The sequence below is a fragment of the Ictidomys tridecemlineatus genome, chromosome 16 (assembly GCF_052094955.1).
Source record: "Ictidomys tridecemlineatus isolate mIctTri1 chromosome 16, mIctTri1.hap1, whole genome shotgun sequence".
In the NCBI taxonomy this organism is placed as follows: Eukaryota; Metazoa; Chordata; class Mammalia; order Rodentia; family Sciuridae; genus Ictidomys; species Ictidomys tridecemlineatus.
Window position 1 is genome coordinate 37,315,937 of NC_135492.1, and position 144,179 is coordinate 37,460,115.

At 41.2% G+C, this 144,179-nt stretch overlaps 2 protein-coding genes and 2 long non-coding RNA genes across 4 annotated transcripts; 2 read left to right on the forward strand and 2 right to left on the reverse strand.

Annotated features, from left to right (window-relative positions):
* The first annotated feature begins 6,345 nt into the window (after positions 1-6,345).
* LOC144371147 (uncharacterized) lies at positions 6,346-60,082 on the forward strand. Its single transcript, XM_078033351.1, has 4 exons — positions 6,346-6,504; positions 52,446-52,572; positions 55,983-56,102; positions 57,128-60,082. The coding sequence occupies exons 1-4, from the start codon at positions 6,451-6,453 to the stop codon at positions 58,879-58,881; spliced, it is 2,055 nt and encodes a 684-aa protein (XP_077889477.1). The 5' UTR covers positions 6,346-6,450; the 3' UTR covers positions 58,882-60,082.
* On the reverse strand, positions 47,082-116,697 carry LOC144371148 (uncharacterized). The gene is made up of 2 exons (XR_013431248.1): positions 116,575-116,697; positions 47,082-47,226 (listed from the first exon to the last, which is right to left on the reverse strand). It is a non-coding gene; the product is annotated as an uncharacterized LOC144371148 (long non-coding RNA).
* On the forward strand, positions 62,851-66,607 carry LOC144371149 (uncharacterized). Its single transcript, XR_013431249.1, has 2 exons — positions 62,851-64,352; positions 64,590-66,607. It is a non-coding gene; the product is annotated as an uncharacterized LOC144371149 (long non-coding RNA).
* A 9,129-nt stretch (positions 116,698-125,826) lies between the features above and the next one.
* LOC144371307 (vomeronasal type-1 receptor 48-like) lies at positions 125,827-130,152 on the reverse strand. Its single transcript, XM_078033697.1, has 2 exons — positions 129,248-130,152; positions 125,827-126,355 (listed from the first exon to the last, which is right to left on the reverse strand). Exons 1-2 carry the CDS (start codon positions 130,150-130,152, stop codon positions 125,827-125,829), a joined length of 1,434 nt encoding a protein of 477 aa, XP_077889823.1.
* Positions 130,153-144,179: the final 14,027 nt, after the last annotated feature.

Below are 144,179 nucleotides of genomic sequence, written 5' to 3' on the forward strand. Positions count from 1 at the left end.
CGTTTGCAAACCTAGATATTATCCTGAGCCAACCTGTAATATTAAAGTCAAGAATTTAATCCCTGGAGGAGGGAGCTCAGAGGGAGAGCACCTGCCTAGCACATGTGAGGCACTGGTTTCAATCCTCAGCACCATATAAAAATAAATATATAAAATAAGTTACTGTGTCCACTACAACTAAAGAAAACAAAAAAGGCTAATCCCTTCCAGGGTTGTGATGGCACATGCATGTAACCCCAGCTGCCCTGGAAGCCAAGCCTTGAGGGTCACAACTTTGAGTCTAGCCTCACTAACTTGGCAAGACCATATCTCAAAGAAAAATAAGAATGAGATGATGATAGAGCTCACTGGTAGACCATACCTAAGTCCTGTCCTCAGGATCACAGGGGGAAGTTTTAATTCCTATCTTTTTTCTATGAGTTAAGGTCACCACAAAAAAGAAGGTGGCTTAGGGATAATGGTATATTTTCTAAAAACAAGCCATGTTAAATGTTCAAGTGTTCACATTTTTTGAAAAAATTCCCAAGTATTTTGCTTTTGATATTATGGTCATTAGAACTGTCTTTAATTTTATGTTTGCTACTTACTTTCTTATGCACATAAATAACTGATGATACTAAATTTTATTACTGTTCTGAGTTCATCTGTTGCTTCTAATAGTAATTAGTGAACCCCTCCATTAAAAATATCCACTTAAAATCCACTTCTACCTCATACCTCATGTTGGAAAACCACAAAAGTTAGACAGCAAGAAACACAAGTAAGTTGCGATAACCATTTGACAAAGGCAAAGATACTGATGAGAATCTCAGAAAAACTCTATTCCCTAAAAGTCAGAAACCAAAAGTCAGAAACTAAGAGAACAAGAATATAATCTCCCCCACACACATGATTTTATTCTTTTATTGCTGAATAAAATTCCATTGTGTATAAATAATGCATATTTTTTAATCCATTCATCCACTGAAGGGCATCTAGGTTGGCTCCACAGGACAGCTGTGTAAAATGGTGGTTCCATTCTCAGATTTCCAAGGAATCTTCATACTGCTTTCCATATTGGCTGCACCAATTTGCAGTCCCACCAGCAGTGTATGAGTGCACAATTTTCCCCACGTCCTCACCAACACTTGTTGTTGTTTGTGTTCATAATAGATGCCATAATAAAATTTTATTATAGTAAAATTCACAAAGACACACACACACACACACACACACACACACACACACACTTGGGTTTTCCTTTGGTGCCTCTGGACAAGACCATGTGGAGTAGGAACCTACAAACACAATGTCCTCCTACTGCCAGTTAAGAGTAGGAATTGGTCCATGGGCAGAATTCTGGAATCACCCACAGCATCTCCCATAAACTTCAGGATCAAAGGGGTGTGAGGCCTAGAGATGTCAGAGAAGACTCACTGTTTTCCTCCCCCCTTCTTGATAGTGATTTCTGGGCCAATGAGCTTTGCTCTACTTTGATTACATTTTATGTATTATCTAAAATCCTCTCTTGCAAGAACACAAGAGCCAAGAAACACAACATAACCTCCATATCCCTGGGATCACAAGCAGCTACAGTGTCAGATCTATTATTGCTTTACTTATTTACTCACTTCATTTGATCTATTTATTACTACAGGGGGGCACCAGCACCAGCTCTAGGTCCTGTTGGAAGGTAACAGTCACACACCTACACACAGCATCCTAAGGGGAGACTGTGGAAACAGGAACTCTGACCCTTCATTGTTCATGAAGACTCACCCAATGTCAGAACTTTGAATATTTTATTTTCAGGCAGGACCTTGCTAACAGGCCAACTGTGCCCTCTGACTTGAGATCCTCCTGAAGCAGCCTTCCAAATTCCTGGCCTTCATGACATGTGCTACCAAACCTTGTCCTTTGCTTATTAAAAAAAACTGCATGGCTGCTGGTTACCTCCCTCCAGTGATATATGTGATATCACACCCCAAACAATAAAAAACCCCACACAATTCCAAAGCTCAAGTCTGACTCTGGCTGTGAGAGGTTCTGTGATGGGAAGGGATTCCAGGGAGAGAGAGAGACATCAGCTCAGAAAAAGTAGGTTCCTTGGTTTTCATGGCAGAATAGAACTCGATTTGTCAGGCGCATGGATACACCTATTTAGAAAAGCAAATACACATTCAGAAAAGAACGTGAGGAGCCGGGGATGAGGTCAGTAGTGAGGTCAGTAGTGTGCTTGCCCTGCATGCACAAGGTCCCAGGTTCAATCCCCAGCACCACAAGAAGAAAGAAAGGAAAAAATGTGAGATGACCCTAAAGAGAGAGACAGTAAATACGTGGTCTGAGGTGTTGCTATTTGGAGAGGGACATTTAAGTGGAGCTGGACTAAGGATGGGGCCAGATCAGACTGCTGCAATTTCTCACCCATTTTTCTAACCTTGCTCACATCATGGTAGTACTTGGGGGTACAGGAAGCTGGTCTAGGAGAAATGCTGCATTGCAGGAGTTGCTTTTTCATAAATCTCATCTTTATGTTTAAAAATAGTTTTTAGTTGGACAGGATACCTTTATTTTACATATTTCTATTTAATGTGGTGCTGAGGATTGAACCCAGTGCCTCACAGGTGCTAGGCAGGTGCTCTGTCACTGAGCCCCAACCACAGTCCCTTGTTTTTAATTTCAAATATTTTGTGGGCATTCCTGCATTCTGGTGATTTATGAATCTTTTCCTTTGAGGTTCAGAGTAACTTTCTTCTTGGTATCTCAACATTTCCGTCCTAACCAGAAATGTTCCACAGTTCTTTATGGACCTCAAGTGTTGCTAGAGGAATGATTAAATGGTCATTTAGTTATCAAAGCACATAGGGTAGTGTTTTCAGGAGAGAAGTTTTAAGAGAATGCTCATTATTAGATTTCTATTTTTACTTATGTATTTAGCCATGGACTCATATGGATTTGTAATGATCCCAAACCCAGCAGATTTTAGAAACTTTTCATGTTGACAACTCTTTTCAAATGGTTTCATTCGGATTGAGGCACATTTGACTGAGGGTAAACATTAAGATGCTCTTAAAGTGCTCATGAATTTTCCTGGCTAGAATATTGCAGAGGGTTTTGCCAGTGTTCTCACCACTTTGTTTATCTCATCTGTGTTGAAAAACCTCCCAGATGCAAGGAATGCACCCAGAGGACAGCTCCTGCAGCTGGCCACCCACAGACCCCCACACCCACTGATCCAATTCTCCATCCCCCATTAATTGGGTGTCGGGTGCTGTTGGATTGTTAATTATTGGGTAAAACCCAGTGTTTTGTCCCCAAGGAGCCCAAGGTCTAGCTTGTTGGTTATTGGAACCACTGGGTTGGTTATTCACTTTTCCTTGCCTCTCAAGACAAATCTGAGCTCCATCCAGGGACCTAAATTTAGTGGAACCGGTAGTTTAGGGGAATTTCACATTTTGGTGAAGAAAAGTAACAGCAGTAATAATGAATCATTTCCCTCATGGGGGAAGGGGGGTTCTGGCCTCAGGGGGTCCCTGGCTCTTTCCCTCTTCTCAGCCACATAATCTTCTCCTCATCCTGGGGAAGACAACTGTGTACTGCTCATCCCTGGAATCCTGGGCATGTGCCTTGACCTTCTCAGTTTTCCTTCAAGACAAATATTCCCATTTCATAAATGCAGCAAAACTGGTCCCCCAAATACCTGGGCTGCTGTTACTGAGAAGCAAATGTAAAAAATACTGAAAATGAGGGCTGGGGCTGAGGCTCGGCTGTAGAGTGCTTGCCTAGCACGTGCGAGTCCCTGGGTTTCATCTTCAGCACCACAGAAAAAGAAATGGATAGAATAAAGGAATTGGGTCCGACTTGAATAGAAAATAAATATTTTAAAAAATAAATACTGAAAAGGCAACATATCTAGCAATCAGGGAAATGCAAATTAAAACTGCACTGAGCTTCTCTTTCTCTCCAGTTACAATAGCAATTATCAAGAATACAGTAAGAATAAATCGGTGAGGATGTCGGGGACAGGAAATGCTCACACCTTGTTGGAGGCACTGCACATTGGGGCAACCCCTCTGGAAAGCAGGGTGGAGAATCCTCAAGAAACTAGGACTGGAACCACCATTTGACTCAGTTATCCCACTCCTCAGCATAAATTAGAGGATTTAAAATCTTCATACTACAGGGACACAGCCACATCCATGTTCATGATAGCACAACTCACAATAGCTAAGCTACAGAACCAGCCTAAATGCCCACCAACAGATGAATACATAAAGAAATTGTGGTATGTATACATGGTGGAATATTACTCAGCTTTAAAAAAGGATGACTTCATAACACTGGCCAGTAAATGAATGGAACTGGAGATTATCATGCTAAAGTAAAATAAGGCAATCCCCCAAAAGCAAAGGGCACATGTTTACCCCGGTATGTGTTATCTACATCACAAGGAAGGTGGGCGGCACAAAGAGAAGTTCAGTAGATTAGACAAAGGGGAGCAACAGGAAGGGAGGGGAGATAAGAACAGGAGATACTGTAGCATGAATGGACCATAATGTTCCTATTTAAATATATGAAATACCTAAGTGAATTTGCCCATGTTGTCTACCCACAAGAATGGGGTCCTAAGGAGAATAATGTATATTTTATGTTTGGATAATTTTACCAAAATGGATTCTATGGGCATGTATAACTAACAAGAACCAATAAAACAGAAGAAGATAAAACATACAGAAAAGGAACATAGGACCAAATTGATAGCATCATAGCCGGATGAGGAAATGTCTTTAGGTACATTCCAGAATGTTCTAAACCGCTCCCCCATTGGATGCTGTCAAAGGTGTTGGAGCCTGTGGGATGGTGGAAGTTCAGGGCACTGCATGGAGTAGAAAGGACCCCCCCCCATTCATCTGCAGGTGCAGGGGTCCCAGGGGGCAGGTAACCTCGAGGCCTCCACGGTTAACTAAGGCAGAGAGGAGCCGGGTGCATTGGAGTCTATGGAGTTATTTTCCAAATTAGGAAAACCTGGAATTGGCTTTCCTGGACTCCCAATCAAACCCAAATTGTTTTTCCTTAAAGAGAGAGACCCTTGCGTCCCTCTTAAGGAGAAGTCTTCTCTGTATTATGTGACTTTCTGCACCACTGAATTGGGGGGCAAGACCAGAGCTCTCTTTGGAAACACATCAGCTTTGTTTGCATCAAGACAAGCAGGAAGGGTCTGTCTTTTTTTCTTTTTCTTTTTTCTTGTCAAGTGCAGAGCCTTCAGCTGATACTGAGGATGCACACCTGGGCAGGGGGTCTTTGTTTTTTGGAGGAGGCAGGATTCCATTGCCTGGGATCCAGGGGACTGGCGGGAACCAGGGAGAGCACCCAGGGTGGCCTTGGTCTGTGCAAGGCTGTTATCCTGTGGCCACCGCAGGCATTTCAAAAGGAAGGAAGGAAGGAAGGAAGGAAGGAAGGAAGGAAGGAAAGAAGGAAGGAAGGAAGGAAGGGAGGGAGGGAGGAAGGAAGGAAGGAAAAGAAAAGAAAAGAAAAGAAAGAAGTGGCACACGCCTGTCATTGCAGCGGCTGGGGAGACTGAGGCAGGAGGATGGGGAATTCAAAGGCAGCCTCAGCAAAAGCAAGGTGCTAAGCAACTCAGTGAGACCCTGTCTCTAAATAAAATTCAAACTAGGGCTGGGGACGGGGCTCAGAGGTTTTCTGAATTTCAACTCCCAGTGGCTAGAGAGCGGGGAGCCCGGGTGCAGCTGGGGTTGACCCAGGTCTGCGCTCTGGGGGTCTCTTCTGTGCAGATCTCCTTATTCTGCTCAGGCTCAATGTGGGCTCCAGACACAGATTCAACTCAGCTGGAGGAACAGCAGCTCTCAGGCTGCCAACATGATGGGAGCCTCCTCCAAGGCGCCTGCCAGGTCCCCGTGAGCCTCCCCCAGCGCTGGCCGTGATGCACTGGGCAGTTCCCAAGGGGAAAGGCCAGTTCTGCTTGGAGAATTTTGCACAGACGAACGGAGGACAAGTCAGCCTCCCAGGACGCTCTGGGAGGTCTTATTATAGGAGGAGGCCCAGGTGGGGAAACTGTCAAGAAATGACTTCAATTTCCTAACATCAAAACCCAACAGAATTCAGAATTCTGGTCACCCTGACCCTGACCCAATGCTCAGACCTCAAAAGGAAAAGAAATGCCCAAACCCTGCCATTCTTGTTTCCTCCTCGCCCTGAGCGGACATCACCCCCCTGTCACTCAGAAAGAAGGCTCGCTGGGCTCGGGCTGGGGAGAGCGGAGACTGACGGACGCCCTGTCCAATCAGAAGCCCCCGTGCTGAGCGCTGACCAATCCTGAGTGCAGCCAGCGAGCAGGGGGCGGGCTTCCGCGCGGAAGTTGGAATTTATTTCTCCGCGGTCCGCGGTTCCCCTCAGATTCCTGCAGTCGGACTCCAGGCTTCGCTCGTGCCCCGCATCCCGGGTGGCCCTGCCATGCAGGGGCCGAAGCTCCCCAGGGCAGGCTTGGCTGCTGGGCACCAGGCGATGGTGAGTGTTCAGTGGCCCCTGGAGCCTGGACAGGGAGGCTCGGGAGGGACTGGCTGTGGCGGGAAGCACCCGAGCTGGCCGACCCGGACTCCAGCGCTTTCTGCGTCTGCAGGCCTGAGCCCCTCGGGGACAGCGCCCCTCTGTCCCCCGGGCCAGCCGGGTGGGGAGCGTGACCGTGGCGGAGACTCCTGCAGCCTCCCCTTCCCCTGGGGCAGCCTCAGCCGCTGCTCAGGTCCTACGTGGCGGGGAGCGCGGTGCCCGGCGTCTTCCGGGCTGCGGTGATTGACAGGTGGCGCCACTGCAAATACCCAACCTCCAAGCCCCGGGATGGCGCGCACCTGTCCTCCCCGAGGCTGGGGCGGGGCGCTGACGGCCTCAGCGAGTTGGCGAGCCCCTTAGAGACTCGGGGAGGCCCGGCCTCTAAATGAAATGCAAAATAGGGCTGGGGACGGGGCTCGGGGGTCCAGGGCCCCCGAGTTCAATGCCAGGTAACCCCCCCAAAAAAAAAAAACATCCAGTCTCCAAACCCCGTTTTCCTGCAGGAGGGGAGCTGAGGAGCACAGGGACCTCGCTTATTCCTGAGCTAGTTTTGTGGAATTTATTGTTTTTTGTTTTGTTTTGTAGTTAACAGAAGGTGCTTTACCACTGAGCTCTCTCCCTGGTGGTTTTTAGTGTTTATTCTGAGCGCGGGTCTAGCTAAGTTGCTGAGGGTGGCCTGGTTAGGGTTGCATTGATAATGACTTTTCCGTTGCAATTAAGTGCATGATTTTTACATCCACGTGGGTTCGTGAGTGGACTCTGTTGACTCGTGATTCCTTGATGACAATTGTAACAGAACAGCTTCCCTATATACACATATTACATAATAACTTCTTTTTTTTTTCTCTTATAATTCAAAAGTTTCTGGGTCAAGTTTACATATATTTAACTTTGTGGATGAATTTTAGGATTGGGTGCTTCCATTAAGAGTAAAGCATGCTGGATTGTTTATTAGTGCATCAGAGTTACACATAATACCACCTGCATATGGCACCCTGTCAAACTGACCCATGGTATTTTATACTATTTTTAAGCTGAATATCCCATGACTATTAATGTACCATCCTGGTCCTATGAACTGATTGCAGCAAGTCCCTGCGGTGGGGGACTATCACGTGTCTTTAATAGCAAAACAGTTTCCACAAATAGTTAAGAAGCACTTAAACTCCTTGAGTTTGTTAGAATTCTTTTGTTTCCTATCTTCATTGATACTATTTAATTTTCTCTCTGATACCGTTTTTACATTTCTCGGGTTTCTAAAGATGTTGGATTCTTTTTATTCTCATTATTATGGAACACATGGGTATCTCCTGTGCAAATTGGCAGCTCAAGTCTCCTCCCTGAATTTCTTCTGTGGTGGGTTTCAGAGTGTCGGGACCGTGAGTATCACCAGTCCGTGGGCCCTTTTCCGACCCGAGGGGGCAGAGATCTGCAGGGGTCTCGGGGTTTTCTTCCTCCTGAGCTTCACTTTATTTTGGGGACGCATGGGGACATAGTGGATTGAATGCAGAGCTCCTTTCCCACTGAGCTTCATCCCTGGTACTTCTTATCCTTTATCTCAAGACAGAGGCTGAGATTCTGAGTCTGGCCTTGAACGTGGGCCCCAGCCTCCCGAGTGGCTGGGATTACAGATGAGGCCCTCCTTCCTGGGTCCCCCTGAATGTTCTAAATGTAAGAAAAGCAAAGTGTCAGATCCAGAACCCCGTCTCCCGTCATTCATACACATGTAAAGGTTTCGCCTGTTCTCGTATAATGTTGAAACCTAATCCTCCTCTATGTGCTTCTTTGGGGTGCTGGAGTGTAATCCAGTACCACGCACGTCCTGCCCCCAAGCCCTACCAGTGCTCTGCGCCTCCAGTTCCCACTCCTCCCTTCACGTTGGGTTGTCTGTTCATTCACGTCAAATCCTGTGCTGGAGATGGTGGCATTTATCTAGGCCTTTTCAATGCACTTCATAATAAAAATGACATTTACATACATATGGAGTCATCTATGAAACTTCTGCATTGTGCAAATTTTTTGGTCCTCAAATCACTGCAATATGATGATTTTATAGCATGCATTGGTGCCTGGTAATGATAGCTCCTGCTTTTGCTCTTAGAGTTCAGAATTCCTGGCTCATTTCATATCAATTCAACCTTCCAGGAGAATTTTCAAACTGTTTGCTTTGGTCCCTTCTTCAATGAAAAGGAAACCATGGTGAAATTTTGATGGGGTGTTGTCCTAGATGAAGCTGAGGGAAGCTGTCCTCTGTATAAGGAGGAATTTTATCATTCAGTCTGCTATGTGCTGATCTGTATTTGCATTTCTTCAAATTCTGCAGATGTACTATTTAAGTACACTTCTATGCGAAATGTGATATTTATATAACATTGATATAAAACTGACAAGGTGTTTCATAGTATTTGTCAAACTGTGTGCAATATGGCAAAGAAAATGTGGCTGATTGTCAGAAATGGTCATTTTCCATATTCTTATTTATCTGTTCCCAAAATGGACATCCTCTGTCACCAGGCCCTGGGTCTTGGCTCTGGAGGAGCGTGCTGTGTCCCCATATGGACAGGTGCTGTAGGGTCCACATCTGTTTCTGGGGGCCTTCATGATAACCCCACATGTTCTTCAACACTGTCTCAATTTGTGTGTTCAATGTGACTTTATGGTGCAGTCCCTCCTTTCTAAAGATGTTGATTGCTTTGTGATGAAGGGACATTTAGACACCTGCTATTTGAAGGGGCTGTTCACGGCTCTTGCCTGCATTTCTCTTGTAGTCTCTGTTCTCCTTTCTTAGAAGAGTTTGGTTAAAGGTGAGGCAATTGGTTTCTGTCATCTGTCTCTTCTCCTTGTTCTCTTTAATGGGGTCATTTGAGGAATAGAGTCTTTGTTTTCATATATATAATTTATAAATTTAAAACTATTTTTTCCCCTGTAACTTTGGGAAAAAAAAAGACTTTTTTCTCTTCTTGTTTTCTTTTTGTGAAACAGGGGATTGGAACCAGGGTGTCCTATTACTGAACTGTACCCTCAGCCCTTTTAAAATTTTTATTTAAAAAATTTGAATTTTTAAATTTTGTCTTAATTTTTTAAAATTCCTATTACCTAATTTTTTTTTTTTTTTATTTAGGCAAGGTTTCACTCGGTTGCTAGGGTAAGCTTCACAATCGTGATCCCCCTGCCTCAGCCTCCAGACCACTGGGTATATCAGGTGTGTAGCACCACAGGCATCCTGTCTCACAATTTCTCTTTCTTTCTTTCTTTCTTTCTTTCTTTCTTTCTTTCTTTCTTTCTCTTTCTCTGTATTTCTCTTTCTGTGTCTGTCTCTCTTTCTCTTTTTCTTTCTCTCTCTCTCTGTCTCCCTGTCTCTCTCCATCTATCTCTCTTTCCCTCTGTCTCTCCCTCTGTCTGTGTCTCTGTCTCTCTTGATATTTTTAAGGTCATGATTTTTTTTAGGGTTTTTTTTTATATATTTTTTTTCCAAATACACGACAACAGTGGAATGCACTACAATCCTTATTACACACAAAGCACAATTTTTCATTTCTCTGTATATAAAGTATGTCCACATCAATTTATGCCATTATGCATGTACTTTTTTGCATTTCAATTCTTAATACACATATATATATATATCAATTTTTGTATTGCTGTATATAATGTATGTTGACACCCAATTCAAGTCTTTATACATGTACTTTGGATAATGGTGTCCATCACATTCCATGATCCTTCCTAATCCCCTGCCCCTCCCTATCCCTCCCTCCCCTCAGCCCTATCTAGAGTTCATCTATTCCTCCCATGCTCCCCCACCCTACCCTACTATAGTCAGCCTCCTTATATCAGAGAAAACATTCGGCATTTTTTTTTTCTGGGGGGGATTGGCTAACTTCACTTAGCATTATCTTCTCCAACGCCATCCATTTACCCGCAAATGCCATGATTTTGTTCTTTTTTAATGCTGAGTAATATTCCATTGTGTATATATGCCACATTTTCTTTATCCATTCATCCACTGAAGGGCATCTAAGTTGGCTCCACAGTTTGGCTATTGTGAATTGTGCTGCTAAAAACACTGTGGCTGTGTCCCTGTAGTGTGCTGTTTTTAAGTCCTTTGGGTATAGACTAGGGACTGGGATAGCTGGGTCAAATGGTGGTTCCATTCGAAGTCACTTTGTCAATTTTTAATTGCTTTTTTTGTTTCAATTCCATTGATCTCCGCTCTGATTTTAATTGTTTTCTGTCCTTTACTGCTTTTGGTGTTGATTCATTTTTTCCCTGGGCTTTGAGATGTCATTTTAGGTTATTTTTTTGACTTTTTCTTTTTTTTAAGTGATGAACTCCATGCAATGAACTTTCCTCTTAGTAATGCCTTCATAGTGTCCCAGAGATTTTGACATGTTGGATCTGTGTCCTCATTCACCTCTAAGAATTTTAAATCTCCTCTTTGATGTTTTCTGCAAACCTTTGTTCATTCTCCAGGTACAGGAGTAGCTTCTATTTTCATCATTGATATATAATTTCATTCCATTATGATCTGATAGAATGCAGGGTAGTACCTTTATTTTTCCGTTTTTGCTTAGAGTTGCTTTTTGGCATGACATATGGTCTCTTTTAGAGAAGGATCCATTTGCTGCTGAGAAGAAAGTATCTCTGCCTGTTGAAGGATGAAATATTCTATGTATGTCAGTTAGATCTAAGTTGTTGATTGTATTATTGAGTTCTGTAGTTTTTGTTTGGCTTTTGTTTGGCAGTTCTATCCAGTGGTAAAAGAGGTGTTTAAAGTCACCCAAAATTTTTGTCTTGTGGTCTGTTTAGCCCTTGAACTTGAGAAGAGTCTGTTTGAACATAGATGCTCCACTGTTTGGGGCATAGATATTTATAATTGTTCTGTCTTGTTGGTGTATGGTTCCCTTAAGCAGTATGAAAGGTCCTCCTTTATCCCTTCTGATTAACTTTCACTTGAAGTCCACATTTTGACATAAGGATGGAAACCCCTGCTTGCTTCCACAGTCCATGTGAGTGGTATGTTTTTTAATATTTATTTTTTGTAGTTGGACACAATACCTTTATTTTATCTATTTATTTTTATGTGGTGCTGAGGATTGAACCCAGGGCCTCACACGTGCTAGGTGAGTGCTCTACTCCTGAGCCCCAGCCCCAGCCCGAGTGATATATTATTTTTCCAACTTGTCACCTTCACTCTGTGGGTGTCTTTTCTTATGAAATGAGTCTCTGGAAGGCAGCGTATTATTGGGTCTTTTTTTTTTTTTTTATCCAATCTGCCAGTCTGTCTTTTGATTGTGAGTTTTGGAAATTAACATTCAGGGTTACTATGGAGACGTGATTTGTATTCCCAGTTATTTTTGTTTATTTTTGATATTTAACTTGACTTGGCTCCTCTTTGATAGGTTCTTCCTTTAGAGTGATACTTCCCTTTTCTGATTTTTTTTTAATTGTTCATTTCCTCCTCAAGGATGTGCTGTAGTGCAGGTTTCTAGTTGTAAACTCTTTTAACTTTTGTGTATCATGAAGTTTTTTTTTTATTTTCTCATAAAAATAACATCTAAATTGAAATCTAATTGCTAATCAAAGTTTGATTTTGCTGGGTGTGATTCTTGGTTGGCATCTGTTTTATTCAGGGCTTGGTGTATGTTGTTGCAGGATCTTGTAGCTTTCAGGGTCTCCGTGGAGAAATCGGAGATCCTGATTGGTTTCTCCCATATGTAATCTGATTCCTTTCTCTTGTGTCTTTTAAAATACTCTGCTCCTCCTGTGTGCTACGTGTCTTCATTATGATGTGCCTTGGTGTGGATCTGTTGTGATTTTGTTCATTTGACATCCTGTAAACTTTTCCCATTCAGTCTTCATGTTTGGAAATTTTTCTGATATTATTTCATTGAACAGATTGTCCATTTCTGTAGTTTAGACCTCTATGCCTTCATCTATCCCAATAGTTGTTAAATTTGGTCTTTTCATGTTATCCCATAATTATTGAATCTTCTGCTCATGGTTTCTTACTATCTTCACTGGGGTCAACTTTATTTTTCAAGATTATACATTTTTTTCTTCAATGTCGGAGGTTCTGTCTTCCAAGTGATCTATTCTGTTGGAGATGCTTCCTGTTGAGTTCTCAATTTGGTTTACTGTTTCCTTCATTTCAAAATCCTGTTTGTTTTTTCAGAGTCTGTATCTCCTTATCTCTTTTGCTTTCTGTATTTGCTTATGTAACTCTTTATCAAAATGTTCCTTTGCTGCCTGTATTTGCTCTCTTACATCATCCTTTAATTCACAGAAAATTGTGTACCTCCTCCACTCCTTCTCTGTCATTTCTCCTGCTGTTCTGTCCCTGGATTCTAATAATGTAGCATCATTGTTTAGGGCACATTCTTCTTGGTTTTTCATGTTGCTCATGCATCTTCCCTTCCATCTGTGTTTTCAAGGTGTAACAGTTTTTACCCTGTAGGCCTATAGTGTCCACAAAGGGTTCCAATTCCTTTCTTTTTTTAAAAATGTATTTATTTTTTAAATATACAAGAGTGGAATGCATTACAATCCTTATTACACACATAGAGCACAATTTTTCATATCTCTGTATATAAAGTATGTTCATGCTAATGTATGCCATTATACATGTACTCATTTCTTTCTACATTACAACTCTTAATACACATATAACACAGTTTTTCATATCTGTTTGTATATAAGGTATGTTGGTACCAAATTCAAATCTTCATACATTTGTTCTTGAATCATGATGTTGATCACATTCCACCATCCTTGCTAATCCCCTTCTCCCTCCATTTTCCTCCCACCCCTCTTCTCTATCCAGAATTAATCTAATCCTCCCATGCTCTCCCTCCCTACCCCACTGTGAGTCACCCCCCCCCATATATCAGAGAAAATATTTGGCATTTTTGGGGTGGGATTGGCTAACTTCACTTAACATAATATTCTCTGACTCCATCCATTTACAGGCAAATGCTATGTTTTTATTCTCTTTTAGTGCTGAGTAATATTCCATTGTGTATATATGCCACATATTTTATCCATTCATCCACTAAAGGGCATCTAGGTTGGCTCCACAACTTAGCTACTGTGAATTGTGCTGCTATAAACATTGACCTGGCTGTGTCCCTGTAGTGTGCTGTTCTTAAGTCCTTTGGGTATACTCTGAGGAGAGGAATACTTTGGTCACATGGTGGTTCTATTCCCAGATTTCCAAGGAATCTTGATTCTACTTTCCATATTGGCTGCACCAATTTGCAGTCCCACCCGCAGTGTATGAGTGTACCTTTTCCCCCACATCCTCGCTAACCCTGTTGTTCATATGCATAATAGCTGCCATTCTGGCTGGAGTGAGATGAAATCTTAGTTTTGATTTGCATTTCTCTAATTGCTATGTTGAACTTTTTCATATATATTTGTTGCTCAGTTGTCTATCATATTCTGAGAAGTGCTTGTTCACTTCCTTGGCCCACTTATTGATTGGGTTTGTTTATTTACTTATTTAGTGTGTGTGTGTGTGTGTGTGTGTGTGTGTGTTAAGATGGAGCTCTTCATATACCCTAGAGATGAGGGCTGTATCTGACGTGTGTGTGGTAAGAATATGCTCCCAGGATGTAGGCTGTCTCTTCACCTCACTGATTGTTTCTTTTGCTGAGAAGCTGTTCAGTTTGAATCCATCCACTTACCGATTCTTGGTTTTAATACTTTTGCAGTAGAAGGATGTTGGGGCCTAATCCAACATGATGAAGATTTGGACCTACTTTTTCTTCTCTTAGGTGCAGGGTCTCTGGTTTAATTCCTAGGTCTTTGATCCACTTTGAGTTGAGTGCATGGTGAGAGATAGGGACTTAATTTTATTTTGCCGAATATGGATTTCCAGTTTTCCCAGCTCCATTGTTGAAGAGGCTATCTTTTCTCCAATGTATGTTTTTGGTACCTTTGTCTAGTATGAGATAACTGTATTTATGTGGGTTATTCTCTGTGTTCTCTATTCTGTACCATTGGTCTACATGTCTATTTTGGTACCAGTACCATGCTGTTTTGTTACTATTGCTCTGAAGTATAGTTTAAGGTCTGGTATAGTGATGCCCCCTGCCTCCCTCTCCTTCCTAAGGATTGCTTTGGCTATTCTGGGTCTCTTTCTTTTTTCCAGGATTAATTTCATGATCCCTTTTTCTATTTCCATGAGGAATGTCATTGGGATTTTGATTGGAATTGCATTGAATCTGTAGAGTGCTTTTGAAGTATGGTCATTTTGATAATATTAATTCTGCCTATCCAAGAACAAGAGAGCTTTTTTTCATCTTCTAAGTCTCCTTTAATTTCTTTTTTAATGTTCTGTAGTTTTCATTGTAGTGTAGCTTTCACCTCTTTCATTATGTTGATTCCCATTTTTTTTTTTTGAGGCTATTGTAAATGGGGTAGGTTTCCTAGTTTCCCTTTCAGAGGATTTGTCACTGATGTACAGGTTCCCTTTGATTTATGGGTGTAGATTTTATATCCTGCTATTTTGCTGAAATCATTTACTAGTTCGTTTTCTGGTGGGATTTTTTGGATCTTCTAGGTATAGCATCATGTCATCATCAAAGAGTGATAGTTTGAGTTCTTCTTTTCCTATCCATATCCTTTTAATTTGTTTTATCTAACTGCTCTGGGCAGCGTTTAAAGGTTTAAAGAACTATGCTGCATAGAAGTGGTGAGAGAGGGCCTCCCTGTCTTATTCCAGTTTTTAGAGGGGATGCCTTTAATTTTTCTCCATTTAGAATGATGTTGGCCTGGGACTTAGCCTAGAGAGCCTTTATGATGTTGAGATATGTTCCTGTTATCCCTAGTTTTTCTAGTGTTTTGAACATGAAGGGTGCTGTATTTTGTTGAATGCTTTTTCTGCATCTATTGAGATGGTCATATGAGTCTTTAAGTCTATTGATGTGATGAATCACCTTTATTGATTTCCACATGGGGAGCCTTGCATCCCTGGGATGAACCCCACTTAATCATGGTGACAGTCTTTTTAATGTTTTGGTATTCAATTTGCCAGAATTTTCTTCAGAATTTTTGCGTCTATGTTCATTAGAGAGATTGCTCTGAAGGTTTCTTTCTTTGATGTGTCTTTGTGTGATTTTAGAATCAGGGTGACTTTGGCCTCATAGAATGAGTTTGGAAGTGCTCCCTCTTTTTCTATTTCATGAAATAATTTGAGGAGTGTTGGTGTTAGTTCTTCTTTGAAGGTCTTGTATCCATCCAGTCCTGGGATTTTTTTGGTTGGTAGGCTTTTGATGGTGTCTTCTATTTCATTGCTTGAAAATGATCTGTGTAACTTGTGTATATCATCCTGACTCAGTTTGGGTAATTTTATATGATCCTAAACATTTGTTGATGCCTTCAATATTTTCTGTTTTATTGGAGTACGAATTTTCAAAATAAGTTCTATTCTGTATTTCTGTAGTATTCATGGCGATATTCCTTTTTCATTGTGGATTTTAGTCATTTGAGTTTTTCTCTCCTTCTCTACATTAGCATGGATAAAGGTTTATCAAATGTATTTTTTCAAAGAGCCAACTTTTTATTTCGCAAGTTTTTTGAAAAAAATTGTTAATTTAAAAAATAAGTGGCAGCAGAATGTATTACACTTGTTACTACACATGTACAGCACAATTTTTCATATCTGTATATAAAGTAGGTTGACACCAATTCGTGTCTTCATACATGTGCTTTGGATAATGATGTCCATCACATTCCACCATCCTTGCTAACCCCCTGCCCCCTCCCTTTCCCTCCCACCCCTCTGCCCTATCTAGAGTTCATCTCTTCCTCCCATGCCCCCCTCCCTACCCCACTATGAGTCATCTTCCTTATATCAGAGAAAATATTCAGCATTTGTTTTTTGGGGGATTGACTAACTTCACTTAGCATTATCTTCTCCAATGCCATCCATTTACCTGCAAATGCCATGATTTTATTCTCTTTTATTGCTGAGTAATATTCCATTGTGTACAAATGCCACATTTTTTTTTTATCCATTCATCTATTCAAGGGCATCTAGGTTGGCTCCACAGTTTAGCTATTGTGAATAATGCTGGTAAAACATTGATGTGGCTGTGTCCCTGTAGTATGCTGGTTTTTTTTTTTTTTTTAATGTCCTTTGGGTATAGTCTGAGTAGTAGGATGATTGGGTCAAATGGTGGTTCCATTACTAGTCATTTTGTCAATTTTTAAATTGGTTCTTTTGTTTTAGTTCCATTGATCTCAGCTCTGATTTTAATTATTTTCTGTCCTTTACTGCTTTTGGTGTTGATTCATTTTTCCCCCTAGGGCTTTGAGATGTCATTTTAGGTCATTTGTTTGTTGACTTTTTCTTTTTCTTAAGGAATGAACTCCATGCAATGAACTTTCCTCTTAGTAATGCCTTCACAGTGTCCCAGAGATTTTGCTATGTTGGATCTGTGTTCTCATTCACCTCTAAGAATTTTTAATCTCCTCTTTGATGTCTTCTGCAACCCATTGTTCATTCACTAGCATATTGTTTAGTCTCCAGGTGTTGGAGTCGCTTCTATTTTTATCATTGATTTGTAATTTCATTCCATTATGATCTGATAGAATGCAGGGTAGTATCTGTACGCTTTTGTATTTGATAAGAGTTGCTTTGTGGCATAATATATGGCCTATTTTAGAGACGAATCCATTTGCTGCTGAGGTGGATTCACCTGTTGAAGGATGAAATAGTCTATGTATGTCAGTTAAATCTAAGTTATTGATTTGTATTATTGAGTTTTGTAGTTTCTGTCTGGATATTGTTTGGGAGATTTATCCAGGGGTGAATGAAGTGTGGTAAAGTCACCCAGAATTATTGTCTTGTGGTCTACTTGACCCTTGAACTTGACAAGAATCTGTTTGAACATAGATGGTCCATTGTTTGGGGCATAAATATTTGTAATTGTTCTGTCTTGTTGGTGTATGGTTCCCTTAAGCAGTATAAAAGTCCTCCTTTATCTCTTCTGAATAACTTACACTTGAAGTCCGCATTATTTGATATAAGGATGGAAACCCTTGCTTGCTTCCACAGTCCATGTGAGTGGTAAGATTTTTCCCAACCTTTCACCTTCAGGCTGTGGATGTCTTTTCCTATGACATGAGTCTCTGGAAGGCAGCATATTGTTGGATCTTCTTTTTTTTTTTTTTTTCATCCAATTTGCCAGTCTATGTCTTTTGGTTGTTGAGTTTTAGAAATGAACATTCAGGATTATTATTGAGACATGATTTGCATTCCCAGTTGTTCTGGTTTATTTTGGTAGTTAGCTTCTTTTCTTTGATAGGTTTTTTTCCTTTAGAGTGATACCTCCCTTTTCTGACTTTCATTGTTTTTCATTTCCTCTTCATGGAATATTTTGCCAAGGATGTGCTCTAGTGCAGGTTTCCAGGTGCAAATCCTTTTAACTTTTGTGTATCATGAAAGGTTTTTATTTTTTTTTAGTTTGGACCTCTATTTCTTCCTCTATCCCAATGATTGTTAAATTTGGTCTTTTCATGTTATTCCATAATTCTTGAATGTTCTGCTCATGGTTTCTTCTTATCATCTTCACTGTGTGGTCAACCTCTTTTTTGAAGATTATATAGTTTGTCTTCATTGTCTGAGGTTTTGTCTTCCAAGTGATCTATTCAGTTGGAGCTGCTTCCTATTGAGTTTTTAATTTGGTTTATTGTTTCCTTCATATCAATGATTTCTATTTATTTTTTCCAGAACTTGTATCTCCTTATTAAAGAAATCTTTTGCTTCCTGTATTTGCTTATGTAAAGCTCTTTGTCAAAAAAAAAAATCCTTTGCTGCCTGTATTTGCTCTCTTATATGATCCTTTAATTCACAGAAAATTATGTACCTCCTCCATTCCTTTTCTGTCATTTCTTCTGCTGTTTTGACCATGGATCCTAATAATGGAGCATCTTTGTTTAGGGTACATTCTTCCCTTGGTTTTTCATGTTGTTCATGCATCTTCCCTTCTAGCTCTGAGTTTTCAAGGTGTGACAGTTTTTACCGTGGAGGCTTATAGTGTCCCTGCAGGATTCCAATACCTCTACCTTTAAGGGGGTGATAAATATACACAGAATCCAATACAAACAATATGAAGACTTAAAACAAATTGCTCCTATCAAGGTGTTTATGGCTTTTTCACAATATACAGAAAAGGCGAGTTCAATCATTATCTACAATATAAACAGTAAGTTTGTAAAAGGGTCTGCTGTTTCTAGTGTGGACAAAGGGAGAACCACAAGTAGGGTGTAGGATGAGATGTTGAGGGGGTAAGAGTTAAGGATATAGAGTTATTAGGTCTTAGGAAGAGTGAAAGAGGAATGAAATGTTGGATAGTATCAGGAGAAAAGAGAGAAAGTGATTTTGGGGAAAATAGGTAAGTGGGAAGCCAGTAGCGAGAACAAAAAAAACATCAAAATTAAAAAATACAAAATGTAAAAACAGGAGTTAAAAAAAAATATACAACACAACTGCAATATACTATTCAGACCTCCCAGACCTCAGTAGCCTAATCCATGAGAAGTTTTTGGTTTTACAAATGTTGGGGATATGAGGGCGGAAGAAGAGGGAGAGAGAAAAGAGAAAAAGAATCTCAAAGATATAAGGATTGGTTTTCCTTCAAGTGCTGTATCTTTCCTGCCTCTTTTCTCACCTTCCTGTTGGGGTTGTCTGTTCTTTGCTGGTGTCTCCACCCTCAGGTTGGTAAAGGTTGTTACAGTGGGAGGGTTGGTCTTGGGGGTAAGTTCTTGGAATTGGGGTGTAGCCCTTGCCAGTCCCCATGGGAGACTGTACCCCAAGGATCTCGTCTGGGGCCCGCCTGCAGACCTTACAATTCCTGGTCTCTGATTTAGGCTCTGAACTCTGGGAAGTAGAAAGGGAGGGGTACTTAAGAGAGTCAGAAACCCCTCTTTCCAGAAGTCTTGTGGGATGTGCCCTGAGCACCTGCTGTGGAGAGCCATTGAGCAGATCAGGACAAGGCTTTGGAAGCTGTGGACTGGCCATGTGGCCGCAGGCACTGTGCGGGGATAGCAACTGCTGGGGAGGGGGTGGATTTGGGGACTCTAGGTACCTTGATATTGCTTCTGGGCCCCAGCCTCTGTCCCAAGCTGAGAGTTGCCCTAACTCAAGATGATGACAAAGATGTTCCAAGTTGGAGGTGGCTGCTTTCAGAGATGGGGTGTTGGTTGTGTCGAGCTGGGTGGTGGCAATCAGTGACATGTTAAGAGATCCAGCTCTTTGGCATGCAGTGTTGTCCAGTGTACCCAGGTGCAGGCTACCATGGTTGCAGTGTCCCAAGATGGAGGGACACTGGGGGAGCCCCATGTTGGTAATGGGGGTCCACACAGGAGAGGTAATGGGGACCCTGGGGGACAGTGACCACCAGGATTCCTGCATGATGAGCAGCTAGGAGTTCTGTGCAGGTGCTGATGCTGGTGGTCCTGCTTGGGCGTGGTGGCTGGAGGACCTGTGTGGGCTTTGTGGCCAGCATTCCTGCATGGGAACAGTGGTCAGGGGTCCTCTAAGAACTCTCAGAGAAACAGTATTTCCACTGCTTCAATCTTAGGTTACAGAGCAACACAGCATGCAGCCCACCTCTGGCCCCAGTCTTGGGTTTATCCCTGTTTTCTGCAAATTAAATTAACCAAGTGACCAAATGCTCATGCTAATCTGGTAGTTGTGAAAGTTGTGCAAATATTTTCCAAAATATGATTGAAGGTTACTAGCTTGTCTTTTTTTTTTTTTTTTTTTTGTAAAGAGCAAGACCTTGGGCACACAACTCCAACTGAAGTATTAATATTTCATGCTTCTTTCCTTAATTGCCTCTCATTTGAAATGTGAATATGATATTCTACCCTGAGGAAATAGCCCCTCTTTTGTCTAGGTGACGTCTCCTAACTTATGCTGTAAGAAATATTCTGAAGCTAAGTGTGACAATTTTTAAAATTTGCAGTGAACAACCGGATTTAAACAAGGGGAGATCTGATACTCATGTAGATTTCCTGATAACACTTGTTTTAGTTTTGCAGATGGGTGGATTCTTGACTGATTCTGTCTTCTTCTAAATTGAGAAAAGGGAAATTCGTTGGCTGGTGTATCTCTCATCTCTTGGGCCTGGTAATGTGTGTCTGCAGCAGATTGTGGTCTTGTTCTCTTGGTTTCTGACTTGCAGGGAATAGTTTTGCTGAGATTCTCACCAGTATCTTTGCCTTTGGCAAAGGGGTATTGCAACTCACTTGTGTTTCTCGCTGTCTCACTTTTGTAGTCTTTCAAGATGTGATATGAGATACAAGTGTTTTTAAAGTGGATATTTTTAATGTAGGAGTTCACTAAGTACTGTTAGAAGCAACAGATGAGCTCAGAACAGTAACAAAGTTCTAGATCAATCAGTTGTTTGTGTGCATAAGAAACTAAATAGCAAACATAAAATTAAAGAGACAGTTCTAATGACCATGACATCAAAAGCAAAGTACTTGGGAATTTTTTGAAAGATGTGAACACTTGAACATTTAACATGACCTTTGCCGCACATCCTCGCCAACACTTATTATTGTTCGTGTTCATAATAGCTGCCATTCTGACTGGAGTGAGATGGTATCTTATGTAGTTTTGATTTGCATTTCTCTAATTGCTAGAGATGATGAAACTTTTTTTCATATTTGTTGATTGGTTCTATATCCTTTTCTGAGAAGTGTCTGTTCTGGTCCTTGGCCCATATTTTGATTGGGTTATTTGTTGTTTTTTTTTTTTTTTTTTTGGTGCTTAGCTTTTTGAGTTTTTTATATACCTTTGAGATTAGTGCTCTGTCTGATGGGGGGTAAAAATTTTCTTGCAGAATGTAGGCTCTCTGTTCACCCCACAAATTATTTCTTTTGCTGAGAAGAAAATTTTTAGTTGGATTCTATCGCATTTATTGATTCTTGGTTTTAATTCTGGTGCTATAGGGTCTTATTAAGGAAGTTAGGGCCTAATCATTCATGATGAAGATTAGGGCCTACTTTTTCTTCTATTACATGCAGCGTCTGTGGTTTAATTCCTAGGTCCTTGATCCACTTTGAGTTGAGTTTTGTGCATGGTGCAGTTGCTCTTTAAAAGTGCCAATGTTGACATAAGAAATTCTTTCAATGGAATGTTCATTTTTAATATCTTCTAAGTTTGCTCTTTTCCTTAGGATTTTCTTCCCTCTCTACTTTAATGAAATTTACTTTTTTCAAAGTATTCAGATGGATAATGTGCTAATAAATTCTTAGCTAAGGGCTATCGTAAGTGTATTTTTCCTTATTATCCTCAGATTTCAATGCATCTCACTTACTTTACAAACTTATGGAGGTTTAACTGACACACATTAACCTGTACATATGTAAGGTCTATATTTTTATCTTTTGTCATATGTACACACTCGTGAAACCAGCACCACAATCAACAAAATTATCACATTCACAGCTAAAATGTGCTTCCTAATGTATTTTTCTTCCCCACAACGTGTAGCCCTGGAGGCTGCTAATGGAAGCAACCAGGAGGTAGGAAGGAGTAGAGTTGCTGTTTCATGGCACATGCCTGAGTACAGAGCACCACACCATCTTCCAAGATGCTTTACCATTTACCTTTGCCACTGCAGGCTTGGCCTTTCCAATCACTCCACGTCCCTGTGGCCATCCGTCTTACAGTTGTGCGTGGGCACTGCCATTGTTTTTCACCCTTCCTGGGGGATCTACAGTAGTCTCTGCTGCCTGGACTACTAACTTCCTTGAAGAGTCCTGCTCAGTACTCATGTTCATATATTTATTTGCCACCTGCATATTTTCTCCCTTGTGAAATCACTTTTGAAATTTCTCATCTGTGCTGGGCTCTGCTGGGATGTCTTTTTTCCCCCAAAGAAATGTGAAGTACATTGAATATTCTGCACTCTAGGCACTTTACTAAAAATGCTCATGGACAACATCTCCCTTCCTAGATCTTCCTTTACACTTTGAGGTCCCCTGACTTAAAATGACCAAAGTAGCATCCACAGAGGTGAAGTCCTAGAAATATTCAGGGGGAAATTTTGGAAAAGAGAAAGTAACAAAATTAGAGAAGAATGAATCCAAACCCCAGAGTGTTCAGTTGAGTACTGTGGCCCACATCCCCTGTGATGAGGTGACCAGGGACCTGCACTGTGGGTGAGGACAACACTAAGTGGGATGACCCAAGGTTACAGCAACTGGGAAAGTGACCAGGTCTAGTTGAGGTCACAGTCCCACCAGTTATCTAACCATGACTCCCTTCTCAGCTCAACTTCTGGGTGTTTCTCCCTCCTAGGAGCCTTGTCAGATTTTGAGATCTCTAAGTCCTCCACTAAGTACTGGGTGGCACTGTCCCAGGCAGGTGTCTCCCCGTCTCCCTGTGTTGGGGATCTGTCTCTGCCCTTCTGAGTTTGCAGACCAGGGTCCTGTGATTTTCTTTTCTCAGCTGCATTTTCTGACTTTGGGGCAAATATTGTGAGCAAGGACAAGCTCACTGGAGACCTTCCCTCTCCTGTTCCTGAGGGAGTAAGCTGTGTTTAGTCTGAGGGTGGCCATCAGTGGACCTTTGTGTTTTCTATAACTTGGGCTTTTCCATCATCTCACTTTAGAAAGCTTCATCAAAATAAGGAGATTCCAGCGGTTACTAGAAACTGAGATAGTTTCTTTTTGCATACTCTTGAAGGAGAGTGACTCTGTTTACAGTGGTAACATTTTGTTGTTAGGATACTTAAAACATTCAAGTTATAAAAGGAATTGCTATTACTTTTATGTGATAGTCACGTTGGTGATGTTTTCTTTCAAAAGCAATATAAAAGTGTGTTTTCTGCAATTTATTTCTTCTAATTTGTTATACATGGACAGAATATACTCCAATAAATACTGCACCTATAGAGCACAAGTTTTCATTTCTGTGGTTACACACAAAATAGTCACACCATGCATTTCTTCATACATGTACTTGGGGTAATGTTGTCTGTCTCATTCCACTAGCTTCTTTACCCCCATGCTCCCTCCTCTTTGCCCTACCTAAAGTCCCTCCATTTCTCCCATGCTCCCCCCTCCCCATTATGGATCAGCCTCCACATGCCAGAAATCATTTAGCCTTTGATTTGCGGGGAGTGGCTAACTTCACTTAGCATAATATTCTCCAACTCCATCCATTTATTAGCAAATGCCATGATTTTCTTCTCTTTCAATGCTAGTATTCCATTGTGTATATATAACAGTTTTTTAATCAATTCATCCACTGAAGGGCATCTAGGTTGGCTCCACAGTTTAGCTATTGTTGAATTGTGCTGCTATAAACATTGATGTGGCTGTGTCCCTGTAGTGTGCTGTTTTTAGATCCTTTGGGTATCGTCCAAGGAAAGGGACAGCTGGGTCAAATGGTGGTTCTGTTCCCAGATTTCCAAGGACTCTACATACTGCTTTCCATATTGGCTGCACCAATTTTCAGTCCCACCAGCAGCATATGAGTGTGCCTTTTCCCCACATCCTTGCCGACACTTATTGTTGTTTGTCTTCATAGCTGCCATTATGACTGGCCTGAGATGAAATCTTAGTTTTGATTTGCATTTCTCTAATTGATATGTTGAACTTTTAAAAAATATTTTTTGCTTAATTGTGTATTATACTCTGTTTTTTTTTTTTGTTGTTGTTGTTGTTTTGGGGTTGTGGTTTTTTTTTTTTTTTTTTTGGTGTTGAGTTCTTCATGTACCTGAGAGATGAGGGCTGTATCTGACGTGTGTGTGGTAAGAATATGCTCCCAGGATGTAGGCTGTCTCTTCACCTCACTGATTGTTTCTTTTGCTGAGAAGCTGTTCAGTGTGAATCCATCCACTAATTGATTCTTGGTTTTAATTCTTATGCTATAGGAGCCTTAATAAGGGGCCTAATCCAACATGATGAAGATTTGGACTTACTTTTCTTCTCTTAGGTTCAGGGTCCCTGGTTTAATTCCTAGGTCCTTGATCCACTTGATGTTGAGTTTTGTGCTTGGTGAGAGATGGGGACTTAATTTTATTTTGCTGCATATGAATTTCCAGTTTTCCCAGCACCATTTGTTGAAGAGGCTATGTTTTTTCCAATGCATGTTTTGGTACCTTTGTCTACTATGAGATAACTGTGTTTATGTGGTTAGTCTCTGTTTCGGTGCCAATACCATGCTGTTTCTGTTACTATGGCTCTGTAGTATGGTTTAAGGTCTGGTATAATGATGTCCCCTGCTTTACTTTTCTGCTAAGGACTGTTTTAGCTATTCTGGGTCTCTTTATTTTCCTGGGATTAATTACTTCATTGCCTTTTCTATTTCCATGAGGAATGCTATTGAGATTTTGATCGGAATTGCATTAAATCTGAATAGTGATTTTAGAAGTATGGTCATTTTGATAATATTAGTTCTGCCAATCCAAGTGCAAGATCGATCTTTCCATCTTCTAAAGTCGTCTTTAATTTCTTTAGTGTTCTGTAGTTTTAATTGTAGAGGGCTTTCACCTCTTTCATTAAGTTGATTCCCAAGTTTGTTTTGTTCTGTTTTAGTTTATTGTGAATGAGGTAGTTTTTCCTAGTTTCCCTTTCAGAGGATTTGCCACTGATGTACAGATTGCCTTTGACTTATGGGTGTTGATTTTGTGACCTGCTACTTTGATGAATTCATTTAATAGTTTTAGTAGTTTTCTGGTGGAATTTTTTGGATCTTCTAGGTATAGAATCATGTCATCAGCAAATAGTGATAGTTTGACTTCTTCTTTTCCTATGGTTATTCCTTTAATTTCTTTCATCTGTCTAATTGCTCTGGCCAGTGTTTCAAGAACTATGTTGAATAGAAGTGGTGAAAGATGGCATCCCTGTTTTGTTCCAGAATTTAGAGGGGATGCCTTCAATTTTTTTCCATTTAGAATGATATTGGCCTGAGCTTAGCATAGATACCCTTTATGATGTTGAGATATGTTTCTGTTATCCCTAGTTTTTCTAGTGTTTTGAACATGTAAAGGTGCTATATTTTGTCAAATGCTTTTTCTGCATCCATTGAGGTCATTATGATTCTTATCATTAAATCTATTGATGTGATGAATTAACTTTATTGATTTCTGTGTGTTGAACCAACCTTGCATCCCTGGATGAGCCCCACTTGATTGTGGTGCACTATCTTTTTGATGTTTTTGTATTTGATTTGCCAGAATTTTATTCAGAATTTTTGCATCTATGTTCATTAGAGAGATTGGTCTGAAGTTTCCTTCTTTCTGTCTTTGCGTGGTTTTAGAATCAGGGTGACTTTGGCCTCATAGAATGAGTTTGTAAGTGTTCTCTCTCTTTATATTTCATGGAATAATTTCACAATTGTTGGTGTTAGTTCTCTTTGGAGGTCTTGTGTTTATTTAGTCCTGGGCTTTTTTTGGTTGGTTGGGTTTTGATGGTGTCTTCTATTTCATTGCTTGAAAATGATCCGTTTAACTTATATATATCATCCTGACTCAAGTTTGACTAAATCATGTTTCTAGACATTTGTTGATGTCTTCAATATTTTCTGTTTTATTGGAGTACAAATTTCCAAAATAATTTCTAATTATCTTCTGTATTTCTGTAGTGTTCATGGTGATATTTACTTTTTCATATTGGATTTTAGAAATTGGAGTTTTTTCTCTTCTTCTCTACATTAGCATGGATAAGGATTTATCAAATGTATTTATTTTTTCAAAGAGCCAACTTTTCATTTTGTCAAATTTTTAAATTGATTCTTTTGTTTCTATTTCATTGATTTCAGCTCTGATTTTTAATTATTCCGTGTCTTCTGCTTTTGGCATTGATTTGTTTTTTGTCTAGGGCTTTGAGATGTAATGTTAGGTCATTTATTTGTTGACCTTGTCTTCTTTTAAGGAATAAACTCCATGCAATGAACTTTCCTCTTAGTACTGCTTTCATAGTGTCCTGGAGATTTTGACATGTTGTATCTCTATTCTCATTCACCTCCAAGAATTTTTCAATCTTCTCTTTGATGTCTTGATGTCTGCAACTCATTGTTCATTCAGTAGCATACTGTTTAGTCTCCAGGTGTTGGAGTAGCTTCTATTTTTATCATTGATTTCTAATTTCTTTCCATTATGATCTGATAAAATGTATGGTAGTAGCTCTGTTTTGTATTTGCTAAGAGTTGCCCTGTGGTATAGTATATGGTCTGTTTTAGAGAAGGATCCATGTGTTGCTGAGAAGAAAGTGTATTCACTTGTTGAAGGATAAAACATTCTGTATGTGTCATTTAAGTCTAAGTTATTGATTGTATTACTGAGCTCTATAGTTTCTCTATTTAGCTTTTGTTTAGAAGATCTATGAGTGGTAAAGGAGGTGTGTTAAAGTCACCAGAATTATTGTGTTGTGGTCTATTTGACTCTTGAAATTGTGAAGAGTTTGTCTGTTTAACAGATGCTCCATTGTTTGGGGCATATATATTAATAATTGTTATGTTTTATTAACTTTTCCTTGATGTTCGCATTATTTGGTATAAGGATGGAAACCCCTGCTTGTTTCTGCAGTCCATGTGTATGGTAAGATTTTTCCCAACCTTTCACCTTCAGTCTGTGGGTGTCTGTTCCTATGAGATGAGACTCTTGGAGGCAGCGTATTGTTGGGTCTTTTTTTTTTTTTTTCATCCAATCTGCCAGTCTTTTGATTGCTGAGTTAGAAATTAACATTCAGGGTTATTATTGAGACATGATTTGTATTCCCAGTTGTTTTTGTTTATTTTTAGTTTTAACTTGTTTTCTGTTTGTAGGTTTTTCCTTTAGAGTGATACCTCCCTTTTCTGATTTTCATTGTTTTTCATTTCCTCCTCATGGAGTATTTTGCCAAGGATGTGCTCTAGTGCAGGCTTTCTAGCTGTAAATTCGTCAAACTTTTGTGTATCATGGAAGGTTTTTATTGTGTCATAAAAATAACATCTAAATCGAAATCTAAAGTTTAATTTAGCTGGATAGGATTCTTAATTGGCATCCATTTTCTTGTAGAGCTTGGTTTATGTTGTTGCTGGATCTTGTAGCTTTCAGGGTCTGGGTTGAGAAATCAGCAGAGATCCTAATTGGTTTCCTCCTATATGTAATCTGATTCCTTTCTCCTGTGGCTTTTAAAATTCTCTATTCTGTATGTTGGGCGTTTTCATTATAATGTGTCTTGGTGTGGATCTGTTGTGATTCTGTACATTTGGCATCCTGTAAGCCTCTTGTATTTGATTTTCCAATCACTCTTCATGTTTGGAAATTTTTCTGATATCATTTCACTGAGTAGATTGTTTATTCCTTTGGTTTGTACCTCTATGCCTTCCTCTAGCCCAATAATTGTTAAATTTGGTCTTGTTACCCATAATTCTTGAAACCTCTGCTCGTGGTTTCTTACCATCTTCACTGTGGTCAACTTTGTTTTTCAAGATTATATATTTTGCCTTCATTGTCTGAGGTTCTGTTTTCCAAGTGATCTATTATGTTGGAGATACTTTCTACTGAATTTTTAATTTGGTTTTTTGTTTTCTTCATTTCAAGTATTTTTTTGTTGTTGTTGTTGAGAATCTCTCCTTATTGAAGGAATCTTTTGCTTCCTGTATTTGCTTATGTAGATCTTTATCAAAATAATGCTTTGCTACCTATATTTGCTGTCTTACATCATCCTTTAATTCAAAGCAAATTATACCCCTCCACTACTTCTCTATCATTTCTTCTGCTGTTGTGACCATGGATCCTAATAATGGAGCATCTATGTTTGGGGCACACTCTTCCCTTAGTTTCTCATGTTGTTCATGCATCTTCCCTGCTATTCTGGGTTTTCAAGGTGTTACAGTTTTTATCCTGTAGGCTTATAGTGTCCCCAATGGGTTCCAATACCTCTCCTTTAAGTGGGAGATCAATATTCACGGATCCCAATACAAACAATATGCAGCCTTAAATCAAATAGCTGTTATTAAGGTGTTTGTGGTTTTGTCACAATATACAGAAATCGTTACCTACAATATAAACAGTAGGTTTGCAAAAGAGTCTGCAGTTTCTGGTGTGGACAAAGAGAGCCAGGGGTGGGGTGTAGGATGAGATGTTGAGGGTGTAGGAGGTGAGGATATAGAGTTATTAGGTCTTAGGAAGAGTGAAAGAGGAATGAAGTTGCATACTAGCAAGAGAAGAGAGAAAGTGATTTGGGGAAGACATGTTAGTGGGAAGACAGCAGAGCAGACAAAAAAACACATAAAAATAAAGAAAATCAAAATGTAGAAACGGGAGATAAAAGAATATACAACACAACTGTAATATATGGTTCAGACTTCAAGGGCCTAATCCATGAGAAGTTCTTGGTTTTTTACAAATGTTGGGAATGTGAAGGGGGAAAGAAGAGGGAGATAGAAAAGAGAAAAAGAATCTCAAAGATAAAAGGATAGTTTTTGTTGGAATTCACTATCTTTCTTGCTTCTTATGTACCATGATATAAAGCAGTCTACTAGCTGCATGATGTCAGGAACATGCTGTTTAAAAGCCAATGCCAGAGGGCTGGGGATGTGGCTCTAGCGGAAGTGCACTCGCCTGGCATGTGTGCAGCCCAGGTTCGATCCTCAGCACCACATACAAAGATGTTGTGTCTGCCGAGAACTAAAAAATAAATATTAAAATTCTAAAAAAAATAAAATAAAAATAAATAAAGTGTCCAGTCTCAGGTATATTTTTAAAAAAAAAGCCAATGCCAGAGACAGAGTTGGGGTTGTCTGGTGTTTGCTGGTGTTTCCACCCTCAGGATGGTGAAGGTTATTAGGGTGGGAGGGTTGGTCTTGGGGGTGGCGTTCTTGGAAGTGGGGTGTAGCACTTGCCAGTCCCCATGGGAGACTGCACCCCAGGGTTCTGGTCTGGGGCCCACCTGGAGACCTCAGAATTCCTGGCCTCTAATTTAGTCTCTGAACTCTGTCTCACGTGCCCCTCCCTTTCTGCTTCCCAGTTAGAAACCTCTCTCCCCAGAGGACTTGTGGGCTGTGATCTGGGGGCTGCACACCTGGAGAGCTGTGGAGCAGATCAGGACCAGGCTTTGCAAGCTATGGACTGGCCATGTGGCCACAGGCACTGTGCTGGGTTAGCGGCTCCTGGGGACAGGGGTATTTGGGGACTATAGGTACCTTGATATTGCTTGTAGGCACCAGTCTGTGTCCCAAGCTGGGATTTGCCCTAACTAATGATGGTGACAAAGGTGTCCCAAGTTGGAGGTGGCTGCTTTCAGAGATGGGGGTGTCAGTTGTGTTGGGCTAGGTGGTGGCATGTGGGTAATGTGTGAAGATCCAGCTCTGTGGCATGCAGTGTTGTGGCTGGTGGCTGTATCCAGACCCTGTCCAGTGACTCCAGGTGCAGACCACAACATGTAGGGGACTATGGCAGTGGTTGCAGTGTTCCAAGATGGACGCAACTGGGGGATCCCCACGTGGGCAATGACATTCCACACAGGAGTGATGGGTGGGGATCCTGTGGGCCAATGGCCACTAGGATTACTGCATGGGTGGGCAGCTAGGAGTCCTGTGTGGGTGCTGATGCTGGTGGTCCTGCTTGGGCATGGTGGCTGGAGGACCTGTGTGGGCTTTGTGGCTGGTATTCCTGCATGGGAACAGTGGTCAGGGGTCCTCTAAGAACTCTCAGAGAAACAGCATTTCCACTGCTTCAATCTTAGGTCATAGAGCAACACAGCATGCAGTCTCCCTCTAGCCCACAACTTGGATTTCTCCCTATTTTCTGCAATTTAAATTAACCATGTGACCAAATGCTCATGCTAATGTGACAGTTGATAAAGCTGGGTCTTGGTTGTCAAAGTTGTGCAAATCTTTTCCAAAATATGGTTGAAAGTTACTATAATATTGTTGTGTGTGTGTGTGTGTGTGTGTGTTTTTAAGAGCAAGTCCTTGGGCAGACAACTCCAAGCTGAATTATTAATATTCCATGCTTCTTTCCTTAATTGCAACTCATTTAAAATGTGAATGATATTCTACCCTGAGGAAATAGCCCCCCCCCTTTTTAAGACTATGTCTCATAACTTATGACATAAGAAATACTCTGAAGCCAAATGTGACATTTTTTAAAATTTGCAATGAAAAACCCTGATCTAAACAAGAGGAAGTCTGATACTCATATAGGTTTCCTTATAACACTTGTTTTTAGTTTTAAAGATGGATGGATATTTTTCCTGATTCTGTCTTCATCTAAATTGATAACAGGAAGTTTGCTGGCTGGGGTCTCTCTCATCTCCTGTGTCTGTTAATGTGTTTGTGGCAGACTATGGTCTTGCTCTCTTGATTTCTGACTTGTAGAGAATAGAGTTTTGCTGAGATTTTCACCAGTATCTTTGCCTTTGTCAAAGGGGTATTGCAAATTACTGTGTTTCTTGCTGTCTCAAAGACTACAAGTCTTTCAAAATGAGGTATGAATTAGAAGGGGTTTTAAAGTGGATTTTTTAAGGTACGAGTTCACTAAGTACTGTTAGAAGCGACAGATGAGCTCAGAACAGTAACAAAATTCAAGATCAATCAGTTGTTTATGTGCATAAGAAAACAAATAGCAAACATAAAATTAAAGAGACAGTTCTAATGACCATTAGATCAAAAGCAAAATGCTTGGGAATTTTTCAAAAGATGTGAACACTTGAACATCTCACATGGGTTGTTTTTAGAAAATATAGCATCATCCCTAAGCCACCTCCTTGTTTGTGAGGACTTTAAGTTCATAGAAAGAAGACGGGACAGGAATTAAACATCTCCCCCTGTGGTCATGACGATAGCACCTAGAGCTCACTTGTAAAACACACCTATCATCCTGGTTTTATTTTTATTTGAGATATGGTCTTGCCAAGTTAGTGAGGCTCGACTCAAAGTTGACCCTCCAGACTCGGCTTCCCAAGCAGCTGGGGTTACCTGTGTGTGTTACCACAACGCCTGCCAGGGATTGTGGGCTTTTTTGTTTTCTCTAGTTGTAGATGGACACAGTACCTTTATTTTATATATTTATTTTTACATGGTGCTGAGGGTGGAATGCAGGGCTTCATGTGCTAGGCAGGTGCCCTACCACTGAGCCCCAGCCCCAGGAATCACATTCTTGACTTTCATATTAAAGTTTGGCTCAGGATAATATCTAGGTTTGCAAATGAATATAATGTCCCCAGTTATTTGTTGATTTTTTTTTCTTTTAAGGAAATGAACTCCATTCAATGAATTTTCCTCTTAGTACTGATTTCATAGTGTCCACAAGATTTTGATATGTTGTGTCTGTGTTCTCATTTAACTCTAAGAATTTTTTAAATCTCCTCCTAGATGTCTTCTGTAACACATTGTTCATTCAGTAGCATATTGTTTAGTCTCCAGGTGATGGAGAAATTTTTATTTTGTTGTTGATTTCCAGTTTTATTCCATTATGATCTGACAAAATGCATGGTGGTATCTTTACTTTTTTGTGTTTGCTAAGAGTTGCTTTGTGGCACATTATATGGTGTATTTTAGAGAAGGGTCCATGTGCTGCTGAGAAGAAAGTGTATCCTCTTGATGCATGTTGAAATATTCTATATATGTCAGTTAAGTCTAAGTTATTGATTGTGTTATTGAGCTCTATAGTTTCTTTATTCAACTTTTGTTTAGAAGATCTGTCCAGTGGTGAGAGAGGTGAGTTAAAGTCACTCAAGGTCATTGTATTGTGGTCAGTTTGACTCTCGAACTTGAGAAGAGTTTGTTCGATGAACATAGCTGCACCATTGTTTGGGGCATATATATTAATGATTGTTTTGTCTTGTTGGTGTGTGGTGCCCTTGAGCAGTATGTAATGTCCATCTTTATCCCTTTTGATTAACCTTGGCTTGACGTCTACTTTATTTCATATGAGGATGGAAACCCCCTGCTTCCTTCTGCTGTCCATGTGAGTGGTACGATTTTTCCCAACCTTTCACCTTTAGTCTGGTATGTCTTTTCCTGTAAATGAGTCTCCTGTTGGAAGCATACTGTTGCATCTTTTTTTAAAAAATCCAGTCTGGTAGCCTGTGTCTTTTGGTGAGTTTAAGCCATTAACATTCAGGGTTATTATTGAGACATGGTTTGTATTTCCGGCCATATTTCTGTATTTTTGTTATTTAATCTGACTTTCTTCTTCAATTAGTTTTTCCTTGAGGGTATTGCCTCTCTCTGCTGATTTTCATTGTTGTTTCTAATTTCCTCTTCATGGAATATTTTGCCAAGAATGTTTTGTAGTGCCAATTTTCTAGCTGGAAGTTCTTTTTACTTTTGTTTATTGTAGGAGGTTTTTATTTCATCTTCAAATCTAAAGCTTAATTTTGCTGGATACAAGATTCTTTGTTGGCACCCCTTTTCTTTCAGAGCTTGATCAATGTTGTTTCAGGATCTTCTAGTTTTCAGGGTCTCCATTGAGAAATCGGCAGAGATCCTAATTGGTTTCCCCCTATATGTAATCCGATTCCGTTCTCTTGTGGCTTTTAAAATTCTCTCTTTATTCTCTATGTTGGATATTTTCATTATGATGTACCTCAGTGTGGATCTGTTGTGATTTGTACATTCGGCATCCTGAAGGCTTCTTGTATTTAATTTTCCAATTCATCCTTCATGCTGGGAAATTTTTCTGATATTTCAGTGAATAGATTGTTCATTCCTTTGGTTTGGACTTCTATGCCTTCCTCTAGCCCAATAATTTTAAAATTTGGTCTTTTCATGTTATCCCATAATTCTGGAATATTCTGCTCATGGTTTCTTACCATCTTCACTGTATGGTCAACTTTATTTTTTAAGATTATATACTTTGTCTGCATTGTCTGAGACGCTGTCTTCCAAGTGATCTATTCTGTTTGAGATGCTTTCTATTGAGTTTTTAATTTGGTTTATTGTTTCCTTCATTTCAAGGATTTCTGTTCGTTTTTTTCAGAATCTCTATCTCCTTATTGAAGGAATCTTTTGCTTCCTGTATGTGCTTACATAGCTTTTTATCAAAATAATCCTTTGCTGCCTGTGTTTGCTGTCTTACATCATTCTTTAGTTCAAAGAAAATTATACCCCTCCACTCCTTCTCTATCATTTCTTCTGCTGTTTTGACCATGGCTTCTAATAATGGAGCATCTTTGGGGCACATTTTCCCCTGGGTTCTTCATGTTGTTCATGCATCTTCCCTTCTAGCTCTGTGTATTTGAGGTGTTACAGTTTTTACCCTGGAGGCTTATAGTGTCCCTAATGCATTCCATTGCCTCCCCTTTAAGGGACCTCACAATTCCTGGCCTCTAATTTAGTCTCTGAACTCTATCTCGCTCACTTCTCCCTTTCTACTTGCCAATCAGAATCCCCTCTCCCCAGAGGTCTTATGGGCTGTGCTCCAGGAGCTGTGCACCTGTTGTGGAGAGCTGTTGAGCAGACCAGGACCAGGCTCTGCAAGCTATGACGGGCCGTGTGGCCACAGGCACTGTGCGGGGTTAGCAGCTCCTGGGGAGAGGGGGGATTTGGGGACTATAGGTACCTTGATATTGTTTCTAGGCCCCAGTCTGTGTCCCAAGCTGGGAGTTGCCCTAACTAAAGATAGCAACAAAGGTGTCCCACGTTGTAGGTGGCTGCTTTCAGAGATGGGGTGTTGGTTGTGTTGGTCTGGATGGTGGCATTAGGTGACATGTTAAGAGATCCAGCTCTGTGGCATTCAGTGTTGTTGCTTGTAACTGTCTCCAGATCCTGTCTAATGTCCCCAGGTGCAGGCCACCACATGTAGGGGACAATGCCAGTGGTTGAAGTATCCCAAGATGGAGGCAAAAGGGGGATCCCCATGTTGATAATGAGGATCCACACAGGAGTGGAGACTAGGGATCCTGTAGGGCAGTGGCCACCAGGATTCCTGCATGGTGAGCAGCTAGGAGTCCTGTGCAGGTGCTGATGCTGGTGGTCCTGCTTGGGCACGGTGGCTGGAGGACCTGTGTGGGCTTTGTGGCTGGCATTCCTGCATGGGAGCAGTGGTCAGGGGTCCTCCAAGAACTCTCAGAGAAACAGTATTTCCACTGCTTCAATCTTAGGTCACAGAACGACAAAGCATGCAGCTTCCCTCTAGCCCACATCTTGGATTTATCCCCGTTTTCTGCAATTTAAATTAACCATGTGACCAAATGAAAATCTTTTCCAAAATATGATTGAAGGTTACTATCTTATTTTAAAAAAACATAGCAAGACCTTGGGCAGACAACTCCATCCTGAAGTATTAATATTTCCTGCTTTTTCTCCTTAATTGCAGCTCATCAGAGGAAATAGCCCCTCTTTTGTTTAGTCTATGTCTCATAACTTATGCCATAAGGAATGTTCTGAAGCTAAATATGACATTTTAAAAAATTTGCAGTGAAAAACCCTGATTTAAACAAGGGGAAGTCTGATAGTCATATAGATTTCCTGGTGACACTTGTTTTAGTTTTGGAGATGGGTGGATTTCTTTTGTTCATCTGTTTCACTTGTGTATATCATCCTGACTCAGTTTGGGTAAGTCGCATGATTCTAGACATTTGTTGATGTCTTCAATATTTTCTGTTTTATTAGGGTACAAATTTTCAAAATGATTTTTAATTATCTTCTGTATTTCTGTAGTGTTCATGATGATATTTCCTTTTCATCATGGATTTTAGTAATTTGAGGGTTTTTTCTCCTTCTCTGCATTAGCATGGATAAGGGTTTATCAAATGCATTTATTTTTTCAAAGAGCCAACTTTTCATTTTGTAAATCAAAATATTTTTTCATTTATTTTAAAAAATAAATGACAGCAGAATGCATCACTATTCTTACTACACATATACAGCACAATTTTTCATATCTCTGTATATAAAGCATATGGACACCAGTTCATATCTTCATACATGAACTTTGGATAATGATGCCTATTACATTCCAGCATTCTTGATAATCCCCTTCCCCTCCCACCCCTCTACACTAACTAGAATTCATCTCTTCCTCCCATGCTTCCCCCTCCCTACCCCACTATGAGTCAGCCTCCTTATATTAGAGAAAACATTCTGCATTTGTTTTGGGGATTGGCTGACTTCCCTTAGCATTACCATCTTCAATGCCATCAAATGCCATCCCATTTACCTGCAAATATCACATTTTATTCTCTTTTATTGCTGAGTAAAATTCCATTGTGTATAAATGCCACACTTTTTATCCATGAATCCACTGAAGGGCTTCTAGGTTGGCTCCACAGTTTAGCTATTGTGAATTGTGCTCCTATAAACATTGATGTGGCTGTGTCTCTGTAGTGTGCTGTTTTTAAGACATTTGGGTATAGACTAAGGAGTGGAATAGGTGGGTCAAATGGTGATTCCATACCCAGTCATTTTTAAATTGTTTCTTTTTTCCAATTTCATTAATTTCAGCTCTGATTTTAATTATTTCCTTTTTTTTTTTTTTTTTTTTTTTTTTTTACTGCTTTTGATGTTGATTCGTTTTCCCCCCTAGGGCTTTGTGATGTAATTTTAGGTCATTTATTTGTTGACTTTTTCTTTTTTTTAACGAATGAACTGCATGCAATGAACTTTCCTTAGTAATGCCTTCATAGTGTCCCAGAGATTTTGATATGTTGTATCTGTGTTTTCATTTACTTCTAAAAAATTTTTAATCTCCTGTTTGGTGTCTTCTGAAATCCATTGTTCATTCAGTGGCATATTATTTAGTCTCCAGGTGTTGGAGTCGCTTCTATTTTTTATCATTGATTTCTAATTTCATTCCATGATGATCTGGTAGAATGCAGGGTAGTATCTGTACTTTTTTGTATTTGCTAAGAGTTGCTTTGTGGCATAATATGTGGTCAATTTTATAGAACAATCCATTTGTTGCTAAGAAAGTGTCTTTGCTCATTGAAGAATGAAACATTGTGTGTGTGTGTGTGTGTGTGTGTGTGTGTGTGTGTGTATTAAATCTAAGTTATTGATTGTATTATTGTTCCATAGTTTCTGTTTTCCTTTTGTTTGGAAGATCTATGCAGAGGTGAAAGAGATGTGTTAAAATCACCCAGAATTATTGTGTTGTGGTCTATTTGACTCTTGAACATAAGAGTTTATTGGCTCAACATAGATGCTCCACTGTTTGGGGCATGGATATTCATAATTGTTATGTCTTGTTGGTGTGTGGTTCCCTTAAGCAGTATGAAATGTCCTACTTTATTCCTTTTGATTAACTTTCACTTGAAGTCCACCTTATTTGCTATAAGAATGGAAACCCCTGCTTGCTTCTGCAGTCCAGATGAGTGGTATTTTTTCCAACCTTTCATCTTCAGTCTGTGGGTGTCTTTTTCTGTGAGATGAGTCTCCAGAAGGCAGCATATTGTTGGGTCTTCTTTGTTTTCATTCAGTCTGCCAGTCTGTGTCTTTTGATTGCTGAGTTTTAGAAATTAACTTTCAGGGTTATTATTGAGACATGATTTGTATTCCCAGTCGTTTTTGTTTATTTTTGGTAGTTAGCTTGACTTGGTTTCTCATTGGTAGGTTTTTCCTTTAGAGTGATACCTCCCTTTTCGGATTTTCACTGTTTTTCATTTTCTCCTCATGGAATATTTTGCCAAGGGTGTTCAGTAGTGCAGGCTTTCTAGATGTAAATTCTTTTAACTTTTGTGTATCATGGAAGGTTTTTATTTTGTCATAAAAATCACATATTGAAATCAAAATCTAAAGTTTAATTTTACTGGATATGATTCTGGGGTGGCATCCTTATTTGTTTAGAGCTCAGTGTGTGTTGTTGCAGGATCTTGTAGCTTTCAGGGTCTCGGTTGAGGAATCAGTGGAGATCCTAATTGGTTTCCCCCTATATGTGATCTGATTCCTTTCTCTTGTGGCTTTGAAAATTCTCTCCTTATCCTGTATGCTTGGCATTTTCACTATGATGTGCCTTGGTGTGTATCTCTTGTGCTTTTGTACACTTGACATCCTGTAAGATTCATGTATTAGATTTTTCAATTCAATCTTCAGGTTTGGAAATTTTTCCTGTATGATTTCATTGAATAGATTGTCCATTTCGATGCCTTCCTCTATTCCCATAATTGTTAAATTGGGTCTTTTTCGTGTTATTCCATAATTCTTGAATCTTCTGCTGATGGTTTATTACCATCTTCACTATGGTCAACTTTATTTTCAGGATTATATATTTTTGTCTTAATTGTCTGAGGTTCAGTCTTCTAAGTGATCTATTCTGTTGGAGATGCTTCCTATTGAGTTTTTAATTTGTTTTATTATTCATTTCAAGGATTTCTGGTTTTTTTTCCAGAACCTCTTTTTATTGAAGTAATCTTTTGCTTCCTGTATTTGCTTATGTATCTCTTTGTCAAAATAATCCTTTGCTTGCCTGTATTTGCTCGCTTACATAATCCTTAATTCAGAGAACATTTTGATTATGCATGTCCTCAACTCCTCCTCTATCATTTCTCCTTCTGTTCTGGTCATGGATTCCAATAATGTAGCATCTTTGGGGCACTTTCTTCCCTTGGTTTCTCATGTTGTTCATGTATCTCACCTTCTAGCTCTGTGTTTTCAAGGTGTTACAGTTTTTACCCTGGAGGCTTATAGTGTCCCTGCAGGGTTCCAATACCTCTCCTTTAAGGGGGAGATCAATATACACAGGTCCCTGTACAAATGATATGCAGCCTTAAACCAAATAGCTGCTATTAAGATGTTTATGGCTTTGTCATAATACACAGAAATGGTGAGTTCAATTATTGTCTACAGTATAAACAGTAGGTTTGCAAAAGGGTCTGCAGTTTCTAGTGGTGGACAAAGGGATCCAGGAATAGGGTAGGATGAAATGTTAAGGAGGTGGGAGGTGAGGATATAGAGTTATTAGATCTTGGGAAGAGTGAAAGAGGAATGAAAAGAAGTTGGATAGTAGTAACGAGAAAAGAGAAGAAGTGATTTTGGGGAGACAAGTAGGAAGACAGTAGAGAGAATACAAAAAACAAACATAAAATTTAAGAAATGAAAAATGTAGAAATAGGAGATAAAAGAATATACAACACAACTGTGATATACTATTCAGGCCTCCCAGACGTCAGTAGCCTAACCTATGGAAAGTTCTTGGTTTTACAAACGTTGGGGATGTGAGGGCAGGAGAATAGAGATGGAGGGGGAAAATTATCAAAGGAAGATACATGATTGTTTTTGTTGGAGTTCAGTGTTTTTCCTGCATCTTTTCTCACCTACTATTTTGGGTTGTCTGTTTGCTGGTGTCTCCCTCCTCAGGATGCTGAAGGTTATTGGGGTGGGAGGGTCGGTCTTGGGGGTGGAGTTCCTGGACGTGGTGTGTGGCACTTGCCAGTCCCCATGGGAGACTGTACCCTAAGGGTCTCCTTTGGGGCCCACCTGGAGACCTCACAATTCCTGGCCTCTAATTCAGTCTCTGAGCTCTCACTCAGCCCTCCACTTCTACTTCCTAATCAGAAACCTCTCTCCCCAGAGGTTGTGTGGGTGTGCCCTGGGGGCTGCACGCCTGTTGTGGAGAGCTGTGGTGCAGATGAGGACCAAGCTCTGCAAACTATGAGCTAGTCATGTGGCTGCAAGCAGTGTGCGGGGTTAGTGGCTCCTGGGGAGAAAGGGGGATTTGGGGACCATAGGTACCTTGATATTGCTTCTAGGCCCCAGCCTATGTCCCAAACTGGGAGTTGCCCTAACTAAAGATGGCAGCAAAGGTGTTCCAAGTTGGGGGCAACTGCTTTCAGGGATAGGGTGTTGTTTGTGTCTGACCTGGTGGTGGCATTGGGTGGCATGTTCTGGCATCCAGCTCTGTGGCATGCAGTGTTGTGAGTGGCAGCTATCTCCAGACCTTGTCCAGTGTCCCCAGGTGCAGGCCACCACATGTAGGAGACTATGGCAGAGGTTGCAGTGTTCCAAGATGGAGGTAACTAGGGGTGTCCCACGTTGGTAATGGGGGTCCACACAGGAGTGGTAGCTGGGGACCCTGGGGGGCAGTGGCCACCAGGATTCCTGCATGGTGGGCAGCTAGGAGTCCTGTGTGGGTGCCGATGCTGGTGGTCCTGCTTGGGCATGGTGGCTGGAGGACCTGTGTGGGCTTTGTGGCCAGCATTCCTGCATGGGAGCAGCGGTCAGGGGTCCTCTAAGCTTGGATCTTAATCTTAGGTCACACCGCATGCAGCCTCCCTCTAGCCCACATCTTGGATTTCTCCCTATTTTCTGCAATTTAAATTAACCCTGTGACCAAATGCTCATGCTAATGTGACCGTTGCTAAAGCAGGGTAGTTTTTGTCAAAGTTGTGCAAATCTTTTCCAAAATATAGTTGAAGGTTACCAGCTTATTTAAAAAAAAAAAAAACCCAAACAGCAAGACGTGGGGCACACAACTCCAACATGAAGTATTACTATTTCATGCTTCTCTCCTGAATTGCAATTCATCAGAGATGTGAATGATATTCCACCCTGAGGACATAGCCCCTCTTTTGTTTAGGCTGTCTCATAACTTATGCCATAAGAAATATTCTGAAGCTAAATGTGACATTTAAAAACAATTGCAGTGAAAAACCCTGATTTAAACATGGGGAATTCTGATAATCAAATAGATTTCCTGATAACTCTTGTTTTAGTTTTGGAGATGGGTGGAATTCTTTCCTGATTCTGTCTTCTAAATTGGGAACAGGAAGTTTGCTGGCTGGTGTCTCTCTCATCTCTTGCCTGGTAATGTGTTTGTGGCAGACTATGGTCTTGTTGTCTTGGTTTCTGACTTGTAGGGAATCGTTTTGCTGATATTCTCACCAGTAACTGCCTTTGTCAAAGAGGTATTGCAACTTACTTGTGTTTCTTGCTTTCTCGAGTTTTTGGTTTTCAAAATAAGGTATGAGATAGAAGGGGTTTTAAATGGATATATTTAAGGTGGGAGTTCACTAAGTACAGTTAGAAGCGACAGATGAGCTCAGAACAGTAACAAAATTCAAGATCAATCAGTCGTTTATGTGCATAAGAAAACAAATAGCAAACATAAAATTAAAAAGACAGTTTTAATGACCATAATATCAAAAGTGAAATGCTTGGGAGTTTTTCAAGAAATGTGAACACTTGAACATTTAACATGGCTTGTTTTCAGAAGATATAACATCATCCCTAAGCCACCTCCTTGTTTGTGAGGACTTTAACTTCATAGAAAGAAGACAGGAATTAAAACTTCCCCCTGTGATGGTCCTGAGGATAGGACCTAGGTGTGTTTTACCAGTGAGCTCTATCGTCATCCCATTTTTATTTTTCTTTGAGATATGGTCCTGTCAAGTTAGTGGGGCTAGACTCAAAGTTGTAACCCTCCAGACTCGGCTTCCCAAGCAGCTGGGGTTACATGCATGTGCCATCACAGCCCCTGGCAGGGATTATAGTCTTTTTTGTTTTCTTTAGTTGTAGTAGACACAGTACCTTTATTTTATATATTTATTTTTATGTGGTGCTGAGGATGGAGCCCAGTGCCTCACATGTGCTAGGCAGCTGCTCTACCCCTGAGCTCCCTCCCCCAGGGGTTACATTCCTGACTTTCATATTACAGGTTGGCTCAGGATCATATCTAGGTTTGCAAACGTGAATAATGTCCCCATTTTTGTAAGTAGAAGGTAGAGGCCACAATGAGAGAAAATTTCTATCCTTATCCTTAGAAGGGGAACATCAAATGTGGGTTCACCTGCAACTTAGTATTTGAAGATTTCCCAGATATTAAAAAATATTAGCAAAAGAGACATGAGGTCAAGGCTCTGAGGAAGGGGGCACTAGGTATTTAAAACTGTGAGGCAGCCGACTGAGAAAATCAATGCTAAGCTCCCTGGGTATGGGGAACAGTTTCCCTCACATTTAACTGTAGGATCACAGAAGACATACATGAAAATGAACCATTTAGTGGGTACATTTTTAAAAGATGATCATGGATAGGACTTGGTCAGAAGTCATCATTGTCACACCCCACCCACACACCCACGCCATTACGTCCCTTTTACCTCTTCTCCACCTGAGCAGTCAAGCCACATCCACTCCTCAAGGTGCATTATTCCATGAAGAGAAAGGATTGAGTCCTTAGTGCTCTGGGGATCACAATGGGCACATCTTTGCCTAGCTTATGCCAGAAACTAGCAAAGGAATTGCAGAGTTCAGGAACATCTCTCTTTTCTCTCACAAGCAAATAACTAAAGATTTCAATTATAAATTGATGAATGAAGTGAACTTGGGAGTATTTGCCCAAATATTTGGAACAGTGAAACCATAAATATTCAGCAGTCTAATGTTTTACTTATTCTTCTGCTTTCTTTTTGTTTTTTGGTGCTGGGGACTGATCCCAGGGGCACTCAACCTCTCAGCAACATCCCAGATCTTTTTTGTATTTTAGAGACAGGATCTCAGCGAGTTGCTTAGTGGTTTGCTAAGTTGTTGAGGCTGGCTTTGAACTCGCCATCAGAGACACTGGAATTACAGCCATGTACCGGTTTCATTTCATTGTTTGCACAAGTGCAGTTTTTCCATGTAATATAATCTACTGTGTGCTCTCAAATTGTTGCACTTTGTTAAAACTTCAAAGAGAATAGCATATTATCTTTGTATTAACAAACTTAGAGACATATTTTATGCCTTGATAAAATCAGGTCAGGACAGTTTCCTAGTTTATTTTATTTTTTGGTCCCAGTGTCACTCAACCACAAAGCTACTTCCCTTTTTTAAAAAAGTTTTATTTAGAAGCAGGGTCTAAATTATATAGGTTCCTACTAATTTGCTGAGGCTGACTTTGAACTTGTGAATTTCTGCCTTAGCCTCCCAAACCATTGGGACTCTAGGTATGTGCCCCCACTCCCAGTTTCTTCATTCTTTTGTAGTTATTTCTCTATTGTTATATAAATTCAAGTTCAATAACAGTGTTTGACAATATACATTCAGAGAAAAGTCAGTGATGTAGGTAAGCAATTTAACATGTCCACTAGAAAGTATGTTACATATTCCCCGTGGCATATTACTCAGCCATCAACACAACAAACTCCTCTAATGGTCAGCAAAATAGATGCAATTGGATGAGGTCATGCTAAGTGAAGAAATATACACACAAAAAAGTGTCACATCTCATATGTTAACTGAAATAAAATCATGTGGAAGTGGAATAGTGATTAGTATGGCTGAGGAGTGTGTGGGGGCATCAAGGTTGGAAGAGGGTATGTGGATATTATGAATAGATGTATGTGCATATATAAACATCACACTGAATCCCATTAACATGTGCAATTGCTATGTGATAATAAAACCCATCATATCTCATAATTACCTAATTCTGCACTAAGAACAGAATCCTGTCTTTTGGAATTTCCAGTGTATGATGTGATATTATTGATGATGCTCCCTGATAACCACCAGGCTCTCCCTACACATCCATTTTTTTTCTTCCAGATTCTGCACATAGAGTGTGCAGTGTATTTCTGTGCCCGGATCACCTCGTTGAGCATGAGGTCCTCCAGCTTCATCTATGTTATTGGAGAATATTCTTTTTTTTCTGGAGTTTGGACCCAGGGTTGCCTTACCAGTGAGAGAGATCCCCAGTCCTTTTGTTTTTCAGTTTTAAGACGGAATGTTACCAAACTCCTGAGGCCGACCTTCACATTTGCCACCACTGCCACATACTTCAGCCTTCTTTTGAGAGCTGAGCAATAAGTGAGGTGTGCAGGCACATTTCTTTTGTCATGCTAGGGACGTGGGAGGCTGAGGGAGGAGAATCACTATCTTGGAGCCAGCTCTGCATGTTGGTGAGACCCTCTGCACCTTAAAAGATCTTCTCTCAAGATAATTGTAAAAAACTGAAAAGGTTATATATGTATAGAGATATGTCTGTGTGGAAGCACATGATACATCTCTATTATCTATAATATACTATAGGTTCTTCTTACTGAGTTACTCTTTGATGGAAATTTAGGTTGTGGGTAGTGTTGTGGTTAACTTAGGAGGGTAGATATTCCTAAAGATGATTCCATTTCCTTCAGGTGTTGAAGTGGTTAGTGGCAGCTGTCCATTTGAGTGGATTGAGGTACCCAGAGAATTGGTGTGGACGATCTCTGAAGGTGTCTGTGAGTGTGCTTCCAGAAGGCTGAGTCAGAAAGCACGGGGGATACCTGTAATGAACATACATATTTTGACTTGGTTTGGTTTGGAAAAAAAGCAAGAGAAGCCGTCACGGGCTTATGCTCCAAGCTTCTTTAATGGGTGATTCTCCAGCTTTTGTGGACTTGCACCATTGGCTCTACCAGGGTCTTTTTTAAAAGAAATTTCTTTTAGTTAGTTATCCATGACAGTAGAATGCACTTATATACCATCTATGTATGATATATCAAAGTATATAATTTCTCACTTTTCTGAGTATACATATTGCAGAATCACATGGGTCATACAGCCACATACATACATAAAGTAACAGTGTCAGTTTCACTCTATCTTTCTTATCCCCATAGCCCCTGGCTTCCCCTCCTTTCACTTCCCTCTACCTAATCTAACATAATGCTATTCTCTTGTTTTTGCATTATAAATCTTAATACGTATATAAATCACATTTTTTGTATCTCTGTATATAATGTATGTTGACACCCAATTCAAGTCTTCATACATATACTTTGGATAATGATGTCCATCACATTCCACCATCCTTGCTAACCCCCTTCCCCTCCCTCCCCTCTGCCCTATCTAGAATTCACCTATTCCTCCCATGCTCCCCCTCCATACTCCACTATAGTCAGCCTCCTTATATCAGGAAAACATTCAGCATTTGTTTTGGGATTGGCTAACTTTATTAGCATTATCTTCTCCAACGCCATCCATTTACCTGCAAATATCATGATTTTATTCTCTTTTATTGCTGAGTAATATCCATTATGTATATATGCCACATTTTTTTATCCATTCATCCACTGAAGGGCATCTAGGTTGGCTCCACAGTTTAGCTGTTGTGAATTGTGCTGCTATAAACATTGATGTGGCTGTGTCCCTGTAGTGTGCTGATTTTAAGTCCTTTGGGTTTAGACTGAGGAGAGGAATAGCTGGGTCAAATGGTGGTTCCATTCCCATTTTGTCAATTTTTAAATTGCTTCTTTTGTTTCAATTTCATTGATTTCAACTCTGATTTTAATTGTTTTCTTCCTTTACTGCTTTGGGTGTTGATTTGTTTTGGGTTTTTTCCCATGTAGTTCTTTGAGATGTAATTTTAGGTCATTTATTTGTTGACATTTTCTTTTTTTTAAGGAATGAACTCCATGCAATGAACTTTTCTTAGTAATGCCTTTATAGTGTCCCAGAGATTTTGATATGTTGTATCTGTGATCTCATTCACCTCTAAGAATTTTTAATCTCCTCTTTGATGTCTTCTGCAACCCATTGTTCATTCACTAGCATATTATTTAGTCTCCAGGTGTTGGAGTAGCTTCTATTTTTATCATTGATTTCTAATTTCATTCCATTAAGGTCTGATGGAATGCAGGGTAGTACCTTTATTTTCTTGTATTTGCTAAGAGTTGCTTTGTGGCATAACATGCGGTCTATTTTAGAGAATCCATTTGCTGGTGAGAAGAAAGTGTCTTTGCTTGTTGAAGGATGAAATATTCTATATATATTAGTGAAATATAAGTTATTAATGGTTTTATTGAGTTCTATAGTTTGGCTTTTGTTTGGAAGATCTATTTAGGGGTAAGAGATTTGTTAAAGTCACCGAGAATTATTGTGTTGTGGTCTATTTGACTCTTGAACTTGAGAAGAGTTTGTTTGAACATAGATGCTCCATTTGTTTGGGGCATGTATATTTCTCATTGTTCTGCCTTGTTGCCGTGTGGTTCCCTTAAGCAGTATGTAGTGTCCTCCTTTATCCCTTTTGATTAACTTTCACTTGAAGTCCACATTATTTGACATAAGGATGGAAACCCTTGCTTGCCTCCACAGTCCATGTGAGTGGTAAGATTCTTCCCAACCTTTCACCTTCAGTCTGTGGATGTCTTTTCCTGTGAGACGAGTCTCTGGAAGGCAGCATATTGTTGGGTCTTCTTTTTTTCATTCAATCTGCCAGTCTGTCTTTTGATTGCCGAGTTTTAGAAATGATCGTTCAGGGTTATTTTTGAGACAAGATTTGTATTCCCAGTCATTTTTGTTTATTTTTGGTATTTTACTTAACTTGGTTTCTCTTTGATAGGCTTTTCCTTTAGAATGATACCCACATTTTCTGACCTTCATTGTTTTTCGTTTCCTCCTCGTGGAATATTTTGCCAAGGATGTGCTGTAGAGCAGGCTTTCTAGCTGTAATTTTTTTAACTTTTGTGTATCATGGAAGTTTTTTATTTTGTCATAAGAATAACATTTAAATTGAAATCTAAAGTTTAATTTAGCTGGATATGATTCTTGGTTGGCATCCATTTTCTTATAGAGCTTCGTATATCTTGTTGCAGGATCTTGTAGCTTTCAGGGTCTCAGTTGAGAAGTCAGCACACATCCTAATTGGTTTTCCCCATAAGTAATTGGATTCCTTTCTCTGTGGCTTTAAAAATTCTCTATTATTCTGTACGCTAGGCATTTTCAGTGTAACGTGCCTTGGTGTCGATCTGTTGTGATGTACCTCCTCCACTCCTTCTCTGTAATTTCTTCTGTTTTGACCATGGATTCCAATAATGTAGTATCGTTGTTTGAGGCACATTCTTCCCGTGGTTTTTCATGTTGTTCATGCATCTTACCTTGAAAACACAGCTAGAAGGGGTTACAGTTTTTACCCTATAGGCTTATAGTGCCCTAACAGATTCCAAAACCTCTCCTTTAAGTGGAAGATTGGTATTCACAGTTCCCAATACAAACAATATGCAGCTTTAAATCAAATAGCTCTTATTAAGGTGTTCATGGCTTTGTCACAATATACAGAAAAGGCAAGTTCAATCATTATCTACAATATAAACAATATGTTTGCAAAAGGATCTGCAGTTTCTAGTGTGGACAAAGAGAACCAGGAATGGGGTGTAGGATGAGATGTTGAGGGGTTAGGAGGTGAGGATACAGAGTTATTAGATCTTAGGAAGGGTGAAAGAGAAATCTAAAGAAGTTGGATACTAGCAGGAGAAAAGAGAGAAAGTGATTTTTGAGAAGACAGTAGAGAGAACAAAAAACAAAAATTAAATTAAAAATGTAGAAATAGGAGATAAAATAATATACAACACAACTGTAGTGTACTATTCACACCTCCCAGACCTCAGTAGCCTAATCCATGAGAAGTTCTTGGTTTTACAAATGTTGGATGTGAGGGTGGAAGAAGAGGGAGAGAGAAAAGAGAAAAAGAATATCAAAGGAAGATACAAGGATTGTTTTTGTTGGGTGGTTTTTGTTTGGTGTTAACTTACATACCTCACCAAAAAATTACCTTTAATAACCTAATTTAAATATGGTAAAATACTTAGATTCTGCCCTAAAGATTAAACAAGTGTGTAAAGACATAAAAGTGACTCAAGATCACTTACAAGGCTAAATAAAATGATAATTTAGCTTTTCTGCTTCATTTGTCTCACAGTATTATGGGTGCACACTCTCCGTCCTGCACAGGGCATCCTGAGACATTGCTCAATTCACAAAATGCCAGGTTCTCCTTTCCCCACATTGTGATTGCTCGTCATTCCACCTTAATTGCCAAGAAAGTCTCGAGCCTGGAAAACAACCAAATATAGATAAATTGCTAGATAATCATGAACTTTGAAAATTACCTCAGGAATCAATAGAAAACATTAGTAGACCCAGATGTGAAGAAATAAAATAAACCTACAAATCAACATTTAACTTAATTGCAAATATTTTTGAGAAGTTGAAAAGCTGATATGGGAGCACATGCCACTAGTCCCAGCTACCTGTGAGGCTACAGCAGGAGGAGGATTTGGGCTAAGGAATGTGAGGCCAACCTGGCAAAAACCCAGCTCGCAAAATCCACCCACCAAAAATCCAAACAGCAATCATTTTTAAAAGACGCCTTCACAGTTCATTTCTACCAAACATGTAATAAGGAATCAGTAACAGTAATTCATGATGACATCTAAAAATAGAAGAAAATGGACTAATTCTTTCTGTGAAGCCAGAATTACCAGATAACACAGCATAAGAATAGAAATGGCAGACCATTTCCTATAGATGTTGACCCAGATATTCAAACCCCTAGCAAACTGAGAATAACAACAAAAAGAAAGATTGGACTTCATGACCAAGAGGGACAATATGGTCAGTTTCCAAAAAAAAAAAAAAATCAGAGAAAAGTTTTGGGCAGATCACTTACCAAATTACTGTAAAACCTATGGCCAAATAAGACCAGAGAAAAATTCTTTTTCCATCCACTAAAGGACAGCTATGAACTGTTTTCATATTTAATAGTGAGAACCTAAGTGTTTCACAATTTAGTTTTAGAAAAAAGAAGAAAAAGTATGGTTTTCTGACTTCTAAATATTGTTCTGAGAACATTGAATAGGATTTTATACATCAAAAGTCAGCATATGCAGATGATTCTATTATTTCTATGTTTCTAAGCAATTTCCATACACTAATGAAACATAAGACTTAAATTGGTTCAATAATGTCATTGGTTAAATGCTCAACATTAAGTCATGTAAATTATACATACTAGCAATGGGCAGTGTTAAAATTGAGGCATAAATCCATTCACAAATATAGGAAAAAGTAATTTAAAATAAAAGTATTAAGAACTGTTCACTGCAATGTAAAGGTGAAAGTAAAATACCAAAAAAAAAAAAAAAAAACCACCTACGGAAACAAAATTGGAAAACGGCTAATATCCAATTATCAAAAGTTGAATTTTGTTAAAACCACAATATTTCATAGTGGGTCTGCAGATTCAATATAATTAAGCCAAAACCCAAAAGTCATTTTGTAAAAATTATCCAGCTGACTCTAAAAATCATAAAAATGCAAAAAAAATTTAAATAACCAATATTGAAGTAAAAAATTGCAATGTACATTTTTATCTAAAAGATCACAAACAAAATACATTGTGTAGGATATTAAATTTGGGTAAATATTTCTTGTTGGGAGTCTCCCTGGCTCCAAAGACTAACTTGCCCATCCCCCAAGAAGAGCCGTCCAATGGTGAGCCCTGCTGGCTCACATGATCCTTACCCACCAATCGGACTAGCCTTGCTGTCTCACATGATCCTTACCCACCAATCAGAAAGCTCTCCATGGCAACTGTCAAACCATTCAACCTAACTGTCATAACTGTCAAACTACCCCCGGCTCTATAAATATGCAGAGCTGTTCCTCAATAAATGGGCATTTTCTCCACTGATGATTTTGATCATTCTTTCATTTATTTTTTTAAATTTATTTATTTTTTAGTTATTGGTGGACACAACATCTTTGTATGTGGTGCTGAGGATCGAACCCAGGCCACATGCATGCCAGGCGAGCGCGCTACCGCTTGAGCCACATCCCCAGCCCATTCTTTCATTTCTTAAACTGCTGATGAGCAGTATTCCCATGCATGAAGTGAGGGTCTGTGTTAACCTAGGAAGAATTGGGCTGGGATTGACATTTCATCACAGCTACTACCTGCTGAGCTTGAGGGAATTTCGATTGCTTTCATGATAACTTTCTTCCTCCCAGATTTTCTGCACCTTTCCTACCATCAATGTTCTGTCTCGTATTTCACCCAAGTATATCCTAGTAGGTATCATTATTGAAATCCACATATATTCCTGCTCTTCCTTCAGCTGACCTCTAGAACAAAAATGCAATTTAATGTCTTGGTGAGTGGTTGAAAAGATTCTTCCTTGATCCTCATGCAGGCTGAAGTGTATTTATTTTATTTTTATTGATTTTAAAAAAGAAATCACAGCAGAATGCATTACAATTCTTATTACTGTATACAGCACAATTTTTCTTATCTATGGTTGTATAAAAAGTATGTTGTCACCAATTCATGTCTTCATACATGTACTTTGGATGATGATGACCATCATATTCCACCATCCTTGCTAACCCCCTCTTTTTCCCTCCCACCCCTGTTCCCTACCTAGAATTCATCTATTCCTCCCGTGTTCCCCCTCCCTACCCCACTTTGAATCAGCCTCCTCATGTCAGAAAATATGTGGCATTTTGGGGGGGCCGGGTTGGCTAACTTCACTTACCATCCATTTACCTGCAAATGCCATGATTTCATCCTCTTTTATTAGTGAGTAAAATTCTGATATATATGTAGAGAGAGAGAGAGAGATACAGAGAGATATGTAGAGATAGAGAGAGATACAGAGAGATATGTAGAGATAGAGAGAGATACAGAGATATGTAGGGATACAGAGAGATGTAGAGAGAGAGATATGTAGAGGGAGAGAGGGAGATAGAGAGAGACAGAGAGATATGTACAGATTAATGGAGAGATACAGAGAGATATAGGGAGAGAGAGATACAGAGAGAGAGGTAGAGAGAGAGATTGAGAGATACAGAGATATGTAGAGGGAGAGAGACAGATGTAGAGGGAGAGAGATGTAGAAAGAGATGTAGAGATATACAGAGAGAGAGAGATACAGGGAGAGAGAGATGTAAAGAGGTAGAGATATGTTGAGGGAGAGAGAGAGGGAGATAGAGATAGAAATGTAGAGATGTAGAAGGAGAGAGGTAGAGGGGGAGATACAGAGAGAGATGTAGAGGAAGAGAGATACAGAGAGAGATTAATGTAGAGATATAGGGAGAGAGAGAGGGAGATACAGAGATAGAGATGTAGAGGGAGAGAGATACAGAGAGATATGTAGAGAGGGAGAGAGATGTGGAGATATATATATAGAGAGATGTAGAGATATGTAGAGGGAGAGAGAGAGATACAGAGAGATGTAGAGAGAGAGGGAGAGAGAGATGTAGAGATACAGAGAGAGATTACACAGAGATGTAGAGATAAAGAGAGAGATATGTAGAAGGAGAGAGGTAGATACAGAGAGAGACAGAGATACAGAGGGAGAGAGAGAGATAGAGATATATAGAGAGAGATATGTAGAGGGAGAGAGAGGTAGAGATACAGAGAGGTAGAGATATGTAGAAAGAGGTAGAGATACAGAGAGAGGAAGAGAGAGAGATGTAGAGATACAGAGAGAGATTAATGTAAAGATACAGAGAGAGATACAGAGATGTAGAGATAAAGAGAGATATGTAGAGGGAGAGAGGGGTAGATACAGAGGGAGAGAGGGGTAGATACAGAGGGAGAGAGGGGTAGATACAGAGGGAGAGAGGGGTAGAGATACAGAGAGAGACATGTAGAGAGGGAGAGATAGAGATGTAGAGATAAAGAGAGAGAGATGTAGAAGGAGAGGGGTAGATACAGAGGGAGAGAGAGATACAGAGAGATGTAGAGAGAGATATGTAGAAGGAGAGAGGTAGATAGAGAGGGAGAGAGAGGGGGGGAGAGAGAGAGGGGTAGATACAGAGGGAGAGAGAGAGATACAGAGGGAGAGAGATGTAGAGAGGTAGAGATACAGAGAGAGGAAGAGAGAGAGATGTAGAGATACAGAGAGAGAGATGTAGAGATACAGAGAGAGAGATGTAGAGATACAGAGAGAGAGATGTAGAGAGGGAGAGAGAGATATGTAGAGATACAGAGAGAGATATGTAGAGAGGGAGAGAGAGATACGTAGAGATACAGAGAGAGATATGTAGAAGGAGAGGGGTAGATACAGAGAGAGGGGGAGATAGAGGGGGAGAGAAAGATACAGAGGGAGAGAGAGATACAGAGAGAGATATGTAGAGAGAGAGAGGTAGATAGGGAGGGAGAGATACAGAGGGAGGGAGAGAGAGAGAGGGGTAGATACAGAGGGAGAGAGAGATGTAGAGATACAGAGAGAGATAGAGGGAGAGAGAGATACAGAGATATGTAGAAGGAGAGGGGGAGATACAGAGGGAGAGAGAGAGATGTAGAGAGATACAGAGAGATACAGAGATGTAGAGATAAAGAGAGATATGTAGAAGGAGAGGGGTAGATACAGAGGGAGGGAGAGAGAGGGGTAGATACAGAGGGAGAGAGAGAGAGATACAGAGAGAGGAAGAGATACGTAGAGATAGAGATGTAGAGATACAGAGAGAGATATGTAGAAGGAGAGGGGGAGATACAGAGGGAGAGAGAGAGATACAGAGAGAGGAAGAGAGAGAGATGTAGAGATACAGAGAGAGATATGTAGAAGGAGAGAGATATATATATAGAGAGAGATATGTAGAGGGAGAGAGAGGTAGAGATACAGAGAGAGATATAGAGAGGGAGAGAGAGATACGTAGAGATAGAGATATGGAGAGGGGTAGATACAGAGGGAGAGAGAGAGATGTAGAGAGAGAGATACGAGGAGAGAGGGAGGGGGAGAGATAGGGGGAGAGAGAGAGAGATACAGAGAGAGGAAGAGAGAGAGATGTAGAGATACAGAGAGAGATATGTAGAGGGAGGGAGAGAGAGATAGATACGTAGAGATAGAGATGTAGAGAGATACAGAGAGAGATATGTAGAAGGAGAGAGGTAGATGTAGAAGGAGAGAGATACAGAGAGAGATTAATGTAGAGGGAGAGAGATGTAGAGATACAGAGAGATATGTAGAGGGAGAGAGGTATGTAGAGAGAGAGGGAGAGAGATATGTAGAGAGAGATATGTAGAGGGAGAGAGAGAGATGTGGAGATATACAGAGAGAGAGGTAGAGATATGTAGAGAAGGAGAGAGATACAGAGAGAGATATGTAGAGGGAGAGGTAGAGATGTAGAGAGATATGGAGAGAGAGAGGTAGAGATAGAGAGAGAGACAGAGAGGTAGAGATATGTAGAGAGAGGTAGAGGGAGAGAGAGGTAGAGAGATATGTAGAGATACAGAGAGGGAGAGATGATCTACCAATTTGTATTTCAGGAGCCATTGACATTCGGGGATGTGGCTATTGATTTCTCTGAGGAGGAATGGGAATGCCTGGATCCTGCTCAGCAGAATTTATATAGAGAAGTGATTTTGGAGACCTACAGCAACCTGGTCTTTGTGGGTGAGCATAACTTTTTTTTTTACTAAAACTTCCTCATCAGAGTTCTTTCTGAATACATGTAATGGATTTTCTGTGAGATTATCTGCCATGGAATGAAAGTCAAGATGGAAAAAGAGTGCTCTTTTGAGAGTTGGTGTAAGTTGTATTATTTTACAAATCCTCTTATTCAACTACATCAATGGATATTTACAGTTTGGTTGGTTGGGTTTTTTTCTTAGTTTGTGTACAGTAGGATCCATGTTATAGACTGGGATTCCTCATATCAGTTAGTTGCTTCACAAATTAAGTTATGCACGACTCTTGTTTGTATTGCCAATAATGTTATGTGTGCTTTTGCTTGTATAAATATTAAGCCTCTTTTGTCTATGACTTTTGTATTTTATCTTGATTGGCTTTTCATTCTGCCCATGTACATGGAAATTGAAGTTTCCTATATGTAAATGTAAAGGGGATTAATGGCAGTGATACTCGAATGCTGAACTACACCCCAAGCTCCTTTTCACTCAGATTTGGAGAGAGGTTCTCACTAAGTTATTGAGGATGTCTGGAATTTGCAACTCTCCTGCCTCAGACTTCCTAGTAGCTGAGATTACATGCATGCCCATCATTTGTATGTGGATGAGTTTGTTCTTATTTATAGCATAAAGACCACATTATTTTAAATGTAGCTTTGAGAAATGTTGCAGTTCTCTTTATCTTAACTTTCATTGTAGTCAAAACCACACAATAAAACTTAGTCTCCAAAATTTTAAATATTCGGTAACATTAATTCAAATTGTTATGCAATGTATCTCTAAAAAGTTTACATCTCAAAAAAAAAAATCAATTCCTAGGAAGCAAGGGCTCATTTCTGTCTCCCCATCACAAAAACATTCTCTTTTTTTCAGAAAGCTTTTTTAGTTTAGAGATGTTATATTCATATAATTCTGCAGTATTCTTTCTGTGACATATTTCAGTTAACCAAGTGTACATACATTTTGTAAGATATATAGTTAGAATAAATTTTTTCACTTCAAAGTTCTATAGTTTAATATTCTAAATTGGCTCATCTTTCTTTTCAAGGGATATTTGGTTTGCATCCCCCATGATGGCTCTGTTGAATAACATTGTACAACACTGGTGTTCAATGTTTTTAACTTGCTATTGATGTGAGGGCTTATTACAACACTCACTCAGAACTCTGTCTACCTGACTCCATGTCTGCATTTACAATTGAATGCTGTAACGTTTAGTATATTTTTTTAAGCAGGAAAATATTCTTCTAATCTTATTTGTATTTGGGGAGATATTCATACAGTTTAAAGGACAGATTTCTCTGCAAAAAAAAATTAACAATTGGAGTTTGAATATTACCTGGAGCCTCTAGAATTAAAAGATGTTTATACTAAAAGATATGTTTCATATCTTGAACAACAGCATGCCCAAGAGTGTTCAATCAACTGACACATATTTTTTGATTTTTGAACATCCCTATCACTTTTGACTTCAAATTTTTATTCCATGTTACAAAATAACTACCACTTAAATATTTATTAACCTTTGTTTTAATACATAAAATTGGTCTATCCAGCATAATATCCCATTTGTGATTAAGAACAGGAATTCTATAAGTCAACAATAGTTTCAAAATATTTTCAAATTCTTATGCTTTGCAATTACCATTTTGCTTCATTGTATTTCCCTTTTCAGTAAGTGGGGATTGATGTCTCCTAGGATGATAGTGATTCTTGCGTTTCATTCAACTCTCTCAATGTTTTCTTTGTGTGTTTGGGGAGTGGATGTTCATTGCAAATGTCTTTACTCTTAATTCAGAAACTAGGAAAAGGTTCCTTTTCTCTATTTTGCCTCTTAAAGGTTTTTTAAAATTTAAAACGTCTTCTATGTCCTGTAACTGTCTTAAACTATGTTTTGTGTACTATAATTTAGACAGCCCAGGTTTAGCTCGGTCACTTTTGTATATGTCCTTCTAATAACCCTTTGCTTTCAGCATGTGTGTGTCCTTAGACTTAGAGTTAATTCAGATAGCCAAGGTTTGTTTTGATCAGATTTTGTAATATTGCATTTGCCAACCAAAAAAAAAAAAATCTATAAATGAAGAATCTCCTACTCATACTTTGTACGAGTATTAACTTGACTTCACTTTATTAAAAAATTGAATATATTTATGTATCCTTTCAAAATTATTGTTACAGGTATATATGCCTATTAACAGTTTTGTTTTTATGCTTTTGTCTTTCAAATTCTATTCAAAATTACATGTTTTGAGACCCATCATTACAATAAAATAGAATTGTTTGTGCCAAGAAATATTTAGAATTTCATATGCTGTGCACACTTACATTTTAGTATGAAGGATTACCTTTTGTACTTTGTGGAGAACAGATCTAGTGTTGATGAGTAGGGTGTGCATTTTTACATCTTTAAAGTCTACATCTTCCTTCTCTTTTGAAAGATAGTAGCTGTGAATATTATGTCTTGGTTGATAATTTTATTCTTTCATCCCTTGAAAATAGTCCTGAATTCCTTTCTGTGTTGTGAAGTTTCAACTAAGGATTTCACAATTATAGAGTTACACATTTCTAGGTGACCCATCTTTTTCTCTTGGATGCTCTCAATATTCTGAGTTTTAAAACTTGGATTGAAACCTGCAACTTGGAGATAATTGAGCTACCTGGAAGTTTTATTTTTCCTATTTTCTTAGATGTGTTTATTAGTACCGGAAAGAGAACTTAATTTGCATTTTTTACTTTGACTGGCCTTGAAATTTTGATCCTCTGGCTCAACCTCCTATGTTGCTGTGTACAACCACCCCTGACTCTTTCAGACATTTTCTAAAGAAAGACTTTAAACACATATTTTCTGCTTATTACTATTAACAATTCTTGACTAATTTTTATTCTATCTTTTTATGTGTTGGTTTAGTTCAGTAAACAAATTTTAAATGATAATTTGCTATTCCCTTTGAGTAATTCATAACTTTTCTTAAAGTTGATTTAGCCATGTTTTTTTCTGTTGGTAAGAAGGAACCCCTTTTCGAACAGTCCCCAAATATTTGCATGTTTCATATTTTTCTTTTTTAATGAAACAGAAGAAAGTTGGTAGATTTTTGAAATATATTGTGAAGGAGAAAAGGCTGTGTAACACAATTTATCTTCCTCTACTATATTACTCTCCATAGTAAGGTATTCACCTTGGCTACTGTGAACACTAAGATGATTTGGAAAGTTCAAGGTAATTTTCTGTGTACATTTTTATTTGAATATTTATATATTACTGCAGTAATGATAGACTTGAATTTAATAATCCACTCCCCTGCTAATGTTCCATTATTGCTGTAATTTCCTATGTCTGCAAAATATACTCAGCCCAGTACAGTAAGTAAACATGATTGTTCTTATTATTTATTTCAGCCATGACTTCTCATCATCCTCGAGAAATTTTACCAGAGCACGGAATAAAAGAGAGAGAGGGAAGATATGGGAAGTGTGACCTTAACTCTTTACAACTAAGGAAACAATGGGAAAATATAGGTGAGAGTAAAGTTCAAAAATCCTATTATAATAGACAAAACCAATTAGTAGTCCCTATTTATGATAAAAATTATATGGTCAAAAGACACCAGGAACAATTAATGTCTGAAAAAAATTCAATTTATTCCTCTTACTTTTGAGGAGCTTTATATGTTTTTAAGAATATATCCACAGCCATTTTAAAGACTATTTCCTCTGAAAGGAAATGTGGAAAATTTGAGAAGAAATATGGTCCATGGATCAATTTTTATCGTGGCCAATTATAAGTTAAACTTCCAGTCAAACATTTGCACAGAGAAGATGTTTAAGACAAATTTCTAAAAGTGATACTTTTGAGAATTTCTTTACAAAATGTCCATTTTTCTGCAAAAAAACAGTAATTTATCCTTGTGCCCAAGTAGACAATATTAAGAATTGTAGAAAGGTTCCTACTTCCCCACTATTGCTCAATGACAATTCTGATACAGATTTCTGGAAAGTGCACTATATAGATAATGCTATAAAGTAACACCATTAGCCATGTCTCTACCCTGAGTAATTACCAGGATATTTACATTGGTGATAAAATTATGAATATAGAGAAACTCCTAGTCATTTTCTAAAGAAAGTTTACCAAAATGAAAAATGTGGGAAAGTCTTGCTTTAGTACTCAGAAGCTATTACTCATCCAAATATTCATAGTCAAGACAAAACGTGCAAGTGTAAGGTATGTGAAAGGGCTCTTAATGACAGTGCAGAGCTTGCTCAATACAAGAGAATCTATAGAGAAGAAGAGCCCTATAAGTTTAAAAGATGTTGAGCAAGCCAATACTTTCATATATTCTTTAAACAAAGCAGATACTATGACAATGATAAACCCTACAAATTTAAAAGAAAGCAAAAAAAAAAAAAACGTTTAGTGAAAGGTTACAACTTGTTAAGCATCAGGGGATTTATACTGAAGAAAAGACATGTAAATGTAAAAAGTGTAGCAAAGCCTTAAGATTATTCAACTCTTACTAAACACCAAAAAATTTATTCTGCAGAGAACACATACCGATATGAAGAATGCAACACACTCAAAAACTTTACTCAACATCACAGTGTTCATACAGGAGATATGCCAAGCAAATGCAAAGAATGTGACAAAACTTCTAATAAAAGCTCCAATCTTATTTGTCACCAGTGGACACACCCTGGAGAGATGCCCCACATGTGTAAACAATTTTGTGAAGCTTTTAGTCAAAAACCAACCCTTAAAAATCACCACAGGATTCATACTGGAAAGAAGCCCTACAAATGTAAAGTGTGTGGCAAAAGTTTTAACACAAACTCGCATCTTGATCGCCACAACAGGATTCATACTGGAGAGAAGCCCTTCAAATGTAAAGTATGTGGCAAAAGTTTTAACACAAACTCACATCTTGATCGCCACAACAGGATTCATACTGGAGAGAAGCCCTACAAATGTAAAGTGTGTGGCAAAAGTTTTAACACAAACTCACTGCTTAATCAACACAACAGGATTCATACTGGAGAGAAGCCCTACAAATGTAAAGTGTGTGGCAAAAGTTTTAGTCACAAAGCATCACTTATTGAGCACCAGCGAACTCACACTGGAGAGAAGCCCTACAAATGTAAAGTGTGTGGCAAGAGTTTTAGTCACAAAGCATCACTTACTCAGCACCAGCGAATCCACACTGGAGAGAAGCCCTACAACTGTAAAGAATGTGGCAAAGTTTTTAAGAGCATCTCATCCCGTAATTATCACAAAAGGATTCACACCAGAGAGAAGCCCTACAAATGTAGAGAATGTGGCAAAGCTTTTAATACCATCTCACATCTTACTCGCCACAAGAAGATTCATACTGGAGAGAAGCCCCACAAATGTGAAGAATGTGGCAAAACTTTTAGGCAAAGATGTGCACTTACTCAGCACCAGAAAAACCACACTGGAGAAAAGCTCTACAAATGTAAAGAATGTGGAAAAGCGTTTAATAGCATCTCACATCTTGATCGTCACAAAAGTATTCATACTGGAGAGAAGCCCTACAAATGTGAAGAATGTGGCAAAGCTTTTAAAACTGTGTCACATCTTAGTTGCCACAAGAGGATTCATACTGGAGAGAAGCCCCACAAATGTGAAGAATGTGGCAAAGCTTTTAATAGCATCTCACGCTGTAATTATCACAAAAGGATTCATACTGGAGAGAAGCCCTACAAATGTGAAGAATGTGGGAAAACTTTTAGGCAAAGATGGTCGCTTACTCAGCACCAGAGAATCCACACTGGAGAAAAGCCCTACAAATGTAAAGAATGTGGAAAAGCTTTTAATAGCATCTCACAGCTTAATTGTCACAAAAGGATTCATACTGGAGAGAAGCCCTACAAATGTGAAGAATGTGGGAAAACTTTTAGGCAAAGATGGTCACTTACTCAGCACCAGAGAATCCACACTGGAGAAAAGCCCTACAAATGTAAAGAATGTGGAAAAGCTTTTAATAGCATCTCACAGCTTAATTGTCACAAAAGGATTCATACTGGAGAGAAGCCCTACAAATGTGAAGAATGTGGCAAAACTTTTAAGGAAAGATGGCCACTTACTCAGCACCAGAGAATCCACACTGGAGAAAAGCCCTACAAATGTAAAGAATGTGGAAAAGCTTTTAATAGCATCTCACATCTTGATCGTCACAAAAGGATTCATACTGGAGAGAAGCCCTACAAATGCAGAGAATGTGGCAAAGCTTTTAATAGTGTCTCACATCTTAGTCGCCATGAGAGGATTCATACTGGATAGAAGCGCTACAAATGTGAAGAATGTGGCGAAGCTTAATAGCATCTCACACCGTAATTATCACAAAAGGATTCATACTGGAGAGAACCCCTACAAATGTAGAGAATGTGGCAGGGATTTTAATCAAAAATCATCACTTACTCGACACCAGAAAACTCATCCTAGAGACAAGTCCTATAAATGTGAAGAATGGCAAAGCTTTTAAAATTGAAGATCACATCTTAGTAAACATTACAGATTTTATACTGGAGAGAAGTTTTACAATGAAAACATTGCATCAGTGTCTTTAAGGATGAATCAACCCTTATTTCACACCAGAGATATGATACCACAGAAATTATACAAGTGTAAAATAGGTGTCAGAGTCTCCAACACTTGTTCACACCTTATGCAGCACCTCAGAATTCATAAAGTGAGAGGACACGTGGAAAAATTTTTGCAAAGCTTTTGGACATTGATCAAACATTTTTAAAACACTGGAGGATTTATAGCATATAGAAACCCAAAGAATGTGTCCAAGAGTGTATTCAAATTTCACACATTTTTCAATTTCTTGTCTCATACCTGTACCAAATTTGGAATAGCATTTGTCCAAGTATGTACCTTAGATAACAGCAAACTATTTACAAAAAAAACCTTGACAAGTATAAAAATTTGTAGTAAGTTTCTTATCTATAGCCCATCCTTTGATGTGTTTGGGACCTAGGAGGGGAAAAATCATTTAAATGTAGAAAATGGGTAATTGCTTTTGACATTTTGCTAAAGATTTTAACATCTTGAGCTGATATTGTATAAAGAAGGAAATAGAGCATCCCTGAAAGGATATAAAATCAAAAATTACTAAATATCCTCATTTTTCACAACTGGAGTAAACATAATTCTCATAGTTGATTATTACAGAAGTCTTTTAAGGCTTATATGAAATTTTAAATTTTTAGTTTTTATTTTTGTACTTAAACTTAGGGACACTTAATCAGTAAACTGTATCCCCAGATTTTTTTGTCATTTTTATTTAGAGATAGGGTTTGCTAAGTTGTTTAGGGCCTCACCAAGTTATGGAGCCTGGCTTTTAACTTGTAATGATTCTCATGTCCCTCGGGTTACAGGCATGGACCACCATGCCCATTTTACAGAGCATTTTTACTTATATTTGCATTATGGATACAATTTATTACTAAGTAAAGTGTGAATTTCTTAATGTTAACCTTGTCATGCATTTAATGATGTTATTAGGTCACACATCTCCCACTATCACTTTGCTAATGGATCGATGCAATAGTAAAACATTCTGTTGGGTAAATAATGCTATAACGTCTCCATTAATTATTTCATATGTTTAGTCAAGTTTTATTTGGGGAATATTATTTATGTAAATTATATACTCTTGTTTGTAATTATGGAAAAATTAAGTTACAGGAAGGACCTAGGAATACTAAAATAATGCCCAGATATTCCTAGTTTGAATCACGACTTTAACATTTCACCTTGTAGTGTTGCAGTACTCCCTAAGGGATCTACAACTCTGGAGAGTTATATAAGCTCCCAATGAGGGAGTTAAGAAAGACCCAAGAGACTAGGAGCCGACGTGCATTTTCAGGTAAAAAAAAAAAAAAAGGAGGGTTTCTGAAGGGGGAAATAGTCTCAATATTTCCTGGGGAAACCACGTGGTCCACAGGCCCATCCTGATTCTTGGACTGAAGAACCCATGTAGTTCCTCATGAATCCATGACATTCATCACTGAGGAGACTGTACTGACCTCAAGTGTAGGAAAAACATCCCAATATAGGACCCTCTCTTTAGTCGTGGATACCCAGTAGAAAAGTGTAACCAGATACATGTAAAATGATGACTGTAAAAAGAAAAAGACTTACTATAGGAGCACTTATGCCCCCACAGTTTTTTATTTCATTATATATTTTCACTTTGTAGGCCTTTTGTTCTACTTAATAACTTATAATCCAATAAGTATAACAAACATTGTATTGTATGATAGATAGCATGTGTCATAGTCTCCCAGACCCCTCTGCAACTATAAACTAACCCTGTCCCTCTTCAGATCTTACAGCTCCAGGAGCCCATGACACCACACAGAGAAACACAATTTTGATTGAAATAAACCCCTAGACTCTCATCTACAAGTCCTGTTCAAAAAGTAAAAACACAATGTTCTCTTCATATGTGAGCCCTTAAGGGGCAACAAAACACCACCCACCAACATTTCATTTAACTTTATTTGGGAAAATAAATATTGAAATGATAAATTCTAGAAGAATAATATTCACACCATTCTTTATTCCAAAGGGTAACTCTAGGTTTCATGCTTATGTCCATGTTATTTTACACAGAAAACTGGCTTCATTTTACTTATGAGTTTTAACTATTTATAAGGCCCGGAGGGAAGATTCAGTCCTAGAGGTCTAAGGAAAATACTAAAGATCTTCCCTTTCAATGTGGCTGCATGATGTCTGCTTATCCTTGATGACACAGCAAAAGAATGCCAATTTCTAAATGGTCTGGCTCCATGCCTCAGTCATTGGAACCCCAATTTAATTACTCATCTCAAGGCTATCACTCCCTCCTCTGGGATCTGACCTGTTCTTGGGAGGACGTAGTGTTCTTCATGGGATCACTAGGTCATGCAAGCTGTTAGAACAAGGAAAGCTTCATTCTAACTTGTATTGATTCAGCCCCACTTTAAATACAATTTAGAATAATACTTCAAACTCTCACCTGTGGAGGGGATGCTCTGCCCAGCACTTCCCAGTCAGGACCCTGGAAAGTTGTTTAGGGAACCCAAACAGAAAATCTATGTACTGGGGATTCCTGGTCTGGCAATACAGTTGCCTGTGTCTGTTACTTTTGCTTTCATAGTATTACCCAAAAAAAACCACTGTCTGGTGTGACAAGAGTGTCTTCCTTATCTATTGGATCTGACATGCCAAGATGAGCAGCTGCCCACATACTTAATGTCACAAACACATGTATGTGTAATCTAATCAGTAACTAGCATATCAACTGCATGATTTTTTATTGCATGGGAAAGGAAATTGAGAATGCTTTGAGTGCACACAGCACTATTAATAGTATAACACTGCTATGTAATATTTCCTCTCTGCTCAACTTGTAAGTATTCCTCTTGTGCTGCTTTGTAAAACAAAAGAGTTGTGAACCAAAAATTTTATGATAATAGATAGTTGCACAGACTGACTTGGGCAACTCTATTTACCATTGTTATTTTGTATGAGCTCAAGGTAGTCTTTTATACTTTTTTAACGTTAATGACATTAGCATTTATTAAAGAGTTTTTAACTCACAAAACTTCTCTGTATACAAATTTTCCCTTACCATTTTTAAAATTTCTTACTGTTTTCAGTATACATATAGAAGAGCAAATTTTGACATATTACACATACATGGAGTAAAACTTATTTTAGTTAGCATTCCATTCTTCAGGTGTACATGGTGTGGACCTTCCCTGGTGGTGTATTTATATATGAACATAGAAAAGTTGTGTCTGATTCATTTACTGTCATTTCTATTCCTATTTCCCCTTTATTCCCTTCAGTTCAACTTTGTCTAATCCACTGAATTTCTATTCTCTCCCCCACCCTTGAGTGGTTTAGCATCCATATATATATTATGTATTATATGTAATGTCTGTTTCATTCTACTATCCTTCCTATCCCCATATCCCCTCCCCTCCCTGCACTCCTCTCTACTTAAAGTAACTATTCTTCCCCACCCCCCATTGTGAGTTAGCATCCACTTATCAGAGAGAATATTTGGCCTTTGTGGTGTGTGTGTAGGGGGGCTTATTTCACTTAGCATGATATTCTCCAACTCCATCCATTTGCCACCAAAATCCATATTTTCATTCACTTTTAAAGCTAAATATTCCCTTGGTTTAGGGAATATATGTAATCACATTTTATTTATCCATTCATCTGTTGATGAATGGATAAATAAGGTTTGTTCTATGGTTTAGCTGTTGTGAATTGTGCGGCTATAAACACTGGTGCTGCTGTGTCCCTGTAGTATGCTGTTTTTAAGTCCTTTGGGTATAGTCCGAGGAGAGGGATAGCTGGGTCAAGTGGTGGTTCCATTCTGGTTTTTCAAGGAGTCTCCATACTGCTTTCCATGGTGTTTGCACAAATTTGCAGTCGGTCCCATGAGCAATGTGTGAGTGTTCCTTTTCCCCACATCCTCACCAACATTTATTGTTGTCTGTATTATTAATCATTGCCATTCTGACCGAGATAAAATCTTAAACAAATTTTGATTTACATCTTCCTAATTGCTAGATGTGTTGAACGTTTTTTCATGCATTTTTAATCGATTATATTTCTTCTATAAAGTGTCTGTTCTTGGCCCATTTGTTAAACAACAACAACAAAAAAAAAACTTGAATTCTTTATATACCCTAGAGATTAATGCTTTATCTGAGGTATGTGTGGTAAAGACATTATATAAGTCTGTAGGTTCTCTCTTCACATTGTTTCTTTTGCCGAGAAGCAGCTTTTTAGGTTGAATCTATCCCATTTAATGATTCTGGATTTTTAATTCTTGTGTTGTAGGGATCTTGTTATGGAAGTCAGATTCTGGACCAACATTCACCTCAGATTTTTAATTAGCATCCCAAGTTCATGAACGTTTCACTTTTTTATTGTTTCTCTTACTATCTTGCCTTATAGATCTACATGTTCTAAAGGGTCATGTAATGATCTAGCTTCACATGCATGATTTTCTGATGACTGCTATTTTTCAATATGTAGCTGCAGATTAATTAAAGCACATACTTGCCTTGTGTAGGAAATATTCCATCAGTAGATCAACATCAAATACTATAATATATATAAATATATATAATAGCCTGGATTCAAATGCATGCACATCCATTCCAGAGCTTGGTCCATAAAATTTGTTCTACACTAGTTCTACATTATATAACCTCCGTGAAAGCTGTTATAAATCCAACGTCTGAGACCTACTCCCCAATGTTCTTTTTTTTTAAGTGGAGGACGACAAAGATTAAACTCGGGGGCACTTAACCACTGAGCCACATCCCTCGCCCTATTTTATGTAGAGAAAGGATCTCACTGAGCTTCTTAGTAAATCTCTTTCACTGAGGCTGGCTCTGAATTCATGATCCTCCTTCCTCAGCCTTCCAAGCTGCTGAGATTACAGGCATGTGCCACCATGCCCCGCTCCCCAGAGAGCCTTCTATAACTGGTTGGAACCCACGTATTCAGTGTATTGTGGCCTAATCCTCACAACTAGAGGTGAAATTATTGAAAATCAGGGCAATTTAGACAAAGAGATTGGATTCAACAGCGCCTAGTTACACATCAAGTCCACATTACAACAAAGGTGTGGTCTGCAATTCTCCACCTCTCCAAAGAGCTCTTCTTAGCTCCACAAAGTTGGGAGTACTGGCCAACACTCTGCCATGGCTCTTTCCAGAAGCCTCCAGGAGGTGAGTGTGTATGAGGGACAGTATTCCAGGTGGCACCTTGGTGATCATTGGGCCATGCCATGGAGTAAGGCATAGCCCAGATCAAAGGCACAAAACTTTCATGTGGCTGGTCTGGGATGGGGGCTGCCTGAGGGGATGCTTTTCCTCTGCCCTTGATGTGTCTTTCCTAACTGTTCATATGCTGAAATACTTGTTCAATGACTTGCACTCTTTTCCTATTTTATGTTTCCCTCTCAGGTGGCTTTGGAAGTCTCATGCTTTGGCAATCATTGTGACTTTCTTCAGTTTTCCAACCTCCCTCAGCCCATCCATGTGGAATTTCTGCCTGTGGATATTACAGTTTTCATTTTTAATATATTTCCAATAATCCAAGTTTCCAATTACCTCTAGCAAAAACAAATGCTTCACTCATTATCATGCCTGTACTCACCCTTCACATGTTGATGACAGTGGTCATCAAGAACTATCTTCTGATTTCTACAACTGGAACGTAAGTGGGTCTGCTTGAAATGACTGTCCTTTCTTTTGACAACAGATAATGGGGCTCCATTTTCATATAGGGTTTTAATGCTTTTATATATATTCATATGCAGTACCCAGGAAACTGAGCCTACTTTTTACTTGGCTTCTCTCAGAGAAGGTGGAGTTGATCCTGTAGGATCCTTAGAGTGGACTCCAGCTCAAACTCTGCCTTGACTCTCACTAGATTCCATCTGCCTGTGATTTCTATGACATGTGACCTACAGCTCTTCCTCTACTTTTCTGTTTTCCATTTTATATTCGATTAATTTTAACATTTCACTCAGGGCTTGAACCACAGAACTGTCACTTTGGTAAGGATGACATACAGAACCATCACTACCCCCAAAAAGGGGTGCTCCTAGGGAGGAGGAGCCCATCACACACTGTAGGCAGAGAAACTGAGGGGTGCAAGGAGTCCCTCACACCAAAGTAGAGGCATTATAAATTGTTGGACAGGTTTGGACTAATTTGATCTTAGGACCAGAATTAGAGTAATTTAAGTTTCCTTATCAACTTGAGAAAATGATCTCAGTCAAGATCCCTTTTCAGATGTGTCCAGGAAACTCAGAGTTTGGAGCCCAGCTGTCTCAGGACTGCTCTTATCCATCAGAGAAGTAAAATTAAGAGACAGATGACATGTCCCCCTTGGGAAGCCACAGTTCTTGCCTTGTTAGGACCTTCTTGCCTTTCTACAGACATTAAAATTACAAACCTGCAGAGACGGGACTTAAACAAATCCTTTCCATAAAGGCTACAAGTGTTTATTCTCTGCTCAGCAGAACAGAGTCCTCCCTAGCTTAGTCACCTGAATAAGTGCCCCTGTGTCCTCAGATGCAGAGTTAGTGTGGGTTTAAAAAGGGCATGGGAGGAGGAATCTTGGTCTAGTGAGGTTTCCCAGTAGTTTCAGAGGAGACATTCACTCCAACAGTCCTAATGAGCCCAGAGGACTGGGTGTTCTGGGTGGTGCAATGAGGATATTGACTAAGGATGTTTGCTTCTTTGAGATTCCACTAAAATGAGTCAATTTTTTTTTTTATAGGGAATGTCAGTTTTACTTTTTCATTTTTTAAATTTAGTAACTTAATGGGACACAACTCACATATGCTATATCATGTAGAGATTTTAAACACTACTAATTTGTATACTTATTATCAGGGAATTAATAAGTTTTAATATTTTTATTATTGATAATCTTGCCTTGGCCATTTCATGGAACAATTACTGTTGTTTGAGTAATTATAGGTTTTGAAATCTTTAGAAGGAAATGAGGTTCTATATTCAAAACCTCATGTCCTCAAGTCCCCTTGCTACTGACTAAGGTAAAAAACCCGAGCATGGTTAAAAACTTTCTTTCAGTTGGTAAATGTCAAATAAGGGACCATAATGAGAAGGAAGTACAGTAAATACTTGGAAATTACCAGCACATTAATTTGTTTTTCCAATTCATGCTTGCAAATTATAGGCTTGTGAATATAACTCAAGAATTTGGAAAAATATTTTTATCTATTAGTCCTTTCTGTTTTAATCACTAAAAAAAATACATTTTGCAAAAGGTATTTTTTAGGTAACAATGGGAATGTGTAAGAGGAACATTCAGGACAGTTGAAACCCATCCTGCCCTGGTTGCTTTTAGATCTTTTTTCCAAAATTCAATTTTCTGTGTCATTAGGATGCACAGATAAATGTGGCCCTATCTCCTTTTCTTGTCACTAATACACAAAGAACAAGATAAAGCACAATGTGACTCTTCCATCACACCATCACTCAGGGAAACAGACCCTCCGGCAGGACCACATGGGATTCCCAGTAATGAGAGCTTGGGGTCTGCAGAGAAGTGCATGGGCATTCTTGTCCCTTGAGGAGGTCCACAAAACAGAGTAGAGGAGAGTGTGGCTGTGGAGTCTCTAATCAAGACCTCCAGAGACCAAGCAGTAAGCAAGTCTGATTTTATTGTGCAGTTACCATGTATATGTACTCAGGCAGTGCCTAAGCAAAATATAGACAGCCACCAATGTAATGTCTGCTAGCTGTTCTTGCCGTGAACAATCAACAAGTGGGACTGCAACAGGTGGCCTCATACCCAGAGTTGTGCCGATGGGGTAAGCAATTTGCCACTCGCACGCCTAGCATGAGGAATGGCCTGCCATGCAAACACCCTTAACCTATGCCCTGTATGCAGTACTCCATGCACTTGTCCCCACAGAGAAGCACCTCTGGGGTAGCTTCTTTTTTGACTTTAAAGAACAATTTCTCTTCTAGTGGCTTTTCTCAGGACAAATTTAAAATAATGGTAATATAAATATCATAGATGTAAGTGTGAACCCTGAGCTGTATTTTAAAATCCTGACAATTCACAAAAGCAACCCAGGATTCTCACCTCTACTTCTCACAAAGAGCTGCCATTCAGTCAAGTCTTGCCCAGGGTTTGCTCATCGTGTTACTGGAGGGTTGTTTTGAAGCAGAGGTGCTGGGTGATGGTGTTGCCCTCTCTGAGGTGACAGTCATTTCTTCCTAGTGCTCTTCATAGATTCCCAGCACACAAAGAGTCACAGGTAAGAGGTTTCTGTCGAGGCTGACATAGGTCCCAATCCCACTTGCTTGAAACAAATCCAGTCTCAATTCTCCATCTCCCTTTTGTCTGTTTTTACTTTACTGAATACCAAGGGGACATGGGGAGGGTTTGCAGTAGTGGTGAAGCTGAGCTGTGAGATGAGGACAACCCCAAGCTGTAAGTGTGCACTTGAGTTGCTAAGGGGTGAGGAAAGAGGATCTGTCACCCCTATGAGCAGGATGGTGCTCACACTGCATATGGGAGAAGAGATGTTTCTTCCTCTCACTTTCACCCTGGAACATGCCAACCCAGAGGGTCCAAAGAACCCAAACTTGCCGCAGGGTGTCCTTTTCCTGTAATTCTCTCTACTTCTGTCCTGACCACCAGCTCGTGTCCTCTGCCTTCACAGTCCTCACTAGATGGTTGCAACACAGATGATGGTGCATGTATCATACAGCCACCCCTGACTTTAGTGACAGCACCATATCTAACATGACTCCTTTCTGGATCCAGATACTAGAGAAAGTCTTTACTATCAGCTCTAACAAAGAAAACTTCAGGCCAATATCTCTAATGAATATAAATGCAAATATCCTCAATAAAATTCTGGCAAATCGAATACAAAAACATATCAAAAAGATCATGCACCATGATCAAGTGGGATTCATCCCCAGGATGCAAGGTTGGTTCAACATACATAAATCAGTAAGTGTAATTCATCACATCAATAGACTCCAAGATAAGAACCATATGATCATCAACAGATGCAGAAAAAGTATTTGACAAAATACAGCACCCCTCATGTTCAAAACACTAGAAAAACTAGGGATAACAGGAACTTATCTAAACATTGTAAAGGCTATCTATACTAAGCCCCAGGCCAGTATCATTCTAAAAAGAAAAACTGAAGGCATTCCCTCTAAAATCTGAACAAGACAGGGATGCCCTCTCACCACTTCTATTCAACATAGTTCTTGAAACACTGGCCAGAGCAATTACATGAAAGAAATTAAAGGAATAAGTAGAGGAAAAGAATAACTTAAACTAGCACTATTTGCTGATGATATGATTCTATACCTAGGAGACCCAGGAAACTCCACCAGAAAACTTCTAGAACTAGTTAATGAAGTCAGCAAAGTAGCTGGAAATAAAATCAACATCCATAAATCAAAGGCACTTCTGTATATCAGTGACATATCCTCTAAGAGGGAAACGAGGAAAACTACCCCATTCACAATATCCTCAAAAAAAAAAAAAAAACTTGGGGATCAACTTAACAAAAGAGGTAAAAAGATCTACACAATGAGAACTACAGAACCCTAAAGAGAAATCAAAGAAGATGGGAAGGTCTACCTTGCTCATGGATAGGCAAAACTAATATTAAAAATGACCATACTACCAGAAGCACTACACATATTTAATGTAATTCTGATCAAAATCCTAATGACATTCCTCATAGAAATAGAAAAGACAATCATGAAATTCATCTGGATAAGTAAGAGACCCAGAATTGCTAAAACAATTCTAAGCAGGAAGAGTGAAACAGATGGCATCGCTATACCAGACCTTAATCTATACCACACAGCAATAGTATGGTACTGGCACCGAAACAGGCTCATAGACCTGTTTTGGTGCCAGTACAGAATAGAGAACACAGAAACTAACCGGCATCAAGTTGGTACTCTTCTCAGCAGCGCATGGATAATTTTGAAAAGTAGACTATATACTATGCCACAGGGCAACTCTTAGCAAATACAAAGGAGTAGAGATACTACCATGATTTTCATCAGATCTTAATGGAATGAAATTGGAAATCAATGACAAAGAATAAAAAATTCTGCACCCATGGAACTGAACAATATGCTACTGAATGAACAATGGGTTACAGAAGACATTGAGGAGGAGATTAAAAAATTCTTAGAGGTAAACGAGAACATACACACAACATAGCAAAATCTTTCAGACACAATGAAAGCAGTATGAACAGAAAACTTCACTGCATGGAGTTCATTCCTCCAAAGAAAAAGCCTACAAATAAATGACATCACACTACATCTCAAAGCCCTAGAAAAAGAACAAACGAGGAGCAAAAGCAGTAGAAGGCAAGAAATAATTAGAGCTAAAATCGAAACAAAAAGTTGGTTCTTTGAAAAATAAAATTGACAGACCCTGAGCCATGCTAAGGAAGAGAAAGAGCCCAAATTACTAGCATATGTGATGAAAAAGGCAATATCACAACAGACACTACAGCAATGCAGAGGATAATTAGAAATTTTGAAAACATATTCTCCAATAAAATAGACATTGAGGCATAGGCAAATTTCTTAAGTCATATGATTGCCCAGATTGATTCAGGAAGACATACACAACTTAAAGAGACCAATATCAAGTGAGGAGATAGAAGAAGTCATCAGAAGCTCACCAACAAAGAAAAGCCCAGGACCAGATGGATACACACTGAGTTCTATAAGTTCTTTAAGGAAGAACAAATATGCTTCAATTCATTTCAGGAAATAGAAAATGAGGGAGTACTTCCAAACTCATTCTATGAGGCCAATATCACCCTGATCCCAAAATCAGGCAAGGACACAAGGAAAGAAAACCTTAGACCAATAGCTCTAGTGAACATAGATGCAAAAATTCTCAACAAAATTCTGGCAAATCAAATACAAAAAGATTGTGCACCATGACCAAGTGGGATTCATCCCAGGGATGCAAGGTTGTTTCAACATTTAGAAATCAATAAACGTAATTCATCATACCAATAGACACAGAAATAGCATTTGACCAAATACAGCATGCTTTCATGTTCAAAACAGTAGAAAAAATAGGGATAACAGGAACATCTCAATATCATAAAGAACTATCTACACTAAGCCTCGGGCCAACATCATTCTAAATGGAGGAAAATTAAAGGCATTCCCTCTAAAAACTGGAACAACACAGGAATGCATTCTCTTACAACTTCTATTCAACATAGTTCTTGAAACACTGGCCAGAGCAATTAGACGAAAGAAATTAAAGGAATACACATAGGAAAAGAAAAACTTAAATTAGTACTATTTGCAGATGATACAATTCTATACCTAGAAAACCTAAAGAGATTCACCAGAAAACTTCTACAATAAATGAATTCAGCAAAGTAGCAGGTTATAAAATCAACATCCATAAATCAAAAGCATTTCTAAATATCAGTGACAAATCCTCATAGAAGGAAGTGGGGAAAACTACCCCATTTACAATAACCCCACACAAAAAAATAAAACCAAAATACTTGGGAATCAAGTTAACTAAAGAGGTAAAAGATCTATACAATGAAAACTACAGAACCCTAAAGAGAGAAATCAAATATGACCTTAGAAGATGCAAAGATCTACCTTGTTTTTTGGATAGGCAGAATTACTGTTGTCAAAATGACCATACTACCAAAAGCACTATACAGGTTCAATGCAATTCTGATCAAAATCCCAATGCCATTCCTCATATAAATACAAAAAGCAATCAGGAAATTCATCTGGAAAAATAAGAGGCCCAGAGTAGGCAAAGCAATTCTAAGCAGGAAGAGCAAAGCAGATGGTATTGTTAAACCAGACTTTAAACCATACTATAGAACAATAGTAATAAAAACAACATGGTATTGGCCCCAAAACAGGCTGATAGACCAATGATACAGAATAGAGGACAGAGACTAACCCATAAAATTACAACTACCTTATATTAGACAAAGGTGCCAAGAACGAGCACTGGAGAAAGGATAGCATCTTCAACAAATGGTGCTGGGAGAACTGGAAATCCATATGCAACAAAATTAAATTAAACCCCTCTCACCATGCACAAAAGTTAACTCAAAATGGATCAAGGACCTGAGAATAAAACCAGAGACTCTGTGTCTAATAGAAGAAAAAGTAGGCCCTAATCTTCATCATGTGAGATCAGGCCCCAACTTCCTTAATAAGACCCTATAGCGCAAGAATTAAAACCAAGAATCAATAAATGGGATGGAATCCAACTAAAAAGTTCCTTCTCAACAAAAGAACATCTATGAGGTGAACAGAGAGCCTCCATCCACAAGTTTTTACCCCTCATACATCAGAAAACTAATTGAGGGTATATAAAGAACTTAAAAAGCACACACACAAAAACACCCAATCAAAAGATGGGCCAAGGACCTGAACAGACACTTCTCAGAAGAGGAATACAACCAATCAACAAGTATATGAAAAAGTTTCATCATCTCTATCAATTGAGAAATGCAAAGTAAAACTACATAAGATATCATCTCACTCCAGTCAGAATGGCAGCTGTTTTTAAAGACAAAACAATAAGTGTTGGCCAGAATGTGGGGAAAGGTACACTCATACACTGCATTTGGTGCAGCCAATATGGAAAGCAGTGTGGAGATTTCTTGGAAAACTAGGAATAGCTATCCCACTCCTTGGATTATACCCAAAGGACTTAAAAACAGTATATTACAGGGACACAGCCACATCAATGTTCATAGCAGCACAATTCACAACAGCTAACTGTGGAGCCAACTAGATACCCTTCAGTGGATGAATGGATAAAAAAAAAATGTGGCATATGTACACCATGGAATATTGCTCACCAATAAAAGAGAATAAAATCATGGCATTTGCAGATAAATGGATGGCATTGGAGAAGATAATGCTAAGGGAAGTTAGCCAATCCCCCCCCCAAAAAAATGCTGAATGTTTTCTGATATAAGGAGGGTGACTCATAGTGGGGTAGGAAGAGGGAGCATGGGAGGAATAGATGAATTCTAGATAGGGCAGAGGGGTGGGAAGGGAGGGGCAGGGGATTAGCAAGGATGGTGGAATGGGATAGACATCGTTATCCAAGTACATGTATGAAGACATGAATTGGTGTCAACCTACTTTATATACAGAGATGAAATATTGTACTGTACATGTATAGTAAGAATTCTAATGCATTCCACTGCCATTTATTTTTTAAGAGATTTTTTTTTAATTTTACAAAATGAAAAGTTGGCTCTTTGAAAACATAAATAAATTTGATAAACCCTTATCCATGCTAATGTAGAGGAGAGAAACTCAAATTACTAGAATCCACAAAGAAAAAGGAAATATTACCATGAACACTACAGAAATACAGAAGATAATTAGAAATTATTTTAAAAATTTGTACTCCAATAAAACAGAAAATATTGAAGACATCAACAAATGTCTAGAATCATAAAATTACCCAAACTGAGTCATGATGATATATACAAGTTATACAGATCATTTTCAAGCGATGAAATACAAGACACCATCAAAAGCCTACCAACCGAAAAAAAATTAAAAAAATCAAAACCACCCAGGACTCAATGCATACAAGACATTGAAAGAACAACTAACACCAATACTCCTGAAATTATTCCATGAAATAGCATGAGTTTGGAAGTGCTCCCTCTTTTTCTGTGACGCCAAACCCACCCTGATTTTAAAATCAGACAAAGTCACAAAGAAAGCTTCAGAGCAATAGCTCTAATGAACATAGATGCAAAAATTCTGAAGAAAATTCTGGCAAATTGAATACCAAAACATTAAGAAGATTGTCACCATGATTAAGTGGGGTTCATCCCAGGGATGCAAGGCTCCCAATGTGGAAATCAATAAAGGTAATGCATCACATCAATAGACAGAGACTCATATGACCATCTCAATAGATGCAGAAAAAGCATTCAACAAAATACCGCAGTCTTCATATTGAAAACACTAGAAAAACTAGGGATAACAGGACATATCTCAACATCATAAAGGCTCTCTATGCTAAGTCTCAGGCCAACATCATTTTAAATGGAGAAAAATTAAAGGAATTCCCTCTAAAAACTGGAACACAGAAAGGACCTCTTTCACCACTTCTATTCAACATAGTTCTTGAAAAACTGGCCAGAGCAATTAGACAGATGAAAGAAATTAAAAGGATATGAATAGGAAAAGAAGAACTCAAACCATCAATATTTACTGATGACATTATTCTATACCTAGAAGATCCAAAAAATTCCACCAGAAAACTAGAACTAGTAAATGAATTCAGCAAAATAGCAGGATATAAAGTCAACACCCATAAATCAAAGGGAATTTGTACATCAGTGACAAGTCCTCTGAAAGAGAAACTAGGGAACCTACCCCATTTACAATAGCCTAAAAAAATGGAAAAAAAAAACCACAACTTAGGAATCAACATAATGAAAGAGATAAAAGACCTCTACAATGAAAACTACAGAATGCTAAAGACAGAATCCAAAGAAGACCTTAGAAGATGGAAAGATCTACCTTGCTCCTGGATAGGCAGATACAATACTGTCAAAATGACCATACTACCAAAAGCACTATACAGATTCAATGCAATTCCAATCAAAATCCCAATGCCATTCCTTATGGAAATAGAAAAAGCAATCATGAAATTAATTCTGGAAAAAATAAAGAGACCCAGAATAGCCAAAGCAATCCTTAAGAAGAGGGAGGCATGTGACATCACTGTATCAGACCACAAACTATACTTCAGAGCAATAGTAACAAAAACAGCATGTTACTGACACCAAAATAGACATGTAGACCAATGGAGCAGAATAGAGAACACAGAGAATAACCCACATAGAGGCTGGGGATGTGGCTCAAGCGGCAGCGTGCTCGCCTGGCATACGTGCTGCCCAGGTTCAATCCTCAGCACCACATACAAACAAAGATGTTGTGTCTGCCAAAAACTAAAAAAATAAATAAATATTAAAAATAAAAGAATAACCCACAAATACAGTTATCTGATACTAGATAAAGGTACCAAAAACATACTGGCAAATAGATAGCCTCTTCAACAAATGGTGCTGGGAAAACTGGAAATCCAAATGCAGCAAAATGAAATTGAACCCTATCTCTCACCATGCGTAAAACTCAACTCAAAGTGGAGCAGGGACCTAGAAATTAAACCAGAGACTCTGAACCTAAGAAAAAGTAGTTCCAAATCTTCATCATGTTGGATTAGGCCCCAATATTCTTAACAAGACTCCTATAGAAAATGGATTAAAACCAAGAAACAACAAGTGGATGGATTCAAACTGAACAGCTTCTCAGCAAAAGAAACAATGAGGTGAAGAGACAGCCTACATCCTTGGAGCAAATTCTTACCACACACACATCAGATACAGTACTCATCTCTAGGGTATATGAAGAGCTCAATCTTAACACCAAAAACAATAACCCAATTAATAAATGGACCAAGGAACTGAACAAGCACTTCTCAGAATATGATATACAATTGAGCAACAAATATATATGAAAAAGTTCAACATAGCAATTAAAGAAATGCAAATCAAAACTAAGATTTCATCTCACTCCAGCCAGAATGGCAGCTATTATGCATATAAACAGTAAGTGTTTGTGAGGATGTGGGGGGAAAGGCACACTCATACACTGGTGGTGGGAATGTAAATTGGTGCAGCCAATATGGAAAGCAGTATGGAGATTCCTTGTAAAACTGGGAATGGAACCACCACTTGACCCAGCTATTTCTCTCCTTAGTTTATACCCAAAGGACTTAAAAACAACATACTACACGGACACAACCACATCAATGTTTATAGCAGCACAATTCACAATAGCTAAACCGTGGAGCCAATCTAGATGCCCTTCAGTGGATGAATGGATAAAAAAATATGTGGTATATACACACAATAGAATATTACTCAGCACTAGAAGAGAATAAAACCATGGCATTTGTCAGTAAATGGATGGAGTCAGAGAATATTATGTTAAAGTGAAGTTAGCCAATCCCCCCCAAAAAATGCCAAATATTTTCTCTGATATATGGGGGGGGGTGACTCACAGTGGGATAGGGAGGGAGAGCATTGAAGGATTAGATTAATTCTAGATAGGGAAGAGGAGTGGGAGGAAAATGGAGAGGGAAGGGGATTAGCAAGGATGGTGGGATATGATCAACATCATTCAAAGATACATGTATGAAAATTTGAATTTGGTGCTAACGTACCTTATATACAAACAGATATGAAAAAATGTGTTAAATATGTGTATTAAGAGTTGTAGTGAGAAGATCCAACATGGCAGCGGGCACGGAGAGATCAAATCTCTGACCTCTTCAGCTGCGCGGGCATAGGGAGTCATAAACTGTCTACATGCTGTTTGCTCAGGATCACTAGGCAATGCTGAGCTGACGTGGATCTGGGGCGAACAGTCTGGGCCTCTCAGAACACACACCGAGCCAGGATCGGCTGCATTCAAGCTCTCATTCGCCTGCTTCTCACATCCAAACCTCGATGACTTAGTACTAACAATCCCACCGAAACAACTGGTCAGCCCTTCTGATCCTACAGAAGTAAATGCCAACCGAGCCTGCATAGGCAGTGGCCACAGGATTGAAACGGGGCTTGGGAGAGACAGTCAGGACCCACCCATTGTATTGGTCACCCGGCAAAGGGAACGAACTGTCACCATTTGCATGGGATACCACCATGACAGAGAACTGACATCACCAAAACATGGCGGAGGAGATAAATTCATTGAAACCAGCGGCAACAGGTGTGTAATCCCCTAGCCATTCATCTGCACACAGCGGGAAACCTTAAGGGTCCCTCCCAGCTCTCCCGTGAGCGCGATAGCCAGACCGAGGGAATCAGGAGTGGCCCGGGACCCACTGCGCGAGACTCCCAGCTACCGCTCCCACCAGTGCTGACAACTGAGGTCTCTTGCACCAGCTTCCGGGGGCGTAGCTACTGGAGGGCAAGCAAATTCGCTGGGGGTTCTCAGCCCCAAGCTCTACAAACTTAGGGTCTGAGGGAGTGGCAAACAGGGAGAGTGTGCACAGGCGTTCATGAAAACAGAGCTCCCAGGAGCAGCAGACCTGGCGTATTGCCAGTATTGTGGTGAGCATCAGTGAGTGGGGCCTGGCTTGAGAAAAAGCGGGGAAGTGTCTAGACACAAGAGAAGGCCCTAGGCACCCAGGATTGGAGACTCGCCCAGTCTGGGAGGAGGAGCTGCTGCACAGTGATTGGTTCCCGCCTATTGAGAGGAGAAGCTTGGCCTGGTGGGCACAGCTCCACCTACTGGAAGAGAAGTTAATCAAACTCTAAGACTGCATTTATTAATTTTTTTTAATTTCGGTTTTTTATTTTCATTTTTTGTTGTTTTTGGTTTTTAAATATTTTTAAAATTTTTTTTAATTTAATTTTTAAAATTTTTTATTATTTTATTTTTTTTATTTTAATTTTTATTTTTTATTATTTTTTATTTGTTTTTTCTTTTTTATTTTCTATTTTTTTCGTTTGTCTTTTCATTTCTTTTCAATTCTCTTATTCCCCCTTCCTTGAATTCTGTCTGCTTACTCTCATTTAGTGACTTCTTCCCTTCCCTTCTAATACCTTTCCTCCCAAGCATCAAATAAATTTATAGGAGTAAACAGTAACTCAGCAGTCAAACAGAACAAGAAGTAACACAAGCACCATGAAAAAGCAAGGAAGAAAAGGAGTAAAAACAATGCGGGACAGCCTAAATATTCAGGAGGACCTAGAGCCATCAGAAAAATGATCATATAAGGAACTCAAAGAATACTTTAGACAGACGGAATGGAACCTTAAAGAGGATACGAGACAGCAAATTCAAACAGTGAAAGAATACATTGAAAATGAACAGATAAAAGAAGTTAAGCATCTTTATCAGGAGATAGACATTATTAAAAAAGATCAAACAATAATTCTAGAAATTAAAGAAACTATAAACCAAATTAAAAATTCAAATGAGAGTATCACTAACACAGTGGAGCAAGTAGAAGCCAGAACGTCAGATAATGAAGACAAAATATATCATCTTGAAAAGAGTCTAGCCAACTCAGAAAGGCTGGTTAAAAATCATGAGGAAAAACATCCAAGAGATATGGGAAAACATTAAAAACAGAAATTTAAGAGTCATTGGGATAGAGGAAGGCACAGAGATTCAAACCAAGGGAATGAGTAACCTGCTGAATGAAATAATTACACAAAACTTTCCAGAAATAAAAAAGGAAACAGATATACAAATTGAAGATGCATACAGGACACCGAGCATACAAAATCACAGTAGACGAATGCCAAGACACATTGTTATGAAGATATCCAATATACAAAACAAAGAGAAAATATTAAAAGCTACAAGAGAAAGGAGGCAGATTACATTCAGGGGTAAACCAATAAGGTTAACAATGGATTTTTCATCACAGATGCTGAAAGCAAGAAGAACTCTGAACAAAGTATTTCAAACACTGAAAGACAATGGATGCCAACCAAGAATTCTGTATCCAGCAAAATTAAGCTTCAGGTACGACAACGAAATAAAAATCTTTCATGATAAACAAAAGCTAAAAGAATTTGCAGCCAGAAAACCAGCATTGCAAAGCATCTTGAGCAAACACTACACGAGGAAGAAATGAAAAACAATAACCAAAACCATCAGTGGGAAGTGCCTCGGTAAAGACAGAGGGCGGGGGGAAAGCTAATCATGGAGAAACAAACTAAATTATTTTTTTAAAAAGTAATCAAACATGGCAGGAAGTACAAACCATATATCAATAGTAACTCTAAACATTAATGGCTTAAACTCTCCAATAAAGCGACATCGGCTGGTAACATGGATTAAAAAAAACAAATCCAACAATATACTGCCTCCAGGAGACACATCTGATTGGAAAAGACACAGGCTGAAGGTGAAAGTTTGGGAAAAAATATACCACGCACACAGTCCTCGTAAGCAAGCATGGGTGGCCATCCTCATGTCGAATAAAATCGACTTCAAGACTAAGTTAATCAAAAGGGATAAGGAAGGACATTATATACTGTTAAAAGGAACCATTCACCAACAAGACATAACAATTATCAATATTTATGCACCAAATAATGGTGCTGTGACATTCATAAAACAAATTCTCCTCAAGTTCAAGAATCAAATAGACCACAACACAATAATTATGGGTGACTTCAACACACCTCTCTCACTATTGGACAGATCCTCCAAACAAAAGTTGAATAAAGAAACTATCGATAAATTTCTTAAGTCATATGATTTGCCCAGACTGAGTCAGGAGGATACACACAATTTGAACAGACCAATATCAATGGATGAGATAGAAGAAGCAATCAAAAGACTACCAACCAAGAAAAGCCCAGGATCAGATGGGTATACAGCGGAGTTTTACAAAACCTTTAAAGAAGAATTAATACCAATACTTTTCAAGTTATTTCAGGAAATAGAAAAAGAGGGAGCTCTTCCAAATGCATTATATGAGGCCAACATCACCCTGATTCTGAAACCAGACAAAGACACCTCAAAGAAAGAAAACTACAGACCAATCTCTCTGATGAACCTAGGTGCAAAAATCCTCAATAAAATTCTGGCAAATCGGATACAAAGGCACATCAAAAAAAATTGTGCACCATGATCAAGTGGGATTCATCCCTGGGATGCAAGGATGGTTCAATATACGGAAAATTAATAAATGTTATTCACCACATCAATAGACTTAAAGAACCATATGATCATCTCGATAGACGCAGAAAAAGCATTCAACATAGTACAGCATCCCTTTATGTTCAAAACACTAGAAAAACTAGGGATAATAGGAACTTACCTCAACATTCTAAAAGCTATCTAGGCTAATCCTCAGGCTAGCATCATTCTGAATGGAGAAAAATTGAAGGCATTACCTCTAAAATCTGGAACAAGACAGAGATGCCCTCTATCACCACTTCTATTCAATATAGTTCTCGAAACACTGGCCAGAGCAATTAGACAGACGAAAGAAATTAAAGGCATAAAAATAGGAAAAGAAGAACTTAAATTATCACTATTTGTGGGTGACATGATTCTATACCTAGAAGACCCAAAAGGGTCTACAAAAAAACTACTAGAACTAATAAATGAATTCAGCAAAGTGGCAGGATATAAAATCAACACGCATAAATCAAAGGCATTTCTGTATGTCAGTGACAAAACTTCTGAAACAGAAATGAGGAAAAACACTCCATTCACAATACCTCAAAAAATATAAAATACTTGGGAATCAACGTAACAAAAGAGGTGAAAGATTTATACAATGAAAACTACAGAACCCTAAAGAGAGAAGTAGAAGATCTTAGAAGATGGAAAAATATACCCTGTTCATGGATAGGCAGAACTAACATCATCAAAATGGCGATATTACCAAAAGTTCTCTAGGTTTAATGCAATGCCAATCAAAATCCCAACAGCATTTCTTGTAGAAATAGAGAAAGCAATCATGAAATTCATATGGAAAAACAAAAGACCCAGAATAGCAAAAGCAATTCTAAGCAGGAAGTGTGAATCAGGCGGTATAGCGATACCAGATTTCAAACTATATTACAGAGCAATAGTAACAAAAACAGCATGGTACTGGTACCAAAGCAAGCAGGTAGACCAATGGTACAGAATAGAGGACACAGAGACTAATCCACAAAGTTACAACTATCTTATATTTGATAAAGGGGCTAAAAGCATCAATGGAGGAAGGATAGCATCTTCAACAAATGGTGTTGGGAAAACTGGAAATCCATATGCAACAAAATGAAGCTGAATCCCCTCCTCTCACCATGCACAAAAGTTAACTCAAAATGGATCAAGGTGCTTGATATCAAATCAGAGACTGCATCTGATAGAAGAAAAAGTTGACTCCGATCTACATATTGTGGGGTTGGGCTCCAAATTTCTTAATAGGACACCCATAGCACAAGATTTAATAACAAGAATCAACAAATGGGACTTACGTAAACTTAAAAGTTTTTTCTCAGCAAGAGAAACCATAAGAGAGGTAAATAGGGAGCCTACATCATGGGAACAAATTTTTACTCCTCACAGTTCAGATAGAGCCCTAATATCCAGAGTATACAAAGAACTCTAAAAATTAGACAATAAGATAACAAATAACCCAATCAACAAATGGGCCAAGGACCTGAACAGACACTTCTCAGAGGAGGACATACAATCAATCAACAAGTACATGAAAAAATGCTCACCATCTCTAGCAGTCAGAGAAATGCAAATCATAACCACCCTAAGATACCATCTCACTCCAGTAAGATTGGCAGCCATTATGAAGTCAAACAACAACAAGGGCTGGTGAGGATGTGGGGAAAAGGGTACTCTTGTACATTGCTGGTGGGACTGAAAATTGGTGCGGCCAATTTGGAAAGCAGTATGGAGATTCCTGGGAAAGCTGGGAATGACCCAGCTATTGCCCTTCTCGGACTATTCCCTGAAGACCTTAAAGGAGCGTACTACAGGGATATTGCCACATCAATGTTCGTAGCAGCACAATTCACCATAGCTAGACTGTGGAACCAACCCAGATGCCCTTCAATAGATGAATGGATAAAATAAATGTGGCATTTATACACCATAGAGTATTATGCAGCACTAAAAATGACAAAATTGTGGAATTTGCAGGGAAATGGATGGCACTAGAGCAGATTATGCTTAGTGAAGCTAGCCAATCCCTAAAAAACAAATGCCAAATGTCTCCTTTGATATAATGAGGGCAACTAAGAACAGAGCAGGGAGGAAGAGCAGGAAAAAAAGATTAACATTAAACAGAGACATGAGGTGGGAGGGAAAGGGAGAGAAAAGGGAAATTGCATGGAAATGGAGGGAGACCCTCATTGTTATACAAAATTACATATAAGAGGTTGTGAGGGGAATGGGAAAATAAACAAGGAGAGAAATGAATTACAGTAGATGGGGTAGAGAGAGAAGATGGGAGGGGAGGGGAGGGGGGATAGTAGAGGATAGGAAAGGTAGCAGAACACAGTCACTAATAGCGCATTATGTAAAATTGTGGATGTGTAACTGATGTGATTCTGCAATCTATATTTGGGGTAAAAAATGGGAGTTCATAACCCACTTGAATCTAAAGTATGAAATATGTTATGTCAAAAGTTTTGTAATGTTGTGAACAACCAATAAAAAAAGAAAAAAAAAGAAGGCTGAGATGAATGCTGTCTCATGGTAGCCACCTTCTCTGAACTTAAGAAATAAAATGAGTAACTTCTTCCTCCACACTTTAAAATAAAAAGAGTTGTAGTGAGACAGAAATTAGTACATGTATAATGGCATAAATTAACATGAACATACTTTATATACAGATATACAAAAAATTGTGCTGTGTGTGTAATAAGGATTGTAATGCATTCCACTGTTGTCATGTATTTAAAAAATATTTTTTTAAAAAAAGAAAGGAATTTGAACCTGTTGGGGACACTATAAGCCTACAGGGTAAAAATTGTAACACCTTGAAAACACAGAGCTGGAAGGGAGGATGCATGAACAACATGAAAAACCAAGCAAGAATGTGTCCCAAACAGTGATGCTACATTATTAGAACCCAAGGTCAGAATAGTAGAGAAAATGACAGAGAAGGAGTGGAGGAGGTACATAATTATCAGTGAATTAAAGGATGATGTAAGAGCAAATACAGGGAGCAAAGAATCATTTTGATAAAGAGCTACATAACCAAATTCAGGAAGCAAAAGATTCCTTCAATAAGGAGATAGAGATTCTGAAAAAAAAAAACAGAAATCCTTGAAATCAAGGAAACAGTAAACCAAATTAAGGATTCAATAAGGAAGCATCTCCAACAGAATAGACCACTTGGATGACAGAACCTCCAACATTGAAGGCAAAATATATAATCTTGAAAACAAAAGTTGACCCCAGTGAAGATGGTAAGAAACCATGAGCAGAAGATTCAATAATTATGGGATAACATGAAAAGACCAAATTTAACAACTATTGGGATAGAGGAAGGCTTAGAGGTCCAACCTAATGAAATGGACAATCTGTTCAATGAAGTAATATCAGAAAAATTTCCAAACATGAAGATTGAATTGGAAAATCAAATACAAGAAGCTTACAGGATGTCAAATGTACAAAAATCATAACAGATCCACACCAAGGCACATCATAATAAAAACACCTAGCACACAGGATAAGCAGAATATTTTAAAAGCCACAAGAGAAAGGAATCAGATAATGTGCAGGAAACCAATCAGGATCACCAATTTCTCAACTGAGACCCTGAAAGCTACAAGATCCTACAACAACATATACCAAGCTCTGAAAGAAACAGATGCCAACCAAGAATCATACCCAACAAAATTAAATTTTGATTAGCAATTAGATTTCGAGTTAGATGTCATTTTTATGACAAAATAAAACCTTCCATCATACACAAAAGCTAAAAGAATTTACAACTAGAGTCTTGCACTACAGAACATCCTTGGCAAAATATTCCATGAGGAGGAAATGAACAACAATGAAAATTTAAAAAAAAGGAGGTATCACTCTAAAATAAAATCCTTTCAAAGACAAACTAAGTTAAATACCAAAAATAAATGGGAATACAAATCATGTCTCAATAAGAACCCTGAATGTTAATTCCCAAGACTCACCAATCAAAAGACTGGCAAACTGGATTTAAAAAAAAGACCCAACTATATGCTACCTCCAAGAGACTTATCTCATAGGAAAAGACACCCATAGACTGAAGAGGACAAGTTGGAATAAAACATCACTTGGGCTGGGGCTCAGGGGTAGAGTGCTCACCTAGCACGTGTGAGGTCCTGGGTTCAATCCTCAGCACCACATAATAAAGGTATTGTGTCCATCTACAAAAAATAAATATTAAAAAACATACCACGCACATGGACTGTGGAAGCAGGCCGGGGTTTCCATCCTTATGTCAAAATGTGGACTTCAAGTGAAAGTTAATCAGAAGGGATAAAGGAGGACCTGTCATACTGCTTAAGGGAACCATACACCAACAAGACAGAACAATTACAAATATTTATGCCCCAAACAATGGAGCATCTATGTTCAAACAGACTCTTAAGTTCAAGAGTCAAACAGACCACAAGACAATAATTCTGGGTGACTTTAACACCCCTCTTTTACCACTGGACAGATCTTCCAAACAAAAGCCAAACTAACTATAGAACTCAATAATACAATCAATATATTAGATTTAACTGACATACACAGACTATTCAATCCTTCAACGGGTGAATACACTTTCTTCTCAGCAGCAAATGGATCCTTCCCTAAAATAGACCATACGTTATGCCAAAAACTAACTCTAAGCAAATACAGAAAAGTAAAGGTACTACCCTGCATTCTAGCAGATCATAATGGAATGAAATTAGAAATCAATAAAAATAGAAGCTACTCCAACACCTGGAGACTAAATAATATGCTAGTTAATGAACAATGGGTTGCAGAAGACAAAGAGTAGATTCAAAAATTCTTAGAGGTGAATGAGAACACAGATCCAACATAGCAAAAATCTCTGGGACACTATGAAAGCATTACTAAGAGGAAAGTTCATTGCATGGATTTCATTTCTTTAAAAAAAGAAAGAGTCCAATAAATGACCTAAAATTACATCTCAAAGCCTAAGGAAAAAAATGAATCAACACCAAAAGCAGTAAAGGACAGAAAATGATTAAAATCAGAGCTGAAATCAATGAAATTGAAACAAAAGAAGCAATTTAAAAATTGACAAAATGACTGGGAATGGAACCACCACGTGACTCAGCTATCCCACTCCCCGGTCTATACCCAAAGGATCTAAAAACAGCACACTACAGGGACACAGCCACGTCAATGTTTATAGCAGCACAATTCACAATAGCTAAACTGTGGAGTCAACCTAGATGCCATTCAGTAGATAAATGGATAAAAACTGTGGCATTTATACACAATGGAATATTACTCATCATTAAAAGAGAATAAAATCATGGCATTTGCAGGTAAATGGTTGGCATTGGAGAAATAATGCTAAGCGAAGTTAGTTAATCGCCCCAAAAAAATGCCTAATGTTTTCTGATATAAGGAGGCTGACTATAGTGGGGAAGGGAGAGGGAGCAGGAGAGGAATAGATAAATTCTAGATAGGGAAGAGGGGTAGGGAGAGGACAGAGGATTAGCAAGGATGATGGAATGTGATGGACATCATTATCCAAAGTATATGTATGAAGACATGAATTGGTGTCAACCTACTTTATACACAGATATGAAATATTGTGCTGCATATGTATATGTAAGAATATACATTTATATGTAAGAATTCTAATGCATTCAGCTAGTTTTTCTTTTTTTTAAATTAAAAATTTTACAAAATGAAAAACTGGCTCTTTTGATAAAAATAAATACATTTGATTAAATTTAATTTAGAGAATAGAAAAACTCAAATTATTAAAATCCACGATGAAGAAGGAAATATCACCATGAACACTATAGAAATACAGAAGATAATTAGAAATTATTTTGAAAAAATTAGTACTCCAATAAAACAGAAAATATTAAAGACATCAACAAGTGTCTAGAATCATAAAATTACCCAAACTGAGTCAGAATTATATTCACAAGTTACACGAATCATTTTCAAGCAATGAAATGGAAGACACCATCAAAAGCCTACCAACCAAAGAAAGCCCAGGACTCAATGGATACAAGACCTTCAAAGAAGAACTAACACCAATACTCCTCAAATTATTCCATGAAATAGAAAAAGAGGGAGCACTTCCAAACTCATTCTATGAGGCCAAAATCACCCTGATTCTAAAATCAGACAAAGATACATTAAAGAAAGAAACCTTCAGAGCAATATCTCTAATGAACATAGATTCAAAAATTCTGGATAAAATTCTGGCAAATTGAATACAAAAACATTAAAAATTGTGCATCATGATCAAGTGGGATTCATCCCAGGGATGCAAAGTTGGTTCAGCATACAGAAATAAAGGTGATTCATCATATCAATAGACTTAAAGAATCATATGATCATCTTAACAGATGCAGAAAAATCATTCAAGAAAATACAGCACCCTTTCATGTTAAAAACACTAGAAAAACTAGGGATAACAGGAACACATCTCAATATCGTAAAGGCTCTCTAAGCTAAGCCCCAAGCCAACATCATTCTAAATGGCGAAAAATTAAAGGCAATCCCCTCTAAAAACTGGAACACAGGTTTGCCCTCTTTCACCACTTCTATTCAACATAGTTCTTGAAACACTGGACAGAACAATTAGACGAAAAAAATTAAAAGAATACAGATAGGAAAAGAAGAACTCAAATTATCAACTATTTGCTGATGATATGATTCCATACCTAGAAGATCCAAAAAAATTCCACCAGAAAACCACTAGAACTAGTAAATGAATCCAGCAAAGTAGCAGGATATAAAATCAACACCCATAAATCACAGGGAATCTGTACATCAGTGACAAGTCCTCTGAAAGGGAAACTAGGAAAACCACCCCATTTATAATATCCTCAAAAAAATGAGAATCAATGTAATGAAAGAGGTGACAGACCTCTACAATGAAAACTACAGAATGCTAAAGACAGAAATCAAAGAAGATCTTAGAAGATGGAAAGATCTACCTTGTTCTTGGATAGGCAGAATTAATATTGTCAAAATGACCATACTATGAAAAGCACTATACAGAATTAATGCATTTTCAATCAAAATCCCAATGACATTCCTTACGGAAATAGAAAAAAATCAATCATGAAATTAATCCTGAAAAAAATAAAGAGACCCAGAATAGCCAAAGCAATCCTTAGGAAGGAGAGTAAAGCAGGTGGCATTGCTATACCAGACCTTAAACTATACTTCATAGCAATAGTAACAAAAACGGCATAGTAGTGGAACCAAAATAGACATGTAGACCAATGGTACAGAATAGAGAATACAGAGAATAATTCACATAAATACAGTATGTCATGCTATACAAAGGTACCAAAAACTCTTATTGGAGAAAAGATAGCCTCTTCAACAAATAGTGCTGGGAGAACTGGAAATCCATATGCAGCAAAATGAGATTAAGTCCCTATCTCTCACCATGCACAAACTCAACTCAAAGTTGAGTTGAGTTTGAGGACCTAAGAATTAAACCAGAGACCCTGCACCTAAGAAAAAGTAGGTCCAAATCTTCATCATGTTGGATTAGGCCCCAACATCCTTAATAAGACTCCTATAGTGTAAGAATTAAAACCAAGAGTCAATAAGTGGACAGATCAAGCTGAACAGCTTCTCAGCAAAAGGAACAATCAGTGAGGTGAAGAGACAGCCAACATCCTGGGAGCAAATTCTTACCACACACACGTCAGATACAGCACTCATCTCTAGGGTATATGAAGAGCTCAATTTTAACACACACACCCCTCAAAAAAAACCCAATTGAAAAATGGATCAAGGAACTGAACAAGCAGTTCTCAGAATATGACATACAATTGAGCAACAAATATATACATAAAAGTTCAACGTAGCAATTAGATATTTGGAAATCCAAACTAAGATTTCATCTCACTCCAGTCAGAATGGCAGCTACTATGAAGACAAACAACAAGTGTTGGTGAGGATGTGGGGGAAAAGGTACACCCATACACTGCTAGTGAGACTGCAAATTGGTACAGCCAATATGTAAAAGAGTGTGGAGATTCCTTGGAAAATTAGGAATGGAACCACCATTGACCCAGCTATGCCTCTCCTCAGACTATACCCAAAGGACTTAAAAACAGCACACTACAGAGACACAGCCACATCAATGTTTATAACAGCACAATTCACAATAGCTAAACTGTGGAGCCAACCTATATGCCCTTCAGTGGATGAACTGGTAGTGAAACTGGTGTATACACACCATGGAATATTAGTCAGCCATTAAAATGGAATAAAATCATAGCATTTGCCAGTAAATGAATGGAGTTGGAAAATATTATGCTAAGTAAGCAAATTCCCCCAAGATCAAAGGCTGAATGTTTTCTCTGATATGTGGAGGCTGATTCATAATGGGGAGGGGGGAGCATGGGAGGAATGGAGGGACTTTAGGTAGGGCAAAGGGGAGGGAGCATGGGGGTAAAGAAGCTGGTGGAATGAGATGGACAGCATTACCCCAAGTACATGTATGAAGACACAAATGGTGTGACTTTATATCGTGTATAATCACAGAAATGAAAACTTGTGCTCTATATGTGTGCTATAAATTGAAAGCCATTCTGCTGTCATGTATCACAAATAAGAAAAAAAATCAATAAATTACAGAAAACACTTTTGTATTGCTTTTGAAAGAAACATCACAAATGTTATCACTTAAAAATAATAGTAATGCATTATTTTACAACTTGAATGTTTTCAGTATCCTAAAAATGAAATAATGTCAGTGTTAACAGAGTCACCCTCCTTCAAGAGTATGTAAAAAAAATTATCCCAGTTTCTAGTGACTGCCTGCAATCTCCTTTATTTTGTTGTAGTTTTCAGAAGTGAGATGGTGTTTTTTGACAAGTCCATCTCGAATAAAACAGAGGTCCAACGACAGCTATCCTCAACCTTCACACAGCTTAGTCCCTCAGGAACAGGAGCTGGAAGGTCTCTGGTGAACTTGTCCTTGCTCACAATATTTGCCAGAAACTCAGAAAATGCAGCTGTAAGCTCAGGGGAGGAAATCACGGGACCCTCGTCTGCAAACTCGGAAGAGCAGAGACAGATCCCCAACACAGTGAGATGGGGAGACATCTGCATGGGACAGTGTCACCTAATACTTAATAGAGAATTTAGAGCTCTCAAAACCTGAAAGTGCTCCTAGGAGGGAGGACTTTCAGGTTTTGAGAGCTCTAAATTCTCTATTATGGAGCCATGGTTAGACAGCAGGTGGGACCATGATCTCGACTAGACCTGGTCACTTTCCCAGTTGCTGTAACCTTGGGTCAACCCACTTAGTTTTGTCCTCACCCACAGTGCAGGTCCCTGGTCACCTCATCACAGGGCATGTGGGCCACAGTACTCACCTAAACATTCTGGGGTTTGGATTCATTCTTATCTGATTTTGGTACCTTCTCTTTTCCAAGACTCCCCCCTGAATATTTCTAAGACTTCACCTCTGTGGATTCTACTTTGGTCATTTTATGTCAGTGGATCTCAATGTGTAAAGGAAGATCTAGGAAGGGAGATGTTGTCCATGAGCATTTTTAGTAAAGTGCCTAGAGTGCAGAATATTCAATGTATTTCACATTTCTTTAGGGGAAAAAAGACATCCTAACAGAGCCCAGCACAGATGAGAAATTGTTAAAAGAGCTTTCACAAAGGAGAAAATATGCAGATGGCAAATAAATATATGAACATGAGTGTTGAGCAGGACTCGTCAAGGAAGTTGGTAGTCCAGGCAGCAGAGACTGCTGTAGATCCCCCAGGAAGGGTGAAAAACAATGGCAGTGCCCACGCACAACTGTAAGACGGATGGCCACAGGGACGTGGAGTGATTGGAAAGGCCAAGCCTGCAGTGGCAAAGGTAAATGGTAAAGCATCTTGGAAGATGGTGTGGTGCTCTGTACTCAGGCGTGTGCTATGAAAGAGCAACTCTACCCTAGACAGAGGAGAGGTGGGAAAGGGTTCTATGAGGGTGCTCCAACCTGCCCCCACCACTGCCACCTTTACTGCTGGAAAAGGTCCTCCAGCTGCCACCACACTCTGCACTGCAGGACCCTTCTGTCCAGACACAGGGACCCAGTTTTCACACCAGACCAAGCATGGCCCCAGCCCCAGCTCAGACAAGACCATGAGGCCATGGTCACTGAGTGTCAAGGACCTGATGATTAGAGGTGAAGGATAAAGCTGGGAAGAGCAAAATAGAGACATGGAACAGAAGGGCCAGGGCTCAGAGGCAGGGCACTTGCCTGGCACATGTGAGTCACTGGGTTTCATTCTCGGCACCACATGCAAATAAGTGTCCATCAATAACTAATAAAAAATATATTTGAAAGAAAGAAGTGGAAGAGGAGAAGGAGAGGGGGCTGATGAAGAAATAGAAACTGCAAAAGATGGCGAGGGGAGTTAGTGGGATGCAGATGAGGAAGAAAGGGAGGACGAAGATAAAGTGGATCCCACCTGGCCGGAAAAAGATGTTTTGACAGCAGGAGAAGCGCTCCCTGGGCTTGGGAAGAGATGCCCTTGGGAAGCGAGGTGGGAAGAACACGAGGGTGCCATCCCTTCATCTGCTTGTGGCTCAGGGACTGCCCAGGGTGCCACCTTTGTCCTTCACCCTGACCTTGTCTCCACCTGTTCAGATGCTGCTGCTGCTGCTGCTGCTGTGCCTCTGCCCTGCCCCATCTGAGCCCCATGCTGGTCCCCAGTGTCCCTCTGCCTTTCCTCCCTCCACTTCTCTCTCCTCCTCCCTCCCTTCTGTGGTGTCCATTAGCAGCCTCCCAGTCCACAGGTTGTGGGGGGGGAAAGACATTAGGAAGCACACTTTAATTGTGCATGTGATCATTTTATTGACTGTGGTGCTGGTTTCATGTACGGCAGAACAAAAATATAGACCTTAGATATGTGCAGTGTAATATGTGTCAGTTAAACCTCCATAGGTTTGTAAAACAAAAAAAAAAGGGAGATGCATTGAAACCTGAGGTTAATAAGGAAAAATGGACTTACATTAGCCCTTAAATGACTAAGAGTTTGTTAGCAAATTATCTATCTCAATACATTGGAAACAGTAAATTTCATAAAAATAAGTGTAGAGAAAAGAAAGGAGCAAACATGAACATTCCATAGAAAGAATGTCTGATGTCAACAGTGGCACTTTTAAAGAACAAGTGACATTGACAGATCTGGCAGATCTAACAGCTAAGCCATATGTCAGCTATGTACTTGACAGCTGTATGACATTATGTTAGAGTATGTTAAATTATGTCCCCATTTTACATCTTCTATGTTTGCTCTTTTCCTTAGGATTTTCTTTTCTCTACATGTATTTTTTATAAAATTTACTTTTTCCAAACTATTGAGATAGATAATTTGCTAGTGATTGGGAAGTTTATTCTAAGATGGTTCTACATTTTCCAAACATCTGAGTGTGATGACAGGAACCCAAATGATACAGACAACCACATGCCAGGGCTGTTTCCTGCAGCCATTGTGGTGCATAAAGTCTACCACTGACTAGGACACCACGATGCCACCAGTGATAGGTGTCACGAAGATACAGCAATCAGTGTAGACAACCTAATGAAATGAATGAACTGTGGACCTCAAGGAAACGCTTTAATAAGTCCTTGCTTATTAAGGACAATCAGAGATTTCAGAGCAGGAAGAAGAAAAATGGCATCTCTCCAAAGAAAGATGCTGGGATAATAGGAAACCTGTGTGAGGAGTATTGTACCCTTTACTCACACCACATGCCAATTCATGCTGACATACTAAATACCGCATATAAAAATCATGAGTAAATAATATTGAAATAAAAAGGAAAATAGAAAGCATTCAAAAATTGACATAAGAAATTGGGATATAGAGGTAGATCCAAGGTGGTGGAGTAGAGGAGATACTGTTTCTGGCTGCTCTGTGCATGACTCTGAGAAAGCTGTCAGGCGCCTTCTCCACGGGGTCTCGCCTTGATGGAACATGACATCTCAGTGTGTGTGACAGGACCCCATCCAGCAGATTTTTGCAGAATCCACCAGAGCTGTGGACACCGAGCAGATCTCAGAGCCTCTGTGTTCCATTGAGACTCGAGACCTGGGTCCCAAAGTCTGCAGTTGGAGCACAGGCGCGACTCTCAAGTGGCAGAGCAGAGACGCCACATCAGCACTTCTGCAGAGCAGCAGAACGGCACACCATGCTCCGCTCCCATGCAGGTCACTGGTCCAGGTTCTAGCCATAGCACGAGGACATCCCAGCTCCCCCCACCTCACCAGACACCCACGTGTGGGAAGCAGATGGATCCCATCTTGGAAAACCTTCCTCACTATGTATTGGTGGGTGTGGCGACCAGCGTGCATCTGCCACTGAACGGGTACCCCCTCACCCCCAAATATGATAACTTGGCACAGTGACTCTCAGCACAAAATCTGCTCCCAGATGAACAGGAGTGCAGTGCGACCAGGGCGCTGCCCCCCTGGTGTGAACCGAGGGTGGAGAGCAAGATGTCCCACAACCGAGATCTGATAAGCAAGAGAGGGGAGGGGGCTAAAAACTGGGAGCAACTCGGAGAGACCAAGATTAGGGAAGCTCCAGGCAGGAGAGGGAGAGCTCTAGTCTTCTCACACTGGTCACCTCCACCACCTGAGGGCAGAGACTCAAGCTTGGACCAGACAACTCCACCTACTGCAAGAAAAGAGAAGAAAATGGAACTCTAAGAATATTTTTTTTGTGGTGGTGGTGGTTGTTTCCCTTTTTCTTCTGTTCCATTTTATCCTCTTCCTTTCTCCTCTACCCTTCCTCCTCTGGTCCTCACAATCCCAACATAAGTGAAACCAAGAACTTTGCATGAAATAGAACTTTAAGAACCGAGTCACCAGAATAATATAGAGGAATTGCATAAGACCCCCCCTTTTCCCCTACTTTCTCTATTTTCTCTTTCTTTCCTTTTTAATTTTCTTCCTCCTCCTCTTCCTCTTTCAACCTCCTATTTACTATTTTTACTTCTTGTAATTCTCTAAATACATGTATGTATTTGTTTTTATGCATTCTACTGTCCTCCCACGTACTTGTCTACCTAAATTGCCTCCTGTCTATTCCCCTGCTACTAACCCAAGTTATATTAACCTCATACTCTCACATCTTTACACCTTAACATGTCATATACCCAACCTCCAATTCTCTGTCTGCCACCAGAAACTGTACACCTTCTATGAAACTACTGATTTTAAATAATAATTTAATCCAACATTTCTCGACATTGAGACTAACAATAAATGTCTTAATAACAATGATTTACTCATAGATGATGTGTTGTTGATATTGGGAACTGTTAACATTGTCCTTCCCCACAAAGGAGAGATTTCAGAACTGTATAAGAGCACTACAAATCTAGGGTAAAAACAATAACACACCAGTCCCACAAAGTGGGAAAGAAATGCAAGCATCATGAAAACACAAGAAAAGAAAGTACCACAAACTATTCGAGAAAACACATCATTGGAAGAATTAATAGATACAGCAGAAAAAGTGAAACAATTCAGGATTTACATGATTCCGATGTTTTGGAATCTTATGACATAAGACAACAAATACAGACAGTGAAAGATCACTTTGACAATGAGCTATATGAACAAATCCAAGATGCAAAAGATCACCTCTATAGGGAGATAGAGTTCATTAAAAAAACAGCAATCCTAGAAATGAAATAATAAACCAAATTAAAAATACAAATGAAAGCATCACCAGCACAGTAGGCAACGTAGAAGATAGGACAAAGACAAAAGATATCATCTTGAAAAGAACACAGCACAGCGAAAATGATAAGAAACCATGAGCAGAACATCCAAGAAATATGGGGTAGCATAAAAAGACCAAATTTAAGAGTTATTGGGATAGAGGGAGGCATAAAGTTCCAAATGAAAGAATGAGAAATCTGTTCAATGAAATATCAGAAAACTTTCCGGACATGAAGAATGAAATGGAAATCCAAATCCAAGAAGCCTACAGGACACTGAATGTGCAAAATCACAACAGACCCACACCAAGACACATTATAATGAAAATGCCCAACACAGAGAATAAGGAGAGAATTTTAAAAGCCATAAGAGAAAGGAATCAGATTACATATAGAGGTAAGCCAGTTAGGTTAATGGCTGATTTTTCAACACAGACCCTGAAAGCTAGAAGATCCTGGAACAACATATTTCAAACTCTGAAAGATAATGGGTACCAACAAAAAATCTTGTATCCAGCAAAACTAAGCTTGATATTTGAAGATGAAATAAAAACCTTCCATGATAAACAAAAGTTAAAAAAAATTACAGCTAGACAACTGGTGCTTCAAAACATCCTTGGCAAAACATTTTATGAAGAAGAAATGAAAACCAACAGTGGGAGGTAACACACTAAAGTAAAAACAAATCAAAGAGGAAAACCACGTCCAGATAAATAACAAAAACAAACAAATAAGGCTGGAAATACAGACCACATCTCAATAATGACCCTAAATGTTTTAAAAAATAAAAAATACCCAACAATATACTGCCTACAGGAGACTCAACTGATAGGAAAAGACATACGCAGACTGAAGGTGAAAGGTTGAGCAAAATCATACCACTCATATGGACCTCAGAAGCAAGCAGGGGTTTCCATACTCGAATAAAGTAGACTTCAAGCCAAAGTTAATCAAAAGGGATAAAAATGGACATTACATACTGCTCAATGGAACCATACACCAACAAGACATATTATACATATATATGCCCAAAACAATGGTGCAGCTATGTTCATCGAACAAACTCTACTCAAGTTCAAGAGTCAAACTAACCACAACACAATGATCTTGGGTGACTAACACAGCTCTCTCATCACTGGACAGATCTTCCAAACAAAAGTTGAATAAAGAAACTATAGAACAATAACGCAATTAATAACTTAGACTTAATTCCACATAATAGAATATATCAACCAACATCAAGCAGATACACTTTCTTCTCAGCAGCACATGGATGCTTCTCAAAAAGGGACCATATACTATGCCACAGGGCAACTCTTAGTAAATACAAAGGAGATACTACCATTTGTTTTTATCAGATCATAATGGAATGAAATTGAAAATCAACAATAAGTAAGAAAAATTCCTGCATCACATGGAGACTGAAAAACATGCTTCTCAATGAACAATGTGTTAGAGAAGACATCAAGGAGGAGATTTTAAAAAATCTTATAGAGGTAAATGAAAACACAGACACACATAATCTCTGGTACACTATGAAAGCAGTACTAAGAGGAAAATTCATTGCATGGAGTTCATTCCTTAATAGAAGAAAGAGTCAACAAATATATGACCTCACACTAAATCTCAAAGCCCTAAAAAAAAGAAGAGCAAACCAGCAGGAAAAGCAGTAGACGGCAAGAAATGGTTAAAAACCAGAGCTGAAATCAATCAAAACAAAAAAAAATCTTTGAAAAAAGTGACAAAACTAAAAGTTGGTTCTTTGAAAAAATAAATAAAATTGACAGACCCTTAGCCATGCTAATGAAGAGAAGGAGAGAACTCAAATTACCAGCATACATGATGGAAAAGGTATTATCACAACACTAGAGAAATACAGAGGTTAATTAGAAATTATCTTGAAACTTTGTACTCTAATAAAATAGATGACAGTAAAGGCATCAATAAATTCCTAAAGTCATATGGCCTTCCCAGATTGAGTCAGGAAGACATATACAACTTCAACAGACCAATATCAAGTGAGGAAATAGAGGAAGCCATCAGAAGATAACCAACCAAGAAAAGCCCAGGACCAGAGGAATATACAGCCGAATCTAACAGGACCTATAAAGAAGAACTAATACCAATGCTCTTCAATTTACTTCAGGAAATGGAAAAAGAGGGAGCACTTCCAAACTCATTCTATGAGGCCATATCACCCTGATCCCAAAACCAGACAAAGACACCTCAAAGAAGAAAACTTCAGACCAATATCTCTAATGAACCTAGATGCAAAAATCCTCAACAAATCGAATACAAAAACATATCAAAACCATTGTGCACCATGATCAAGTGGGATTCATCCCCAGGATGCAAGGTTGGTTCAACATACAGAAATCAATAATTGTAATTCATCACATCAATAGACTTAAAGAATCATATGATCATCTCAAGAGATGCAGAAAAAGCATTTGACAAAATACAGCACCCTTCATGTTCAAAACACTAGAGAAACTGGGGATAACAGGAACTTACCTCAACATTGTAAAGGCTATATCTACACTAGGCCCCAGGCCAGTATCGTTCTAAACAGAGAAAAACTGAAGGCATTCCCTCTAAAATCTGAACAAGACAGGGATTCCTCTCTCATCACTTCTATTCAACGTAGCTCTTGAAACACTGGCCAGGGAAATTAGACAGATGAAAGAAATTAAAGGAAAAGTATAGGAAAAGAAGAACTTAAACTAGCACTATTTTCTGATGACATGATTCTATACCTAGGAGACCCAAGAAACTCCACCAGAAAACTTCTAGAACTAGTAAGTGAATTCAGCAAAGTAGCAGGATATAAAATCAACACACATAAATAAAAGGCATTTCTGTATATCTATCAGTGACAAATCCTCTGAGAAGTAGATGAGGAAAACTACCCCATTCAGAATATCCTTAAAAATATAAAATAGCATACTTGGGGATCAACCTAACAAAAGAGGTGAAAGATCTATACAATGAAAGCTACAGAACCCTAAAGAGAGAAATCAAAGAAGATGTTAGAAGATGAAAAGATCTACCTTGACCATGGATAGGCCGAATTAAAATTATGCAAATCCCCCTTGAATCAAATATATGAAGTATGATGTCAAGAGCTTTGTAATGTTTTGAACAACCAATAATAAAATTTTTTTAAATAATAATAAAATAAAATTATGCAAATCTACACCGCCTAATTTTTACTGAGGTTTTGCTGATTCTTTTATACCAGTAGGTCAAACAAATTAATTTTTACAATTTTCACTCTTTTTATAGAGAAACAGGAAGAAAAGTCCATAGGAAGGACACCAGTTCCTTATGTCCCCCAAATTTTTTACGCCCTTCTAACACCCAAGAGTGATTACTAATTTTCTAGTAATATAACTAGCAATTCCTTAACTATGGAGGAAAATGTGTTCCAAAGTGAGCCTACACCACTCAGGCTTGAGGAGAAGATGATGTGAGGTGGCTCTAAAAGAACATCCCAGCTGAGGGGCTGCAGGGTGGCACCTTTAATGCCAGCAGCTCTAGAGGCTGAGGCAGGAGGATTCTGAATTTGAGGCCATCCTCAGCAACTCAGTGAGGTCCTAACCACATTAGAAAGGCCCTGGCTCAAAATTAAAAGTAAATAAATATCACTTGGGAGAGGCTTCAGTCCTGAAGTACCTTGAAGTTCAACCCCAGTCCCAACAATGCACACAGGGAGATGCAAGGTGGCACGTTCAGTAAGCAGAATTTCTTGGAGCTCACCTGCTTGGGACTCCAGCAGCGGGAATCCTGCTTCTCCCCAAAGTGGATGAGAAAGGGATTGAACTAATACTCAATAGTGGACAAAGAGCCCAAGAAAAGTATAAATTTGAGTGCATTAAATGAGGCAAAAGAAAAAAATAGAGAAAGCTGCTTGCAGGAGGAGTGGAATTAGCACACAGGGCAGAAAAAGCTGAACACTTCTAAAAACAGGTTTAGTGCAGGAAACCGGGAGACTGAAGGCCCACCTACCCTAGTCCATATGGAGGCTGTGGGACTCAGTAAACCGGACCAGGGAGGATGCCCTGAGCTTACCAACCACCAGCCGGGAACTGAGCCAGGAGCCATGGTGGGATTAACGCACACCTACCTATAGGTAGCTGGGAAGTAAGATCCTGGGGTCTGTCGGGGGGGGGGGAAATCACATGATTTTACCCGAGACTAGCAAGGACACAAGAGGCATCACAATATGGTCCTTAAATCATACTACAGAGCTATGGTAACCAAAACAGCAAGGTATTGCCACAACAACAGACATGCAGAACAAGGAACAGATTAGAAGGCACAGAAACGAACCCATGGAAGTACAGTTGTACTAGACAGAGAGGCCAGAAACATACATTGGAGAAAATATAGCCTCTTCAGCAAATTCTTTTGGGAACAAATGGAAATTCATATATAGCAAAATGAAATTGAACCCCTAACACTCACTTTGCACAATAACCAAACTCAATGTGGATCAAGAATGTGGTCAATAGACCAGAGACCCTGCTCCTATTAGAAGGAAATGTAGGCCCAGCTCTCAATTATTTCAGCTTGGAAACCAGCTTCCTCGACAAGACTCCTGAAGTTTAAGGAATACAGTCCAGAATCTATAAACGGGATGAGGCGAATCCAAGATGGCAAAGGAGAGGAGATACCACTTCTGGCTGCTCTGTGCATGAATTTGAGAAAGCAATCAAGTGGCTTCTCCACGGGGTCTCACCCTGACAGTACACAACATCTCAGAGTCTCTAACAGGACCCCATAAAGAGGATTTTCACAGAATCTACCAGATATGGGAACACTGAGCAGATCTCAGAGCCTCTGTGTTCTGATAAGACTCCAGACCCGGGTCCCGAAGCCTGCAGTTTAAGCACATGCATGACTCTCAAGTGGCGGAGCAGAAACACCAAGTCAGCACCTCTGCAGAGCACCAGAACTCCAGACCACGCTCCAATCCCACGCAGGTCACCAGACAGCAGTCTAGCCACCACACGAGGACATCCCAGCTCCCCCTACCTCACCAGACACCCCAATGTGGGAAACAGGTGGACCTCATCTTGGAAAACCTTTCTCACCATCTATTGGTATGTGTGGCTACCAGCCAGGTCTGTGACTGAACAGGTGATGTATTGTGACATTGGGAACTGTCACCATTGTCCTTCCCCACCAACAAGGGATCTTGGAACTATACAAGACCACTACAGATCAATAGGGTAAAAACTAACACACCAGTCCCACAGAGTGGGAAAGAAACATGAGAAACATAAAAGACAAGGGAAGAAAGTGCCACAGACAATTCAAGACAACACATTATTAGAAGAATTAACAGAGACAGCAGAAAAAATGACAAAGATTTCAGGATTTCCATGAAGCAGATGTTCTGGAGTCTCAAAGAAGATATCAGACAACAAATAAAGTCAGTGAAAGGTCACTTTGACAATGAGCTACATAAACAAACCCAAGAAGCAAAAGATGACCTCTACAGGGAAAGGGAGGTTATAAAATAAACAAATCCTTGAAAATGAAATAACAAACCAAATTAAAAACACTAATGAGAGCATTAGCAACAGAGTAGACCACTTAGAAGATAGGACATCAGACCAAGACAAAGTATATCATCTTGAAAAGAACGTAAACAGCACAGCAAGACTGATTAAAAAGAAAAAAAACATGAGCAGAATGTCCAAGAAAAATGGGGTAGCATAAAAGGACCAAAATTTAACAGTTATTGGAATAGAGGAAGCCATAGAGGTCCAAACCAAAGGAGTTAGCAATCTATTCAATGAAATAATAGCAGAAAACTTTCCAGACATGAAGAATGAATCTGAAATCCAAATCCACGAAGCCTACAGGATGCTGAATTTGCAAAATTACAACAGATCACACCAAGACACATAATGAAAATGCCCAACTTACAGAATAAGGAGAGAATTTCAAAAAGCCACAAGAGAAAAAAAAATCAGATTACATACAGGGGTAACCAATTAGGATAACGGCAGATTTTCCAACATGAACCCTGAATGCTAGAAGATCCTGGAACAATATATTTCAAACTCTAAAAAATAATGGGTTCCAACTGAGAATCTTGTACCCAGCAAAACTAAGCTTCAGATTTGGAGAGGGGAAAAAAAAACTTCCATGACAAACAAAAGTTAAAAGAATTTATAGCTAGAAAACCAGCACTACAAAACATCCTTGGCAAAATAATTCATGATCAATAAATGAAAGTCAGCAGAGGGAGGTAGTACACTAGAAGAAAAACTAATCAAAGAGGAAGCCCAAGTAAAGTTAAATAACAAAAATAAACAAGTATGGCTGGAAATACCAATCATGTCTCAATAATTGGTAGCTTAAACTCACCAATCAAAAGACACAGGCTAGCAGACTGGATTAAAAAAAAAGACCCAACAATATGCTGCCTCCAGGAGACTCATTTGATAGAAAAATACATACAGACTGAAGGTGAAAGATTGGAAAAAAATCATACCAGTCATGTGGACCTCAGAAGCAAGCAGGGGTCTCCATACACATATCAAATAAAGTAGACTTCAAGACAAAGTTAATCCAAAAAGATAAAGATGGACATTACATACTGCTCCAAGGGAACCATACACCAACAAGACATAACAATCATTAATGTACATGCCCCAAACAATGGTGCAGCTATATTCAAACAAACTCTTCTCAAGTTCAAAAGTCAAATAGACCACAACACAATGATCTTGGGCGATTTTAACACACCTCTCTCGCCACTGGGCAGATCTTTCAAACAAAAGTTTAACAAAGAACTATAGAACTCAATAACACAATTAATAACCTAGACTTCACTGACATAGAATAGAATATACCAACCAACATCAAGTAGATACACTTTCTTCTCAGCAGCACATGGATTCTTCTCAAAAATAGACCATATCCCATGCCACAGGGCAACTCTTAGCAAATACAAAGGAATAGAGATACTATCATGCATTTTATCATATCATAATGGAATGAAATTGGAAATCAATAATATAGACGAAAAATTCCTGCCATACCATGGAGACTGAACAATATGCTACTGAATAAAACATGGGTTACAGAAGACATCAAGGAGGAGATTTAAAAGTTCTTAGAGGTAAATGAGAACACAGACACAAGATATTAAAATCTCTGGACACTATGAAAGCAGAACTAAGAGGAAAGTTCATTGCATGGAGTTCATTCCTTAATAGAAGAAAGAGCTAACAAATAAATGACCTCACATTACATCTCAAAGCCCTAGAAAAAGAAAAAAACAGCAGCAAAAGCAGTAGAAAACAAAAATAATTAAAATCAGAGCCAAAAAAAAATCAATAAAATTGAAACAAAAGAAATAATTGAAAAAATGACAAAACTAAAAGTTGGTCCTTTGAAAAAATAAATAAAATTGACAGATCCTTAGCCACACTAACAAAGAGACATAGAAAGAGAAATCAAATTACCAGAAGTAATAAAAAGGCAATATCACAGCAGATACTACAGAAATACAAAGGATAATTAGAAATCATTTTGAAAAATTATACTCTAATAGAATAGAAGATAGTGAAGGCATCAATAAATTCCTTAAGTCATATGATCTGCCCAGATTAAGTTGTGTTATATCTTCCTGACTCAAACAGACCAATATCAAGTGAGGGAATAGAAGAAGCCATCAGAAGATTCCCAACCAAGAAAAGCCCAGGGCCGGACAGATATACAGCAGAGTTCTTCAAGACCTTTAAAGAAGAACTAATACCAATACTCTTCAACCTATTTCAGGAAATAGAAAAAGAGGGAGTACTTCCAAATTCATTCTACGAGACCAATATCACCCTGACCCCAAAACCAGGCAAAGACACTTCAAAGAAAGAAAATTTCAGACCTAATGAGTATAAATGCAAAAATCCTCAATAAAATTCTGGCAAATCAAATACAAATACATATCAAAAAGATCGTGCACCATGATCAAGTAGGATGCATCTCAGGGATCCAAGGTAGGTTCAAAATACATAAATCAGCAAATGTGATTCATCACATCCATAGACTTAAAGAACCATATGATCATCTCAACAGATGCAGAAAAAGCATTTGACAAAATGCAGTACCCCTTCATGTTCAAAACACTAGAGAAACTAGGGATAACAGGAACTTATCAACATCATAAAGGCTCTCTATGCTAAGCCCCAGGCCGACATCATTCTAAATGGAGAAAAACTGAAGGCATTCCCTCTGAAATCTGAACAAGACAGAGATGCCCTCTCTCACACTTCTAGTCAACATAGTTCTTGAAACACTGGCCAGGGAAATTAGATGAAAGAAATTAAATGAATAAGTAGAGGAAAAGAAGAACTTAAACTAGCACTGTTTGCTGATGATATGATTCTGTACCTAGGAGACCCAAGAAACTACACCAGAAAATTTCTAGAACTAGTAAGTGAATTCAGCAAAGTACCAGGATATATAATCAACACCCATAAATCAAAGGCATTTCTGTATATCAGTGACAAATCCTATGAGAGGGAAATGAGGAAAACTACCCCATTCACAATATCCTCAAAAAAATAAGATACTTTGGGATCAACTTAACAAAAGAGGTAAAATAAGATCTACACAATGAAAACTACAGAACCCTAAAGAGAGGAATCAAAGAAGATGGGAAGGTCTACCTTGCTCATGGATAGGCAGAACTAATATTATTAAAAATGACCATACTACCAGAAGCACTACACAGATTTAATGCAATTCTGATCAAAATCCCAATGAAATTCCTCATAGAAATAGAAAAGTCAATCATGAAATTCATCTGGAAAAATAAGAGACCCAGAATTGCTAAAGCAATCCTCAGCAGGAAGAGTGTAACAGATGGCATCGCTATGCCAGACCTTAATCCATACCACAGAGCAATAGCATGGTACTGGCACCAAAACAGGCTGGTAGACCAATGGTACAGAATAGAGGACACAGAAATTAACCCACAAAATTACAATTATCTTATATTAGACAAAGGTGCCAAAAACATGCACTGGAGAAAGGAAAGCATCTTCAAAAATGGTGCTGGGAAAACTGGAAATCTATATGCAACCAAATGAAATTGAACCCCTCTCTCTCATCATGCAAAAAAAGTTAACTCAAATGGATCAAGGACCTAGGAATTAAACCAGAGAATCTGCATCTAATGGAATAAAAAATAGGCCCTAATCTTCATCACATGAGGCTAGCCCCCAATTTCCTTAATAAGACGCCTATAGAACAAGAATTAAAACCAAGAATCAACAAAAGGGATGGATTCAAACTAAAAAGTTTTTTCTCAGCAAGGAATCAATGTGTGAGGTGAACAGAGAGCCCACACTCTGGGAGCAAATCTTTACCCCTCACACATCAGATAGAGCTCTAATCTCTAGGGTAAAAAGGTAAGGACAAAAAAAAAACCCAAATAACCCAACCAACAAATGGTCTAAGGATCTCAACAGACACTTCTCAGAAGAAGGATATACCATCAACAATTATATGAATAATGTTCATCATCTCTAGAAATCAGAGAAATGCAAGTGAAAACTACTCTAAGATACCACCTCATTCCAGTGGCAGCCACTATGAGACAAACAACAAGTGCTTGCGAGGATGCGGGGTAAAAGGTACACTCATAAATTGCTGGTGGGATTGCAAATTAGTGCAGCCAATCTGGAAAGCAGTATGGAGATTCCTTGGAAAGCTGGGAATGGAACCAACATTTTACCCAGCTATTCCTCTTCTCAGACTATACCCAAAGGACTTAAAAACAACATTATTACAGGGACACAGCCACATTAATGTTTATAGCAGCACAATTCACAATGTCTAAACTGTGGAGCCAACATAGATGTCCTTGAATGAATGGATAAAAAAAAGTGGCATTTATTCACAATGGAATATTATTCAGCACTAAAAACGAATGAGATCAGGGCATTTGCAGGGAAATGGATGGCATTAGAGCAGATTATGGTAAGTGAAGTTAGTCAATCCCCAGAAATCAAATGCAGAATGTCTTCTCTGATATTCGGGGGGTGACATAAAGTGGGGTAGGGAGAGAAAGTATGAGAGGAAGATTACCTCTAGATAGGGAACAGGGGTGGAAGGGAAAGGGAGGGAGAAGGTGAATAGCAAGGATGGTGGAAGGTGATGTTCATCATCATACAAAACACATGTATGAAGATGTGAATTTGGTGTCAACATACCTCATATGAAATTGGGGTATCATGGTGTATTAAGAATCGTAATGCAAAATAAAAGAGCTCATGTGTAATGGCATAATTTGGCGTGAACATACTTTATATAGAGAATTATAAAGATTGTGCTGTGAATGGATGATTATGAATGTAATGCATTCCACTATTGTCATGTATGAAATAAACTTTTTAAAAAGGAGGAGAATGGGTGGAGCGCTAAGGCCAGACGGTCAACGTCGACACCATCATAATGCAAACTCGTTTCTCGTCTGGTTCCCAGTGGGAGTGGGACAGGAGTGGAGACGTCGGTAAGTCGCATGCAGGGGCACGAGACCATTGCTACCGACTGCATCACCTCCTCATTAGAGTCACAATCACCTGCCATTGTGCATGAGCCACTGTCTAGTGGTCCCCAAGCTGCAAAGTGATCAGCCCTGCGGCTGCCCCACTGGCATGGAGGAGACGACTAGCCCAAGTGGATTCCAACTCGTTATTACCAACACGAGCAGCAAAGATGAGCCACACGTCAGCCCCCAGACACCTGGTCCCACGGGGTGACACCACCTGTGGCCGCAGGTGCTGCGGGCTCTGCTGCCGGGAAGCCAGCTCTGTGCTACAGCCAAGTGGGTCCATGAGCTCACAGGAAGCTGGAGAGCGTTGGTGACAAGTGTCTTCCTGTGGGAGAAAGTTCCTGTGGAGTTCTGCAGTTTTCCCTGTGGCTCTGTCAGTGACGACATTTCATGGGATGTCACCTCTGCAAACAGCCTGCGCCTCCCTTCTCCCACATCCCGTCCACAGAGCTGCCCCTGGAGCTACCCAGTGCACCCCCAGGCCCTCGGGGACCACTCTGCTCATGTCCTGTCACCCCCCAACAGGCGGCAGAGCCCCTGGGGCATCCTGTGGGGACGGCCTGGGGTTGGGGTGCTCGGTTCCCTCGTTGGTGACCTTGGCTAAAGCCATAGGAAGCTCTGGATTTAAACTCCGTCAGCCCCAATGTCTGTGGTGAGGATGGAGCTGCTGGGGGGGGGACCAGGGGGGGGACCTGGGAGCCGAGGACGTGGCTCAGGGCCGAGCACTTGCTGAGCTCATGCAAGAGCTGCTACCCCATCCCGAGTGTCGCAGAGGGAAGGAAAGATGGGCCCAGCAGGTCACTGGGAGAAGCCCTGGTGGGATTCGGGGACCCTGCGCCCTGCTCTCTGTCGCTCTCTGGGTTTTGCTCCCTGCCCTCTCCCACCACGACGTGGTTTGTATTTAATAGAAAAAAATCTCATTAACTTAAGTTACGCCACACTGACCCCTGGCCCCTGTCTGCTTCCCGTCTTGGTGACATCACTTGCTGCGGGTGATGGGGGGTTCCCCCTGGAGCCCTGCACATGACTAGGAGGACCACCCGAGTTCTGGCCGCCACAGGAAGAGACTGAGGGAAGCTTCTAGCAACCCTTGGAAGCCCCAGAGGAACGCAGGAAGGCGCTGCCCCTCCCCTTGGGGTCCTTGTTGGCCTGCAAGGCCCCACGAGTCCTGGGGGACCCCTATGGTCTGAAGCTCCTGATCTCTTTGGCTTTGGAGGGGCCATGGGTCACTTTGTGCTATGAGGAGACACGTGTCCTGGCTTGTTGAGGCTGCAAGTCACCAGCAAGAGCCCCAGCTTTTAAAGTAGCTACTGGGTGGGGAGACAGAGGTCCCCTGGGTGAGAGAGAGAGGGGAGGGACAGGGACAGAGGGAAGGGGACAGGATAGAGGGGATGCAGCCTCCCCGTTTCCATCTTGAACACAACCAGTGACACTCCACAACACGTGGGATCACAAGAATCAGAATCGGTCTGCGTCCTGCTGTCGTGGGTATCTGCAAAGAACCAACAAGACCACGAGAATCAGTGGCCGTCACCACGGGCCAGCCCCGACCCCCTGTCTGTGCAGGTCCAACAGCAGCAATCGGCAACGTCTTGCCAAAACGCGTTGCCAGGTGGCTCAGGGGATCTGGGTCGTGTGGACACGTCTCGTCACTGAGGACAGAGACGTCATGGGGGACAGGCAGGTGTCAGGGTGGGCTCCTCAGCCGTGAGCTGCCCACAAACCTGGGTGGCCATACCTCCTAGGGAGCTGCACCTGGGGAGGACGAGGCAGCCTATCCCCATGGCATTTCCCCTTGGGGGCCTCCACCTCAGTTCTGGGGGGACAAGGGCCGGATTAACCACAGCCATCAAAAGAGATGAGCTGATAAACACGTGGGCACATAGGCGCACCACAAGGGAAACAGCTGGTCCAAAACGTCACATTGCTTTGGCTCCAACTGTATGGCTCCAATAAAATGGGGAAACAGTCGACCATGGAAGCATCAAGGTGGCTGGGGATTCCGGGAAGAGGGGGAGGGGGACATCTGTAGAGGGGGACGCCTGGCCTGGTGGACCTGCTCCCTAAGGTACTCATGGCGGCTACTCAACACTGTGCTTTTGTCACTATTTATAGAAATACAAAACAAAGAGCTTAATTAATGATGATCTATCCACATCAATATTAGTATATTGGCCCGTAATTGTGACAATTGTCACAGAAGTGCAAGATGTAAGTAATAAGGAGAACCCTGTGGTGGATAGGCGTATGGGGACTCTATAGTGTGTCTGCATTTTTCTGTCCAGTATCTCATTAAAAAAATAAAGTCGATTAAGTGCAACGTACAGAATACGCTCAGGGACTTCTGTGGACTCAGCATCCCGCCTGCAGAACGAGCCTCACCCAGGGCACAGAGACGCCTTTGTACCTGAGTTAATTATGCACAGCACCCAGCTCATGTTTACTGAATTTGCCCTTGAGGTTTTGTCGGTCCTTTTATACCAGTAGGTCCAACAAATTAAAAAAAGAATGAAAATATAAAAATTAAAGAGAAACATGAAGAAAAGTTCCTAGGAAGGACACCAGTTCCTTAGGTCACCCCAAATTTTTACACATACTTCTGTCACCCAAGAGTGATTACTAATTTTCTAGTAATATAACTAGTAGTTCCTTAACTATGGAGGAGAATGTGTTCCAGGCTTGCGGAGAAGAGGATGTGGGGTGGGTCTAGAAGAATGGCCCCGCTGAGGGGCTGCAGGGTGGCACCTTAATGCCAGCAGCTCAAGAGGCTGAGGCAGGAGGATTCCGAGTTTGAGGCCATCCTCAGCAACTTACAGAGGCCCTGAGCACATTAGAGAGGCCCTGGCTCAAAAAGTAAATAAAGATCACTGGGGAGCGGCCTCAGTAGTTAGGCACCTCGAAGTTCAGCCCCAGTCCCAACAATGCGCACAGGGAGATGCGAGGTGGCGGGTTCAGGGAAGCAGGGTTTCTCGGAGTTCACCTGCTTGAGAGTCCAGCAGTGAATATCCTGCTTCTCCCCAAGGTGGATGAGAAAGGGATTGAACGAATACTCAATAGTGGATGAAGAGCCTGAGAAAAATAGAAACTTTGAGTGCATAAAACGAGGAAAAAGGAAAAAAAAGAGAAAGTTGTTTGCAGGAGGCGTAGGAATACTATACAGGCCAGAAAAAGCTAAGAACTTCTAGAAACAGGCTTAGCGCAGGACCCCGAGACTGAAGGCCGCCAAGCCTGGCCAATAGGGGGGCTGTGGGACTCAGTAAACGGGCCCAGGGAACATGCCCTGAGCTTACCCAGCACCAGCCAGGAGCTGAGACAGGTGCCATCAGAGATTAATGCGCACCTGCCCGAAGGCAGCTGGGGAGTCCGATCCTGGGGTCTGCGGGGAATCACGTGATTTTATCTGAGACTAGGGAGGACTCCACTGAGCCCAGCAAGCCCAGAGAAAGTCAGACCTGCCTCTGTCCCACCATGCAGTCCGGTGGCTTGGAGAGGCTCCAGGGCCCAGCAACAGCAGACAGGAATTTAAGAGGTGGGTGCAAGGGTGCTCCCGACTCAGCCCACTGCTGCTCGGCCTCCACTCAGCTTGAGGCTCGACACTCGACTAGGCCTGTGGCTGGGCGCTCAGCCCAGTAGCCTCACTCAGCAACTGATCCCAGGAGGCCAGAAAGGGCAGCATCCATGAGCAAATGAAACGGCAGTCGATTCCAAAAGTTTTAATACAATACTGGCACATCCAAATGTCTTCTCTGATAAGCAGATGCTGATCCGTCAGGGGAGGCGGAGAATGGAGGGACTGTGGATTACACAGAAGGGACCGAGGGAGGGAGCCTGGGGATGGGAAGGGCAGTGGAATGAGATGGACATTGTCACCCTATATACGTGGATGACCACACCACTGGTGTGACTCTGAACCATGTTCAATGTGTCAAAGTGTCTGTACAATTAACTAAAACAAATAAAGTTAAAACGACTGGCCTGTCGCATACAAAAACCTTAAAACGATAATGAACCAAGATCAAGTGGGGTTCATCCCAGGGGTGGCAGGTTAGTTCAGCATCTGGAAATGAATGAAGACGATTCATCCCATGGACAGACTTAAAGACAAAACCCATCGTTACTTCAATATGTGCAGAAAAAGCATTGGACAAGACACAGCATCCATTCCTGCCCCAATCACCAGAAAAATCAGGATAGCAGGAACAAAACTCAACATGAGAAAAGGTATATATGCTACACCCCAGGCCATCCCTATTTGCTGTCGACATATTCCATCTTTAGAAGACCCCAAAAGCTTCACTTCTAGAACTCATTGATGAATTCAGCAAAGTAGCAGGATATAAAATCAACACCATGAACCAACTGTGCTCCTTTACACCAATGAGGAATCAGCTGAAGGAGACAGAAAAGTACCCCATTCACAACAGCCCCAAAAAGGCTGGGCCCGGGGCTCAGGGTAGAGCCCGTCCCTTGCAAGAAGAAGGTGCTGGGTTTGGTCCTCAGACCACATAAAAATACATAAGTAAAAAATAAAGGTATTGTGTCCAAATTTTATTTATATACCCATATATACATACACCCATATATATATAATCTCCTCAAAACTAAAATAGTTGGGAATCAGCTGGACAAAAGAGGTGAAAGATCTCTACAATAAATACTAGAGAACACCAAGGAAAGAAATGGAAGACCTCAGACGCTGGAGAGAAATACCCAGTTCTTCCATGGACAGAATTAATAAGGCGTACCTACAAAAGCACTCTACAGGTTCCTTACAATTCCTTGAAATTTCCCTACAATTCCCACTCTTAATAGAGATAAAAAGCTGTCGTGAAACTCCTTTGGAAACACAGAACATCAAAAAGCAATCATTAGCAAGGACACCAGAGGCGTCGCGATTTGGTCCTGAAATCATCCTGCAGAGCCACGGTGACCAAGAGCGTGGCACTGGCACAAAAGCAGACATGCAGGCCAAGGAACAGGTTAGAAGGCGCAGAAACAAACCCTTGGAGGCGCAGTTGTACTAGACAGAGACGCCAGGAACATGCACTGGAGAAAACACAGCCTCTTCAAGAAACGGTTTAGGAGACATAGAAAGTCATACGTAGCAAGTGAAACTGAAGCCCAACTCTCACCTGGCCCAGAAGCCAAAGTCGACGCGGATCAAGAATGTGGGCAACAGACCAGAGACCCTGCTCCTTCTAGAGGGAAATGTCGGCCCAGCTCCCCCTCATCTCAGCTTAGAGACCGTCTTCCTCAACAAGACGCCTAAAGTGCAAGGGTACAGTCCAGAGTCTATAAATGGGATGAAATAAAACTAAAGCTTCCTCAAAGCAAAAGAAACAATCAGGAACATGAAGAGGGCCTAGAGATGGGAGAAAATCTTGGCACCTGATCTTTAGATAGAGCATCAATTTCCAGGATACGCCAAGAACTCAGAAACTTCACACACAAATAAATCAATAAACGGGCCAAGGAACTGAACATGCACTTCCCAGAAAAGTAAAAGGAACAGTCAACAAATATATGAGAAAAGGTTCAACATCTAGCAACCAGAGAAATGCAAATTAAGACCACACGGAGGCCTTGTGCAGTGCGCACGCCTGTCATCCAAGTGGTTCAGGAGGCCGAGGCAGGAGGATGCGAGTTCAAAGCCAGCCTCAGCAACAGGGAGGCCCTAAGCAGCTCAGTGAGACCCTGTCTCTAAATAAAACATAAAATAGGGCTGGGGACGGGGCTCAGTGGTCAAGTGCCTCCCAGTTCAATCCCCAATACCCGCCCCCATCAAAAAAAACAAACCAACCTGAAACCACACTGAGATTTCATGTCACTCCACTCAGTGTGGCAATTACCAAGAATCTAAGTGACAGTGAAGATCGAGGAGGATTGCAGAGAGATTCACCCACACACTGCTGGTGGGAGTGCAAGCTGGTGCAGCCGGTATGGAGAGCAGCGTGGAGACTCTTTAGGAAAAGGAGAACGGAAGCCCCATCTGAGCCACTTGCTCCAAGCTTTGGTACACACCTACAGGACTTCAAGTCACCTGAGTTCAGTGACCCAGCCACAGCCATGTTTATAGACGCTCAAGTCACAAAAGCCAAGTATGAAACCAACCCAGGTGGCCTTCAACAGAGGAATAAAGAAAGAAAACGTGAGAGAGATACATACACCAAGGTCGCCAGTCCACTGCGGGGTGAGCCCAGGCCCTGGGTCCCATGTAACCTCCTCCTGGAGGCTCAGCTCCAAGCCTGAAGGTCAAGAGGCAGGGGGCAGGGAGGCGCAGGAAGCATTTTGGAGTCCGACTCTTGCCACATCATAGCTGCAAGCCAGGCCCTCGTGGGATTGCCATTTACCTGAAATGCTGTGGCATCAGCTTTACTTCACAGCATTAGTGTGACTTATAGTGTCACGAGTATCACTGTTCATGAGTGAATCAGCACAAGTGTGCACGGGGAATGAGAGTCCAGGAGATGGACAGATCGAGCTCTACAGTGACCTCCAGGACGGGAAATGTTTTGAAACCCATCATTTTGATTCATAAGATCAGACACAGCAAACTAAAAACCCTATCTATAGAGTTAAGGAAGGGAGGTGAGGGGGAGTGCAGGGACTGAGTTAGAACAAACTGTGTTTCTTGCTCTGGAGATTGTCCAACTGTATCCTGATGTTATAAATAACTAAAAAGAATCAGTAAAAATAATACCCCAAAAAGTAAAAAGGGGTGTGATTTAACAGTTTCTTACCAATTAAAATACTTCACAAAATTAGAAAAGGAAGCCCTAAGGGTGCACAGAGATAGACAAGTAGTCGAATAAATTTTAATTTGTTACCAGATAAAATATGCAATGTTTTCACAGCTGCTCTCTCTGTAGTGGCGCGAGGACACAGAGCCAGGGACATTCATCTGGTGACAGTCAGGACCTCCTCGTGTTGGAAACGCTGTCCCTCGACACCTGGTGTCAGGTTCTCTAGCTGACGTTTAGCTTTAGAGTCTTTGCTAAGGCACACCATGGAGAAAGCGCAGGATTTAAACCCAGAGTTTTCCAGAAAAGGCAATTCTTTCATGAAGATTCATTGAATTTAAAAAATATATCCCAGGGATGAAAGGAGATTTTAAAATTCTAGAAGAAGGGGCAGGGGCTCAGGGGCAGGAAACTCGCCTGGCACATGTGAGGCACTGGGTTCAGTCCCAGCACCACATAAAAATACCATCTATAACTAAAAAAATACTAGAATAAATACAAATTTGTGGTAAAATTAGAAAATATGTAACGGGGCAACGTGATATTATTACAGAGAGCCACAGGCCCCTGATCTGGCTCTAGTTCACGTCCTTCTATGTTCACACACATGATTCTTTGATTCCTAAAAATCTCTAGCGTCCTTGCCCTCCCCCAGCTGATCCGTCAGCTTTATTCTTTACTAATGCCCAATCGTGAGGCAGCACAGAGACTTTCAGACAAGAATGTTTGCATACGTAGTGATTTCTGAAAGAGTAAAACATGTTCTGCTTCTGTGAGATTCACTGGTGCCTCTGGAAATAAACCAGACCTTTGCTGTAATCTCACTGAAGTTTCTGTGGCAAAGAAGAGCAGCTCACACTGATCTACAGGAAGCTTATTTGACCTTCCATGAGACATATTCCATTTTCTAAAGCTTTTTTTCTGTGTTCTCGTCATGCTGATCTCGATGAATGATGTTTGGGAATGAAAATGACCTTCATAAAAACATAGTCCAGGTGCAGTTTCTATCCAGTCGCTGAAGGATCACACAATTTACCTTTTCACGTTCATCAAGGTAAATTGAGTATAACCTCCAGGAATTCATGCGATTTTAAAGGAAGATGAATGGAAATTAGACGATAATAGTGGAGATCTTTCCCATCTTGTTCCCAAACGCATGGACACAGGCAGTGGAAACAGGGCGACAGCAGCTTGGGAAAGGAGGGCAGATTCCCTGCAGGACACTCGATGGCCTGGGGGCCTGCTCCCAGCACTCAGGTGTCCTTTGGGGTCTGAGTGAATATGCATCTAGGGGTTTCTGAGCTCAGAAATGTTCCAGCATCTTCCAAACAGAACAATTCAAATGGAAGACGTGCAGCTGGACTTCACCTTGCTCATTGCAGACACCATGACTGGGACGCGCACCGTGTCTCAATACAGAAGTCAACCCTGCAACTCTAACAAACCCCAGGTAAAAACTCCTAAAGGAGCTGGGCACAGCGGCACACACCCAGAATCCCTGTGGTTCAGGAGGCTGCGTGAGGAGGATCACAAGTGGGAGGCCAGCCTCAGCAAGTTAGCAAGGCCCTAAGCAACTCAGTGAGGCCCTGTCTCTAAATAAAATAATAAATAAGACCTGGGGACGTGGCTCAGTGTTAAGTACCCTGGCTTCAATCCCTAGTAGAAGAGGTCAGAAAAACTTAAAATTCTATATTTGTTAAATTCATCATTTTGATCCAATACGCCTAGGTTAATGTGTTTTTCTGATTACACTCTGCTTTATTCTAAGGCCAACTTGCAAGGGTTAACGCTAACAGGTTTTAAAAAATAAGCTACAAGACTTTTGTCTGTTTGCTTCGTGTGGGTTCACTGATGTATATATTTGGTACAAAAAATTGACATGAGCTCATACATTAAAATTTTAATGTGATTTAAAAGGTTCAATTTAAATTGCAAAAATAAATAAAAGTACAAATGTCTTTAAGGTTACTGATGCAGGTTTTTTTCCTAGATGGTTAAACAGCTGTTAAAATGTCAATGTCTATAAAGTGTCTGACAGATTGTCTCTAGGATTTTCCTTTAACAGGAAAAAAAGATTACTAATACTATTCAATGCACTTGTCTGACACCTTGTTTTTAAAAAATAGATATATAAATTACATCTAAATGTATATGAAATTAATCATGGACGTGTTTGTTACAGACATCCGATTGGTTTACAAAGTTAAAATGCTGTTAAATATAATATCAAGTACTGTTAACTCCTTAAATTCCATAAAGTAAAATACTTAATGTTGGTGCTTTCATAAATTGGTAAATTTTTTAAAAAATTTAAAATTATTTTGTGTTATCATAAAAACAAGGTTACTATATATTAAAAGTCCCAACAGGTATAATTCTACATACAAGGAGTCAAGAGGTTTCAACTGCATTTCAATTAAGGTACTGTAAATAACAAAAATATTTCATCTTATTAAAATGGATTAATTTATCTAAATTCAGAAATTTGTAAGTGTTATTTCAAGGTACAAACAAAAAGAAGTATCAGTGGATTAAAAATGATTAAAAGGTTCTAAATATAAAATATTTAGTAAAATATTTTTTACCTGGAAACATTTTTTTATGTGGTAAAGTATGATTATAATATGTCTAAGTAAACAATAAAAGGGTCTAATTAAATAATATAAAGATCTACAAATAAGAGATAAATATTAAAAGGTTTATATGTAACTAAACTGGTAACATATGTAACACAAACTATTCAAGGTTGTTACATAAGGACAAATATTAATGTTCTGATATATTTATTTGTTCAAATGACAAAAACTTCTAAAAATATAAATTACATTGTGTCTGTCAAGTTTTATCCCCTACAGCAAGTAATCTTGGAAAAATTAAGGTTTGTACATCTGTGGCTAAACAGCAACTGTTATTTTAAAGTATTGTCCTACATTACAGAGTCTAGATTTTCCTTTAAAAGCTAACCGTGGTTAATATCAAAACATCAATAAAAGTGGTACATTACTCTTCTCTACAGATTAAATGTTTGCATACCTTTCAGGTATGCAAGTCCTTAAGGTAAAAGGTTTAAGGGAGTATTTTATCAAGCTGATGTTCTCCAAACTAAAACTGTCTGTAATGGTAATTTAAACTTATAAGGATGATATAAATAAATCCCCAATAGAATCTATTATTCGATGCTTTGTAACCAAATCTTTTGTTACCTTTTACTCTAAGGTATAGAAATTTAAAAGGTATCTTACAAGATAATGAAGGCCTGATCTGTTTAGAGGTTAATATTATAAAATATTTTTGCCACTTTTCCACATAAAAGCATAAAAGCAAAGCTCAGCCTGCCCTTAATTAATGTCTCAGATGGTATGTCATATTGTGCTCGCTGACATTCATACAGACTCAGGAAACAACATATGTAAACTTCATACAATGATATTTAAAAAGAGACCAAGATCAGCTTCAGAACCACAGCACTTTGCCTAGGATCTAGGAAGAACAGCCCCACCTGACCCGAGATAAGGCTCTGCCCGCCACCTACAGCTCCTCAGAATGACTTCAAAGTAAGCCAGAGTTCAGTTGATTTAAAGTTATATTCATTAAAATTTGATTTTATTATAAAGATGACTGTGATCTCAAATAGGAAAGATAAGCTATAACTCAGCCAAGGTTCAAAATCATATACCAGCTAACTCTGTTCTTACTATTGTTAATGTCACTGTGTATTTTCACTATAACTGAAAGGAAACTGACCAGGACACTCAGAGCAACCAAGAGACCTTTCTTTGTGGCAGTGCGAGAGAGAGAGAGAGAGAGAGAGAGAGAGAGAGAGAGAGAGAGAGAGAGAGAGAGAGAGAGAGAGAGAGAGAGACCTGGCAAGAGAGTTTTTATAGCCAAAATCTAATGGGCTCTCTGGTCTGCAAGCTGCCTTGTTGGCGAACAGTGATTGTGTCACATAGATGCTAAGGTGTCTCCTGCTTTAGGAAAGGCAGCTCTGACCACAGGCTCTAAGAATGTGAAGTCCCTCAGCCTCAGATAAAGAGAGATTTAGGAGAAGTAGAAAGGTCAGTCTCCAAACTAGAGGTTTCACTAGACTCTGACACAAATAGTCTTACAAAACACATGAGGTCTAGAGCGTCTCTTTCTAAAACAAGGAGGACTTTGTAGGGCCCTAGGAGAAACTTGTTTCTATGCAAACCACTCTGGGATGATCAAGGACAGTTTGGTGCTAATGAGAAACAGGTTAAAGGAAAGAAAGCACAAGAGACTTCAGGCAAATGGTTCCAAAACCTCTTCTCATGGTCCCCTTGGCCGACTACCATCATGTTAGCCACAGTTGGGTCTTAGTCCTTCTCCTGATTGGGATTCCTGTAGGATCCTGCCTCTTAGAAACCCTCCAAACCCATATACACAAGAATGTAGGTGAGGTCCGACTTAAGGGCGTGCCAGGCCAGTGGGGTCCCTTAGACACAGAAGGATGGGAAAGAAACTGAGGCCTCATGATGTGCAAGATTGACATCAAACCCTCTAAAACCAGTGGGGTCAGTGATAGTAAAAGCAAATGTAACTCCATATTGTTTTGTGATTCCATCCTGTAAAACAACCAGGCCAAGTACAAGGATCATGACTGGGGCAAGATCTTTTCCTTTTGTTATAAAAACCTCGAAGAACATGGAACTATAGGGCATTATGTAAAATTGGGGATGTGTAACCAACGTGATTCTGCAATCTGCATTCGGGGTAAAAATTGGGAGTTCATAACCCACTTCAATCTAATGTATGAAATACGATATGTCAAGAGCTTTGAAATATTGTGAACAACCAATAAAAAAAATAAAAGTCTGAGAAAAATTTTTTTAAAAAGATAGAACTATAGGAGGAAGCCTGGTTACTGTTTTGTTAGTTAAACCTTGTAGCTAATGATCCTAACGTGTAGCCAGAAGTGAATTTATTCCTTATGTTTTATCATTTATTGTTGCTGCTATTTTAAGTGAATCTTCCATTATATCTTTTAATCACTTGTTTACATATACAAACTGCTCTATGTATGTATTGTGCATTGAAACACTTTATTGTTTGTAACAGCTTTTCAATTAATATCTTTTATTTTCCATGTAAAATGCTTATCTGCAAATAATAATTTTACACTTTTTCAAAAAAAAAAAAAAACATGGAACTACCTAATGGGGCATTTTTTCTTTAACTAGGGTAAGAGGACTCTCTGCAACTGCTGTGACTGGGCTAACTGGTTATTCCCGCCACCTGACTGCACTCTCTTGCCTCTGTGACCTGGCTTGCTTGCATTGGCTAGACCCCAGAACATTCCTTTTTCGGTTTTCAGGCTTATAAAGAGTGGCAATTGTCCGGGGCTGATCAGGGGCATAGCTTTATGTTCTGGTCAGCGCCACGGGTGTGCTTCAATAAAGGCTTGATTCGATGATACCCGAGTGGTCAGGAAGTCGGTTTATGAAACCCCAGGCCAAAGCTTTAACTATAAACAACAACAGAATAATGCACTTTCCAGAATGGCCTCCTCCCCACACCTCAGAGCCCTCCCCTGTCAGCACCTGCCTGGGCGTCCCCAAGTCTTATTGTCTGCAATCAGAAAGACAAGCTCCAGCTGCTGCCCTTCCTGGGCCAGCTTCCCCCCTCACGCCTCATTGGTCCTCAGTTCCCACCACCTGCGGACAGGGGGCCACTGAGACCCTCAGAATCCTCCATGGTACCAAATCTAACGCTCCGTCCTCGTCACCCTCTAGTTCACTTCTGAGCGGGCTCAGGACACGAGGCCTCGCCTTTCCCAGAAGTCCCAGTTGTTCCGTCTCCCAGTTTTCCGTGGCCCTTCCCGGACGCCCTTGCTCCCTGCCTCCTGCACAGACTTGCCCTCTTCTCCATGTCGCTCCGTAGAGGTGGGCCCTGGGCGCACAGCAAGGCTCCCTGCGCCCCTTCGTGCTCACCCCAGGTCACCCTCAGCCTCAGGGCAGTATTTTCCAGGATGGGGGCCAGCCACCCCCCAGCTGGCTCCAGAGGAAGAGTCAGGGAGTGTCCCTGGTCCTTGGGCCCCTCCCCCACACCACTCCGTCCCAAATCCCCGCTTTTTGCGACAAAATTATCAACGTGTGTTTGTATACATCCACACAACCTCGTGGACATGTGCATAGGACACACACGTGCAGAGAACATGTGCGTAACTGTCCAACCGCTTTTGTCCCCCTGTCGCCTGGTCACGCCACCGTGTTACCTGTGCGTCGTCACGACGTCGCTGTCATCCCTGCCCAGCCACCGCCAAACCGTCCCTTGGAGACCCCGGGGCTGGGCTGGTCTCTCTCCAGCCTGAGGCGCGGCGTCGCCCGCGTCCTGCTGCAGCCAGTCCCCAAGGTCGCCCTGGAGGGTCGAGGCCGCTCCCTGTCCCCGCTTCTCCCCCTGCCCAGGTCAGTGCGGGGGACCGCGGGGGCCGCCTCAGGACCAGCGGTGACAGCCGCGCCACACGCCACCCCCTCGGCCTCCAGGTCACGCCGTCTACACCGCAGGCACCAGGAGGGTCTCCGCGACACGCCGGGACCACGGTCGCGCCCAGAAACCAAGTCTCCAAGGCGACACCCCCGGACCCCAACCCACCTGGACACACGGAGAGTCCACCGCGTCCGTGAGGAGGGACGGAGGAGGCTGCGCAGCGGGTCCTCGGCCTCCCTCCGCGGCCTCCCGCGTGAGGGGGGAACTGCGGCCGGCGGAGCAGACTCTGGGGTCGCATCTCGGGCCGCGGGAGCCCAAACGCACACTGGGTCCACAGCGACCTCTGACGGGATTCCAGACCCACCGCCTGGCAGGCTCCTTCCCTCTTAAGGACGCGCCCGCCCCGCCCTCAGCTTCTGGTCCTCGTGCAGCGCTCACCTGGGAGCCCGGGGCGGGGCGCGCCTCCCGCGAGGTTCCGCTGGCCCCGCCCCCCGCTGCCCTAGGGGTGGGGCTCCACTAGGCCCCGCCCCCAGATCCACCATTCGCTGGGCTTCACTTGGTCCCGCTTGGCTCCGCCCCCCCAGCTCCGCCCATTCGCTGGGCTCCCCTCGCGCTGCTGGGCCCCGCCCCCAGCACCGCCATTCGCCGGGCTCCAGGCTTTCCACTCAGCTCCGCCCCCAGATCCACCATTCGCTGGGCTTCACTTGGTCCCTCTTGGCCCCGCCCCTCCAGCTCTGCCCACTCACTGGGCTCCCCTCCCTCCACTCAGCTCCGCCCCCAGCTCCACCCATTCGCTGGGCTTCACTTGGTCCCTCTTGGCCCCGCCCCTCCAGCTCTGCCCACTCACTGGGCTCCCCTCGCTCCGCTCGGCCCCGCCCCCAGCACCGCCCATTCGCCGGGCTCCACGCTTTCCACTCAGCTCCGCCCCCAGCTCCGCCCATTCCTGGGTTCCACTCCCTCCCTAGGCCCCGCCCCACCCGCTGCTCCTAAGGGTTGGCCTCAGCCGGATCGCTCCGCCCAGCACCTGGGCTCCGCCCACCTGCACTTGCTAAGCCTGACAGAGGAGCAACAGTGCTTCTAAGTGACTTCTCAGTGACCCTTCCACACCAGAATGCAGTCAGAGAGGAGTCCCCTGCTCAAGGTCACCTGGTAGAGAGGGGAGATGAGGGGAGCCTGCCTGTCTTCTGCAGCCAGTTTGCATCCCCAAAGCAGGAGTGAAGCCTGCCGCTGTGGTCCCCAGGTGCTTCCTGGGTGCACGCGAGGTGTCACACAGGAGGCACCAGGGCCTAGACTCCTTATGGCATAACGGGACTCAGGGCTGACTCTTTCCCTGGGACGAGGCGTTAGACGTGTCCAAACTTCTCATCCCACCGGCTGGGAGTGTGGCAGTCACATAGAGCAAAGCGCTTGCCTGGGGTTCCAGAGTCAGGTGGCCAGACACCCACTCCACCTCACTCCTGCCTCCCATGGGCTCCAAGGAAGGCCCTCACCATCTCCTGGACACTGTTAGAAATACACGTGCTCAGGTAACACCCCAGGTGGGCTGCATCTGAACCCTGTGGATGTGAACAAGGCCTGCTCCTGGGGGTTCTGATGCCAGCAAAATCCAAATAAGCTCGTGCACACACACCCGTGGGTACTTAGTGTAGAATGGCCATGCAATGGCCTCGACCTCAAGTTCACTGGAAAAGCCTCTTCACCTGGTGGACATTGATGGGCTCAGAGGAGAGTACCCCAGATCCTGCAAAATCATCAGGGATTCGTTTCTCCAATGTGGGGCTCAGGCAGGCTCCTTCAAGGGGAAAATGGCTGAAGGCTGCTATTTAAGATATTTTAAGGCAAAGATCAGCTGCAGAAATAAAGCATTTTACCTAAAATTTGCCATGAGCCCCAGCTCCCCTGAGATAATGCTCTGCCTCTCACCTTGCACCAAGTCAGGATGCCCCCAAAGTAGGCCAGAATGAAGCGCAATTAATGTTACATTCCCAAGATACATTTTTTTATTGTAAAGATTCCAGTGGTGTAAAAAAAAAAAAAAGAACCAGGGATATAATATGGAACTGAGTAAAGGATTTGGATAAAATGCATTTTGGGGTTCATAGCTATTATACAAACTGAACATGCTTTTACTCTCCTTAATTTCATTTTGGATTTTCTTTGTAAAACGTTGTAGCTGTTGCCCGTTTGGTGTTTTTGCAGAAACACTGCATCTAAGAGAACACCTGAGTTCAGTGGAGACCACAGCCTTCAGACAGAAGATACAATCCACTTCCAGTATTAACAATGACCCCAATTAAGTTGGAGGGGTCACTATAAAATGACATGCACTGAAATGACAACCAGTACTCCCATTTCAAGACTGCAGAAGCCGACTTGCTCCATGTTTAAAACCAAATGCCACAAATCTCAGAGTAGATAGGAAAATAGTCCAACTTGGTCTCAGACGCCTGGCAGGAGAGTCCAACCCCACACAGCCAGACGTGGGCATTCACGGGATCAGATGGTAGTTCACTTCCGTGACTTGAGATGGACACTTGTGTCAGTCCACCCAATAGTAAGTGGCCCTGGGAGATGGTGAAGGGCGTGCCTGATGCACATCACAACAAGTTCCCTCAGAGTCACTATCTGTTCTGAGTCCATTTGACACCTACAAACTTTTTGACCTCCTGCGTGAGCAGACGTGATCTGAGGATGTTTCGAGATTGTCTGTCTGTTTGCTCTTGTGTTCATTATGAACTCGGGCTCAGACGCCTCCCCTCGAGTTCACGATCCATCCCGTGCAGCGTGGCATCGTGGATTTGATCAAGACCTGTAACGAAGACAAGCTTCAACTGAGATGGAAGGACCTTACCAAGTGCCCCTAATCACCAGAATGGCTATCCCAATTGCTAAAACGGAAAGAGGTGTGTGTGTGTGTGTGTGTGTGTGTGTGTGTGTGTGTGTGTGTTGCTAGGGATTGAACCCAGGGCCTTGTGCATGCAAAGCAAGCACCCTACCAACTGAGCTAGATCCCCAGCCCAGGAAAGAAGTCACCAGTGCCCGGGGAGTGCAGGGGCACAGCCCGTGGTGTGATGGAGGGGCAGGCAATACCGCAGGCTCAGCACGACTTTGAATCTGCTGCCATGTTTGAGCTGGGCCCAGCAGGTCCAGCTGTGGGTCCTGCTACTCAGGAGGCTGAGGCAGGAGGATCCCTGGAGCTCAGGGGTTCAAGACCGGCCTCTGCAACAGAGCAAGATTTCCTCCTGAGAAGCAGAAAACAATATCTGCGTATCTTCTGGCACAGGGTTGGTAACTTGCAAGATGGAGGACCCCCGTGTCGGACATTCTTCCTCTGGTTAGAGTGGACATTTTGAGAGTCAGGAGGAATGGCAGCCTCCTTGATTCTTGGGGACCAGTGACCATGGGAAGCCCCCACAGCATCCCCAGAAATGCAGCTGGAGTCTTCAAATGCTAGTTAGAGGGAAGGTGGTGTCTTAGCCTGTCCACCAGGGGGTGACAAATGCAGCCACTGAACCGCTTTCACATTGACCTTGGGTTCAAACCGGCAGCCGGACTTGTTGAGTTAAGGCCACGTCACCACAGGTTAAAACCTGCCATCCTGCTGTGCTTTAGAGATGGAAGGGGGCAGGACTGGGGTTGGCATTTTAGCTCCGGGTTCTCTGTAGCCTTTGCTGTGACTCCTGTGTGTCACTTAAACTAAAGGTCATTGGTGGGCGTGGTGGCCAACACCTGTCATCCCAGCAGCATGGGAGGCTGAGGCAGGAGGATCATGGGTTCAAAGCCAGCCTCCGCCTCTTAGCAAGGCCCGAAGCAACTCAGCGAGACCCCGTCCTCTCAACATGACTACGGTCATTAATGGTGAATAGATACCTTAAATGTGCGTGCACAGATAGTACCTGTTACTTATTTTTTTTTTATTGTGGCATGCTTTATAAATTTGAATCCTTGTGCAGGAGCCAGGCTAAGATTGGCTACCGCTCCCTTTTCTACCCTCACGATGGGTTTATCATTCAGATGAAAATAAAATAATATTGACCAAAATTAAAATACAAAATGCAGTTGAAAAAAAAATACATGGAGAACACAGGTATGATTTTGATGACAGAATCTGCAGTGTGACTTGGACAGGGCAAGGTATCAGCCTTGTGCAGGCACAGTAACAAAACAGCCCCCCCCACCACCTTTTTTTTTCAACATAAAAACGTTTGTGAACATTTAGAAATAAATGATGTGGGATGACAAAATGACAGGTTGCCCAGCCCGGCATAAATACTTCCTCTCCTTTTCTAATGTGCACTGGAAGAACCTGAGTGTCTGTGGATCAGGACTCAGAGACAAACCACAAAGCTGCTGTGTCATTGGAGGGGCCTCCCATGGAGACCAAGACGCGGACATTGAAGAACACATTGAACACCCAGAGGGTGACCAAGGTCCATGCACTGCACTGTGGGGACGTGTGCTTGGACTTGGCCAGATGGGAGCTTCTGGGGCTGAGGCTGGTGGCCTGCAGGACACTGAGCAGGCAGGTGGTGCTGACCGACAGGCTCCTCCTCAGCCTGTACAGGTAGGTGACGGCTTGACATGTGAAGTCGTTCCAAAAGTCCTGAACCCCTGTAATGCCTAGGTCCAGGTGCGCCCTGATGATGAGCATTGGCAGGTGAATCGGGGCCAGGTGAGCGATGGCCACAGACTGTCATTGATAGGCACAGCTCCCCGGTGGCTTCTCTGTCTTGGGCAGCTGTGAGTAGATTCCGTGTATTCCTGGGTGCAGCCTGGCAGTCAGTTATGAGACAGACACGGAGACTTTGTCCCCAAAGTCCTTTACAACAGCACAAACTCGACATGTACCAGGTGAAGGTGCCCTTGACGAACGATGGGAAATAAAATAACTCTTGAGTCTCTTCTGCTGGGTGATGCAATGCAGGTTTCTCTTTGAACTACATTAAGAAAATAAAATGCACAGCACTGGAAAAACGGCAGGAGGAGTCCATCTGAGTTATCTGTGGACGGAGGGCACAGGACTCTGGCTTCAGCCCTGCCAGGGGGTGGCCACCCTGCATGCATGGTCATAGGAGGCAGGGACGGAGCCAGGAGGGGCCGTGGACTTGCAAACACAGGTAGAGAACTGGGTTTTCCGGGGAGCATTGCCTGAAAACAACTGAAAAATTACTCTTTTTTTTTTTTTTTTGCCGCAGTCTGGCTGGGCACAATTCAGGAGCCACTTGTCAAAAGAAACAAACTTTATTTTTAGAACCACACACGCCAAACAAAACAGCTCCTCAGGAAAAACCCTCAGAGCCCAACTGCCACCACCACCTTCCCACAAGCCTCTCACCCCAACACCAGCCTCACTTCCCACAATCCTCCTGTGCTTGAGGCCGATTGGCTGGGTCCTATGGGCGGAGCCAAAGAAGTCCCCCAATGAGCAGCTCCGTGGTCTGAAAGGGCAGGGAAACAGCCCAATGAGCATCACCGGAGAGGAGCCAATCAGCTAGATGTTGCTGGGCCGCTGTGAGCCAATCATCAGCCGGCAGCTGGAAGTTTGCTGGCAGCTGGAAGTTTGCTGGGGCCCCTTTGGCTGTGGCTCTCAACATTTTTTCTATAGAAGACATTTCCTGGTTACAGCTGGAAAACCTTATCGTTTTAGTAAAGTGCTGATCATGGGAAGTGGCAGAGTCAGATGCTGTCACAGGTCCTCTGTCACAGGCATTCGCTCCCTGCAGCCCCAGGACACAGCAGGCAGAGAAGCAGCTGGCCATCTGCACACGGTGCAGGTCACCCACGTGTGTATCAGTGAGAGGCACAGGGCCCTCCATGGTTCACAGGTGGATGCCTTAGAAAGAATGCAAGGTTGCAACTTCTGTGCTAAATCATCAGTTTTGTTAGAAAACACCCTGAAACATGTGGACATTTCATAAAAGCCAGTTAAAAGGAATCCTCTGAGCCTGCCCCCTCACCGTCCTGTAAACACTGTGATTTGCATCCTTACTTCCTGATGTGCATTCGATACGTGAAAGGGCAGATGTCATTTGATGTTATGGCACAGATCAACTCCACCGTCACCTCTCCACTATCATCCCCTTTCTCCTTGGTGAACTGGAGGGAGGACACCATGGGACCTTTGGCAGCCAGGAAGGGACGGTCACTACTGTCCCTTGGTTGTGATATTAAGCAGCTACACCCCTAGTCCCTGCTCTAGTTCAAAACCTTCGGGCAGCCAGAGCACCATTGGTTTACTTTTGTGGGATAAAACAGAGACAACTATACATCAGCATAAGAAAATGCTATTTGCTCTTTCTCTAAAACGTGAGAATAAACTTTCTTTCTAAGTATCATATTTGCAAAAAAAAAAATCAGATCATTTTCTTCTGATCAATTAAAAGGTATTTTGGTATATATTATTATTTCTCGCTATCTCAGTATTAGAAGGAAATGCTTAAAGTATTTTGGATTGAGTTTTGGAGACAAGAGAAGGGAAAAAACCAAGTGTGTTTAATAAAATTCTGGGGTTAACATTTCTCTCTTCCTGGGAGAATAGGAATATGGATTCCTAAGGCTGAAGCAGAAAATCACCAGGACCCTGATTAGTATGCACTTTGAAAACCAATAGAGCAGCAAATTAAACTCCCTGTAGTCTGAGAAATGGATAGAAACCCGAAAATGCTTTACTTAAAATATTTTTTTCCTTATTAAAAAATGAACAGATTTTCACGAGTCACCAAATTAACGTGCAAAATCTAGTAAGAAGAACATTTTTCCTCTGAATTCTAGAGTAAAAAAGTCCTCTGAGCTGTTGAGTGTGGGTAGAGCTGGATGCATAATTTAGAACTATGTTAGAACCTAAAGTATTCATTTGGTTATTTTGATTGTTCATCACAGTCACAGAAGCATCACACACATTTAACCTCTATGCCTCCTCACTCTGCATAAATCTCAACTCAAAAATGACCAAAGACCAAGGTATGAGACCAGAAACCCTGTGTCCACTGGAAGCAAAATATAGGCCCATCTCAATATCATGTTGATATAGGAACAGACTCCGTTAGCAAGATCCGTAAAGAGCAAAGTGAAAATCAACAATCAATAAATGGAAAACAATCAAGAATTTTGGGCTGTGGTTGTGGCTCAGCAGTAGAGCGCTTGTCTAGCACATGTGAAGCCCTGGGTTCGATCCTCAGCACCACATACAAATAAATAAGCAAAATAAAGGTGTTTTGTACAACTAAAAAATGAATATTTTTTTAAAAAAAGAATGTAAAGAGAGAGCCAACAGGATGGGAGAATGTCTTTGCCATCTGCCCCTCAAACAGACACATTCATCTCCAGGATATGCAAAGTCTCATCTATTTGACACCAAACAAATGGGCAAGGCAACTGAACAGGCACTTCACAGGAGAAGAAATACCAATGGTCAGCAAACATGGAAAGAGCGTCAACATCTCTAGCAATTAGAGAAATGCACATTAAAAGTACATGGAAATTCCAGCTCAATCCAGTCAGAATGGCAATTATCAATGTTAGCAAGGATGCAGGGGGAAAATTTGCACTCATACATTGCTGGTGGGTTTTTAAAAAATTTTTACAACTACTACAGAGAGCTATATGGAGATTCTTCAGAAAACGTGGAATGGAACTATCATTTGAATCAGTTATCTCTCACCTCGGTATATACCCAAAGGACTAAAAATCCACATAGTATAGGGAGCTGGGGTTGTGGCTCAGTGGTAGAGTGCTCGCCTAGCATATGCAAGGCGCTGGGTTTGATCCTCAGCATTACATAAAAAATAAATAAATAGAATAAAGTTATTGTGTCCAACTACAATTAAAAAATATTTTTTTAAAAAAAATCCACTGTAATACAGTAAGGCAGCCACATCCATGTTTAGAGCGGCTCAATTCACAACATCTAAGCTATGGAACCAACCGAACTGCCCTCCAACAGATGAATGATAAAGAAAATGTGGTATATATTCACCATGGAATATTATTCAATCAAAATTAAAAAAAAACAAAATTATGGGGCTGGGGTTGTGGCTCAGTGGTAGAGCACTTCCTTAGCATGTGTGAAGCACTGGGTTCAATTCTCAGCACTGAATATAAAGAAATTTTAAAAAGGTCCATAGACAACTAAAAATATTTTTATTTTTTAAACATATGAGAGTGAAATGCATTACGATTCTTATTACACATATAGAGCACAATTTGCCATAACTGTATATAAAGACACCAATTCGTGTCTTCACACATGTACTTTGGATAATGATGTCCATCACATGCCACCATCCTTGCTAACCCCCTGCCCCCTCCCTTCCCCTCCCACCCCTCTGCCCTATCTAGAGTTCGTCTATTCCTCCCATGCTCCCCCTCCCTACCCCACTATGAGTCAATTACCTTCTATCAGAGAAAACATTGGGCATGTGTTTTTGGGATTGGCTAACTTCACTTAGCATTATCTTCTCCAACGCCATCCATTTACCTGCAACATTACCTCCCTACAATGCTGAGCTCTGGCTTTGAACTTGGAATCCTTCTGCCTTAACCTCCCTGCCACCAAGGTTATGGGTCAGGGCCAGCATGCCCAGCTTCTGTCCAAATTTTCTTTCACAGAGCAAGGATCATACCTGAGTCCCATAATGCCATAAGGAGTCTAGACCCTGGTGCCTCCTGTGTGACACCTCACGTGCACCCAGGAAGCACCTGGGGGACCACAGCGGCAGGCTTCACTCCTGCTTTGTGGATGCAAACTGGCAGCAGAGGACAGGCTCCCACCACCTTCATCTCCTATCTCTACCTGGTGACCTGGAGCAGGGGACTCCTCTCCAAGTTCCTTCTGGGGTGGCAGTGTCACTGAGAAGTCATTGAGAAGCATTATTGTCCCCCTGTCAGGTTTAGCAAAAGGAGCTGGGCGGAGCCGAAGTGCTGGGCGGAGCGGTCCTGGGAGGCCAGCCCTTAGGAGCAGTGGGCGGGGCGGGGCCCAGCCAATGGGCAGAGCTGGGGGCGGAACCGAGCAGAGTGAGTGGAGCCCCACCCAGCAGGCGGAGTGGGGCGGGGCCTAGGGAAGCAGGTGGGGCGGAGCAGAGCGAGGGGAACCCAGCGATTGGGTGGAACTGGGGGCGGAGCCTAGTGGGTCTGAGTGGAGCCCCACCCCTAAAAGCAGCGCGGGGCGGGGCCAGCGGAATCCCGTAGGAGGCGTGACCCGCCACGGGGCTCCCCAGGGGAGCACAGCGCGGGAACAGGGCGACTCTAGGGGAGCTGAGGGAGAGGCGGGCGCATGCGCACGAGGCTAAGGAACCCGACAGGCGGGTGGGACTGGAAATCCCGTCGGAGGTCGCCGTGGACCCAGCGGGGAGCGGGCCCTGGGGCTCCGCGACCCAAGATGTGACCCCAGAGTCTGCTCCGCCGGCTGCAGTCCCCCCCTCACACGGGAGGCCGCGGAGGGAGGCTGGGGACCCGCTGCGCAGCCTCCTTGTCCCTCCTCACGGACGCGGGGGACTCTCCGTGTGTCCAAGTGGGTTGGGGATCCAGGGGTCTCTGGGAGGGTCCTGGGATGTCCCCTTGGAGATTTGGTTTCTGGGTGCGATCGTGGTCCCCTCCTGGTGCCTGCGGTGTAGACGGCGTGACCTGGAGGCCGAGAGGGTGGCGTGTGGCGCGGCTGTCACCGCTGGTCCTGGCCCGGCCCCCGCGGTCCCCGGCACTGACCCTGGGCAGGGCGTCCTGGCCCTGGGCAGGGGGAGAAGCGCGGACAGGGAGCGGCCTCGACCCACCAGGGCGACCTTGGGGACTCGCTGCAGCTGTCAGCAGGACACGGGCGACGCCACCTCTCAGGCTGGACAGAGGCCAGCGCAGCCCCGGGGTCTCTAAGGGACGGTATGGCGGGGACGGGGGTGGGGGGGCAGGCAGGGTGACGGCGACGTGGTGGAGACGGACAGGTGGACAGTTTTGTCCTCTATAAAACAGTCAACACTCCGTGTCGCAGGCTCCGCCCTGGACAGTGAGGACACAGGGGAAGACCCCTGGCCAGGAGTCCCGGTGTCCCCTGGGAGTCCCCTTGCTGTTCCTGGTCTGGCCCGAGAGTCCAGGCGCTGAGCAGGCGTCGGACACTAGGTGGCGCCAGAGCTGCGCAGGCGCCAAACAGGCTCCTTCAGATCCCTGATGACCTGAGTCACCAACGGTGGGGACGTTTCCACTGCAGAGTTGTCACAGGGTCACCTCTCACCGTGTCACTCAGCTGCCCCGAGACCCTCCTACCTGAGATAAAGGCCTCCTTCAGGAGCTGGCCCTCGCCGCCTTCTGCAGTCGGGTCCCCAAGAGTCCCCCAAACTTCCAAGGACATCTGTCAACCTATCCCACCTGGTGCTTGCTCCCTGCGTTTAGTGTCATTTCCCCCATTAGAAGTGCTGAGCCGCGCATGGGACACGAGGTGGCGCCAGAGCTGCGCGTAAACTGTCCCTGCAGCCACAGCCTTGGGCTCTGTGCTCATCAGCCTGGTTCCTGGAAAACCTTCAGGATTCCTCTTAAGAGCAGCAACTAGTTTTAGTGTCACTCAGTGAAGTTGATGCATGGAATAAATTTTCCCGCCAGGAAAGGGAGGATTATTACACTCTGCCCAGAGTGTTGTGGGTGCATCTTCTTAGAAAGCAAAAAACACAATGAGATTCCCCCAGTGAGATGAGGGTCTGAATTCAGCCTGATGTCTCCCTACAACTGTCATTATTGGGAGGCTTCTGGAATCCCCGCCAATGTCGGGGCCATTTTCTTCTCTTTTTTTTTTTTTTTTTTTTTTTTTTTGGAGTTCTGATTTTCAGAAGCCATGAAATAGATTTCAATCAGAAGCATCCCCACCCGATGAGTTCCATTAGTATTCTACTGAACTAATACTACAGAAAGATCAAGTAATGTGCTCTGGTTTCTAGAAAAAAAAAAGGTTCATTTCAAATGCATGAACCTGTGTATTGCTTGCCATCTGAGAAGAAATCAGAAAATAAAATTGCATCCAAAATCATAATAGTGGATGACAACTTTTTTTTTCTTTATTGCTTTTAGGGGGTGGGGGGAATTGGAGATTGTACCCACAAATGCTTAACCACGGACCCGCATACCCAGCCATTTTTTTCTGTATTTTATTTTGAGACAGGGTCTTCCTGAGTTGGTGAGACTGGGTTTGGACTTGTCATTGTCCTGCCTCAGCTTCCTTGAGCTGCGGGGATTACAGGCTTGCACGGTCCCACCTGGCTTACCACTTTTAAAAAATACATTTTAAAGTATACATTTAAAGTATACATTTGTGGCATGTAAGGTATGTAAAATGGGGCTGGTGATCTCTGCTTCGTGGTGTTGGGAGAATTTGGCCAGATGTTGGTAGGGGACAGCTGCCTTAGCAGGTCCCTTAGGTGCTGAACCCATAGAACGTGTGCTGTCAATCTCTCATCCCCTCTTAAGAGTCTGTGACAGTGAGACTGAGTGGGACATTGATATGAAGAACATCATGGGGACTTTAATAGTATTTATCCTTGCATTGGATCTGTAGAGCGCTTTCAGTAGTACGGTGTTTTAGCAATATGAATTCTGCGTATCCAAGAACGTGGGAGGTCTTGCCCTGTTCTGAGGTCTTCTACAATTTAGGAAAGAGGGTCAGAAAAAGGAAAGACAGTCACATGAACCTGACCTGACTTTGCTCTGCACATATACGAATACACCATAGTAAATCTCCAGATCCTGTATAAATACAGGGCTGGAACCTAATTAGAATAAGACCTATTTCATGGTTGTATAAATATGTCCAAGTAGATGCTATTGCCATGTATAATTTTTTTAAAAAAACAAATAAAATAAAATAAATGTGAGCCCGGGCACAGTGGCATACACATGTATCTCAGCAGTTCAGGAGGCTGAGGCAGGAGGATCGTGAGTTCAAAGCCAGCCTCAGCAAAAGCGAGGTCCTAAGGCACTTCGTGAGACCCTGTGTCTAAAGAAAACACAAAATAGGGCTGGGGACGGGGCTCGGCGGGTGAGCGCTCCTGAGTTCGATCCCTCCTACTCACCGAAAAATAATCAATTAATCAGAAGTGTGCATAAGCCATAAACATTCAAACCTTTGCATAATCACAGATCCAAAACTAAAAGAAAAACAAAAAGAGGAATAAGAGGTAGAAGAAATAATGGACTCAACCGGCTTCACTGAGTAGAGTAACTTGAGGACTCAGCTATGCGGCCATATGTTCCAGAATTTTCTTCTGGTTGTAGGTGTTACGTTGTTTGTCTGTTTGAATACTTAAAGCATGGTTTTGGGAGCAATGATGTGGAGATGACTGTTTGACTCCCTGCCTGTAGAATGTGTGTGTGTGTGTGTGTGTGTGTGAGTGTGTGTGTGTGTGTGTGTGTTGTGTGTGCTGGATCAAGTGATATTTCATGGTAGAATATGTAGAATAAGTAGAATATGTAGAATAAGTCCAGTTTGGAAAAATACAGATAATGGAGACGATGCAATATTTGAGAAGCATTGGAACTGTTGCGTATCTAAAAAGAGTCTGGAATAGCCCAGGTTATGACAAGTGACATCCAACTCACAGGCCCCTATTAAGGATCCAGTGAGAAACCTGACATCCCCGTCATACCTTGGAGAGGCACATGGTCTGGCTTTCTTTGATGCACTTGCCATCCACTGTTACATGCAAGTGGATGGTTTAACAGAGGGAGCGAGACTTTGCGTCGCATTTGAACCAAAGACTCTACACACGCTGTCATGATAAATCACCCCAAATTCAGCGCAGTTTCTCGCCTTAACAGAACTTATCCACCCCTGCCTACTGAAATGTTCACTGTCCTCTCCCACATGTACCTGAAAATAACGATTATACGTTTTTCAGTGCAAATAAACACCAAAGGGCTGAACGAGGCATAGCTGTGGGCCACGAGGATCTGGATGCAGTAAAATACTGGATCATCCTTCAGTGTGATTCTTGCATAGGAGACGGCGCTGTCCAAGATGGACATGACCACGAAGCAACTCAGGAGCAGCAGGATGGTCTGGGTGGCCCTCAGCTCTGGGGATGACACTGGAGACGGGCTGCTGCTGTGGAGGTACCGGGATTGCCTCTTGTGCCTGCACAGGAGAGCCACCATGTATCCACTAGAGAGGGCCATGATTCCTATAAAGGAGACTTCCCTGAAGGTCAGCAGGGTGGACAAGCTGTGCCGGAGGAAGAAGGTCATGGGGATGAAGGAGCAGGATTCTGTGACGTACATAAAGTTGTCGGAGGTCCGATTGGGGGTAGCAGCAAGGGAGATGAAGAGATGACTACTGAAGGACGAGTAGATGACCCACAGGAAGAGAAGGAGACACAGGTTGTGACGTGAGGATTTATGTTTGAACTTTGCCAAGCAGGAGCTCCTGGGGCTGAGGGTGATGGCTTGGAGGACACTCAGCAGGCAGGTGGCACAGATGGAGAAGCCCCTCATCAACCTGTACAGGTAGATGAGCAATTGACACGTCAGGTCATCCCACCTGCCCCCCTGAGGTGTAAAAATGTCCGAAGCTATGAAGCCCTTGATGAGCAGAATTACCAGGTGGATCAGGGCCAGGAGACCAATGGGCAGGTCAGTGGGCTTAGGTCTGTGCCCAGTCATGTGCAACGAGACGCGGACGAGGAGAAGAAGGGCGTTGGCCATGACCCCAACGCCAGTCGCGGTGTACACGGTGTTTCTTATGTGAATATTACCGTACAGTCTGTTGGCTTTGTTCATCTTGTGGAGAAAAGAAAAATATGGTGACCACAGCAACACACAAAAATGTCTTTTTTTTTTTTTTTTTGGCAAATCTGACCTCCTTCGCCCATCTCAAATGAACCCCATTTCCATGAAGAAGAAAAAAAAAAAAAAGAAGATTCATCCAACTGTATTTTTATTCCACATGGAGATTCAGTTCTGGTGCCGGGCACAGTGGTGTCCACCTGAAATCCCAGTGACTCAAGATGCTGAGGCAGGAGGATGACAAGGGTGAAGCCAGTCTGGGCGTCGTAGTGAGACTCTGTTTCAAAATACAGAGTCAAAAGGGCCAGGTGTAACTTGGTGCTGGTGCACTTACCCATGAAGCAGCCCTCAGCACAGAATTTAAAAAAAAAAAAATACCAGGTTCTATTCACACCCTTGAGAACACATCTCCACACACCGCCTGATCTCAGTACCTTCCAGTCTCACTGGGGCCTCCACAGCGGCGTACATATTGATCCTTCAGTTTTCTTGTACATTAAGAATTGTCAGCCAGGTGCCGTGGTGCACTCATGTGACCCCAGGGGCTGGCTCAGGAGGCTGAAATGGGACAATGACAAGCTCAATGCTAATGTTAGCAAGTTAGCAAGGACCCAAGCAACTTGCTGAGACCCTGTCTCAAAATGAAAAAATAAGAAGAGCCGGGAATTTTTTTAAAAAAAAAAATCACGGCTCGAAACAAGTGCCATCTATCTTAGAACATTCTTCCTTCCTAATACCTCATGCCTGAGGTTGTCTGGGGCAAGACAGGGGCTTACCTGACTTGCATTTTCCTGATCTTGTCTTTCAGGTGCATAATAGGAGGTCTACAAGTTGGGCCAAATTGCAGGGGGTCGATTGCAAGAAACTGGAAGCGAGACTCTCCCAAGCAAGAGTGTCTCCAGACCCGACTTGCACGGAGTGACTTCATATCGGCACCATGTTAACTCTGGCTTATTTCCCACCGGACCAAATGTCTGTGATATATATATACACAAGAAAATGTCGGTGTGAACGCTGATGTCGGGCCGGTTGAAGTTGCGAGTCGGAGCTGCCATTTACCATAAGTTCTTCTTAAGCACCCTGGGAGGCTGAGGTCCAGTCACCTCAGCTGTCCACATGGAGAGTCCTGTTATGTGGATCCTGCAGAGACTATGTGGGGAAAAGGAAAGTGTGCCCACCAACCTTGAAGTGTTCATGGCACATAATGAGCTCTCCAGAAATGCTGGCTTCTCGTTTTATTATTCTACGGTTTTTTTTATGCACATGCCGTGGGAGAATCGATGCAGTCCTTTTAATAACAGATCAGCCGTGTCCCTGCCTGGAAAGAAAGAGAAGGGAAAATTACCGCAGGACAGACATGGGGGTGCGCGCCTGTAATCCCAGCAGGTCAGGAGCCTGAGGCAGGAGGATGTGAGTTCAAAGCCAGCCTCAGCCACTGACACAGGCTCTGAGCAACTCAGCGAGACCCTGTGTCTAAATAAAATATAAATGTGGCTCAGTGGTTAATTGCTCCGGTGTTCAATCTCTAGTAAAAAAAAAATAGAAAAACCTACAAAGTAGTACATTTACACAATCTTATACTGAGGACTGGAAACTTTATGTCGGTCCTTGGAATCCTCTGAGATGGCTATATATGTCACATTGTTGTTCATCCTCTGGCCAGAATAACTAGCCTATGTTAGAACATTCTGGAAAAATTACCAAGAGCATAGTTATTTTTTTTCCTTTTCAAGACTTTATAATCAGAGGAGTAAATAGAACTGCAATTAAAACAGACTTGATATTTTAAGGTTTTGATTAAAGGACACGTGTCCAGCCCATTCCTGAAAGATGAGCTCTCCAAGATGTTATCTCTATTCCAAGTTGGTGAAATTTTTCTGGAATCAAATGCCCAAGACTGAAATTTATGCTGGAGAAATTTGTTGAATGATCAGCTGGAACCACATTTTCTTGGAGAGTGTGTGCAATGCTTTTTTTAGGTTTCCTACACGAGTAAGAACATGCAGTGTTTGTCTAAAAGAGAAATTCTCTACACTAGTAGGGAAAAAAAAAGTTCTTCTTTTCCCAGATGTGGTGATCAGGGAAAATATGATTTTATTCTTTCACTTATTCAGTATATGCAGGTTTGCTACCATGACAAGCCCAGAAATGACACTAGGAAGATCTTCCACAAGGCACACAGGATCACAGGCACAGACGTTATTCCCTTATATCTTTATACCTAAAATTACATACATCGGTTCTCATACAACTGTTTCATGTAAATGACATATATACTGATGAAGCTTTAAAGAATAACTTAAACGTCTAGGTTTACGTATACTCGTTTCTGAACAACACTTTAAAATAAAAATTTTAAATTTTAGTTCTAAAATGACGTTCTCTGATACCATGTGTGTGAAATGGAGACTTTGCTTTCGTTGTGTTTAATTCAAGTTAATGCATGAGCAAGGCAAGCACACAGCATTGCGTGACTTTCAGTAACACGATTAAATGATCCAATCACTTCAAATCAGAGCACTCCAGGACACGATTTTCAGTCTTACTTCAAAATATATAGTTGTGGGCTGGGGATGTGGCTCAAGCGGTAGCACGCTCGCCTGGCATGCGTGCAGCCCGGGTTCGATCCTCAGCACCACATACCAACAAAGATGTTGTGTCCGCCGAGAACTAAAAAATAAATAAATGAATATTAAAAATTCTCTCTCTCTCTCTCTCTCTGTCTCACTCTCTCTTAAAAAAAAAACAAAATATATAGTTGTGCAATCATGAAAGTTTTAGAAAAAGTAGTGATTAGAAGAAGGCAGGAGTTTTCGAAAATATTCAGAAATGAAGACCTCAGTTTATATTTGCTTTCAAATGACCAAAAAGTTTTATCTGTCTGAAGGCAAAACTGCACGGTAGCAACATGAAAATGGGTCTCCTTTCTCCAGAGCATGAAGGAGAGTGAGCAAACACTTTCAGCAACTAAAATGTGGTCGACCCAGGTACAATTACATATTTCTGAATCTATCCAGCTGTGGCCCAAGAGTTTATTTTTCCTACCAGACGTTGAACCCAGGAGTCCTCAACCACTGATACACAGCCCGAGGCCCCCTCCCTCGTTTTTATTTTGAGACAGGGTCCCACTCAGTTGCCCAGGGCCTTGCAAATTTCCTGAGGTTGTCTTTGAATTCACAACCCTGCTGCCTCAGCCTCCAGGACCCTGGGATTCCCGTGCCCATCCTCCATCTAAATCTCAGATCACATCGTAATGTATCAGCAAATCACACATCCAATACAGAAAACGGATTCACTTAAATATCAGACAATATGTAAGTGAATTTGAAAAGTATGTCGCTACATCTGTGTTAACGGCTCAGTGACATTAGGATGAGTTCTGGTGAATCAGAGCCCTTCATAAAAATGAGCGAAAAGAAATTGTCCAGCATGTCCTCTCCCAGCCATCGCACCGGCCACTCACACCTGTCTAGCATAGAAGAGCCCAGAGCTCAGGACCAGGATGAAGCTTTCTGCTTCCCTGCAGGGTAATCAAGGGGCCTCCTAACCTGGTTGGTTAACACGCTGTTCAAAGCAAACTACATTAGAAAGACTGCCCCTTTCATGGAGAGGGACATAAGTCACAGGGGAAGTAACGTGGCCCAGGTGCAGCGGTGCACACCTGTAATCCCAGCAGTTTGGGAGGCTGAAACAGAAGGATCACAAGTTTGAGGCCAGCCTCAGCAACTTAAAGAAGCCCTAAGCACGCTAGGGAGACCCTGTCTCTAAATAAAATGTGAAAATTTCTGGGGTTGTGGCTCAGGGGTCAAGCACTCCGGGGTTCCCTCCCTGGTACCAAAATAATAATGATACCAGCAGCAGCAAAGGAGCACACTTTGATTCACGGTTGCCACTTAGTTCAACTTCACCACGGTTCCCGTGGCTGAAGTAAGATGGACAAGTGAAATCTGGGAGGCAGACTCATCCTGCTTTAAATTAGTTAGGATCTCAGGAAACATTGGGCAGGAAGTTCTTCTCTGTGGCAGAGATCTGTCTGGGAAACTCTGAAGAGCACTAGGGAGAAACAGCTTGCCCATCAGGGAGGGCACAGCCACCCACAGCCAGGTGCCCTGCTGGGTGCAGAGCCACTGTGACTTACATAAGCCACAGGACCAAGGAGGAGAAAATCCTGGAGAATATTTGGGTGAATGAATGGCAGCTATTTCCAGAAAGTAAGGCTGAAAAATAATCCATCGTTTCTGTAATTTGGAAGGATTTAAGTACAGCTCAGGGTTCACACTTAGAGACAGACCCCCCCCCCAAAATATTTTAAAATGTGTATTCAGAATCCTTAAAAGAAAAATTAGACTTCTAACAACAATAGGGAACCGCAAATTAGATTCATCACAGACCCTACCTAAGCTGTCATCACTGGGAAGCCCACACTTACCTGCAGGAGGATCCGTTGCCCTGATGACGTGAGGCAAGTCCAGTTTGCTTTAGGAAGAAGAAAAGAAGACAGGTTCACTTTTTTCTGGAAGTGCATTTGCATGAAATCGGACCTGAAAATACACACCAGGACAGAGTGAGTTTAGGATGTGGGGGAAAAGGCACACTCACACGCTGCTGGTGGGACTGCAAATGGGTGCAGCCAATCTGGAAAGCAGTATGGAGACTCCTTGGAAATCTGGGAATGGAACCACCATTTGACCCAGCTATTCCACTCCTCGGTCTATACCCAAAGGACTTTAAAACAGCACACTGCAGGGACACGGCCACATCCGTGTTTACAGCAGCACAATTCACAACAGCTAAACTGTGGAGCCAACCCGGATGCCCTTCAGTGGATGCATGGATAAAAGATGTCGCATATATAATCAAAGGCCTTTCAGACACCTTCATTATTAAGGAAAGGGCAAAGAGAATTTTTAAGTGAATAAGGAAAAGAAAGAAGATTAATGGACGCAAATATTCTTCTTACCTAGCTATGGATAATAATGTCACCTTGTCGTTGGGGAAGGAGAAGGACACCACAATGGGAATCACTGGTCTTTTCCTGAGATGGTGACACGGGACCACTGTCCTCTCACTTGAAATTTGCTCATGGGCAGAGCACCCACATTGGAGTGGCCCCATTCACTTTTAAATTGTGAGATTAAATGTAGGACAAGAAAGATTGTATGGGAAAGTTCAATCGATGCCTGTGGCCATGTGAGGCTGCCCTCATTACCTTCTGGGCTATATAAAAATCATGATTTTTTAATTCCTCAGAGTCTAGTAGTCACACATCAGTAATATTCTATTTGTTCAGGAAGGCGAGAGAGGGGAACCTGTGTATATTTAGTTCAAAGCAGACGAGGCGACTTATTACATCCCTGATTATTGGTTCAGGAGTAAATAGCACATCAAACGGGGAAACGCATATATAACATGCACACTGCTGTAGTTTCTAGAAAAAAAAAATTAAATAGAAACCTAAGCCTGCAAGTGTCTGTACTAAGATAATTGGCACTTCCTACTGAAAATAGCACCTCACTTTCTGAGTCTCAAAGGATGACGTAACCGAGGAAGATCTCCTTCCTCACATATCACAGAGCACCTTAGTCTTCTTCAATAGAGGGGTGAGAGCTGGCTGTTTCAAGCTACCAAGAACCTCACTCCTAGACCCAGTTCGCCCCATGCAACCTCCTCCTACAGGCCCCAGGTACTCGCTCACTATCTCTGTGGAACGGAGAGGCACTTACCTGGATGGATGCAGAGCACTTGGTGCACCTGGGCATAACCTGCCTGGTTCTAAGAGAAAGGGTGCTGTGAGCTCATCTCTCTGCAGCCTGCAATTTTAGCGTCTCCACTAAGGTGACAAGACCCCACGGGGGAGCACCGAACTATGGAGTCCCCAGTGGACCATTTCGCTTGTCCCCTTGATTTGATTCCATTCTGGATGACAACCATCTGGGGAGAGGTGCTCAAAATTTCCTAAGAGTTCCCTTGATTAAAAAAAAAAAGTGCATCCCAATCTTGTAGACAACTCCAAGTTCTCTTAGTTGGATTCAAAGTTCATATGAACCCGTATCCTTTCCACATGTTGGGATGCCTGGATTCTGGGGGTGAGAGGTCCCTAGATCCTCCTGAGTCTCTGTAGATGCACCCCCTCTTCCCCCACTCCATGTTCACGTGGGCCACCTGGTCTCCTGACATTGAGGGAGAGGAAGGGGATGGGTATGGGGTTATAAATGATGGTGGAATGTGATGGACATTCTTATCCAAAATGCATGCATAAAGACACAATGTGGTGTGGATATACTTTGTACACAACCAGAGCTACGAACATTGTGCCCTACTATGTGTACAATAAGAATTGAAATGCATTCTGCTGTCGTATATAAATAATAGATATTTATTTGTTTAATCGCAGTTGGACCCAATACCTTTATTTTTATTTATTTTTATGTGGTGCTGAGGATTGAACCCAGGCCGTGAACATCAGCTTTCTAGTGATCCATTAGTTAGAATGCTTATATACTTCAGATCACTTCACGATCTAGATCTTTTTTATATACATTTCTAGATGCTGGGGATTGAATCCAGGGCCTGGTCATGCTAAGCCCAGACTTTACCACCAACCTACATCCAAGGTCCTAAACTTTTAATTTGAATTTCTCCCCCTGACTATGGAGGCATAGTAACCTGTTTTGCCGTTCCCAGAAGCATTCTTCTACAGTTTCCAATCTATCCAGTCCAGTAAATGGGAATTTTTTTTGTTGTTGTTGTTGTCGTTGTTGTACCAGGGATTGAACTGAGGGGCACTTGATCCCTGAGCCCCATCCCCAGCCCTGTTTTGAATGTTATTTAGAGACAGGGTCTCCCTGAGTGGCTTAGGGCCTTGCTGTGGCTGAGGCTGGCTTGGAACTCACAATCCTCCTGCCTCAGCCTCCCGAGCCGCTGGGATGATGGACGTGCACCGCCGCGGCCAGCTAAATGTGAAATTGCACATGGTAGATACTCTATTTTTAGTTCTTTGCATTTTTCATTTGATACCTTTGATTTTTCCATTTTCTCAGGAAATAACTAACCTTTTCATCTATTGTAAGAGTATGAACTATTATTGCATTGATCACAGGTCTTTTTCTCTTAGTTTGGGTATATACCACCGTGTGTATGTAGCCCATTTGTTTCACCCACTCATCTGGTGAAGGACACCTGTGTTGGTTCCACAGTGAGCGATCGTGAACTGAGCTGGTGTGAACATTGATGTGCCTGCATCACTATAGTACGCCAATTTTACGTCCTCTGGGTGTATGCTGAGGAGAGGGGTAATTGGGACACATGGTGGTTCCATTCCCAGTTTCCTGAGGAATCCCCACCCTGCTTTCCAGATTTGCACCAGTTTGCAGTTCCACAGCCAATGGATGAGTGTAAATGTTTCCCCCACATCCTCACCGACACTTATTGTTACTCCCATTCCTCATAATCGTCATTCTGACCTGCGTGAGATGAAATCTCGGTATGGTTTTAGTTTGCGTTTCTCTAATGGCTAGAAAAACTAAAAAACTCAAGAAATATCGAACATTTTTTTTCCTATATTTGTTGACCATTGGTATTTTTCTCTCTATGAAGTGTCTGTTCATTTTCTTTGCCCATTTATAGATTGGATTATTTGTTCAGTTTTTTTTTAAGTTATATCCCGGAGATGAGTGCTCTGTCCGAGATGTGCGTGGCCAAGATGTTCTCCCATTCTGTAAGCCCTCTCTTCCCATTCTTGATCAGTTGCCTTGCTATAAAGAAGCTCTGAAGTTTGGTTGCATGCCATTTATTTACTCTTGATTGAACTGTTTTGCGTTTCAGGAGTTTTATTGAGGAAGTTGGTTCCTAAGCCAACATGAGGTAGATTTGGGCCTCTGGGTCTCTGGTCTAATGCCTAAGTTCTTGATCCACTTAGAGTTGGGGTTTTGCAGGTTGAGAGACAGGGGTTTTGTTGCATGTGGCTACATGTGGATTTCCAGTTTTCCCCACTTAATTTTTGGAGAGGTTACCATTTCTCCAATGTGTGTTTTCAGCACCTTTGTCTAGTATGAGGTCACTGTACTTCAGTGGATTCTTCTCTTTGTCTTCTGTTCTTACCATTGGTCTACTTGTCTGCTTGGTGCCCATACACCATGCTGTTTTTGATACTGTAGCTCTGTAGTATAATTTAAAGTCTGGTCTTGTGATGCTTCTTGCTTCATTTTTCTTGCTCAGGATTGGTTTGGCTATTCTGGGCCTCTTGTGTTTTCCAAATGAATGTCATGACTGATTATTTCTATTCCTAGGGAAAATGTTACTGGGATGTTAATAGGAACTACATTCACTTTTGGTAGTGTGGCCATTTTGACAATGTTAATTCTGTCTATCCAAGATCATGGAAGGTCTTTCCATCTCCTGAGGTCTTCTTCAATTTTATTCTTCAGGGTTCTGTGTTTTCACTGTAGAGGTCTTTTATCTCTTTTGTTAGATTGACTCCCAAATATTTTTTTGAGGCTACTGTGAATGGGGTAGTTTTCCTGATTTCTTTTTCAGGCAATTCATCACCGATGCACAGGAATGCAGTTGAATTATAGGTGTTGATTTTACATCCCGCTACTTTGCTCAGTTCATTTGTGAGTTCTACAAGTTTTCTAGTGGAGATTTTTTGGTTTCTCTAAATATAGAATCATGTCATCAGCAAATAAGTTTGAGTTCTTCTTTTTTCTCTTCATGTCCCTTTAATTTCATTCTTCTGTCTACTTGCTCTGGCTAGAGTCTCAAGATGATGTGGATTAAGAAGTGGTGACACAGGGCATCCTTGTCTTGTACCAGAATTTCAAGAGAATATGCTTTCAGTCTTTCCATTTTGGATGACGTTGGCATTGAGTTTAGCATATATAGCTTTTACAATACATGTTCCTTATATCCCTGGTTCTTCTAGAATTTTGAACATGAATCCTTGCTGTACTTTATCAAAGTTTTTTTTTCTATCTATTGAGATAATAGGATTCTTGTCTCTAAGTCGATTGATGTGATGTATTACATTTATTGATGTCCGTTACGTTGAACCAAACTTGGATCCTTTAGATGAACCCCTCTTGATCGTAGTGCACTAGATTTTTAAAATATTTTTGTTGGAAGTTTGCCAGGAATTTATTAAGAATTTTTGCATCTAAGTTCATCAGGGATATTGGTCTGAGGTTCCTTTTCTTGATGTGACTTCATGTGGTTTTCATATCAGGGTGATACCGGCTTCATAGGATGAGTTTGGAAAGGTTCCCTCCTCTTCTATTGCATGGAACAATTTGAGGAGGGTTGGTGTTAGTTCTTCTTTGAAAGTCTCACAGAATTGGCTGGGGCCTATGAGAACTCAAAGATGTTAATCCGATAAGATTTGTATTTTCAGTCACTTTGGTTTATTTTTGGCTTTTAAGTTGAATTAGTTTGTCCTTCCCTCCCTTTGCTTGTTTTTCACTTACATTTTTTTTTTCGTTTCTCCTTCAATAAATATTCTGAGTATGTTTTGTAAGGCAGTCTTTCGAGTCTTGGGAAATTTTTTAAACGTATGTTTGTCATGAAAGGTTTTCATTTCAGCGTCAATTCTGAGATTTTATTTTGCTGGGTGTTGTGTCCTTGGCGAGCATCCACTTTCTTTCAGAGCTCAGTATATGTTATTCCAAGTCATACTAGTTCTCAGGGTCTTGGTGGAGAAAATGGCTGAGATCCAGATTGATTTCCCTCCAAATGTGACACTTCGTTTTTTTCTCTGAAAGCCTTTAAAACTCTATCCTTATTTTGTATGGTAGGCACTTTCATAATAATGTGCCTTGGTGTGGGTCTGTTTTAATTTTGCATATTTGAGGTCCTGCAAGCCTCCTGTATTTGATTTCGCACTTAATTCGTTAGGTTGGGGAAATTTTCTGATACTATTTCGTCGAAAAATTGTGCATTCATTCCTTTGGTTTAAATCTCTGCCTTCATTTATCCTGATAAATCTCGAATTTGGTCTTTTCATGTTATCTCATATTTCCTGGAAATTCTACTCACATGTCTTATCGCATCTTCCCTGCGTGGTCAGCTTTATTTTGAAAATTCTATGTTTTGTCTTCATGGCCAGAAATGGATATGTTAATATCTTAATATCTTTCTTAACCTGAAAACAGAAATGCAAGCCCGAAGCTGAGTTTGGAAACCTTAGGAGACATCATAACCCACACCACGTGGTCACTGTGAGAGTGGACCAGGGTCGACAGCCTCACGTTTTGGAGAGATCACCCTCAGAGCCACTGGGAATGCGTGGGAGGTGGCAGTAACCACTCACCCCAGAGGGGAGACATTACAATATGTGGAATGGGATTGAGCTCATTTGAACGTGGGTTTTAAAAAAAAATGAGAATATGGGTAGAGTCCACGTGACTGGGAGCTGTGAGACCCTCACATGAGTGTGTGTCCAGGGACTTGAGAAAAGTTTTGAGTTCGACTCTCCCCCCAGTTTCTATTATCCAGCGGAGACCAAAGTAAAAGTAAGTGACATGTTCCCCTGAGGACGCCACAGTTCTGCCTTCCCAAGTGGCATCTTCTCACCTTCTTCAGGTGCTGCAATTAAAGGCCCACAGAGAGGTTGAGTTAAAGACGCGCTTTCCTTAAAACGGTGCGGGATCCGCTCAGGTCTCCTGACTCCCCGTGCCACCTGCCCAGGTAAGTGCCTTTCTCTTCCTAAGTCGCAGCCCCAGTGTGTGAGTGGGCTTCTGTGATTGTGCTGAAGAATTCAAATAGTCAGATTGTATGTTAGGTTCTTTGGTAGCTCTGAATGATGTCCCCAGCTGTACCCACACTCCACATCTCGGAGGACTGTTGTCTCTAGACTGCAAAGGGAAATCCTCTTCTTACTACAGTCAGCCCTTTACCTTGGAGACTCGTGAATATTGTTAATTTTTAATAAGAAATGATCATCTCAGGTAATTCATTTCAGGTTCTCAGCTATTTCTCAGACGCAGTGAGTTTCGTGCACGGCTCCATCAGGTCTCAGAGTTCATGTTACCAAGTTGTCTTGCTAGCTTCTGCTTCAGCCTTACTCGTTCACAGTAATATTCACCAGGGAAGAGAACTTTATTGGACAGGCCTGATTTTCATTCTCTTGCCTCCAAAAAATCAATTCAAAGTATTTTTTTTTCAGCATTTAGTTTTACTACCTGAGATAATGAGAGAATGAAAATCAAGCCTGTCCAATAAAGTTCTCCTCCTTGGTGAATATCACTATGAACTAGTAAGGTTGGAGCAGAAAATAGCAAGACAACTCAGAAATGTGAACTTGGAGATCTGATAGAGCTGCACGTTAAACTCTCTGCCATCTGAGAGATAGATGGGAACCTGAAGTGATTCACTGGAGATAATCATTCCTTATTAAAAAACTAACAATATTCATGAGTCACCAGAATAAAGGGCTGAATCCGGTGCCAGGGGTTCAAGCTGGAGCAGGGACCAGGGGCTGCCGTTGTTCACTACTAAAACCAAGTGGTGAGAGTAGCAACTGCCCCTTCCTGGCTTCCAAAGGTCCCACGGTGTCCCCTCCACAGGACATCAGGGAGAACAGGGGTGTTAGTGTGCAAGTCATGGTGAACTTGATCTGAGTGGAACAAAAACCAAATGTGCCCTTTCTGCAGCTTAATGCACATCACTCAATGAAAACATGCGTCCCAGTGGGGACAGGACACGGGTGACTGTGTGCACCTGGCACCCGAGAAAACAGATACGTCCCCCTCCCTGCAGCCTGTGCCTCTCCACACACAGCTGTGGCAGCCCCAGCTGGTGTGGGGCTCTGCCAGAGCCGCCTCCTCATCCACTGCTGTCCTTGCTGATGGCTGGGCTGCTCTGAGTTTGTTATTGATCACTAGTGTCTGGCCCAATTGTTGAGATTCAGGGTGTTTTCTAACAAAACTGATGAATTAGCACAGAAGTTGCAACCTTGCATTCTTTCTAAGGCATCCACCTGTGAACCATGGAGGGCCCTGTGCCTCTCACTCATACACACGTGGGTGACCTGCACCGTGTGCCCACGGCCAGCTGCTTCTCTGCCTGCTGTGTCCTGGGGCTGCAGGGAGCGAATGCCTGTGACAGGGGACCCGTGACAGCATCTGACTCTGCCACAGACTTTCAACAGCATAGAGAGGACAGGAGATAAGGTTTCCAGCTCTACCTAGGAAGTTTCTCCTATAGAAAAAAAGTCTTCCACTGGCTTTCAGGTAACGCTCCTCTGAAAGCACAGTTCCCTTCGCTCCTCAATCCGTCCCTCCCTCCCATGACGGGGCAGACAGGGCTGCGTCCCCTGGGCCATGCTGAAACCCATCCACAGAGGACTCCGATATGCTATTCCTCCTGGTTTTCTGATGCTGTACATTTTATTTTCTTAAAAGAAAATTTAAGAATTAATTTAAAGAAAATTTGTATTTCATCACATGACAGAAGGGAATCCTAGTTCTTTCATTGTCTATGATTTTTAAAAAGCATCTTCAAATGTTATACCCCCAGTTTATGTTGTTTTAAGGGATGTGGGGGATCCAAATGTCAGGGTATGTCTTATAACTTTCTTCAAAAACATGACCATAAATAGGCATTTCTATAATCAGCTGCATATAACACAGAGAAACCATGTAGCACTGGGCCTACCAATAACCATCTGTGACTTTTAAAACGTGGACACTCCTGGACCACTATATCAGCATATTTCTTTTGTTCTCTTGAGCACAGCATGGGAGAACATCTTACTTTGCTGAAGAGGTGAATGGAGAAATATATATATACACATTTTTAAATAATTTAATCATTGGGAAGAGCTGTAATTTTCCTAATTAATTTTAATTTTAGACAATGGCACTTCCTCAAAGATGTCAAAGCAATGATTTAACTAGGCTTGAAAGACTTCAGTTGTCTGGACTCTTTGACATTTTTGCTCACCCTTAAACTGATATTTATCCAACTATCATTTTCTAGGTAGCTGTGAAAACGACTTAGACTCTTGCCCTCTTGTTTTTCAGATGATAAAATGCGGCAAGATGTTACGAGTCTCCGTGTAAACATTAAAACTGAAAAAGAAGCAAATACCTTTTCTCTGTAGGAAACTATTTCCTAGGGATGTCATTGCCAAATTGTCTGGTATAATTTTTCCTCTCCCTTCTCTGGAGAACTATCATGCCTAACTAAGATATGAAAGCTTGCTCTCTAGGGTAACTCCTCTCTCGGCATGAGATTGGATTCCCATCTTCTATTTAAAACACTGAAAATTAGGACCCCCCCCCCCAAACGTACTGATATTGTGCGGGACGTAGTGGCACAAACCTGTAATCCCAGCATTTTGGGAGGCTGAGGCAGGAGGATAACTGATTCGAGGCCAGCCTCAGCCACACCGCAAAGCCCTAAGCAATTCAGTGAGACCCTGACTCAAAATAACCAAGTAAAAAAAGACTGGGATATGGCTCAGTGGATAAGCACCCTTGGGTGCAATCCCCGGTACAAAAAAGAAAACATTTAAATTGTGATTATTTCTCACCCTTTTTCAACGTGCCATAGAATGGACCGAAAAGAAATTTTAGAATACGATCCCGCTCATCGCTGATGGTGCTGCTCACTTCGATGTGGTTTTTCTGGTGTCATTAAATATACGTAAAATAATAAAAGTGGTCAGGCAACCTTGGGTTCAATCTCTGGTACCAAAACACATAATATATCAATCAATAAAATGCAAGACGTCGGATTGCAGAGCCAGCGTCTTGATATTTTGATATCTGGTCTGCAAGCTGGTGACCAATGACTCAGAATAGAGGACACTGGAGGGACAGAGCCGTACGAGGCTGTGGCCTGGACACCCTGTCCTTGAGAGTTCTTTGTGCCATTACGTCCCTGCAATCTGCTGCACTGGAGTCCCCTTCAAACGCCACATACTCAGCTTTTGGTCAGCTCGCTCCCTGCACGTGCCCAGGCAGATCCACGGTGGCCGTGGCCATGCTGCTGTGCCCGAGCGCTGAGAGGACTGGAGAGGGGGT

Bases quoted from the DNA above. Each gene is read 5' to 3' on its own strand.
- LOC144371147 (XM_078033351.1), top strand. From the start codon at position 6,451: ATGCAGGGGCCGAAGCTCCCCAGGGCAGGCTTGGCTGCTGGGCACCAG. The intron at 6,505-52,445 runs GTGAGTGTTCAG...TTTGTATTTCAG, and splicing joins CTGCTGGGCACCAGGCGATG to GAGCCATTGACATTCGGGGA. The intron at 56,103-57,127 runs GTGAGAGTAAAG...TTTATTCTGCAG, and splicing joins GAAACAATGGGAAAATATAG to AGAACACATACCGATATGAA.
- LOC144371307 (XM_078033697.1), bottom strand. From the start codon at position 130,152: ATGAACAAAGCCAACAGACTGTACGGTAATATTCACATAAGAAACACC. The intron at 126,356-129,247 runs GTACATGTGGGA...ACTGTTTTATAG, and splicing joins CGTATAATCGTTATTTTCAG to AGGACAAAACTGTCCACCTG.